Raw genomic sequence first — 144,179 nt, 5'->3', positions numbered from 1 at the left:
AATTTAATGAAGTTTTCTTTCTCAAGAAAAAAAACAAAAATATGATGTGACTCATTATTTTATGAATATAGCATTTGATAAATTTTAGCTGGGTTCCATTGGATCTGTTTGTTGCCCTAAAAACAAAGGAGGTATAAATGTTCACATTTAAGGAAGCCTCCACACTCACTTCCACATCACCTCAACCTCACTTCAAGAAAAACTCCCAAAAAGCAATTTGAAGAAGTCAAGAAGAAGAGAATAAGACCCACCGAAGCTGCAGGGACAGAGAACATAACAAGCCATTGGAGCTTAAACCTTTAGCTCCATTTCTTCACCCTTGACTCCATTTTGTATTGCACTTCTTCTTGTCATTTTCTTGTTTTCTTTTTATGGTCGTACGTGAAATAATTCACAATCTTGTCAATTATGATTCTATTCATTCATAAATAATAACGTTGTACAACTTGTATTTATAGGCTCTTTAGATCTTAACAAATAATAAGCTCATACAACTGTGCATAACAGAATAACAACTTATGTGCGAGATTACATATAACATTCCCCCTCAAACAAATGTCTATGAAGGCATGAGTTTGGTTAAAAGAACAGATAATCGATCTGATGGAAGTGGCTTTGTAAACAAATCAGCTAACTGTGACTCCAAGGGAACAAAACGAAGAGAAATATCTTGCCGAACAACCCATTCACGTACATAGTGAAAATCTATTTCGATAGGTTTTGTACGGCCATGGAAAACGGGAGTTTTAGCAAGATGTATAGCCGACAAGTTATCACACCAAAGTACTGGAGGTTTGGTACCAAATATATGAAGATCACGAAGCAGCTGCCTTAACCAAAATAACTCTGCTGCAGTGGAAGCCAACAATCGATACTCAGCCTCTGTAGAACTCCGTGAAACAGTGGATTGTTTCTTAGCAACCCATGAAATAGGATTTTGCCCCAAGAACACGACATAACTAGAGGTGGAACGTCGATCAATAGAGTCACCAGTCCAGTCGGAATCAGAAAAGGCAGTTAAACATAAAGGATCAGAAGAGCTCTTGTGAAACAATAATCCAGCATTCAAAGTACCATTTACATAACAAAGAACACACTTGACAGCAGACAACTGATCAAGAGATGGAGATTGCATAAACTAAGATAGCTTATTAACAGGAAAAGCAAGATCAGGACGCGTGAACGTCAAATAATGGAGGGCACCGATAATGGATCGATAATGACGAGCATCTTCTGACGAACAAGGGGCAGATACATCCTTTAGAGGATTTTAAAATAAGAGACGTCTTATATGGCTTGGCAGAGAGCATTCCAAAACGAATAAGCAAATCACGAGCATATTTGGTTTGATGAACAACGATACCAGTGACCGATCTAGTAATCTCAAGACTAAGAAAATAACGCAAAGCATCCAAATCTATCATATCAAAGGAGGAGCGTAATTGAGAAACCAAAGAGTTATATAGGAGGTGAAGCTACCAGTCACTATAACGTCATCAACATATAAGAGAAGATAAGTGATAGAGTCAGTAGTACGCCGTATAAAGAGAGAAGAGTCGGCAGCAGAAGCAACAAAACCCAAAGTTAACAGATGAGAAGTGAAACATTTAAACCAAGCACGAAGAGCCTGTTTGAGGCCATAGAGGGACTTCGTGAGACGACAAATATAATTTGGAAATTGTTTATCAATGAAGCCCTGAGGTTGTTGCATATAAACCTCCTCACGAAGTTCCCTATGGAGAAAGGCATTCTTGACATCAAGTTAGTGAAGCGGCCAATCAAACTGAGAAGCCAAGGAGAGAATAATGCGAATTGTGGGTTTCTTGACAACTAGACTGAACGTTTCTTCATAATCCACACCTTCCTCTTGATGATACCTTTTAACCACTAGCGAGCTTTGTAACGGGCGATACTACCATCGGGATAGCGTTTGATACGATACACCCATTTACACCCAATATCACTCTTGCCCGGAGGAAGAGGAGTGAGTTGCCATGTATTTTGTTTAACCAATGCCTCATACTCATCAAGCGTAGCCTGCTGCCATACGAAAGTTGTGGAAGCTTTGGTAAATGAGGTTGGTTCAACGGAGACATTTAGAAGAGTAGAGATATAAAAAAATCTTTTTCTTGGAGATGCCAGATTTACCCCTTGTTTGCATAGAATGCACATTTTGAACCAAGGGTAGTATAGGAACAATTTGTGGAATAGAAGTCACATTAATGTCATTCCCAATGGCAGTAATAGAAGGACCAAATTGATTTGACAAATCAACAACCATTGAAAAGGAGTTAGTGGCCTAAATAGTACATATAGGAGCAGTTGTTGGGGAAACATGTTCTGAATGAACAGTAGGAGCGTGTATAGGACCATCAATAATATGAAGAGAACCGGTTGAACAATCAACAGCGGTAGTAGAAGGAACTGTGTTGTCCAAAATATCATCAACACCATTGGAACCATGGTCACCAGTCATTGCATCAGAACAAATGGGAGGATGAAGAACCTAGGGAGTAGGTGCAGGCATAGACAAGTCAGAAGCAGCATAATATGGTAAAAAATATGGTAATAAAGAATGAACAGAAGAAGAAGATGAAGACACAGGAGGTGATGAGGGAGAAACAACAGGTGGAGTAGCAAAGGGAAAAAAACGTTCATAAAAACAACATGACGAGTAGTGTAAATTTTTGCATTGCTCATGTCATAACACATATAGCCTTTGTAATCCAAGGGATAATCGAGAAAGACACACCAAGATGTTTTTGGGTTGGAGTTTATGAGAATTATAGGGTTTGAGAAGTGGATAACAGGCACAACCAAAGGTACGAAGATGATAGTAGTCCAGTGGTCGATTATAAAGACATTCTGAAGGAGATTTTCCCTTTAGAACAGAAGAAGGAAGACGGTTAATGAGAAAAACAGCTGTGGCAAAAACATAAGGCCAAAATTTAAGAGGTAACGAGGAGGTGGAAATCAAAGATAAAGTCATTTCTACAATATGGCGGTGTTTTTCGTTCAACCACACCATTTTGTTCAGGGGTATAGGGACATGATTTTTGGTAAAGAATGCCATGAGTGTTGAAAAGGAAGTGAAAATGATGATTAACAAATCCCCCCATCCCCGGTATCACTACGAAAGATTTTGATATTAGAGTTTAATAGATTTTCAACTAGAGGTTTAAACTTAACAAATACATGAAAGACATCAGATTTTCTAGTAAGAGAAAAGAACCAAGTATAGCGTGACATATCATCCAAAAAAGAAACATAATATTTGTAACCATGAATAGACGGTTCAGTGGCAGGGCCCCATACCTCAAAATGTATTATTTCAAGAGGATACAACGAAACATAAGTAAAATGAGAAAAAGGCAATTTCATCATTTTTCCATGCAGATAGTGTTCACAGAGACAATTAAAGGAACGAGAACAAGGTAAATGTAAAGATTTCATAACATAATGAAGAATATCAAAACTGGGGTGGCCTAACCAGTTATGCCACAAGGAAGAGGAAGACTTAATGGTGACATGAGCAACAGGACCATGAGACTCAAAAAAAGCACTGGAAGAAGACGAACCAGCTGGTGAAAAAATAGGGTAGAGACTGTTGACACTAGGTCCTTGAAAAAGGATGAGACCCCAGGTTTTGTCCTGTATTTTAAAATGAGTAGAGTAAAAAATAACAAGACAATTGTTGTATGTACAGAGTTGATGAACAGATAATAAATTGGTTGCAATATTTGGAACACGAAATAATCTAGAAAGAGATAAAGAAGAAGAAGGAGTTTGAAGAACTCCACAACCTGAATAGGAAATTGGAAGAGACTGCCTACTACCAACGGATACTTAATCTTCCCCATTCTATTCAGATGCAATAGACAAATGATACAAGTCAGCAGTAACATGTGCATTGCACCCAGTATCAGCAAGCCATGGAGGTGATAGAAAAGATGGCAAACCAGAATTAAACCGCTAATTTTGTGAAGCAACCATAGTTGCGACTTGCTGTGGTGGATGGCGGCCTTGGTAATGATAGTTCATGCGGTTGTAACAATCAATAGCAGAATGCCCAGGTCGATTACAGATTTGGCATAAAACTCGATTATCTGTGGTAGCAGTGGATTGCACATGAGTAAAAGGGAAACCAGTAGGGTGTCGGCCTCGATATCCTCCTGTATTGGTAGAGCCATTTGAAGAAATTCGACCACGGTCAGAGTTACCATGAGTTGATCTGCCACAAAAATTTCAAGATCCAAAAGTTTTACCACGAGTATTAAGTTGTTGAGATGCAACCATTGCAGAAGGCTGCGGAAAGGAGTCATCGCGCTTGTCCTGTTTTCCAATGGCAGATTCTTCGGACAATAAAAGGACATGTAGTTCTTCGAAAGAGGCTGGATGAGAACGAGTTCTCATCGATGTACGAAAAGTACTATATTCAGTAGGTAGTTCGTTCAAAATATATATCAACAGATCCTCTTCATTGATCACAACAGAGACGTTGACAAGTTTATCTTTAACCTCTTTTATACGCTTTATATAATCACTAATTGATTCACCAGATATTTTGGATATTGTCTGTAGATCTGTTTTGAGATTAACAATATTAGTTTTGCTGCTTGATGAATAGTGTTTTTCAAGAACCTCTCATACCTCTTTCGAAGTTCCACTGCCGACGATATAAGCCAGCGTCGTCGGAGATAGTGTTGCGTTGATCAAAGTCATTAGGGCTTGATCCTTTGCAATCCAATCATCAAAGGCTGGATTGAGTTGCTGTGGAGCAGACTTAGAAGAGTCACAAGTAGATGCCGATTTGGGAGAGGAACAGTGCCATCGATGAAGCCAAAGAGCTTGTGGGCCTTGAGAATTGCAGAAAGCTGAAATTTCCAAAGAACATAATTTGAAGAATCTAATCAAATGGAAATCAAGTTGCAAATGTTTGACAACCAAAAAATCGGAGAATTTAGATCTCCAATGGAGGAATTGCGACTCTGTGAAGATATTCCGCTTGAGGAAGAAGAGTCCATTTGACCTAGGTCAAGAAAAAAAAATGAATGAATACCGCGTGGAAAATTTCCAGAGGAAAATATCGTTTCCTACTCTGATACCATGAAATAATTCATAATCTTGTGAATTATGATTCTATTCATTCATAAATAATAAAAATGTACAACTTGTATTTATAGGTTGTACAAAAGATCTTAACAAATATTAAGCTCCTACAACTGTGCATAACAGAATAACAACTTATATGTGAGATTACATGTAACAGTGCGTAGCTAAACCTCATTGTAAGGGGGAAATGCTGTGAACTCTTTTTTCGGGTTGTAAACCTTGCTATTAGTATTAATGATGATGAATATTGAGTTGAAGTTGTTTTTATAGTTCATTTTCAATATGCTTGATCAACATGTTGGGATATCTCCTTGTTAACTCTTGGAAAATTGTAATAGGGGTGATAAGCTTCAATTCATGCTAGAATCTACTTGAGTTAGATAGTGGGTACTTAGGAATAAGGCTCACCTAGCACGGTTATAAACTGATTTGATATGCTATCAAGTTTGTCTAAAAATTCTAATAGTAGTAAATATGGAAAGTCTAGGAAGATTCCCAGGTCTGTTTGGCCAATATCTCAACATTGTCAATGTTATAGCATCTTTTGTGTAGCCCAAAAAAGGTTACATTAAACTTTCCCCTTCACCCTTTTAAAAGCTAGTAGTTAACCTTTTGTTCTACATTTTATTCCTATAATCGAGTGGATTTGGTTTAGTTTTTAGTCATTTGCACACAGTGAACTCGTTACATTTTATTTTGTTGATTGTCCTTTAGTTTTCTTTTTGTTCAAAATATTGTTGTTTAATTGTTTGTTTTCTTGAGCAATTATTGAGGTGTTTAGTTGTCAATCCCTATGGATACAAACTTTTTATTACTTGTTACAACGATGGTGTATACTTGCATATAAGAGATATAAAATCGTTCAACACCCGTAATGACCAATAATAGAGTCTTAACAAGTCGAAGATTATAAAAATATAAGATTGAGGTAAAAATATGAGCGAAAGTTCATTGGCTAGGGCAACCATACTTTTTCTAAGAGGTTATAGGTTCGAATCGATCTATACCTCGTATTTGTAATGTGATATTCTAAAGACAAAATATGAATTTGAGTCGAGTTTTAAGATATTATTTTGATTGAAAGGAGAAAATAAGAAAACAAGTTAGAGTTAATATAACTCAACTGGTTAAGATATATATGATCAAGCATAAGGTTTAAGATTCGAATCCTCATCCACGCACATATTGTTGAACTGAAGAAAAATTATTTTGGAGTATTACATATGACAAATTAAATTGAATTTGTTGTTATAAATCACTTAAATTTGTAAAAAGATATTATATAAATTTTAGACATGGTTAACATAGAGCTGAGCTCAGTTGGTTAGAGCGTGTGGCTGTTAACCACAAGGTCGAAGGTTTAAGCCCTTTCTCTAGCGATATTGTTTCTAACTTTTTTTAAATTACTCTTTAACCTTAATTATATAACAAAAATGTAATAAGTATTGTAGCATCATAGATTTGCTTTCTTATTCCTGGAAGAATGGGAGAACTTCACACTAATCTCTATTAAAGATGAGGTTACGATTGATATTAATTTTTCAGTTCAGACACTTGGGAGAAACATTTTTCTTTTCAATTTTGGTGGTTCCTCTTATAGGTCTCGTATACTCCGAACAGGCCGTGGTTATATATATATATATAAACCTTATCATTCTTGACAAGTCGTCATATTTGATCAAACCATCTTATTTACCTTTCGACAAAGTCGTATTCTGGGTATATTTTTTTGATCTCCCGATGGCCATGAACAAGGCTATGGCCTTAAAGCTAGGCAATGTTGTGGGCACGTTTGAAGATGTAATATGTGACAAAGACGGATATTGTTGGGGCACAAGCCTTCGAATGAGAATCACCATATACATCATGAACCTTTTTTTGTGGGATTAAGCTAAATTTAGATAGTCCAATAGGAGGTTGCTGGATTCCTATATAATAGGAGTGCCTCCTGGACTTCTGTTACCACTATGGCAAGCCTTGATCATGTTCTTAAAAATTGTGATGTCCTTTATAATGTTGTTGCATGTTCCTCTAGCGGCAGAAAGCTTCAGTATGGATCCTGGCTTCGTTTTTAAAGGGCCATGAAATCTGCTGGGACTGGCTTGTCGAAGAAGCTTCAAGTTAACACAGAGCAGCCAAAAATTATCTCGAAATCAGAACAGATAATCAAGAATCCTATTGGAGGAGATCATTCACTGAACCAACCACCGATGTCTTTTCAACCTCCAACGGAATCTTCGACCAGCGTCCTTTCGACGTTCTCCCTTCAGCCGTTAAAGGAAAATCACGGAACACTTAAGACTATTATTATTACTCCTTTAATGCTAGATTATTTGGGTGATAATTGTTGGGTGTGTTGCCCTGAGCTCGTAGTTTTTATTTTGTAAAAACAAATGTATATTCAATAAAGTTTTTTTTCAATAAATTTGTTGTTAAATTCATAGCATTGCATTGTCCAAAATCCAATAAAATAAACATCCGAGGTTATTTTAGTGTAACCGGGACAGTATATGTACTGGGTATATATTTGATATACTGGGTATATATTTGATATACCCATGATATACGAGGTATATATTTGATATACCCTGATATACAAGTGGATAATGTCCCGTGAATAACCTAAAGGGTCTATAGTATATGGATAAGGCTGGGTACCTTATCCTGGCAACACTATGGATACGGCCCACTCTGTAAAGGTTACAGACGACTCGATCCAGGTCGTTCGTGTGGAGACATGCGAGTGGGGGTATCCTATACAATGAGTTTGTATAAGACCGGACCACGAAATAGCCAATCTTTAGATGTAACACCGTTAACTAATAGATTGTTGTTTCTTAGGATGACCAGACAACTCATTCTCAATCCTGAGTGAGTTATGGACTCCTACCTGTGAGGGCTCGTCCTTTGATCTGTATGGGTGAGAGTGGTCTGAGTTACCGACTCAATATTCCTACCATTTTGGGGACGAGACCGAGTGAGGAGCTGGGAACATAACTTCACAAGATGGAATTCACTCCTCTCTGACTTTAGGGGAGTAGATGAGTGTTCCCTTAAATGCTGACTCCGGGACTTGAACAAGGGGCCCCACCCTCTCATTGGCCCGAGAGGGACTTCCGGTTATTGGTCGGACCATAACCGAGTTGTTCATTAGAGGAGCAGTGGTATTTAAGGAGTAAGATGTAACTCAGGGGTAAAACGGTAATTTGACCCAACTTGAGTTACGAGCACTTGTGAAGGATTGACTCGTCATTAATGGTCGTATATCTATGGACACGAAAACATTCTGCAGTGAGAAGAATGCAACTGCGGGTCTTTAGTGGAGTGACCCGTAGTTAACGAATGTTGATTAACTCGGTCAATGAGTTTGACCGATTAATCTCGTATCGTTAGAGCTTCTGATTTGTAGGTCCATTAGGTCTCCTTGCTAGCTCATAACGAGTAAAACGATGATCAAGTTTTTTGGAAGAATTTGAATTGTTCAAATTTCTTAAGGGATTATATGTATATTGACATGTTATAATATATAGTTAATTATAAATTAAAACTATATATTATGAGAGAAATTATTTGAATGAGATTCAAATAAAATTAATATGAATAAGATTCATATTAAAACTATACGTTAAAAATAATGTGTATAAGATGTACATTAGAACTATAGGTTGTACGAGAGAAATGCTATAGAATATGATTCTATTCATGTGATAAATAATTAAGGGTTAATTATTTATTTGATATATATATATATATATTAATTAATTATTAATTAGATTAATAATTAATTAACATTTATTAATTAATATGATTAATTAATTAATTAATTAATTAATTATATATTAATTATTATATATATTATAATTATTATATATTTATATATATATATATATATTAATTATTATATATTTATATATATATTAATTATTATATATTTATATATATATATATATTAATTATTAATATTAATATTTAACTCCCCTGCAAAATTGCAGGGGAGTGGGCTCCCCACGTCACTGCTTTTTGTTCTTCCTTTTGCAGTTCTGCAAAAGACAGAAGAACAGAACAAAAGAAAAAGTACGCCCATACTCTCTCAATTTGATCTCTCTCAAACTCTCCCTCACATTCAAAACGAGGTGCTCCCACAAGCACGGTCTCGAGACCCAAGAGGATAGCGAGGAAGACACGGTGGTGGTGTTCGGGTGGAAACCGTTGAAGAAACGTTCTTCAAAGGTATAAGTTTTTCCCTGTGTTTTTCTTCTTGCACATTGTGATTTTGTTTCCCAAATTTCACGGAAAACGGTCTGCTTCCGCTCCGGGGTTCACATCCCTTCAATAATGACGGAGTCACGAAAGGTAACCAACAACATAGTCATTCCCCCAACCAGTGGGATTCTAATTCTCTCTTGAAGGCCCAATTGTTGGGTTTTATGCCCTAAACTCATGGTTTGTAAATGTAAAACAAATTATTTATTCAATAATGTTTTTTTAAAGTTTTAGAATTGCATTGACTCAAATCCAGTAAACTAGCATTCGAGGTTATTTGATGTAACTGGAATAGTATATAATTTATATACACAGTACATAGTGGATATTAGTTGGATCATGTTTCAATAATAACCTAAATGGTATATAGTATATGGATTAGGTTTAGTACCTCATCCTAGTGGCACTATGGATACGACTTACTTTGTAAAAGTTATAGATGACTCGATCCAAGTCGTTCGTGTGGAGACATACGAGTGGTGGTATCCTATTGATAACTCTCTAAAAGATTTGATGCAGATGACTCGATCCAAGTCGTTCATATAGAAACAACCCCTACTCGAACACAGTCATCCCAGATTGGAGGCAGAACCTAAATTTCAGTTGGGATGGTCAAGAGAACCAATGGGCAATGAATATGAACCAATATTCTCATGAAGCAAACTTTCCTTTTGGATTTTCAGCCCTTGTTCAATATGAGCCGCTCAAACCATAAGAAAACTCATCAAGTTCTGTAGCATGATGGAATATATGGCGAAAAATGACGTATACATGGCAAAAAATGATGCAATCGTTCAACTATTTTATTGCAAAGTCAAACCGCATCTCTACAAAGCATGGAAGTACAGTTAAGTCAATTGGCCATGGATTTAAAAAATCGCCCACGTGAAGTACTACAAAGTGATACTGAATAGTCAAATGGGAGGAGAAAGAACAATGTAAAACTCAAACATTAATGAGTGGCAACACATTTCCTCCACCAAATCCCATCCTTCAAGAGAAAGAGAACGCTTAAGTCAATGCAGAAACTGTAATTGAAAGTCAAATTCAAGAAACTGCAAACGAACTGCAGCCTAAGAATATCCACAAGAGCATTGCTGAAGCATCAGTCGAAATTGAGTCAGAAGAAGCATCAAGATTGGGGTTGAATAACATAAGGGAAATCAATGGAAAAAGAAATTTGAATCACCAGAGTCAGAAAGAGAACAATTCAGCCTAATGAAACCATTAAAGAAGGAAGCACCGATGTTGGAATTTAAAGTATTGTCACCACAATTTTATATTTGTGGAGCAGTTCAAGCCAAGATGGTTTTTTTTCTTCTAATTTTGATGATAGCCTCTAAGAAAAAGAAGAAGAAAAAAAAAAGAAAATTAAAAAGAGTTGTATAAGGCGAAGTATCTTAATTTCCAAATCAATTTCATTATCCTTACAGTTTAAAATGTTTGAACTTTTTTATTGTTATTTTTATTTGTGATTTAATTGGTAGTTAGGTAAGTTTTGGTTTATTAGTAATTTCTACATCTTTTATTTCAGGAAAGAATTAAAAGCAGAAGGTGAAATTTAAATTACGTGGAAAGCAAAAGGAAGCATGCTAGAGCCACCGTGATGCTGGAGCATCATTTTCAAACAAGAAGATCCAGCATTAACGAAGAATCCAAAGAAGAAGATGTTTGAAAAAATGGAGTTAATTTCCTCTTGCTGCTACTTAAGATTTCCTAACCTTTCAATTTTGTTTTTTGTTTGTAATTCTTTGCGGTTTTAATTTTCAGCCTGTTAGTTTTCTAGGTTAGCTACACCCCTCCTCCCCCCGAGAAAAATGAAATGAAAAAGAATGTTTCTGTAAATGTTGTGCGTCTTGCATCTTGTGTGTGCCATGTTATATATAGTAGTGTCAATGTTATGCACATTTGGGGTTCTGAAGTTTTGTCGATGTTGAGGCTTCAGTTGCGGGTAGCAACAATTCTTGCTCTTTCCCTAGCTTAGGGTTTAGTACCAAAGTCCTAGCATCACCCTGTTAGTACCCTTCATAAACTACAAACACTTAGTTGATAATTTTCAATAGCTCGTCTATCCAGATCCAGGCCCTACTTTATTATTACTTTATTGGACATTCTACCCTTTTAGATGCCAATATTTTTCTCCGTTCTCTGTTGCATTGAGGACAATGCAAGCTTTTAAGTTTGAGGGTGTGTGTATTTGCTTTGCTTTTAACCATTTTTTAACCAGTGAACTAAATGTCACTCGACATCGACATAAACATATGGGGGAAAATCATTTTCCCTCTTATCAACGATATCTAAAATATCGTCGAAATATTGAGAAAATATCAATATTTCAACTATATAATCAAATTTCATTAGAAAACAAAAAAAATTACTTGAGCACTGAGCCCATAAATGGTCTAGCCCATCCACGACTGTGGACGATTAATTCCCAAAGACAGGGGGGGGGGGGGTGAATTTATAGGAGAAGCTCTCCCTCCCCCTCCTCACTTTTTCAATGTGGAATCATCGGGAGCTTCAGCTTGCGCTTCTACGCCTTTTTTATTTTTATTTTTCTTTCTTTCTTTCTTATAAAATATTATTATTATTATATAAATTTATTTATTTATTTTAATTTTTACTCTGGACCCGTCGTATTTTTATCTCTGTTGATTTTTTTTAACCTTAGACCTATTTTTCTTTTCAAATCTAATTACAAATTTTCAAACCTATCCTTCAATTTCTAATAACTTAATTTAATCATCATATGTATATGTGTGTATATATATCAATATTTCATATCTTGTTCAATTATGTAACTATGACTATATTTGGTTATAAATTATTAATAAAATATAATTAAGCAACATTTAACTTCAATTTACTAATTCAAATTATTTTCATCAATCTTCGTTATCTTATTCTGACATTTCTATCGACGTTGACATTTTCATAAGCAAGTTACTCATATTTTTACATATGATAGATAAAAAGTGATCAATTGTAACTTAATTAAGCTACAATTAAAGTTTTATTTACTAATTAAATCAATTTTATCAATTTTCATCATTTCCGTAATTTTTCCAAATATCCGTCGACATCGACGTGTCCATCGACATGTCCGTAAAATCGGGACCTTGACATTTTCATCGACATCGACATTTCAAACCTTGTTTTTAGCTCAAAATTGTACAACTATGGATCTTTCTAATCCTGTAATTCAGCCCTAAAAAAATACACAAAAAAATTATTAAAAAAAATCATATATTATAAGAGGTTGCAGGATTAGGAAGGGCTAGTAGCCCATAGTTGAGAGCCCAAACTAGTAATAAAAGAGCTAGTGGTTCAAGGCAAGTGAAAGGGAGTTTGAGAAATGAGTCTAAGGAATCAGGTTTTTGAAAGGGAAAGTAAGAGGATGCTAGAGCGTAGGAAAATAACATTTTCTAGAGTTAGAGAGCAAGATCTCAGCAACTCTCGATGTCCAAGGTGGAGGCAGAATGAATGAGCTCTCAAATGTGTATGCATTGTGGGTGAACCAAGTAAGTAGAGCGAAGTGCAAGATGTGATGTATTGCATTTTCTGTACTTTCTTGTGGATTGTAAGGTGTAGTCTTGCTTGATGACAAGTAAGGATTCAAATTTAGTGGTGTGATAACTCTCTAAAAGATAGTTATTTTAGTAAATAATTGGGTTAATTTAGTATTTTAGTGTGATGGGTCCTTGTCCAATTAACATATAAATTGAGAAATTGAGTGAAGAATTCATTTATGCTGTATAAAATCCTCCGTGTTTCAAAGTTGTGCAAGCTTTAGCTGAATCCCTACTATTCTGGAATGTTTTTGCTGATTTGAATTGGTTGTGACAAAATGTTGTTGAAGATTTCTGTAGGAATGCTGGAGCTTCTTCGCCATGCTGGAGCTTTTTTGTTTTTTAATGCTCTGACATCTCAAGACAGCACAGTAACAAGTTTTACGTAGGATTTTTACTGATGTCCGTATTACACTCGTTTTATCATGTTTTGCCCTAATTTTCGGGGGATCTATAAAAACAACAAGATATGGGTTTTCCAATTATCAATCCCCGGGGGGGAATAGATCCCAAGAGAAAAAAAATACTCCAACTTCGACGTAAAAGACAAGGAAAGCTTTCTCCATTTTCGAGGAGGAGCTGACGGAAAGAAGATTAAGTTGTTGGCTTTTCACTGAGCTAGAGGTTTCGGAGGATTCTCGAAAGCTTTTTAACGAAATGTGTTGTTTCTTTTTTTTTTACCCATTTTTATTCTTCACCGCGGGCGAAAATGGGGGAATTTGGTAGCTTTCAAACAATGATGTTTTAACATATTATACTGCTAATTTAATAGAGTTGTTTGAATATTTTCATCTTACTGAATGTGTTTGGCCATCATTTTCAGTTTGCTAGCTCTTTTATAACTTAGAAAAGTCTTTTTGATGCGTGATGAACTCTATTTGTGTTAGATTTCTCTTTGAAAGTAGGATGATGAGTACTTAGGAATAAGGCTCACCTTATCATACTTATAAACTGCTCTTCAAACTTGTTTGTTTTACAGCAGGAGTTGGGAATGAGCATTTCTGAGTATCTCGGGAGAGAGCCAAGTCGGTTTGGGCAATCAGCATTTTGATTATACTATTATATTATTTGGGAGTGAGCAAGAGCATATATAGCGATCCCCCCGTACTCATATCATTGTTTGTTTCCCCTTTCTGTTTATATGTGCTTTTCTGATGTTTTCCTCTACCCAACATCTGTTATTACAATACTTTCTTTCTTGGAATTTCGTCTTGCATTTTTATAACATTTTACTTAGTTTAGTTATACAAATACCAATTATCTTTTATTTGTATTTTTGGTATTCTTAATGCACGCTTAGAGTAATATCCTTAGTCCCTGTGGATTTGGACCTTGTTTATACTACAATCGGCAAGAATAGTGTACACTTGCACTTGCATTCACATTGGTTGTGAGCACACTCCTATACAATGAATTTGTATAAGATCATATAACGAAATTATTAAACTTTAGTTGTAACAACATTAACTAATTAGATTAATATTTCACAAGATGACCATGTAACTCGATCTCAATCCTGAGTGAGTTATGGACTCTTACCTATGAGGAATTGTCCTTCGATTTGCATGGGTGAGACTGGCTCAAGATGTCGACTCAATATGCCTAGTATTTTGGGGACGAGTCCGATTGAGGAGTTGGGAACATAACTTCGCGAGATGAAATTCACTCATTCCCAGCTCTAGAGAAGTAGATGAGTTGTTCCCTTAAGTGTTGACTCCGAGTCTTGAGCAAGGGGCCTCACCCTCTCACTGGCTCGAGATGGACTTTAATTTATGGTAGGACCATAAACGATTGTTCATTAGAGAATCAGTGGTACTTAAAGAGCAAGAAGTAATTATAGGGGTAAAACGGTAATTTGATCCAACTGTAGTTGCGGACGACTCGTGAAGGATTGACTTATTCATCATGGTTATATCGATGATGTGATCATAATTGGCTTTAAGTCCTTGGAATCAAGTCAAGCACAGAGAAGAACTCGACCGCACCCAAAATGCCCACAACGCGCGCGCCTACGCCACCAACAACAGGCTAACCTCACAAGACGCTGCCCCTCGGGCGCCTGCCAGCGTCCAGGTCGCGCACGCCTACGCCTACCCCCACCGGCCGACACCGCCCACGCGCGCCCTTGTCCTGCCAACGCCCGCGGGCTCCTGCCGTGCTAACCTCACAAGAGGCCAGCGACCCTACCAGCATGCGCGTCCGTCTGATGCCAGCGGCCAACTCCTAGTGCACGCACCAACCACCCGTGAGGCCACCCAATTGCAGCGCTAACATCACAAGCGCACGCCCGTGCCGCTTGCCCATGTTGTGCCACCCGTACGCCCATACGCGCCGCTCTACATGTCTGCGCGCCTCACGCCCCTACACGCCCATCAGCACCCGCACCGCCGTCCATGCGCGCGCCCACCAATGCTAGCTTTCTTACGTGCGCACCATAGCCCCCATGGGCACTTCCACCGTTGATGTTGCCACTCCCTCCCCCCCCCCCCCCCCTCTCATGGGTGCCCCCAACTTGCCTTGCCACCCACTTCATTCTTTTAAGGAAACGATTTGCTTACTATTTTGGATTATTTGATGGGATTTGATTTTGTTTTATTTCTTTTTATTTAACAATTTTAAATTTCATCTTTAGGCAAGTTTTAGACATTTTAGGAATTTATCAATTTTTAATTTTAGTTTTAATTTTGTTATTTTCCTTAAAAGGCCAAAGGCCTTGGCCTATATAAAGGCATGTACCCCCCCCCCTCCTTGTAACACATCTTAGACCCTTGGATTATGGAAGTTGAATAGAATTGAGAGTGTTCTCACCCCTTGCCTCGTGCAAACCCTTCTCAAATTTCGAATCCCTTTGTGTGGTTGAACTTAGGCCTTCGTATTTGAACCCTTCGGAGCATGCTTGTTTGATTGGTCATCAAACTCGTGGAGTGTTTCTGACCTCGAGCATAGTGAGTCATCTGTCTGCTCAAGGTAACAACTGCAAATGTAATCCCTCTAACCCTGGCCTTTCGGGTTGAACCATCTATACGATTGGATTCAAGTGGCTTGTGGCTCGAGTAGCTCAATACGCTTGGGTTGTCGCGTAACATTTAGTATCATAGCTTAGGCTCTAGACCGGGATATATGCTTATTTTCTGTCTTTAAATTTCAGTCTTGTCTTTACATTCCTTTATCACAAAAATCTCATAAAAAGTTCCATTGTTCTTGTTCTTCCACGTGCCATTCAATCTATCATTCTTGCAAAGAATTTTTTATTTCGAAAATTTGCTTTAAAGTGTCAAAAACTTATTTGTTTGTGTTCTGCGCCTCAAAGGCTTTCCAACAAACCAAGTTTCACTTTAATCCGAGCCTTATAGCCAAAGTTATCAATTTTTCTTCGAACCCCATATTTTGAGAGAAACCTGCAGAGAGCATAAAACCTGCCGATTTGCTCAGAAGTCCAAATTGAGTGAAACTGGTGCCATTTGAAAGATCTCTGTGTAAGATTTTCATAGAGCCCATAATCAATAATTTTTTATTAGTGCTTTGGGAGTTATCATGTTTTCAAAAATATTGTGCATTCTGGAAATCCTGCAGTCGCCGAAGAAGCAGAGTCCCAACTTCGACTATTCATATCTTACTGACCTTTATGTTGAGTATAGTCAAATCAGGTACCAAATTAAAGGTCTTTGAAAGAGATTTCCAAGGACATATAGATCACCGCAATTTGAGTTCTACAGCAGAAATTATCGGCGAAAGAAAAGAAGGTGTCCAAGTAGAAAACTTTCCAAAATTTGAAGCTAGACGTTTTTTAGAAAAATTATTTGGGCCATCAAATCTTGTCCAAATCGATTTCTTTTTGGCAAGTAATCTTAACATTGATTAGATTAGTTTAAAATTATTGTTGGATTATTTTGACCTATTTGGACAGTTCAAAAGAAGGAGGACAGCCGCAACCCCCACTAGGCCACCCGAGAAAGTCCATTGTGCAGCCCCAAAATTTTCTTTGCGAGAGCAGCCCCTCCAACGAATTCTAAACCTTTTGGCAACTGATAACTCTCCAAAAGAGAGTTATTCTGGTGAATATTTGGGTGAAAATGTGCATTAAAATGTCAAATTGTGTCGGTTTTAGGTCATAATTAGCATGAATAGTGTTAAAATGTAAATTCTTAGCTAAATATCCTTAGTCTTGTGAACTTTGGCCAAAAATAGCATAAACTCTCGTATTTGTGGTTCATTTGCACAGATTTTTAAAGAAGAGCTAAGAAGAGAAGGAAGTGCTGAGCTAGAGAAGAGTAATCAAAGCATTTTCAAGACAGAGCATATAAAAGCTGGAGCATAGCGATGCCAGAGCATGGAGTGACCGTACAGTTAATTCCAAAAACACGGGATTCAGTTATGTCCGTATAATTTTTAGCTGGGTGCCCTGGAACCCGATATAAAAGGGGTATGTTGCCTAGCCGCCACAGACAGATCCCAATGGAGACACACTTTTGAGAGTTGAAAATACAAGGGAAGGAATAAACCCATTTTCGGGAGGAGAGCTGACGCTAGAAAGGGGAAGCTCGCCTGCTGGAATGAGCTAACTGCTTCTTCTTCTCTGTCATTTAGCTAATTTTCTGCTATGTGTTGTATTTCTTCTTTATGAGCTAAAACCCCAATTTGGGGGAGGTTTACATGTTGTAACTGACTTGAGACCAAACCTTTAGCTGCTACATTTATTTTTAAGCAAATCTGATTTTATTTCTTAATCTTCGCGTTACTGTTGGCCGCTGTTTCGTGTATGCTAGCTTCTGTATTGACCCGGAAGGGCTCTGTAATTGTTTGAAATGTGTTCTTACTGTGGTTATTACTCAAGAACAATCTTCTTTTGTCAAGAAACGGGAAACAGGAACGTTACAAATGAAGCCTTAATAAGTAGGAGAATAATTATGCTCGGTAGACACAATTATGATTTGTGATTTATTGACTTATAGAGTAATTACATATTTAATCTTGACATGCTTGATTTATCCGCTTGTAAATTCAGTTGGTGAAATCAATTCCTTAGGACTCGTTCTCCATAGAAGTTTCCCTTAGATTCTATTAATCGCTTTGTTATTTAGTCTTTGGGTTAATCCATTGTTGTTTCTCTAAATAAATTCAAGCGTATTTGTGGTACTTGAGTCGACTAAAAACCCAATTCAGTGGACGATATTGGTATTTACTTGCTATTTTTATTAAAACTTGACCCGTACACTTGTGATAAGACATTTCTACTACAGCCTCGTCAAACTGCATAATTCCTTCCAAACTTGACTTCTCTGCAAATCCCATGACTCTGAACCAAATGCTCTGATATAGTTGTTGGGAAAAAGAAAATACAAACCAATCGATCTCGTTTAAGTTCTTCAAACATGATGTATTTAATTTTTCCTTTGAAAACAGGTTAAAAACGGATAAGTAAGGGCCTGTTTGATAACAATTTCTCTCTCTTTTTTTTAGTTTTTAGTTATTAGTTTTATATTTTATGTTTCTAAAAATTAAAAAATATATATATGTTTGATAACTGTTTTTTGGTTTTTTGTTTTTAAAAAACAAAAATAAAAATGTTTGATAATCAGTTTTAGTTTTCTGTTTTTAAAAAGTTAGAGTTGGAGAGATATGCTAGAGACAGATAAATCTATGTAAAGTAGAGATGAAAATGAGATGAGGCGTAAGTCGGGACGGCCTCACTACCTTGTCCTTGCCTAAATTTTTAGTTCTCGTCTCCGCTCCATTTTACGATTTCAGAAATCGAGGTCCAAGTTGAGGAATTCTTGTTTCGAGAATAAGATCTTTGTTGGTGTTATGGATGAGAAAATCTCTATTTTCTACAATTCGAATTCCCCTTATAATTCAAAAGGAGAAGATATATCCTGATGGTCTTAGGATTTGCCCTAGATTCACGAGAATATATCTTATATTCAAAAGAAGAACATATCCTAATGGCCTTAGGATTTTACCTCTATAAATAGAAGGTAAATAATCATAATGAAGACATGTTACAAATCCATACTATTTGATATGCTACAAATCTTTACTATTTGCTATGCTGACAATACCCTACACTTTATACTAAACTACTCCGATTTTGACTTAAGCATCGGTGCCAGTGTGGCAAGAGCCACACCAGTCTTTAGTGCTATTCTGTTTTACAGGTCTCGTCGGTTCCTTTATCCTAGAAGATTGGTGCGAGTTTGGCGAGATCCCAGGAGCCCAAATTTATTCATCAACAGTTGGAATAATTGCCGCTTTAGTAATTGATTTTATTTTTTTAGAATTTAAAAAATAAAAAAGAGAGATAAATACATATAAATTGAATATATTTACTGAAAGTTTATTATTTATTGTATAAATAATTAGTTTTAAAAAATAAAATAGTGATAAAATATATATTTATTAGTTAAAAAATAGAATCAAGGAAGACGTCGATGTATGGTGGGAATTACATTCCTTGTTCTTGGAATGGGTACCCACGGGAAGTTTTGTCATCCCTAATGAATAGACATGAAAAACAAAATTTTAGAGAGATAAAAACAACTTTTTTAAAGAGAAATTTAAGAAAGCAAATTTAAAGAGAAAAAAAAGTTAGAGAAAAATATTTTTTTCGAGAGAAAAGTTCGAAGACAAAAAGAGAGTTCTAGAGAAGTAAAGAAAAGTAAAGAAAGTTGAGAGCAAAAGACATTTTAGAGAAAGAACGAAAACTATAAAAAAGAAAGAAAAATTAAAGTGAGAAAAAATTTAGACAAAAAAATTCGAGATATATTTATTAGAAAAAATAAATAAATAGAAAAGAAAGAAAAATTATAGGGAAAGAAAGTTGAAACAGAAAAATTTTAATAGAAAAAAATTGTAGATATATTTCCTACTTAAAAATAGATAGGAAAGAAAATATAAAGTCGAAATTTTATAGGGTATAAAACATTAGACTTATATATATGTATGTATATATATATGGAGATGAAAATTTTGAAAAGAGAACTAATGGTAAATATTCTAGACATTAAAATTTTAGAAAGAAAGATAAGTTTCCTGTAACTTGGCTAGCAGCTCCCCTTATTCTTTCAACCATTTTTCCTTGTATAGAGAGAAAATTCTACAATTAGGCCGGAAAAATTTTTAGAGTAAAAAAGTTTATTATAGGAAAATATGTGAAAAAAATTCAGCACTAGAAGAAAAGAAATTGAGATTTTGAAAAATAGAAATATGTTTGTTAAAAACTTATTTTTTTTTTTGTTTTAAAATTTACTAAGATTTTCAAAAACCTTTTTGAAAAAAAAAATAATAAAATTGAATTGGTTATCAAATAACTATGTTTTGTAAAAAAAAAAAACTAAAGGTAGAAAACTAAATGACAGAATTAACAATAAAAATAACTAACATATAAAGATAAAAATGATTAATATATATTGATTCAATTCAATCTTGAGAGTATGTTTATAGTATTCTACAAAATCAGGTTACAATGAAAAAATTACAATGTACCTTTTTTTTCTCGTCTCAGTGGAGCTATCACCTAGCGTGACTGCTTACTTCTAAGTACTCAATAATGACTACCTAAGATTACACAGTTAAAAATATCCTCATTAAACCCACTAGATACATATTTCTTTATTTACATGCACCCACAACCACTCAATTTCAATTTGCATTATGTACAATTAAAACCTTAATAAAAGCTCATACTTGTGAAAATTCACAATAGTGCTGAAATAGATTTTCATAGGACATGAATTTCGTGTTTTAGTTCAATTCTTAACCCGTAATATTTGAAAATCGCAATATTACTAATCAATGATTACCTTCCTTTCCAATTGTTTATGCAAGGATATGCACAACAGTGTATTTCAGATTGCAGCTCGAACTCGGCCTCCGGACCGATCTGAATACTTGGGCAGACCTGCACAAAAAGGTGAGCACTCCGACGATCAAGTCAGTATAGGTCGGATTCCCAGTTTAGTTCGAGGTCAGAAATCATCGTACCTGATCGTGGAGTGAAGTCCTCTACTTATGGGTGGTAGTCCCGCTAATCTCGCGACGGTTACACCCGGTAATCTCAGGACCGTCGGTTACACCCGGTAATCTCGAGACCGACGGTTATACCCGATAATCACGCTGCTGACAGTAGCTCACATCGGCCCCCATCGAGCTTCCCGGTAGGTCGGACCTCGGCCAAGTTCACCTCGGCCCTCATACTTAGCATCTGTCAACGCTAGTGGTGGTGGTCTCCGCCGTCCGAGCTGGGCATGACTCATGAGTCATCTTGGAGCACCAATAGGGGTCCTCCACGTGTCCAGGGTATTCTCTTTCCCAAATATTGGCCCCCTCTCTGTCTGGTCCGATCTCGACCTCGCAGAGAAGTTCATTCGACTTGCTTTGGACGCGTGGCAACTTCCTATTCGTGGGAAAATATAACCGTTGCGGTAGATTTATCGTCGGAATATTCAAATATTCCGACGCTTCGGATCTTAGGGAGGATCCTAGCCGCTCGTTGATTACACGTGTACGGTGGGGAAATTTTTCCGACGAGCTATAAATACCCCCAATCCTTCAGGTCATATCTTACGTTCCCTGAATTCTTGGAGTTCGATCTGAAGGTAGCTCGAACCCTTGGTAGGTCGGTCTCTTCCCTCACTTTCTCTTTCGAACGTAGTTGCCATGTCGTCCTCTTTTAGCAGCAACTTAGGATCCGATGAGGATTTAGCTCGTAGGTTAGAGTCCGAGCTCGAGGAGATAGAAAACTTTAGGTTCTCCGATGACGGGGAGGATAGTGATGCCTCCACCTCGGGTCAGGGTTTGGAATACCCTTCTAGGATACCTAAGCACTACCTCGGATCCCTTCGTAGGGGGTTCGCTATCCCTGAGAACATCCTCCTTAGGATTCCGGAGGAGGGGGAGAGAGCTGACAATCCTCCAGAGGGATGGGTCACTCTCTACTTCAAAATGTTTGAGTACGGCCTCAGACTTTCCCTTCACCCTTTCGTCCAAGAGTTTCTTTTCCGAACTGGGCTGGCTCCGGCTCAAGTGGCCCCCAATGGGTGGGGTGTCATTTTCGCTTTGGCCATCCTTTTTTGGCTACGAGCTCGGGATAGTGAAGAGGCCGAGCTGTTGGACGTAGACCAGCTCCCGCGTGCTTCGAAGCGAAAAGGATAGCTAAGAAGCCTGGTCGGTTCTATATGTGCGCAAGGAAAGGCGCAGGCGGTATAGTAAAGGGGCCGACCTCCATCAAGGGATGGGTGAGGAAGTGGTTCTACGCTTCTGGGGAATGGCTTGCAAAGGACGAGTCAGGTCGTTCCTTCTTTAACGTTCCTACTAGGTTTGGGAACCTAGGTACGGCGTAGTTCTTACTTCTTGTGATAACTTTCTTTCTTGTTATTCAGGTCTGACTCAAATTTTGTCTTTGTGCAGTTTCAATCCGACCAGTCCCCGAGCTTACGCAAGCCTCCTTCGACACGCTTAAATATTACAAGGAGTGTTTTCCGAGGGGTAGGAAGGTCGGAACCTTGGTGACCGACAAGCTGCTGCTTGAGTCTGAGCTGCTAGATTACAACCCTGCAGTTCGTCCCACTGAATCCTCAAGGCCGAACTCCGAACTTGGTATGCCGAGCTTGCTTCCCCCCTTTTTCCTCTAACCTTGTGTTGACCCCTGTTTTTATTTTGCAACCATGGTTTGCGGATTTGCAAGCAACGTGAAGCGCAAGTCCAAGGGCCAAGCCCATGATCTTGAGGCCGCCCAGAGTTCGAAACCTGCCACCCTTGCTGTGGTAGGGCCAGCCTCGGAAGATCCAGCCCTAGTGATCGAGCTGGAGTCTTCTGGGGGTCCTTCGAGGGAGAAGCGCCCCAGGGATCAGACCGAGGCGGTGGATGTCTCGCCCTTGGGCGAGAGGTGAGGGAGGAAGTCCCTCTGAAGCGAAGGAGGAAGAAGAAGAAGACCACCTCCCCCTTGGAGGTCAGAGCTCGTGGGGTCCTGCCTGCGAGCTTCGCAGATCGGGTGGACGATCCTGAAGCCAGGATGAGCGGGACGTCCGACGTGACAGCACGGTTCAGAGTTGAGCCGTCAAGTTCTGGGGTGAGGGACCAGGTGTCCCGCATCTCGGCTGCAAGTTTGGACCGCTGCCTAAGGAGGGCGTCCAAATTTGTAAGTGACCCAGGGTCCGTTCTACAGAGGACCATCGACTACGCCGCTGAGGTAAGACTGGTGTCTCCATTTTTGCTCAATTTACCTAACAGGTAGCTCGGTCTAATTTCTTATTTGTACCTTTTCTCAGGCGTTTGTTGCTTCCATTCAATCGGCTCTGGCCGTGAAGGCCGAGCGGGATGGGAGGGAAGTTCTGGCAGCGAGGGAAAAAGAGGAGTTCTCTGCTGCCTTGGAGGCTGCTTCCTCCACCATGAAGGATGAGCTGCTGAAGGCTCACTCTGAGGTGGAAATTTTGAAGGCCGAGGTGGAGACCAAGGCCGAGCTGCTGAAGAAGGAAAAAGACAGACGCAAGGTCCAGCTCCGAGCTGCCCATGCTATCACCAAGGGCTTGGAGAAGGAGAAGTTCCAACTCCTCAAGGAGAAGGACGACATGCTCCAGGCGCTTGAAGCGAAGGAGGAGGAGCTGAAGCATGCGACTGCCGAGCTGGAGACGGTGAATGAGCGTCTCAGCAATGGAGCCCTATTGGAGGAATTGTTTAGGCAACATCCTGACTTCGATGGATTTTCCAAAGACTTCTTTGACGCGGGCTTCAAGTTTCTCATGAAGGGCATTGCTTCCGACATGCCTGACCTTCAGATCGATCTCGGTGGTCTGAAGAAGAGGTATGCTGAGCAGTGGGCGTCTGGGCCTAGCGGCACCACTAGCCCCCAAGCGTTGGTGGATAAGTACGTCAGAGATCTGGACTCTGACTACTCCGACCTCGAAGAGGATCAGGTCGGCACCACTCAAGAGGGCGCTCCTCAAGCAGGCTCTTAGGCGACCACCCTTCAAGAGGCTTTTCGCTGTCTTTCTTTTCTTCTCTTTTGTTTTTTGTTTGTAAGTGTCAGGGCAGAGCTGCAAGGTCTATAAGTCTTGGCTCTGCTCTCCATTCAATAAAGAGGCTCCCATTTGTTTTTACTTTGTTGCCTTCCTTTCTTTGCTTTTTCTTTAAGTTAAAGCCAATGTCACCTCGCACCTCGTACTTTTGAGGTCGCGCCTTCAAAAATATTTGAAATTTTTTGAATTCGAATCTCTATCTAGTGTTCAATGCATTGCACCAACTCTGGATTTTTTAACATCGCACCCTTAACTTAAAAACGTTAAAAGGCTAAAATCCTAAGTCCGTAGCTGTTCTTTATATCGTACATCGTACCCTCAGGTTCAGAGGCTTGATCATTTTGAACTTTTCACATCGTCCCTTTACCTTGAAGGTTTGAATTTTAAGTTCATCAGTGGTTTTGGCATCGCACCTCGTACCCTTAGGTTTTGGAGGATTGAATTTTAACCGACTGCTGGAATGTGGTCGCGTGGGAGTCCGTGGCCCCCATTTAATTTCTGGTCGAACTCGGAATCATGAAATTAAATCATCACATTTATTCCGATCGTAATTCTTTTGAAAAAGTTTTTTCAGATCCATTGAAAATCCTTTTGGCATTTCAAGGATAATAACGCTTCAGGTGCTCCGCGTTCCATGGGTGCGCGAGGACGTCTCCTTTCAGATCGGCCAACACGTACGTCCCAGGTCGGACTATTCCCTTGACTTCAAACGGCCCCTCCCAGGTCGGGTCAAGGGCACCCACATGGGTTTGGACCTTCCTTAGGACCAGATGTCCGACCTGGAAGGTTCGAGGTCGAATGCGGGTGTTGTAATGTCTGGCCATTCTGCCCTGATATTCCGCCAGGCGTAGCTGGGCCATTGCTCTTCTTTCTTCCAACAAGTCGAGGTTGAGGAGCAGCTCTTCCTCATTTGCCGTAGGCTCGTAATGCTCTACTCTGTCAGATGGCATGCCGATCTCAACCGGGACTACAGCTTCGGAGCCGAAGGCTAGGGAGAACGGGGTCTCACCCGTCGATTCTCTTTGGGTGGTCCGGTACGACCATAGAACCTCTGGTAGCTCCTCGGCCCACCTGCCTTTCTTGGAGTCCAGTCTAAGTTTGATGCCTCGCTTGATGATCTTGTTGACTGCATCCACCTGCCCATTTGCTTGCGGATGTGCGGGGGACGAGCTAAGGTGACTTATGCCAAGCTTGCTGCAAAAGTCTTTGAACTTGGCGTTGTCAAACTGCTTCCCATTGTCTGTCACAATGGCCTGCCGTATACGAAAACGACATATGATATTTGTCCATACGAAGGACGTGACTCTGGATTCCGTTATGTGGGAGAGCGCCTCGGCCTCGGCCCACTTTGTGAAGTAATCCACAGCAACCACAGCAAACTTGGTCTGGCCTTTGCCCAAAGGGAAAGGACCAATGATATCTACCCCCCACTGCGCGAATGGCCACGGGGCCGAGATGGGGGTGAGCAGCTCGGGAGGTTGGTGGATTATGGTTCCGTAGCGTTGGCAATTGTCGCAAGTTCTAACGAACTTCTTGGCGTCCTGGCTGAGGGTCGACCAATAGTATCCTTGTCGGATCACTTTGGCTGACAGCGACCGGGCGCCTGAGTGATTGCCGCACACTCCTTCGTGGATTTCTCTGAGGACGTACAGGCCCTCTTCAGGGGTTAGGCATCTCAATAGAGGCAGGGAAAAGCCGCGTCGGTACAATGCTCCACCTCGGACCACTAACCGAGCTGCTCGCCTTGCCAACTTTCTGCGCTCCTTGGGGTCTTGTGGTGAGTTGCCCCTAATGAAGTCCGCAATCGGGTCCATCCATGAGGACTCTGGAGCGTCGATCTCCATCAGATCTGGCTCTGAGATCGAGGGATTATCTAAGATCTCGACGGGGACCGACCTGGCCAGGTCGGTCTCGTACGCCGATGCTAACTTGGCCAAGGCGTCAGCATCAGAATTTTCTGCTCGGGGAACCCGGCTTACTTCGTAAGTTCGAAACTAGGCGAGGTACGATCTGACCTTGCCCAAATACTTCTCCATTCGGGAGTCTTTGGCTTGGTACTCTTCCTTGATCTGGCTCACAACCAGCTGGGAGTCGCTGAAGACCTTAACACAAGAGGCCCCCAATACTCTAGTGATTCGTAGGCCGGCGATAAATGCTTCATACTCAGCCTCGTTGTTAGAAGTCCGGAAGCCGAACCGCAAGGCATACTCAAATCGCTCGCCTCCTGGTCCGAGCAAGAGGACCCCGGCCCCGCACCCCTTCTCATTGGAGGATCCGTCGACATAGATTGTCCACGGTAGGTCGGACTTGCTCGGCTCGGAAGGTGATGTGAGCTCGGCTATGAAATCTGCCACTGCTTGTTCTTTCAACGCAGTTCTGGGTTCTAACTGGATGTCGTACTCACTTAGCTCCATTGCCCACTTCATCAGGCGTCCAGAAGCTTCTGGCTTAGGGAAGATGTTTTTTAGGGGCAAGTTAGTGAGCACCACCACAGTATGGGCTTGGAAGTATGGTCTAAGCCGTCGGGCCGAGGTGACTAAAGCAAGAGCCAACTTTTCCATTTAAGGGTATCTGGTCTCGGCTTCGGTCATAGCCTTGCTTGTGTAGTAAACCGGGTTTTGCCGCGCTTCCTCTTGCCTAATTAGGGTCGAGCTGACGGCGCTGTCAGACACTGCTAAGTACAATTGGAGCTTGTCCCCCGGCATGGGCTTGGCGAGCAAAGGTGTCGAACAGAGGTAGCTTTTCAACTGCTGAAATGCTTGCTCGCACTCCGCTGTCCATTCAAACGACCCTTTCCTCCGTAGGACTTTGAAGAAAGGAAGGCACTTATCTGTCGATCTTGAAACAAACCGGTTCAGGGCCGCAATCCTGCCATTGAGGCACTGAAGCTGCTTCAGCGTCTTAGGTGCCTCCATCTCGAGCACGGCTTTAATCTTTCGGGGTTGGCCTCGATTTCCCGGTTGTTCACCATGAAGCCAATGAATTTTCCCGAAGAGACTCCAAAGGCACATTTAGCTGGGTTGAGCTTCATTTGATATGTCCTCAGAACCTCGAAGGCTTCGGTCAGATCGGAGAGATGCGACTTAGACTGCTTGCTCTTGACAAGCATGTCGTCCACATACACTTCCATATTCCGGCCGATTTGCTTGGCGAACATTTTGTTCACCATTCTCTGGTAGGTCGCTCCTGCGTTCTTTAACCCGAAGGGCATGACCTTGTAACAGTACAGACCTTGGTCTGTTATGAAAGCGGTATGACCTTGATCTGGGACATGCATCTTGATTTGGTTGTACCCAGAGTAGGCGTCCATGAAGGTGAGCAGTTCGTGCCCGGCTGTGGCGTCCACGAGCTGATCAATCCTCGGCAGTGGGAAGCAATCTTTCGGGCATGCCTTATTTAAGTTCGTAAAATCTACGCACATTCTCCACTTTCCGTTAGATTTTTTAACTAATACAACATTGGAGAGCCACTCGGGATACGAAATTTCTCTTATGTATTTAGCTTTCAAAAGTTTGCTAACTTCCTCAACAATTACATCACTCCGCTCCTTGTTTATAGGTCTTCTTCTTTGCTTTACAGGTCGGAATGACGGATCTATGCTGAGGCGATGCGTCATAATTTTCGGGTCAATGCCATGCATGTCCTCATGGGACCACGCAAAGACATCCGAGTTGGATCTGAGGAAGTGGATTAGCTCCTCTCTGTCGGTGGCCCCCAGCTTGGTTCCTATATTTACTTACTTCTCGGGACTAAGCAGAGGAACAAGCTCGAGCTCCTCAGTGGGTGCGGCAAACTCCCTCCTCGGCAGGTCGGCCTCGAACTCGAGCGTCCCATCCCTACCGGCGAGAGTTTCGAGGGCGCAGACCGATGAGCCTTTGAGTGCGGAGGCATAACACTCCCTCGAAGCGGTCTGTTCTCCTCGGATCGTGCCCACGCCATTGGGGGTGGGATACTTCAAAATTTGATGAAGTGTCGAGGGAATGGCCCGAAATGAGTGGATGATGGATCTCCCAAAGATGGCGTTATAGGCCGATCTACCGTCAATTACCACGAACTCGGCCATTTGGGTGACCTGAGTTTGGTCCTGCCCAAGTGTGACCAGCAAGTCGATGCAACCCTCTGGGATGACCGATTCTCCAGAGAACCCAACCAGCGGTGTCGGGCTTTTCGTCAATTGCGACCTCGTCCAACCCAAGGCGAGGTAGGTCGGTAAGGACAGGATGTTAGCAGATGCGCCTCCGTCTATCAGCACCCTCCTGACCACCACATGATCAATCAAGGGAGCGATCACAAGTGCGTCATTGTGGGGCAGGTGGACCTCCTCTAAGTCTGTACTGTCGAAGGTGATTGGGCAGGTCGGCCTCTGCTCCCTGATGATGCACACCTCGCGCCTGGCTGCACGAGCTAGCTCCTTTCTTTTATGTCCGAACTGACCCCCGCTTGGCCCTCCGAAAATGGTATTGATGACCGCAGGCCGGTCAGTGCGCCGGTGCGGCGTCCTCGAACGCTTCCGCTCTTCCTTTTTCTCTGCCGAGCTGGTCCTGGGCTTTCCCACAAATTTTTTGAAGTAGCCATCTTGAATTGGATCCTCAATTTGGCGCTTCAACTCCCAGCAGTCCGACGTGTTATGGCCGTGCTCCCGATGGAAGCGGCAATACTTGTCTTTGCTGCGCCTCTCCGGGGCTCCCCGAAGCTTCTCAGGACGCTTGAGTAGTTTTTCCATTCCAGATTCCTCGATGTTCGTTAGGATCTCGGAAATTGGAATCGTGGTCGGAGTGAAGCGTTCGTAAGGTCGGCTCCTGGTAGGTCCGTTCTCCGCCCTTCGATACTCAGCTCGGCCGCTGGAAAAGGATCCCTTGTCCTTGGACTTGGGATCTGCCTTTTCTATATCTTTTCCACTTCTGCCCTGGCCGATCTTTCGTTCTGGTCGGCCGGTTTTGGTTCGGAGGAGCTCCTGTCCATCGATGACTTTCTTCGCCTTCTGAAGCACCTCGGCGAAGGTGGCCGGGGCCTCCTCTCCAAGTTTCACCGTGAGGGCTTCGTCGGCTAGACCGGTGAGAAAATAGCACATGGCCGAGTCATCGGAGCAGTGTGCGACCTTCAATTGCTCCTCTTGGAATCTGGTGACATACTCTCGCAGCGTCTCACCCTCCTTCTGTCTGATGGTGGCGAGATGGGTCGCTGTATTTTTGTCATAATGCCGAGAAGAGAACTGGACGAGGAACTCCCTTCTCAGCTGAGAGTAGGTCGAGATCGACCTGGCTGGCAGTCTCCGATACCACAATCGCGCGCTGCCAGTAAGCGCGATCTGAAAGACGCGGCATTTGATTGCGTCTGATGCTGCTTGGAAATCCATGAGGCCCTCAAAGACCTCAACATAATCCTTGGGGTCCTTCAACCCATCATAAGGCTTCACGGTAGGAGCTTTGAACTTCGGAGGGATCGGTGCTTCCAAAACGTCCAAGGTGAAGGGCGATTCTCCCAAGTCGCCATCGTTTAGTGAACCTTCTTTCTGCTCACATTTGGCCTTTAAGGCCTCCACCTGAGCGTCGAGCTGGCCCCTCAGCTGGTCGAACTCCTCCCTTGTAATCACTCCTGCAGGAGTTGCTGGGTTGTGAGAGGATTCAGCCTGCTGGTTGGAGCTCCGGTGTGAGCGGGATGGTGACTGTCCTTTTCGGAGAGATGAGCCTCTCTTCCTGTTGAGATGCTCACGGAGGTCTCCCCTCCGGTGAGTGTGTCCCTCGCTTTCGTTGTCTCCGGGATGTTCCTCCTCGACTGGGCCGAGGTGGGAACCCCTTTGCTCGCGTATGTCAATGCGTGTCATTCGATTTTCAGATCGGGACCCTGCGCCTGCAGCTAGTATCATCTCGTTATACATTTCCTCCATGGACCGCATTTGTGTGCGCATTGCCTCCATTTCTCTCTGGAGTGCGTCAAAGTTTTCACTTGTTGGAGCCGGGGCTGGACCCCGGGCGCTCTTCTTAGAGGTCCCACCTCGGCCACGGGTGGCCTTGGATGTCCTTGGGTGCGCAGGTGGTAGGACATGCGCGGTGATTCGTGCCGACCTGCGGAGGGGTTCTGTTGCTAGGCCGTCGTGACCTTGCCCCTCTACCACTGCTGCTCCGACCTCCCTCTGGTGGGCATCGCTGGCAGCTAGAGTCCTTCGATCTGCCGTATTGGTCGAGTTCGCTGGTTGAACCATGTTCGCTCGCGTGTTGGTTTAAAAGAATTGGGATGACTTAGATTGTCGTTCCCACAGACGGCGCCAAATGTTTATGCAAGGATATGCACAACAGTGTATTTCAGATTGCAGCTCGAACTCGGCCTCCGGACCGATCTGAATACTTGGGCGGACCTGCACAAAAAGGTGAGCACTCCGACGATCAAGTCAGTATAGGTCGGATTCCCAGTTTAGTTCGAGGTCAGAAATCATCGTACCTGATCGTGGAGTGAAGTCCTCTACTTATGGGTGGTAGTCCCGCTAATCTCGCGACGGTTACACCCGGTAATCTCGGGACTGTCGGTTACACCCGGTAATCTCGGGACCGACGGTTATACCCGATAATCACGCCGCTGACAGTAGCTCACATCGGCCCCCACCGAGCTTCCCGGTAGGTCGGACCTCGGCCAGGTTCACCTCGGCCCTCATACTTAGCATCTGTCAACGCTAGTGGTGGTGGTCTCGGCCGTCCGAGCTGGGCATGACTCATGAGTCATCTTGGAGCACCAATAGGGATCCTCCACGTGTCCAGGGTATTCTCTTCCCCAAACACCAATATTTCAATACAAAAATTAATCTAGGTAAAGAATAGGAACAAATATTTTATTTAATTTGAGTTTCATATTTTAATAAATTATTTTTTTTACAATTGGTAGGATGAGGGATTGAATTCACGATCTCTTAATTGGAGATATATGTCACTGAACTATGCTCCCTTTGACTTAAAAAGTTAATTTGAATTCTTATATGATACAATTAAAATAATATGATTGAAATTTCTATGAGAATTTACTCGTAAAATCCTAATAAATCATACAATTTTTTATTTTTATACATAATAATACATTAAAAAAAACATAATAGAAGACATAACCAAAATTTCTATCATAGTAGAACTTCTGTTTTGTCTTTCTAGATAAAGTTATAAATATAGTAGAAATTCCAACGTTTTAAAACACATTAAATAGACAATGATCATATTATATAGTTCACCCGCTCGAACTATTAAATAAAAGAAGTGCATTAATAGGTAAAATTCAAGACTAATTTTGTCATCTTTAACGTGTGTTTCTTGTTTTGGGATAATTGTGGGAGTGGATCTATGATTAATTACAAAAACATAATAAAAATTTATAGGATAATAGAAGCTTTTATTTTCTCTTCCATTCTTTTAGAACACATTCGATGAACATATCAATACAATTATCATACCAACATGAGTATAACTCAACTTGTTGAGATACCTTATCCCTTCTCTCAAAATTTGAAGTTCAAACCTCCATCCTACCTTTATTATACTAAAAAATAATGGTCATAATAATTAGTTCAAACTATTAAATAAATGAAGCGTATTAATGGGCGAAATTCAACATTAATATTACCATCTTTAATGTGTATATTCTAGTAATAATTACGAGAGTAGATGATCTTTGAGATGATAATAGGGATTTTAGCTCTGGGATGAATTATTTTATATATATATAGATTATGAAGAGAGTGTAGTGATATGGGCTAAAATGGATCAGGGCCTCAGAAGGTGAGCAAAAATGTATGATTTTTGATGAAGTCCATTAGCAAGTCCCAAGAACTATGGTTGATACTTGATTTTCAATTTTAATACTTTTTTTGGTTTTTTTCGATTTCTCTCACCTCTCAGATTCTGTCATACCATTTTCTTCCCATCTCTCTCTCTTTCTCTCTCATCAAAACAAATTTCACATTGGAAAAATTTTGAAAATTGAGAATTTTTTTTGGGGGAAAGCCTCAAATTTGCAATCTCCTTCCTTCAACGTCAAAACCGTTCTTTATCGCCTCCTTCAATCCCATATTCCATTCCCTAACACACTACCTCTGATTCTCTTGTGTTTCTGCCCTCTTATTTCTTCGCTCTGAGAAACCCTATTTTTCTTCTTTTGATCCACGCTTCTTCCGCATTCATTTCGCTCTACTTTGATGCCCAAACTTTGTTGTTTCTACATTTTCTTGGGTTCTTCGTCTTCTTCGTCCCCGACCCATTTTTGATTCGCCGACACTTCCGACATTTTTGGGATTGGAATAGTTTTTTTGTGTTTTGGGGTTTCATAAAACCGACCCTTCTGGAAACTAGTTCTAGGGTTTCCATTTTCGGCCTCTTTAGGGTTTCATCCCGGTGTTTAGATTAGATTTGGATGTCTTCCTGAATCTATTTTTTCTTTTTTCTTTTTTAATCTTTTTCTCTTGGGTGTGTTTTTCTTGTGGGGAACTCGGGGGATCCTGGAATTTTGTTCAGGATTATTCTATGTTTGTTTGTGTTGTATATGCTTGGCAATTTCTAACTTTAAACGCAAACGAATTCGAGGGGAAACAAATCCTATCTCGTTTGGCTTATCGAGCACTGAAAGTTTCCTTTTTGACTGAAAGGAACCTAATCAAGAAGTTTGTGGAAATTCTCAAATTTCAATTTCTTTTTAGTCAGCTTCTTCCCTCTTAGTATATTTTGCGTTTGTCGTTCGCTTTGTTTGTGGATAAAGGAGGAAGATAGAGTTTCTTTCCTTGTGGGGGGGCAGGCTCTCGAGAAAAGGGTCTAATCGTTGTAGAGTTAATTGAGTTGAGGGAAAGTCTAGGCTTGCATGGGCGAACATGAGGGGTGGGCACAGCCACCAAGTGGGCTATTGCCCAACGGTCTTTTGCCCGATGAGGCAGCTACGGTCATGCGAGTGCTTGATTCTGATAGATGGTCGAGGGCGGAGGAGCGAACCACCGAGCTAATTGCCTGCATTCAGCCTAATCCTCCCTCTGAAGAACGCCGAAATGCTGTTGCAGACTATGTGCAGCGGCTGATCATGAAATGCTTCCCCTGCCAGGTGCTGATCAACTTTTTTGTTCAGTACAGGGAATGTGGTTACTGGATATATATCTCTTATGGTTAATATGCCGTGTCGTTCATCATTTTTCTTGAATGCATATTGTGTGATAAGTAGTTGATATTAGGATGTTTGTCAATATCCACAATTCTTTTGAATGATCACTAGTCATTCTGTTGGAAGATCTTATTTAGTTATATTTTTGAAATATTGGATTTGTGTTTATTGCTATGCACCGCTACCTTTTGTAACATAGTCCAACTCATAAAGATGATGTTCTGTGGCCTTACTATTGTGGTTAACATTTTCTAAACCATTCCTTTTCTGGATACCATTTTGCTTTCCCTCATTTAAAGTTTAATTGTTATGGGTAGAAATGACATTTTCTGAAATAATGTAGAAACTAGTTAGATGTGTTTTGCCATAATTTTATTTTTTTGATATCTTGGAATCAAATAGCTCTTTAGTTTTTTACCCCTATAACCAGGGCACCTGAGCCAACCCCTGAAGCTAGATGTATTTTGCCATAATTTTCTGTTGTGAGTTTTGGGCTTCATTATCAAACATGGCTGCATATTGCTCTTATTTTTGACAATCATGCCTATAAGTATTTTTTTCAAGTCAAATGGGCAGGTGGATTAACTTTGCATCATTCTGTAACAAGTTGCTGTACTAGCTGGAAGCAAAATAATTGCACTCTCTATTTTAGGAAAGAAAATGAGCTTTACTACCTATATAAACTTGAAAAAGTAGATGCACATGACTTTGGTAATGGATAATTGAGTTTCCACGATCACACTTATTTTTTGACTCAAGCCAATTTGGGGAGCCGTTATGTAATCTTCTTGATCTTCAAGGGGAGATGTGTTACCTTTCTTTCCTTTCTTACCTATGTTCGTCTTGTGAATTCATGCCTCATATTATTAAAAAAAAGTATGACTTATTGGGTTACATTTAGTTATTATAGTACTTCTTACATGTTTGAGTTTTGTTTGTGCAGCTACGGTTAATTGCACACTTTTTCCATAATTTTATGCGCTTCCTTTTCAGTCTGTTATTTTTTGCTCAAAATTATGACTAAATATGCAGGTTTTCACTTTTGGGTCTGTTCCCCTGAAAACATATTTGCCTGATGGAGACATTGACTTAACGGCATTTAGCAAGAATCAAAATTTAAAGGAGACATGGGCCCATCAGGTTCGGGATATGCTTGAAAGCGAGGAGAAGAATGAGAATGCTGAATTTCGTGTGAAAGAGGTTCAGTACATTAAAGCTGAGGTAGGTCCTCTCAGTATTTTAATTTCTTGTCTACTTCCACCTTTGGGTTGCTATTGGATTTTACCTAGACTCAGCAGAGAGCATTTATGTAGTCTTTTAGAACAAAAAAGTTATTTCTAGCCTTCTAAAAATATTAAAAGATTACTTGGTATCATTTTATGCTAAATTATGTTAGTTCAACTTTGTACTTCAGAAGTAGGATTGATTGAATTTTTAGAATTGTTAGAATATGTTAGTGTGTCAAATTGGAACCCGTTAAAGTTGTCTGAGAGGGGGCTTGTTCAAGCATGCAGTTTACTTGTACAGTTATACTTACCTTCATCTAGGACACATTTTTACACTTAAATTTTATTTTATCCCTTCTCTGATGATATAATCTGTGTGGAAAAAAAATTCAGGAATAAGGATTAGGGATTAGTTGTTTGGCAAGAAGTGGTCATTTAATACTTTTGGACAGTGATCTTCTTTCTAATTTTCTTTCTTCCAGAGTTTCTTAAATAGACTTCTTATTGCTACATAATCTTCACATTTCATAAGAAGGTTCATGTAGCTTGATTTAGTGCTTTATAATATTGATGGTAATATTTGAATGTCAATTATCATAATTCATAAAGAGATGATTCTGGTTATGTTCTAGCATGTTTTAGTTCCTTCATAAACATGGTCAACAGAGTGTTTGCATGTTTTATTTTTGTGTGTTATTGAACCATTGTAATTATGGAAATGTCTTGCGCTATTTGTTTTGTGAGGTTTTTCTCTGTTTTCTGTAACTATTAGTTTTAATACAACAATTTCCAATAGTTTTTCACCAGCTAGCTTCCATGTGTAATATAAATGTTGTTACTACTAATACGCTTTTCGCTTTGGATGATGTTTCACATAAATTAATGTCTTATTTTATTTTGCATACGTATTGCAGGTTAAGATAATTAAGTGCCTAGTGGAAAATATAGTTGTAGACATCTCATTTGATCAGCTTGGTGGATTGTGCACCCTTTGTTTCCTGGAGGAGGTGAGGGGTGCTTAGAAACCCTGCCCTTAACCCCTTTCAATAGTTATAACTTATAATCTTCAAGTGGTCATATATCTCCTTTTATTTTTGTAGGTTGATCATTTAATAAACCAAAATCACTTGTTCAAGCGTAGTATTATACTGATCAAAGCCTGGTGTTATTATGAGAGTCGAATATTGGGTGCACACCATGGACTTATATCTACTTATGCCTTGGAAACTTTGGTCCTCTACATATTTCATGTGTTCAACAATTCCTTCGCTGGTCCCCTTGAGGTTGCTACTACTTTTATTCTTTATATTTTGTTATTAAGGTTTTATTCATTTGCCAATCCATGAAAGCATTTCTTTGGCATTACAGGTCCTTTATCGCTTTTTAGAGTTCTTTAGCAAGTTCGACTGGGATAATTTTTGTGTTAGCCTATGGGGACCTGTACCCATTAGTTCCCTACCAGATGTAACAGGTACCATGAAATTTAATATAAATTAATAGTTGATGTATTGATAAGTATGTCTTGGTCATCTTGGAATTTCCACTAATGTTTTTGAGATTTTTACAGCTGAACCTCCACGTAAAGATGGTGGAGAGTTACTTCTCAGCAAGTTATTTCTTGAAGCATGCAGTTCAGTTTATGCTGTTTTTCCTGGAGGCCAGGAGAATCAAGGGCAGCCTTTTGTTTCTAAACATTTCAATGTAATAGACCCTTTGCGTGTAAACAACAACCTTGGGCGTAGCGTAAGCAAAGGTATATGAATTTTAAAATCTTTGAGCTTTTGATACAAATTTGTTCTTGATGGGGTGTAGAAATTATTATTTCTTGTAGTAAGCTGTTAATGGTATCATTGAGAAAAGGAGTTAAATTATGAGTAGTAGTTTCTAGTATTAACCAGGAGAGAGTTGGTATTTCTAGGCCTTAGAATTTGAGGATAAGAATGTGTGCTTGGGTTTTTGGCCTTTAACAGTTATTGAATAATGACAATTGACTGTGGCTCAACATCAAATACTTATTTTTAGTGTTTCATTTGTTTGGACTTGACCAGGTTCCCCTGTTTTTCAACAACTTTTTTTGTACCTCTGCTTAAAAGGAGTTTCTTGTTATAGCTATCTATTTACAACTGGGAATCTTGTATTGGACCACTTGGTCAGGGTGCAGAAAGTTAGTAAGCACTAAAAGGAGACGAATCATCAGGGACTAGAAAACTTTTAGAAAAGGTTTCATATCTGTTGTCATTTTAAGTTAGAAGGTTAAATATTGTGTAGGTAACAATGATGAGATTACTATTATTCAGAAAAATTAAGGTGGACAAAGTACCATACAAGACTGCTATGCCGATTCGAGAAGTTAGCTTCTCTCCCCTACACATTCTACCACAAAATCCTTCTTGTCTCACTCTTACCACCCTCACTCACCTTCATATATTTTACAGTCTTTTCTTACGAATTTTTAAATGCATTTTGCCTTTTACCTACCCCTCCTCTCATACAATCTCACTATTGGAGGCCTAACATATTGTTGCCCGTTTTGTGTGTGATTTCAACAGTATATATGGCATTTATGATAGTAGATTATAGAACTCTCTTTAGTTGAAATAATGGTTTCTCATTAAAAAAAGAAAAATTTATAGAACTCTCTTCAATTAAGAAACCAAAAGTTTAATGCATTTTTATGATCATTGGATTCCATCATTCCCATTCTGGTGGTCAGTGGATGTGTGGACTTTTTTTTTGCTTAAAATGCATGGTTTTTCTGCTGCTTGCTTTGTTTTTGTAATTGCTGGCAGCAACTTCAATTTTGGTACATGTGTTACTCAGGTAACTTCTTCAGGATACGTAGTGCATTTGCATTTGGAGCTAAAAGATTGGCAAGGTTGTTTGAATGCCCCAGAGAAGATATCCTCTTAGAATTGAATCAATTTTTTTTGAACACTTGGGAGAGACATGGCAGTGGCCAACGTCCTGATGTTCCTAAGACTGACTTGAAGTGCTTGAGATTATCAAATTCAGATCATTCACATGGTTCTGAGAATCTTAGAAACAAATCAAACAGCAAAAGGAATGAGAATTCCTCTGCTCGTGAAACCCAAGATGTTGTGTCCCGTGGCTCTCACACTGTGAACTCCCTTCAAGTTAATTCTCCCTTGGAAAGTGCATCCAGAAATGACACTTCTACAATTTCTCGTAATCAAGCACAAAGGAGTTCTGGCAGTTCAAACAACTCGAGGTCCTCTGATCATAGTAGGAAAGAAACAAACTACAATCATGGTACCCTTGTAGATAGAGGTCAGAGATATTCTAAACCCGAGAACCATGTGAATGATGTACAGGGAAGGTTTCTGTTTGCAAGGACACGTTCTAGCCCAGAGCTTACTGACACCTACAGTGAAGTTTCATCTCCATCAAGGCGTAACAGAGTTTCTGAAAGTGGGAAAGCGCATCCTAACAGAACAGATGCCAGCAGGAGGAAAAACCTAGAATCTGATAGTGTGGAAAACCACTTGATGAGATCTTCAACAGACGATCCTTCAATTGTTAGACATGTCGCATCCCGTCAAAGCATTGATGCTTCTGCTGATTCCAACAGTGGTTCAAATAGTTACCAGGATGAGTCAGGCCCAGGAGCTGTCGGTGAAGATTTTGCTTCTATTTCAGGGACACTGGCGATGCATCAGGAGGAGCAAGATCTTGTTAACTTGATGGCATCATCTACGGCCCATAATTTTAATGGGCAGGTTCATCTGCCGCTGAACTTGACGACTGGTCACTTACCTCTTCCATTACCCTCTTCTGTTTTAGCTCCTATGGGCTATGCTCCAAGGAACTTGGGAGGAATGGTTCCCACCAATATTCCCTTGATTGAGACTCCTTGGGGCACAAATATGCATTTCCCACAAGGTTTCGTTCCTTCTCCATTGACTCATTATTTCCCTGGCATGGGTTTAACAACAAGTTCAGAAGATGGCATTGAGTCGGGCAATGAAAATTTTAGTTCTGTAGAAATGAATTCAAGAGAAGGCGATCAAGACTTTTGGCATGAGCAAGATAGGAATTCTACTGCTGGGTTTGATCATGATAATGGGGCGTTTGAAGTGCTTCAGTCAGATGATAAGCAACAGTCAACTTCTGGGGGTTTTAACTTTGTTCCTTCATCTCGAATGTCTGTATCTGGCACTACTACAGCTGCCCATAAGAAACACACCAAAGAAAATCGAGTGGCAATGAAGGATGGGAATGCAAATGCTTATCAAGATGACAGAGAGAATGAAGCATGTTATGATGACAGACCGTCTTCTTTTAGGTCAACTACTACTGTTGTACATTGTAGTGGCCTAAGAAATAAGAGCACCATAGAAAATTCTTGGGAAGAGTTGTCTTCAAGAGCCTCAAAATCATCAAGAGAAAAACGGGGATGGAAATCGAATGCCTTGGAGTTGCCATCCTCTTATGGGAAAGGCAAAAATGTTTCTGAGCATTCATCTACTGTAGCTGATGAAGATAGCAGAGATTGGAATCACCTCCCTACTATGGGTGCTGAAGTTGCCGAGATAAGTGCTGGGCCTCAATCGCTAGCATCTGCGCATGCTACAAGGCATCAAATAGCTGGGCTCGAACCATCCCAAACAACTGGGTCAGATCCACTAATACCTCTTGGTCCTGTGCTTTTAGGTGGCCCAGGTTCTAGACAAAGAGCTGTTGATAATTCTGGAGTGGTTCCTTTTGCATTTTATCCCACAGGGCCACCGGTTCCATTTGTTACAATGCTTCCAGTGTATAATTTTCCAACTGAGACAGGAACTTCAGATGCATCAACGAGCCATTTCAGCGAGGAGGACTCCTTGGATAATGTCGATACTTCTCAGAACACAGATTCGTCTGAAGGACATAATAAGCCTGATGTTTTAACCTCTAATCCTATTGGAGGGTCTTCCTTTATTGAACCTTTAGAACCTAAACCGGACATTCTTAATAGTGATTTTGCTAGTCACTGGCAAAATTTGCAATACGGGCGGTTTTGCCAAAATTCTAGGCATCCAACACCTGTGATTTATCCTTCACCTGTTGTTGTGCCTCCTGTCTACCTACAGGGCCGTTTTCCATGGGATGGTCCTGGAAGACCTCTTTCTGCTAACATGAATTTATTCACTCTGAGTTACGGGTCTCGTCTGGTTCCTGTTTCTCCTCTCCAGTCTGTTTCCAACAGGCCTAATATATATCAGCACTACATTGATGAAATGCCAAGACATCGCAGTGGGACCGGAACGTACTTGCCGAATCCTGTAAGAAAACCTCTTCCACTTATTTAATTATTTGTTTGGTTGGTTCAGCTGCTATATGAAGACAGCTGCCAAATCTATGTCCTACACTTGGTTATATTATCATTTTTTTCTGAAATAATGTAGAATTGTGACTTTTTTGCTCGTGAAGTTTTTGGATTTAGGTAGTCACTAATCAAATATTATTACAGCACGTAATGTATATATCTTTTATCCTATCTGTTATGGAGTTTTGATGGATGGATTTATTACTTTAGCAACACAGATACTTATTTCTTTGCCCCATTTCTTTCCTATTGCTATATGCAAACGAAGTTTATTTCGGAATAGATTAGGAAGAAAATTGTTAGTTGTTGGCGTTGGTGCTTTTCTTTTGTTTCAGTTCTCTTTTCCATAAAGCTTTTCTCTGGTTGGAAACGTCTGCATTTTTGTTTCAATACAGTTTTTACTATATACTTTTTATGAATTGTTTATAATGATGGTACGGTGTTGTTCCTTACTTTTTGGAGCATGGTTTGAGTTATACTTGACATGTACATTCTTTTTTCTTGAGATTTTTACTTTTGTTTCTTTTAATTTGCTTTAGAAGGCTTCAGGGCGGGAACGGCATTCTTCAAATGCTAGACGAGGAAACTACAGCTACGATAGAAGTGATAGTCATGGTGAAAGAGATGGGAACTGGAACATCAATTCAAAATCACGAGCTTCCGGTCGTCGTGGCCAAGTTGATAAGTCAAATTCCAGGTTAGACCGCCTGTCTGCAAATGAAAGTCGAGCTGAAAGGGCATGGGGCTCACATAGGCATGATTCCATGGCATCATACCAGTCCCAGAATGGTCCGATGCGTTCAAACTCGACACAGAGTGGTTCTACTAGTATGGCTTATGGCATGTATCCATTACCAGGCATGAATCCCGGCGTCGTGTCTTCAAATGGACCTTCCATGCCTTCTGTTGTGATGCTATATCCGTTGGATCATAATGCCGGGTATGGTTCGTCTGCAGAACAGCTCGAGTTTGGATCTCTTGGACCCGTAGGTTTTGCTAATCTAAACGAAGTGTCACAAATGAACGAGGGAGGCAGAATGAGTAGAGCATTTGAGGATCAAAGGTTTCATGGTAGTTCAAATCAACGCACTCCTCTCGAAGAACCTCCTTCACCTCATCTACAGAGGTAGCCTTAGCTTATTTTCCTTCACGACTGAACTATTTTGCAAGATAGAGAAGCGTCAACTGAAAAGAAGATAATGTCATGATTCTCGTCAAGCTGTGTCGGTTGCATCCGTTGATTCTACTAGCAGCTTGCAGCGTCTCACGAACCGAAACGGGTACCACCACCTTTAAACTCCTTAATGCATCAAGAACTCCCCACCCTTTGCACACTGTTTTTCCTCCCAAGAGCATCCACAGGAGGAGATTCCATTATTTCGGCAAATAAATGCTGAGGAGGAGTTTCCAGTTGAAAGGGGAGGGGAACCGAGGGAGGAGGTGACGACAATGGAAGAAGTCTATGCTGTGTAATCTCGTTTTTACCATCGTCGCGTAGAGTGAGACATCATCCTCCGGTTTAGTTTAACCAATGTTCTCATGGATAAAATGATGGCGCACGGTACTTTGTATGTGTATATTACGGAGCAAAATCCAATCCCATTTAGAGGGACAGAAAGTGGCTGTGAAGGAAGGACGGACGATCGCGGGTCTCGGGTGATTAGAAGAAGAAGAAGATGGTCATTCTATGGTTTAGATACGTTAAAAACTAATGAAGTTAGAAAGTAGAAATCATTTGGGTTGGAATTTGGGGTGTTTCATCCCCCCATATCATTACAACACGATTTGTTTCCTTGAAATTCTGTCGCAAAAGTACATTACATTAGGTTGCCAATTTAGAGTCTCACTTCACTTTGTAATAGCTTTTTTTTTCTTCTTCTTTACAAACTCCTTCCCCTTTGCACATTATGACTTTGACAGAATAGCAATGACAGCAGCAGCAGCATTAAACCATCCAAAATGGAGCCTTTCCATTTCTCTCGAGTAGTTTTAAGGCAGAGTTTTTATATCTTTGCATCCACTTGAGACTATTTGTTCAGGGGCAGAGTTATAAACAGGGATAAAGTTTTACGTTCGATCTTTAGCACCGGTAAGCTATAGCAGTTACAATATTTCGTAATGGACATATCACTCTTAAACTGGATTGTTACAAGTCAACCTGATCATAGACACATTTTGGACCAAATGATTGTGAGTTTGAATCTCTACTCTTATGGATCAAATGATTGTGAGTTTGAATCTCTACTCTTATATGTTGTACTTAAGAAAAAAAAATAATCTGAGTATAGGTACATATTTCTGACTAAGAGGTCGAGTTTGTCATATGTTAGTACTACAAAAAAGAAAAACTTGATTGTAACAATCAACCTCTTAAATTATAGGATTGTAATAATCTTACTTTTTGCCTCTTTTGTTCGACTCTACCTCTAGGTCTTGGTCGTTGTACAATTAAAATTATATACTCGGTGTTACATTATCGTTTTTCAAATCTCATATGTTTCTAAATTGTGTTCTATCTACTTGGAAAGCTCACCTATTTCATATTATTTCTTAATCAGTCCTAAACTCCATACAGTCAACTAACACGATTAGCCAAATATATAACATTAGCCTAGTATTACACAAACAATTTGTCGATATCATAATGATTTATGAAGTTTAACTAAACCAAGGGAGTTCGAAAAATCCAATGAGCCGAGAAACTCAACCCAACACATATGATTTAGGATGAGTTACAAGCGTGTTTAGGTTGTATTGGATTCAAATAAAAAATAGGAACCAGACCAACTTGAACTTTTGACTAATTTAAAAAGTAGTTATGCATATATTTATTTCAGTTTATTTCATTCAATAATTCTTTTTACATTATTTATTCTCCAAAAACTTCTAAAATAATTATTTATAATAAAAAAACATCTAAAACAATTTTGAAGTCTGTTATATTTCGTAATATAAATTGGGAATTGAAATTCACTCGGCCCAGACATTTTCACTCTATTGAGTAGAATAGATCTATATACCAGCTCTCAATTCTTGAAATAAATTGCGCGAAGTATAGGAAAAATTATAGAAACATTTGCAAAACCACCTATAAAATATGGGCCAGTTACAATTTACGCCCTCGAACTTTCAATTTGATTAATTACCTCCTTAAATTTACCAAATTAGTACATCTTAATACACAATATCTATACTATATTAAAAAAGGAGGATCATGAAAAAAAAAAAAAAACCTTTTTAGACTATTAGACTCTTTCTTCAATTTATAAATTTACAAAACATGCCATGTAAAATTAATGGAATTAATTATAAATAATAAATAATTACTTAATTATCAATCCTAACTATTAATGGAATCTAACAAGTTGGAATATGTAAATGGTTGTCATGTAATTTAGGGAGAGCTTAATGATTTTCACTAATATACTAACAATAGAATTTTAAAAATTTTAGAATTCTAAAAGTTTGGTAACTTTTTCATCAACTAAATAGACATTTTCTTCTATCATTTTTCACCAACAATTTGAACTACACTTTTCCTTTACCAGTTCGATACCACGTGTAAATCATCTCCGGACCTTTCGTATTCCTATCTCTTTATTCACTCTTTTGGACGGCCACTATCTTAGACAGTTAGTTCCCCCTAGCTAAATAGTAGTCATGTCCACAACTGACAGCTTTCGTTGGCCTGCAGGGAGTCGTTTCTTAACTTCAATCCACTTAGATCCCGGGCGAGCCCTAAGAGTGAGGCTTTCTCATTTAGCTACATTAGTGCTAAAAAGTATAGTTGGCATTAGCATTTTCTTTCGGAGGGGAATAAGGTATTGGAACATAGAGGGAATAGTTTCTTCTCGTCGACTCATAGCTCCAAGACTCCCTCCTCCTTAAATGGGAAACGGTAAAGGTGACGTGCAGACTTGATAATATATACGAATAGAATACACGAAGTATTTTCAATTTAACTTAATTTTATAATAATGTAAATAAATGATAAAAAACAATACCATTAGTAGTAAAATAATAACAATAATAACCAAAAAAATAAAATTAAGATCTATATGTATTTTTTTAAAAAGAAAGGTACGTATATTTCTTACTTGATTGCAAGACAAACACCTAACTTCAAAATTGAATTATAATATTTTAAGATGTATGTTAATATAAAAGATTAATAATTTTGTGAATAAAAAATAAGATGAATTACTTTTAATTATTAATAAAATTATATATTGTATGATATTAGATACATAGATTTATATTGCACGTGCTAATAAACTAGTATTAAAAAAAGGCTGAAGAGTAGAGGAGAGAAACTTTTGATTTTCCTTTTAGCACTTCTTAATCAATAAATATTTTAATTATGATTACAACACATTTTAATTTTTGTTTTTTGATTCCGCTATATAAATCAGGTGCTCTTAATGGTCATGCACATAACACCTCGTATCATTGTGAAAGCTCTAGAAAGAGACCGTTAAACTCTTTCATAGAAAGTGACCCCACCTTCACAATCACGTTAGCTGTTCCAGCGATTATGCCCGTTTTAGCTCTACCGTCCACCCTTATCATCATAATAGAAAGAGGTACTTTTGAGCTGATGTGTAACGGATCAAAGCAACCGTTAGTCGGGCTGATCTGTGATTGGTCAAGGCGACCGAGAGGACACATACCTCCTGAGCTGGTGGAGGTGCTGTTGCTTGTGCAGCTAGAATCTCAGACGGAAAAGCAGGAGGTGTAGAAGTGAAAGGAGTGGAGGTAGCTATCAGTGCTTCCACAGTAGCCAATTCGTCATTGTAAAAAGGATAATGGTAACCCCACCATTAACTACTTCTTTTATGAAATTCATAGTAATAAAAATACATGTCCTACCGCGACAGAATTTGTAACTTGCTATCCTCTTGCCTAGCAGTCAAAGATTTACCTTCGTGGGAAGGATGATTCATTCGAATCGACATGAGAGTCCAACTACATTACATTGCGAGATTCCATGTCGTATATTTGAAAGAGGTTGACCTCCTTGCTTCTCTCATGTTACAATCCTCTTCCCGCTGAGCCCCCTTTCTCCTCGATCCACAGAGACAAAATGGAGGACTGGTGCCAACAGTTCATCATGGAAGAAAGGACTTACTGAGCTGAGATCACTAACTAATACTAATCTAATACTAATATAATAGAAAAGAACTGTCTTTTCTGTATACTTTCTCCGGTTCCATTGCTACTGCGGGCTTTACGCAATCAATCGGATCATATAGATATCCCTTCAACACAATATAGGTCATCGAAAGGATCTCGGAGACCCACCAAAGCACGAAAGTCAGAATCTTTCAGAAAATGGATTCCTATTCGAAGAGTGCATAACTGCATGGATAAGCTCACACTAACTTGTCAATTTTGGATCCAATTCGGAATTTTCCTTAGGAGGTATTGGGAAGGAATTGGAATGTAATAATATCGATTCATACAGATACAGAAGAAAAGGTTCTCTATTGATTCAAACACTGTATCCGCGGGATAGAAAAATGAAGATTTTCACATAGTACTTTTGATTGAAAAATCAATCTGATTTATTTCGTACCTTTCGCTCAATGAAAAAACGGGTCAGATTCTATAGGATCAAACCTATGAGACTTAAGGAATGATGGAAGGGAATAAAAAAAGAAAAAAAAGAGAGGAAAAATAAGTATTAAAAATGACGTAGAAGAACCCATATTTAAAATGAATGAAAACGTGACTGAATTGGTCCTGGTCACTCTTCGAGATGGCATGGAAGAAGGAAGGAGATTCTCGAACGAGGAAAAAGATCCAACGACTTTGAAAGAATTGAACGAGGAGCCGTATGAGGTGAAAATCTCATGTATGGTCCTGTCGAGTGGCAGTAAGGGTGACTTATCTGTTAACTTTTCCACTATCACCCCCAAAAAACCAAACTCTGCTTTAGGTAAAGTTGCCAGAGTACGCTTAACCTCGGGATTTGAAATCACTGCTTATATACCTGGTATTGGCCATAATTTACAAGAACATTCTGTAGTCTTAGTAAAAGGGAGAAGGGTTAAGGACCTCTTGAAAAAAGCGAGCAGCAAGCTGAAAAAGCTCTTTCCCCTTTGAATAATAATAACATCAGCTTCATAGCTCCAACCTATACAAGGGGTAAGCCAAAACTCGTTGAAGGAAGGGCTTCATAGCCTTACCTTATTATTAGAGTGACTGGGAAGTCCGCTTCAGTCATTTGAGTCTTTGACAACCACTCTCTCCTGTGAAACTCCTCCTTGTTCTATGATTGATCTAACCATTTTCTTTAGGCAGAAGCTGAAAGTTGGTTCACGCGGGCACAAACGAGCACCGAATGCAACAACAGGGAACTGTGACTAATAGAGCCAGACACTTAGTTACATCCGGTTGAGGCTTTCTTTCCTTTATTAGTAAAGGGGGCGCGGGAGGCATTCCAGCCCAACATACTCCGGTGAATGGGTCCGTTCCCCCTTTCCTCCGTTTCTGAGGTTTCTTTCAGTTTCTTAGTAACAATGGGTGACGGTATTCTACCTAAATAGTATACATAGGTAATAAATAAGAGAATACTAAAGATTCGAGCCATAGAATTTCTCAATTCTGACACAAGGTACTTATTAGATCTAATAGAATTATTTTGCTGCATCCAGACTAATATCAATCCAACCTATTTCATGAATAAAATGTGACCAATTAACCAACCAACAAAACTACTTGTTACAAATAACATCTTGTTGTTGCATCGAAACATAGAAATGTTGACTAATCTGACTAACATTGAACTTGGTAAAATGAAATGGTTGAATAACTGAAAAATGAGATTATTCAGGAATACACATTGAATACTAAGATTATGCATTGAGTTTCTGGTAGTAGATCCATAATCAAAAAAGTGTTTGTGATTGTTTCAGAAGAAATGAAACAAAAGATACGGTAGAGCTAGGACAATTATTGTATGAGGTCTACTATTTGCTTCAAAAAGATAGTTAGTTGAATGAAATGGAAACCTTCTTTCTTCGATCGAAATACAGATGAGATCAAACGGTCTCAAGCAGGAAAACGCGGGATGGAAGGCTGGAGCAAAAGGCTTGGCTTTGTTTCATAGAAAAAGGACTAAGGAAATTTCGTTTCCGTAGTGGTCTTTCTCTACTACTGTTGGTATCGACTTCTGGATATGCTTTTGCTTTTACTGATGCTTATGGATTACTTGCTGGATCGAACCCAAAAATGTCTCGATTTAATCGGCCTGGCCTCGGGTGGTAGATCAAATGAACACTCAACTGCGTCTCCTCAGGGATCCCAGATGAGGGAACCCTAAGAGAGCCGCCGACCTGAGATGTTAGAAGGTGCAAAATCAATGGGTGCCGGAGCTGCTACAATTGCTTCAGCGGGAGTCGTAGTCGGTATTGGAAACGTGTTCAGTTCTCTCCGCTTCCGCTTCCATCTCTTGATCATTCCGAGGAGACCGGCTAGATCAAGACTAGGAGAGATGATCCCCAGGATGAGAAGAAATTTAATTCATACACTCGATCCATTGCTTCTACCCTTCCCCGATGCAGCCAGCCCGGGACCCAGACTCGGAGCTAATACTAATCTAATAAGTGAAGTCGTCGTCGTCTGACCAATTGGCTCAGACACCAGACCGTTTGTGTCGCCCCCACGGACTCATGTGCCTTCCAGAACCAGGGGTCTTCGAGCCTGCTGTGTATGATTAGCTAGCCTTGCGGCCCTCGAGGCAAGGCGAAAAGGAAGAGATGCTCTGACTTTCTTTGGTCTTGAACTCGCTACGGAAACGAAGACTTTCGAGAACAAATATTGGACTGGGAAAAAAAGGGGGATAAAGTCAAGTCTAAGCGCATATGGCACGGAAGGCAGAAGGAAAAGAGGCTCCTAGCTAAAGGTAGCTTGTCTCGCCTTTCAAAAGCGGTGGGAACAGTTGAGAACAAAGTGGCTAACGGGTGCGTAACGCGTGGGAATCTGCTGAACAGGCGCAGCGAGTCACCTTTTGAATTCAGTAGATAGAAGAAACTATTATCGAAATAAAAACGAGAGAGTTGGAGTAGGTGAGTGAGTGAGTCCTTACTGACCCATCTCTCTCCAAACCTAACGTGGTAGTTTCCCATCATAGGGCTTTCTATCTATAGATTGAGCCATTACCAAGGAGCTAATTCGTTTAGAACTCAGTTGACTGCTTTTATAGAAGCAATCAAATAAGGCAAGTCAGAATCACCAACCAAATCGGAAACTCAATCTTAAACTTCGGAGTGGAAGATAGCAGAAGGCGAGTTTTCTGGATGTTGGCAAACGGGCAGGCCTAGTCACTGCGACCCCCTTTGTGAGGAGGCACCCTTTCTCCCGAAGTTACGGGGCTATTTTACTGAGTCCCCTAGAGAATCCTTTTTTGATTTATGATGGATCTATTCTATATAATTGGGGGGGGGGGGGGGGGGGGGGATAGATAGGAGTTAATGCATAATGGAAGATATCAATTTTAATGTCTGTAATAAAGAATCAATTCAGACAGAGGTTATTCATACATCTTTTCACTTTATTTTAGGGAAAGATTATTGAGTCTCTTAAGTTAAATAAACTAGGTAGAAAATGCTAATATTTTTTTTATTATGTATTTTTATCATTTTATTTCTATTTTCATGAAAAAGATTTTTTATGCCTAAATTTTTAAAATGATTATTTGAAATATTTCATTATTTCAAATAAAATATCTATAATTATTTTCAAGGACAGTAGGTTAGCCTATCTGATAGATATGGTAATTCCCTAATCTTTCGATTTTGATTTTACCAAAAAGAATACCAACCCGAATTTTGGCTGACATCAGTCTTTCTTTATCGAATACTACACGAAAAAACAAGAGATTTTTTTTTATCTATCTATTTGTTTCAAATCGTTGATGGGTTAATCTGAATATGTATTTATTTATGATAATAAAATATAATAAATTATGATAATAAAATATAATAAATCCTTTTTTATTACAAAAGTTTATTCAAATAATATTAAGGTAGGAATTTTTCAACCAATTAAATCTTTTTAATGATTTCTTATGAGTCGTTGGTACTCGAAGAAGTGTGAAACTCGTGAATCCATTCTATGAAGAAATTTAAAAATGGAGATTCTTAATTATTCGTAATTAATTATTTGTTAATTTCCATAAATAAAAAATCTCTCTCTATATATACAAAATATCTATATATTGCGAAATCCATATTGCACTCATACAAAAAAAAAAAAAAAAAGATGTTATTGATCCAATATATACAATAAAATATGGGTTGAAATAAATTGAATTGTTGCTAAGACTTTTTCAAAAACTACCCATTTCATAAGAGTATAGATTACTATGGACCAATTAAACCAATGACTATACATGATTCAATAAATAAATCAATTACATACCAGTTCCAAGAAATTAGAGGTTATGGTAAAACTTAGTTTAAAACGATGTGGTAGAAAGCAACGTGCGACTTGAAGGATATGATCTACTGTGGATTCTTACACCCACCATTTTCTATTATATAGGAATGAAGATGCTCTTGACTCGACATCATTTGTTCTGATCCACTCGAGCTCTCATTTTTTTGAGGGTTTTGATGTCAATAGTACATGATGGAGCTTGAGTAGAAAGTATTGATTCATTTATCAAAGGCAGAGATCTAGGGTTAGTGTCAATCAATAAGTTGAAACAACTTCGTAAGTATATGTTCGATATAGAAATCGAAAGGATCCAATTCGAGCAAGTTTCAAATTCAAACGTCAAATTTGATCAAAAGTGTATCACGCGAGAATCCATTATTTATATGATTCTTTGATAAAAAGAAACCAAAAAAATGGTATGTTGCGGCCATTTTGAAACGATTAAAAAGATCACCGAAGTAATTTCTAAACCCAATGATTCAAGGCAAGGATAAAGGATCCTGGAACAAGGAAAAACCTTTTTTAATTGTCTCAATAACTAAACTAGATCTGAATGAAGAATCGAAATAGATTCTAAAGGAGACAGGCAAAAATAAAGGGGTTAGAGACCGCTCTGTTGGATGCGAACTTGAACCTGCCACGTGTCATGATCAAAGAGGTAAGTCGAATTGACATGTGGATGAAATTAGAATTTTTCCTAAGGTTGTTTAGGTCGGCGGTCACGGGCCGAGCTAAAAGAACGAGCCGACCTTAAACAGAGTCTGTAAACTTGTTTCTTCAGAACCCGACAACACGCCGTATTTTTAGGGTGTTTCAGAGTTCCTATTGGGCCCAGTTTCTATAAATAAAAACACTTGCTTTAAATGCAAGGTACGCAATCCTAAAGAGACTCACCAAGTTAGCTCGGACTCAAACTCACTTGCTCGTCGGAGTGCTAACTTTGTTTTGCAGGTCTCAAGAGTGTTCTGGGAAGGTATTAGACCGTTGGCCGTGGTTCATCCTGCACGTTCTGATCTACGTTATATCCGAGCTCAGCAATTTTGAGTTTCAACATCTGGCGTCGTCTGTGGGAAGCGACACATCTAGAAGTCAGTCTCACCTTTTGCAACCTGAGCCAATGGCCCGAACCCGCTCCCAGCAGTCACGATCCCAACTTTCACCAATCCGCTCTCCGGCGAGGGATGCTGCCACTTCCCGTGCCCATCCTCGCCTCACGTACTCTCAGGTGGCCGGGACTCCTGTCATCGAACGACGACCCCAGGCGGGGGTAGTCAAGGAAAAAGGAAGTCGGTCGGCTACATCCGATCCCTTAGCAGTCCGGGACTTCAATCTCACCTCAGATTAGTTTCCGCCCCTACAGCTTCAGAGGAACGGGTTGCCGCCCCGCGCACCTCTTCTCCGCGGCTGAGGGAACACAGGTGCGCACTCTAGCGGAAGTGCTGACGCGTGTGTGAACCCCGTCATGGTAGCTAACGTGATCATCAAGCTTACGGAAGTCAAGGCGAGGCTTGAACCGGTCGAGAGAGGCAACGAGATGTCCGGCTCCTCCGTCTCCAGAGATTCCATTCGAGGAAAAGGGCCGATGCATCCGACCCAAAGAACGAAGTATCAGTTCCAACCTCGCAGGGAGGGGAGGACCGACGCCCGAGGGTCCGACCAATTTAGACTCCCCTGACATCGTTTGATTGCTACAACGCCCGTCAGGGCCAAGGTGAAGGGCCACCAAGGTGATGAGGGGTGGCGCCTGAAGATCGGGAGTACTGGACATATGACAAAGAGGGAAGCCCGGAGGTCGACGATCGAGAGAGGTCCTCCTAGGGTGATGATTCGTTTCGGTCCGAAGTGGACCTCCTCCGAGATCAATTTCAGAAGGAGATAGAAAATCTCAAGCGGTAGTGCAAGCTTGTAGATCCGCATCGCGTGCCGAGCAAGAGGAGCCGCCTTTCTCCCAAGCGATCCTCGACGCACCTATCCCGCCGAGGTTCAAAGCTCCGGTCATGAGCTCCTACGACGGATCTGGAGATCCGATCTCTTACGTGGAGGTGTACGAGGGGAAGATGGATTTCCTGGCTGGAGCGACGCCACGAAGTGCCGAGCATTTCAGATAGCCTTGGAAGGCTCGGCAAGGTTGTAGTACCGACAGTTGAAGCCCCGATCCATCAACAGCTATCAACAGCTGAGGAGGTTGTTCATCAACCAGTTCTCAGCTCTACAGTTGTTGAAGTTGCCACCCTTTCACCTCGGAACAGTGAAGTAACGGGACAATGAGTCCCTGATGGAGTACATCGCTCGGTTCATGGATGAGCATGTCAAGGTGGTAAGTTGCACCGACAACATCGCCATGATGTACTTCACAACGGGGTTAAGTGACAGAAACCTGACGATCGAGTTCGAAAGTCGTCCGCCGACCTCACTGAACAAAATGCTCGCCCGAGCTCGACAGTACATTGATGGCCTGGAGAGGTGGAAGGCGAACGGAGCCAAGCGGAGCAGCCGCGGTAAAGATCGGGACCGAAAGTCCTCTCCTCCCAAGAAGAATCGTGCTGATGATCAGGGCTCGTCTCGACGGGCCGACGACAACAAGAATAGAGGCCGTCGCGACGAGAGAGCGCTTTCAGACCGTCGAGGGCCGAAGTTTGACAAGTTCACTCCACTGAACGCTTCGATCGCGAAAATCTACGCGGCAGCAAAAGATACCGACCTGGAAGCGCTGTTCGCAGCCCTAGAGAAACTCTGCCGACCTTCAGGGAAGCGAGACAAGCGACTCTACTGCCGATTCCACAAGGATCACGACCACGACACCTCTTGTTGCTTTCATTTGAATGAGCAAGTCGAGGATTTAATCCGAAGAGGTTATTTGAAAAAGTACGTCGGCAGTCGAGAACGGGCTGAGCCAGAAGGTTCAGCTCGGGAAGAGAAGCGAGAGAGAACACCGCTCCCCAGGCGGAAGGAAGATCGTCCTGCAGTGATAAATATCGTCCATGGGGGCCCGAGTGGGGGACAATCAGGGCAGAAGAGAAAAGCTCTGGCTCATGAGGCAGCACACGAGGTTTGTACCTCGTACCCCAAGGAGCCTGTGGTGCTGATCTTGTTTGACGAGCAGGATAGCGAAGGAGTGCACCTGCCTCATAACGACGCTCTGGTGATCGCCTCACTGATAGACCACGTGAAGGTCGGAAGAGTTCTTGTTGATGGCGGAGCGTCAGCTAATATACTGTCCTTCTCGACCTACACGACCCTAGGGTGGGAGAGGAAACATTTGAAGCGCACCCCAACTCCTTTGGTCGGCTTTGCCGGGGAGACAGTTAGCACAGAAGGATGCATCTCACTCCCTGTCATTGTCGGCGAAGGAGATCAGTAGGTGACCAAGGTCGTAGAGTTTGTTGTGATAGACCGAAGCTCGGCGTACAACGCCATACTTGGCCGACCTCTTATTCACGACCTCAAAGCGGTCCCGTCTACTTACCACCAAGTGTTGAAGTACCCGACCTTGGCTGGAATCGCCACAATTCGAGGAGAGCAAAAAACGTCGAGAGAATGCTACACGGCTGCGATGAAGGGGACCAACACTTGCGCGGCAATCATGGAGCTAGAAGCAACCGCACAACCGCGCGCCGACGAAGCAAAGCCCAGCCGAGGCACCCCAGCTGAGGAGTTAGAACTTGTCCCCTTGTTGGGGCCAGATAAACAGGTCAGCGTTGGTAGAAGGCTAGGGCCGAGGTGAAGAAAGAGCTCATCGATTTTCTGAAGGAGAACTCCGACGTGTTCGCATGGTCTCATAACGACATGTCAGGCATAGACCCAAGTATAATGGTGCATAGGCTTAATGTAGACCCTAGCTATAGGCCTGTGAGGCAAAAGCGTCGGCCGGTCGACGCCGAGTGAAGTAACGTAATTTGTAAAGAAGTCGAGCAGTTGCTACGAGCTAATTTCATAAGAGAAGTTCACTACCCTGCGTGGCTGTCTAATGTCGTTTTAGTTAAAAAATCTAATGGCAAGTGGCGTGTCTGTATCAACTTTACGAGCCTCAATAAGGCGTGTCCGAAAGACAGTTTTCCCCTACCTCGAATAGATCAGCTTGTCGACGCAACGGCAGGACACGAGCTCCTTTCCTTCATGGACGCCTACTTCGGTTACAATCAGATTCGGATGCATGCGCCCGACCAAGAACACACTGCTTTTGTTACCGACTAAGGGCTGTATTGCTACAACGTCATGCCTTTCGGTCTGAAGAACGCCCGGGTGACCTACCATGGTCAACATGATGTTCGCCCGGCAGATCGGACGCAACATGGAGGTGTATGTGGACGACATGTTGGTGAAAAGCAAGCAGACGAGCTTTCATTCGGCCGACCTGGCAGAGGCCTTTAGCGTACTTCGGAAGTACCAGATGAAGCTCAACTCGAACAAGTGCGTCTTTGGAGTCTTGTCAGGGAAGTTCCTCGGGTTCATGGTCCACGAACGTGGAATTGAGGCAAATCCGGACAAGATAAGGGCAGTCCTCGAGATGGATGCACCGAGGAATATTAAGCAGCTGCAAAGGTTGAATGGCCGTTTGGCAGCCTTGAATCACTTTGTGTCTCGCTTCACTAACAGGTGCCACCATTTCTTCCAAATGCTAAGGAAAAAAGGTCGGTTCGAATGGACCGACGATTGAACGTGACACCAAGGAGTTCGCCAAGACATGTGACAAATGCCAACGCTTCGCGAGCGTCTTGAGGCAACCTCCGGAGATGCTGACACCGATCTCAAGCCCTTAGCCTTTCGCTCAGTGGGGGATAGATTTGATCGGCCCACTATCGACGGGGAAGGGGCAGTTGAAGTTTGCCATAGTAGCTGTAGATTACTTCACCAAGTGGGAGGAACCAGAATCTCTGGCGTCTATTACCGAGGGGAAGGTCGTTAGCTTTGTGTGGAAGAGCGTAATATGTTGGTTCGGTATACCGAACGCCATCATCACCGACAATGGAAAGCAGTTCGACAGTGCTCGGTTTAATCAATTCTGTCAATAGCTCGGCATACGCCACCTCAGCTTGTCTCCGGCCCATCCGCAGTCTAACGGGCAGGTTGAAGCTGTCAACAAGATCATCAAGCGTGGTCTGAAGACAAGGCTGAAGTCCCTGAAAGGTCGGTGGGCAGAAGAGCTACCGGAGGTGTTGTGGTCCTACCGAACTACACCCTACCGATCTACTGGCGAGACGCCATACGTCTCTCCTCGTGAATCTTGACCTACTCGAGGAGAAATGATCTCACTCCCAGCTCAAACTAGCAGAATTCAGAACCGTATGGCTCGGTACTACAACGCCAGAGTAAAAGTCAGAACGTTCAAGCATGACGACCTCGTCCTCAAGAAGGTAATGCAACATGTCGGAGCACTCCAACCGAACTGGGAAGGTCCGTACAGAGTCTTGATGATACTCCGACCTGGAGCATATCTGCTGACCGACCTCAGCGGGAGACAACTCTCCTACCCATCAAATGCTGAGCATTTGCGAATTTACTATCAATGAGACGTATGCAATTAGACGTGTAAAATTTCATTAATTAATGAAAGTCGATCTCCAATGACTTGTGCAAATTTTGACTTTATTCGTTAGTGTCGTCTGCTACTACCGAGCTATGTCAAATGGGGGCCAATGAAGACTACGTGGTATGACCTATGCTAAAAGACCTACACTAAGTTGTGTTTTTACAAACATGCGAAGCAATGGTCAGCTCGTAGGAACTTGGGTATCCCAAATATTTTCGTTGAACACACCGCCAGGCTGAACTATTCGGCTGGTAAGCCGTTGTGTAGGAAGGCAATTATCAAGATTTGATAAACTCAGATAACGAGACCAAAATTAAAATAATTAAAATTTTAATAATTTTAAAGAAAATTTCTCTAAGTATAGGGACCTCGGAGAGACGACTCAAGTCTGAGCTAAATTTGTTTTCATTAAATTGAAAGTTTGATGAAGAGCCGAGGTATATATGCCTCGGCTCGGTACAATGATTCGATTCTAAAAATGACCATGAAATGAAAAGAAGCAATAGAAGGTGGAGACGTCCTACTCCTGCGGAGGGTCGGCAGGCTTGCTGGTCCTTACCTCGGCGTCAGCAGTCTCAGCCTCCTTACCGACGTCGGCAGGGCGGTCGACCCAGATAGACTCGTACTCCAGCTCGACAGCGGCAACGGCTTCCTTCGGGCAAGCGGCGTCGAGCTTGTTGATAGCATAATAGAAACCCCTGTCCGCCAGGTTGCGAGCTAGGCATCAAACTCGGGGAATTCTTTGACCTTCTTCTCTAGGTAGGCCCAGCTGGCCAAATTCTGCTGAGCCTCGTTCCAGCCTTTCTCAGCAGTCTCAGCTCGTTATCTGGCATTTCTCAGGTCAGTACTCGCTTGGGTCATTAGAGCCTTAGACCTGTCAGCCTCAGCTTCCTTCTCAGCTCGAGCTTGGTCAAGCCTAGCCTCGAGCTCGGTGATTCGCCGCTAGTAAGAAGCGTTCGTTTCTTCCTCCTTCAAGTCTCGCCCTCCGAGCTCCAAGCTCATCATCGACGCCAAGAGGCAGGCGTGGTAGTATAACTGCAAAAACGTGAGGTCAGGTCAATGAGAGACAAAAGAAAAGAAAAGAGGAAGAGTGGGCACGTGCTCACCTCTGCAGCGAGAGCTATGGTCTTTCTCACCGCCTCCATAGGGTTCTCTGACGCCTGAACAGCTCGCTCCACACGGCGGGAGTTGGAGGATCTCACCTTCGTTGCTGCCTCGTGGATGCTGAGGCGGGAGAAGGCGAGTTTGAATGACAGTGGAAGCTCGTCGCACTGCAGCTGACCCTGCTGAGAACCGTCCTCCGAGTCGACCACGATGGGGGGAGGCGGAGATCTGGAGTTAACCTCCTCGAAGGGAAGTGTCTCCCTCACTGTCTTCTTTCGCTGCAGTAGAGTAACCGACTCCTTGCCACCGACGACGGTCTGCAGAGGCTGAGCATGAAGGGCCTGAAGTTTGGTCAAGTTCGCCATCTCGGGGGCTGGGACGTCGGTACTGCTCGTACGATGGCGAGCCTGAGGAGCCGCTGGAGGAGCAGACGAGGCCGAAGCTCGCTGTCGCTGCGTGCTGCTCAGGGCGAGGAATTTTGAGGCCATCTCTGAAAAAGGGGATAAGGTCAGTAAACCAATGAGCAAAAAGAAGACGAGGTTAGTAATGAACGACCTAAAGTGCTGTGGGCAGATTACCTTATGGGGCTTTTCTTTTTTGCGAGCTGCGTTGCCGAGGTTTGGGAAGTTTCTTGAGCTCGTCTGGTTGGTTGTGAGGATTGAGGCCACAAGAGAAGAGGTGGGAGTTCGAGACAAGAGCTTCACCCCACAGCGCGTACCTCAGACTTTGGCTCTGGGCACGCTTCATGATCTCCCAAGACTTGTTGTTGATCTTCAGGACAGGGGATGGCAGAGCTGCAAAACAGGGCTACGTCAGAAACGAAAAAACATAAGTTAAGACAAAAAAAACCCCCTAGCTCGCACCTAGGACACTCGCCTACATCTCTGAACTCTACTGAGACTTGGCAGGTCAACTCACCCCCTCCATCCCTCAGAAGCCACTTGCCAGAGACGAGGAACCAACACTCCTTCCAATTTTTGTTGGAGGAAGGGTTCTTAATCAGCTGACCTATATTCCGTCGAGTTGAGAGGTAGTACCGACCCTCTCCCTCGTTAGAGGCCTTGACGGTGTGGGTTGCTAGGAGCTGATCTACCCATAGTCTGTCCTCATCCTCGTCTTGGAAGACCCACCACAGAATGTAGGCTCCGAGCACGGTAGACCACCTGTTAGGGGAGAGCTGAGTTGGGGCAAGGTTAACCGCGCTAAGGAACCTTTGGATGAAGGTGTAACGCCCCGAGTCCCTCAGGTTACTTAGTCCCGAATTGGGAGATTTTTTTTTCAGTAATTTTAAATTGATTGTTAATTAAATTTATGGATCGTTAACTAAAGTTACCCTTACTATCGAGCTCTAAACTCCAACTTAAATTAATAATTACCGACTCGGTGTGGTGGGTCTTGTTTTAAGGGGGATGAACTTCTTTCCTCTTGGGCCTGAACGCGTTGGGCCTCCATTGGAGTAAATGAGTTTTAAAACAAAACAAAAGGAAAAGAAAACCCTAGCCCCAAGCTCCTTTTCTTTCTTCTTCTTTCCCTTCAACCCTAGCCGTTTTCCCTCTTTGGTTCTTCTTCATCTCCCCGATCCATTCCCGTTTTCCGGCAACCTCGACGGCGGCAGCGGCATATCGGCTCCACGGACAGCGGCACTCGGCGGCGGCAGATCCACGAGCGGCGAGAGGCGGCGATCGACGGCGTGAAGTAGCAGATCCGGTGGTTCCGAGCGGCGGCGCGAGGCTCCCTCCTCCGGCGTGGTGCGACGGCGGCGGTTCTGCGCGCGGGTTGAGCAGCAGCGGCGCAATCTTCCAGTGGCAGCGTTCGAACCGCGGCGGCCGGCGACTCCCGGTGCTCCAGCGGCGGCGCGACCCCTCATCGCGGCGGCGCACGGCGGACGGCGTACAGCAGCGGAACAGCGGCAGAGATTGAACGTTACAGCGGTGTTTTAGACGTTTAGCGGCGACCCACGCTCGTTCGAAGCTCGATTTAGGCTACCCACACCTTGGCAAGCTAGATCTAGGTGACCCATATCCATACGAAGCCGGTTTGGGGGTAATGTGTCATTCGAATCCTTTTAGAGTCGAATTTCGGAGGCCAAATAGGTTGTTTAATGTGCTGTATTTTCTGTTTCGGTGTGCTTAGGTGTGGAGTCGGCGCAACATTTAAGGGAGCGGTTGTGAGTAAGTAGCATGGGGGTGGGTGCGTGTGTTGGTGTTTATTATTTATTTGTCGATGTACCATTTATGATGTTTTGAAAATGGTTCTGATACGATGTCGTGCGGTGTAACTCTCGTTTTTGTTGGTTTGTATGCCTAGGTAGTGTTGAATGTTCGTTGGTGATAATAGTAGAAACTTTGTATTGTTGAGCTGCCGAGATCTGTCGTGGAATGATGTGTGTTTGCAGGGAATATTCGTTAAAATAAATATCATGGTGGGGATGTTTGTTGTCTGAAATCTGTATGAAGTGTTTGGCATGTTTTATGAGTTTTTATTATATCTGGCAATGCTTAATGTTTGCGGATGTTGGATAATGAGTGCTTGGGTGATTTGTGTTGGACTGCAGTCGTTTAAAAATTGTTGATCATGCTCCGTTACGACTAAACTCACTGTGGCGTTGTTGTTAAGATTTAATATGTTGTAAAAGCATGATTGATTTATTGTTTTGCTATTAGAATGATATTTATGTTGTGGAAGCATGCTGAAATGTGTTGGTGAGTTGTGAGATGCATTGAAATCATACCAGTGGTGGTGTTGTTGATGGGCGTTGTGGTGGTTGGTGTTATTAAGGGGTTAGTACTGGAATCTTGGTTGGAGGCTAGAAACGATATGTGGAGTTTTACAAATTATGAAGTGAATGGGTGAGTGTCAGGGCCTCAGGTATAAATGGTCGTGGGCTGATACGTCACTAATTGGGTATCGAGGCCTCGGGTATAAATGGTCGGAGGTCGATACGCTAATATTGGATAAAGATGAGTGCGAGGCCTCAGGTATAAATGGTCGGGGGTCGATGCGAGGAGTCTTTCCGAAGGAGAAGTATTGGGGCCTTGGGTATAAATGGTCAAGGGCCAATAGATTGTAAGACATCGAGGCCTCGGGTATAAATGGTCGAGGGTCGATGCACTAGTGTCGGGGCTCTGGGTATAAATGGTCAGGGGCCGACACTACCAAAAGAATGGTTTCGAAGAGCTCGAATAACTAAGGTGAACATAGTTGTATTTGAGGTGTTGGAGAGCCAGGTGGACGGTATTTGTTTTTATATGATTGTGGTTAGCATTGAGTCTTATAGAGCATGTTTATGGATGAATATATAATGTACCAGTAAAGCATGTCTATGGTTGTTCGCATACTGTTATGATAGAGCATGACGATGTATGTTTCCTTTATGGTTATGAGCATGATGTTTGTGTGTGCTTGGTGAGGGCTACTTACGGAGTATATTTCATATACTCACCCCCTCCTTTCTACAATGATTGTTTCAGGTGAAGGACTCGGGAGTGACCAGGGTGATGGGACAGAGGAGACCTGACAAGCGAGGACCATAGGCTGCTTAGTTTTTCCTATTTGGTTTAATTCATTGGTTAGGGCCTTATGTTGTGGCCAATAAATGGTTTATTTGCATTTAAATATTCGAGAGATTTTTCCCTTGTCGTTAGATTTGCTTCGGGTTAGGTGCCTATTTGAGATTTATTCCATTTGTTTAGATTCACATAAATTGAATAATAACTTGCCTCGTGAAGTGGTTCATGAATGTTGTTGAATGTTATTCCATGAGATTGGTTTATCGTTAATTTGCTGAGGATTGGGACTTGACTGTATAAGTTTATGTACATAGGAAGTTGGCAGGTTATAGCCGGGGTTAAATTTGATTAGTTGGGTAGTTAACGTGACCTAGAGGTGAGCGGAAATTTCTGGGTCGTTACAGAAGGGATGAAGTGGAAGCCTAACCCCCCTATTGAACATCTGGGGATAGAAACTGACGAAGCTCGGAGGAGGGTCGTCGAGGTGCTCCCCGATGCTAGGTACCCTAAGCTCTATGGAGTTGGGGATCGAGTAGGTTTTGCGGAGTTCGACTAACCTACCTACCGAGCAAGTCAAGGGAGGGAGCTCAACTACCGGACCAGGGTCAGGGCTTCCCGAGGTGGAGGCTATATTGGGGTTTGCCGAGCTATCCTCAACACGAGGGTTCCCTGAGGTAGAAGCTAAGGTTGGATCCCCTAAAACGTCGTCTGAACTAGAGGAACTAGACGACCCAGACGATGAATCCCTAGACGAGCTACTCATCGTCAAACCTGAATGGGAAGGCTTAAAAGAACTACCTAAAGAAAGAAGGAGAGAGTGCCTGACTTGGAAACGGTCAAGGTACACGAAAACTCGAGAGTGAAAAAGTGAAAAGTGAAAAGTGAAAATGAAAGACACCCCGCCATTTATAGGACAGGCCGGAAGCACGAGAGCCGTCCGATCGGGGGAGAATCAACGGATGCGATTTGCCGGTGAGAGATAATTCCCGCGGCGACGTTTGAGTTCTCGAGGCAGGAGCTAGGGCTGACGACATCAGTGACGTCACCCGCAGACGCGTGGATTCGGCCACCTTCGCTTAGCCCGACTACTTCGCCGAGTCGACCTACGCCACGCCGAAGTGGGGGCCAATGTTGGATGCGAACTTGAACCTGTCACGTGTCATGATCAAAGAGGTAAGTCGAATTGACGTGTGGATGAAATTATAATTTTTCCTAAGGTGTTTAGGTCGGCGGTCACGGGCCGAGCTAAAAGAACGAACCGACCTTAAACAGAGTCCGTAAACATGTTTTTTCCGAACCCGACAACACGCCGTATTTTTAGGGTGTGTCAAAGTTCTTATCGGGCCCAATTTCTATAAATAGAAACCCTTGCCTTAAATTCAAGGTACGCAATCCTAAAGAGACTCAGCAAGTTAGCTCGGACTCAAACTCACCTGGTGCTAACTTTGTTTTGCAGGTCTCAAGAGTGTTCTAGGAAGGTATTAGATCGTTGGCCGTGGTTCATACTGCATGTTCTGATCTACGTTACATTCGAGCTCAGCAATTTCGAGTTCCAACACGCTCAATAAATGAAATGCTTAACCTTAAGGGTTGTTTTCCTCTGAGTGAGAGTTATACAACTTGAGTTATGGGGATAAGAATGATTTTTTTTTCAAAAAAGAATAAAAAATAAACAAAACAATAAGAAAAAAGTATTTTGTCGTAGTCTAATTGATTTAATAATCTATAGATCTATTTGACATTAATTAGAATTCTATACATAACTTTGAATTTCCTCGAGCCGCACGAGGAGAAAACTTCTTATACGATTCTAGTAGGATGGCCCTTACGTAAGGATTATATTGCCCCTAATTTTTATGAAATACAAGATGCTCATTAAATAATACGAAACAAATCTTCACTTATACAACTCAAGATATTCAAATACATTTGTAGGTTCTTTTATAGATATAGCATAGTAATTGAAGTCTCATTCATCTCATTATTATTGATTTTAAATATAAAAAAGAAAAATACAATTAGAGAGTTGTTGAGATTATAAAATTTTTAAGATACTTATTTTGGATGAGTCGAGCTAATAGGATGAAGTAAACTAAATGAGTTCTGTATCATGAACTATGTATCACACGCATCACTTAGATGTGATTTAGAAAGTCACATAGTGGGAAAATGAAGAAATCTAATATGAAAAGAGAACCGGATTCTATTTGTACTCTATCTAAGATGAATCTTGGCCATTCCCGCCTTTCAACTCCCCTAGACTATACTTTAGGGTCTTATGAACCAACTAATTGAACCTTTGAAATATGTATAAAGTATTAATTGAACGCGAGGAGACAGAGTATGAACAAATAAAAAAGAAGAGGAAACAAAATAAATTTTTTTTCTTTTAAATATCTATATACATACTTTACATATTTATATACATATCCTCCTTATCTTTACTTGTCTATTTTACTCATCTATAAATAGAGTAAAAAATATAGTTTAGTTAAAGGGTATATCTCCAGACATCATGATGTATCAGTATTTTTCATGATCTATATTATTATAGAATACGTAGACCCATATTAATGAATTTGTAGAATAGATACTCGTACAAATTCATGATGTGCTAAGAACCAGATTTGAACTGGTGACACGAGGATTTTCAGTCCTCTACTCTACCAACTGAGCTATCCCGGCCATTTCCGACACATTATCCTTATTTTAATAGATTCGCTTCTCTCTCTCCCGCGAGGTTTGAACTTCGCGTGGTGGGAAGGCCTTTGCAATTCGCATCTTCCTGTCCAGCAAAGAAAGTGAAGGGGAGCGGACAGCAAGTTGGAGGACGTTGTAGAACCGCGTGATTGATCCATCTGCGCCTCGAGGGAAAGGTCTCCATTCCTACGGCAGTTTTGTCAACGAATGCATCTCGGGCCGGGAACTTGATCCCCCAAAAAGGGGCTGCAGCGGTCGAACTTGAATTCTGGAAATCCGCGGATTTAGGCGCTCTAGCCAAAACGAATCCTATTTCGGCTATTACCTTCTCCATTACTATGTTCTCATACGCAGGAATACCCTCGTTAGCCGGTTTTTGTAGCAAATTCTATTTGTTTTTCGCCGCTTTGGGTTGTGGGGCTTACTTCCTAGCCCCAACGGGAGTAATGACTAGCGTTATAGGTAGTTGGGCAGCTGGAAGGTTGCCCGGAGTATGTTGGGCTGTAATGCCTCCATTCCTATCCCATCCTTTATGATCTCTGGGCCGCCAGCCTTCCTCATACTCCTCCCTTCATTCATTGAGTTGGAGGAATCCATAGGAGGCCCGCCCGTTATGCGTTGCATGAAAGAACCCGCCCAACCCAACGAAGAAGAACCGAACCTGACAGACACATCTTTTTCCTTTTGGGAGGGTACTCCGAGTAGTGGGTACCTCGTAAGACCTCGACCCGCCATCAAATCTATAATAGATAAACCACTAAAAATTGAACTATGAAGACTTTACATAGTATACATCATGCCCATATAGACCAACAAAATAAAGGGTTATGAATTTTCATAATACATCACAGCACAAGTATTATATCCATCAAGTCCTCAAGTCCATATAGACCACTCAACTAAAGGACTATGAATTCTCATAGTACATCACAAAATTAGTGTAAACATTATGGTTTTTAGTCCCATACATATTGAGGACTCAACAATTATACTTCTTGTTAGGCCTTTGGTGAGATGATTCACTAAGTTTCTGTCGAACCTCAAATATAGGAGATAACTCCACATTTCAGCAACTCTTTCACAGCTCCATTTCTCAAGCTTATATGCCTTCTCCTGCCATTGTATAGACTATTTTTGGCAATCCCTATGATAGCTTGTGAATCACAATATAGGGATATTAGTACGAATTCTCCCTTCATAGCATATTTCATGCAAAAAAAAAATATATATATATTCACACAGTTTTAAATTGTAGAATAATCCCTATGACAATTTGTTGATTTCCATGAAATATAGTTCCTCCACCTTAAATAAACACATGCATATATTCGCTAGTAGACACCTTATTGTTACTATAATATTTTTTGCATCAAAATCACCTCCTAATACATAATGAACTTGTTAAAGTGCAAACAATAATCCACACGATGAAAAACAATCTAATGGTCTTTACCAAAATAATAAGTATACCTACTCAATGTACTCACATCATATGCAATATCAGGTTAGTACAGTTCATAAGAAACATAATACTACCCATAATTTTCACATATTCAGATTGAGATATAGTATGACTCTTGTTTTCTTTTTCCTTTTTTAAACCATCCTTATCATTCATTAAGGAGAAAATGCCTTGTGGGCTACAGAAGATAAAATTGGGCTAAGATTGTTAAAGGTCCAAACCGGACACTCATCAGTCCACAATAAATTGTAATTAGTTTGGATAGCATATCTCGCGAGTTTATGAGCCACTTCATTAAACTCCCTACCCAAATGAAGGAACCTAATCTCTCTGAAGAACACTGAAGCCCCCGAATTTCTGCGAGAAAGATCTTCGTCTCGCCCAGAATTTTGACCTCCGACGACAAAAGCCTCACCACTTCAAGATAACCGGTGTGCATGATAACGTATGTAAAGCCTGACCAACTTGCAAAACGCAACTCCTCCTTGACCAATTTGGCATGCAACGGAGAGAGGCGCACCTCCAAACAACGGGATAAGGTAAAAATCACTTTCCTTTCATGATCTTGGATTAGGGTCCCAATTCCAGTATGAGGGAGATTCAGAAAACAGGCAGTATCAATGAAAATATGGAAGGACAAAATCAGGACAAGGGGAATTGGGATCCACCTGGGCTGCTAATTTATGGGCAGAAAGTTCACCATCGGAGGATTGGTAATCTGACAAGTACCTCTAAAACCAATCACATTTTAGGGAGATTTCAGGAATATGCTTCTGATTGCATCATGCATTTCTGTCATTCCAGATTGCCCAGCTCACGGCCACTGATAGTTCCAACTTGTGTGAATCAAACGGAGCTAAAAGGGAATGCTAGAAATCTTCAAAACTCTCAGAGCCAAATCAGTCTATCTGCACCAAAGGTACACACGCATTCCAAATTCATCTTGCACGTTTACAACTAACAATCGTATGAAAAATAACCTCCATTTTTCTGTTACACATAGGGACATATAGGGGAAATAGTGACCCCCTGTGAACCAAATTGATTCTACTTGGCAGACAATTATGAATTGCTTTCCATAGAAAATGTTTAACTTTAACAGTGGATGTTCAATTTCCATAGTTTTTTCCACATTTGATTGATTGCATCACTGCTATATTATTCCACTAGGATCTTCTTATTCATGTATGCCTTGTAGGCACTTTTTACGCTAGCTACCCCTCTTATGAAAATGCCACTTTTTACACTATAGCTACCCCTCTGATCAAAATGCCACTTTTTACACCATAGCTACCTCTCTTATCAAAATGCCACATCCATCTAGCATTTATAACCCATTTGTTAATTGGAATTTGTTTTTATAAGGATGCTATCCTCTGGGTGAAAGATGTCCTATAGTTTGTCCTCATCCCAAGCACCATTAACCAAGAGATCACTAACCATCAGGTCCTCATTTACACTGACAGATGATATGGGCTTAAAGGTAGATCCTCTAGGCAGCTAAGGATCCCTAAAAACCCAAATAGTTTGCCCATTCGCTACTCTTTTCTGAATCCCAACCTTCAGGAGGTCTCTTCCCCATAAAAAACTTCTTAAAAAAGAAGAGGAGTTTTTCTCTAGAGAAACGTCAAGGAGATGAGAATGAGGAAAATATCTTCCTTCAAGAACCTTGGGGACTAAAAGATGAGGATATTTCAACGTTCTTCACACTTGTTTAGCGAGCAAAGCTTGATTGAAACCTTCTAGGTCTTTGAAATTTAAGCCACCAATCTCTTTAGGATAGCATAACTTATCCAATTTCATCAAATGAATTTTCCTTTGGTTTCCATTTACTCCCCACCAAACTCAAGCAAAGATCTTCGTAAGGTCAAAGCACAAGGTTTTCGGGAGACGAAAGATCCATATACTGTAAATCGAAATGGCCTGGCCAATACTCTTGATAAGGACTTCTTTGCCACCCATAGAAAAGAAACTTCTCTTCCATCTCTAGAGAACCGTCCAAACCTTGTCCTTTATCTTCCTTAAATCTGAAGTCTTTCCTCTTAAGAAAATCGAGGGCAATCCCAAATAAGAACCAAGATTTTCAACCACACAAACACCAAAAATTGATTGGAGGTAATCCCATCTAGATAATATTCGGGTGGAAGCACATGGCCGACTTCTCAAAATTTACACATTGACCTGAGGCTACCTCATGCTCTCGAAGAATTTTCTTCACTATAAAACACTCCATCGGATCTGCCTGTAAAAATACAAGACTATCATCTACAAACAAAATGTGCGATATTGGAGGACTATTAGCAGTAATAGAAAAACTAGTAAAGTATCGGCGAACTATTGCATGAAACCCCAGACAAAGCATAGTCATCTCTAGAAAAATCCATTCCACTCGGCCATAAGCCTTACTCATGTCAAGCTTAAGAGCAACAACACCCTCTCTGCCACTTTGGATACTTTTAATAGCATGTAAACATTTATGATTGATAATAATATTATCTGTAATCGCTCGACCCATAATAAGTACGGACTGTGCCTTAAAATTAATGTCATTAAGGATCCTCTTCTACACTTCATAAAAAGAAATTAACCTGGGATTTGTAGACTTTGGAATCAAAGCGATATTAGTTTCATTGAGTTCATTGATGTTCCCACCTCCATTCAGGATAGCCAAGAAATTTGCCACCGTTTTGGGTCCCACCACTTGCCAATATTTCTGATAGAAGAGAGTTGGGAAACCATCAGGGCCAGGGGCCTTTGTAGGAAATACTTCTTTGATTGCCTGAGTAATGACCCCTTCACTAAAAAGAGCCATCAAAATTCTGTTCATATATGGGGTAACTCGAGAAGGGATTACTCTCATCACCTGCTGCAAAGTTTGCTCACTTGGCTTAGAAGATTGAAAAAGCGTTGTAAAATACTTAATGAAAGATGATTCAATATCCATTAGGGCCTCAGACCAAGAACCATCAGCCAAAGTAATGCCCCTAATTTAATTCTTCTTTTTTGGAATAGAAGAATGCTTATGAAACCATTTTGTATTTTTGTCACCCCATTTAAGCCAATCTTCAAGTGACCGCTGCTTCCAATAAATCTCCTCGGCTTCCCAGAGATTATTTAGCTTCTCCTAAAGCGAGTGAATGACCACAAAATTTAGGGGCTTGGGGCAGTTGTATTCCTTTGCAATAGCCGCTTTGGTATGATTTATTTGCTGAAATAGACCATGATTTTGAGAGGAACCCCAAGATTTTAAGGCTGATTCTGTAGCCTTTAAATGATAAGCCAAACTAATATTCATTCATTCCCTTGCATGCCATACACCCGCTTGGTCAATAATATACTCACATTCTGGATCTTTGCACGAATATTCCTCAAATCTAAAAATATTCTTCCTCTTCCGAAATCCCATGCCACCTCTTTTGTAAGAGGTTTCAAGTTGGATGGCTCTATGGTCAGATTTTGACCACTCAAAGATGGGAGGCTCTGGAATCGGGGAACATTGCTTTAAAAGTTGTGTTACACACAAAACAATCAAGACACTCCCAAATTTGATCGTTTGCTTTACGCCTATTGCACCAGGTGAAAGAATTAGTGTCGCATTAGAATTCCGCTAAGTTACAATAATCAAGAGCCCTTTAATCAAGAGCCCTTGGAAATAAAAAATTTGACTGTCATTTAACTTGGGCTCCCCCCAATTTTTCTGAGGATCGCAGAACAATATTTAAATCCCCACCAACCAACCAAGCAGAGTTGTCTGAATTGTAGAGGTGACCCAATAGTTTCCAAGTTTTAGCTCTTTTTGAGACAATAGGGTTGCCATATAATCCTGTAAAATCTCCACGAAAAGTCTTTCCAGCAAACACTTGTATCAATATGAGAAGAAGAGAAAGAACAAAGAGAAATAGTAACCTCCTTCCTTCAAAGAAGACAGAGATCCCCTTTTGAGCCACTACTACTAACAGAGAAACCCCTATCAAAGTTCAACTTTATTCTCAATTTTTCAACCGAACATTCATTACAGTTTATCTCCATTAAGAACAAAAGGTGGGGATTAATGTGACAAACAATTTTCATGGTGACCGGCAGGGCTATTTAACAGCCTCTGCCGATAAAACTTCAAGGATGTGATCACTGCCAGTATTTGGGTCAAACTTCGGCTTCTTCTAAGCCTGCATAAATTCATGGTCCATCTTAGCCTGTCTCTTTCGTGAAGTAGTCCCAGTTTTAGTAATACGAGAATCCCTTCTCGATCGGGCCAGCTTCTTACACTCTCGAAGGCTAGTTTTACCCTTTTGATTACAAGGGTGTGGGACCCTCACAAAATCTGGAATATCATCCTCCATCTTCAAATTACAATTCCAAAGGGAACCATCAAGGCAAACGAGATCCGCATTAATAGTAATCAAATCATCCTTTTTCTTCCTTAAAATAGAATTCTCATTGATTGCCTTATTAAATGCTGATTCCTCAACAATTATGGGGCACTTAAAGATAGTCGGAGATTCTGCAACTGGCTGGGTGGTGGTAATAGGGTTTACCAGAATTGAGTCCTCTCCGGCTACCTTGTCCGATCAACAATCACCCACAAACCTCGAGCTCTAACTAAGGTTGTCTTCGCAATCTGGAACCTTACTTGTGGTAGTCTTCATGGTCCTGCCCTGAATAGATCTAGAGAAACTTAGCCACGGATCGTATTGATGCGACAAACCTCCCTTAAGCCCTGCATCTGTGTTCGGTGATCACAATCCTGAATCAAATGTCCAATCTTGTCGCAAAAGTAACAAAAATCCGACAATCGTTCATATTGAATAGGAATCCAACATCCTTCCATTAGCCCATCAATGTTTATTTTGATTCCCTTGCGAAGAGATTTCGTTATGTCTGTTGGGTGTGTTGCCCTAAATTCGTAATTTGTATTTATGTAAAAACAAATGTATATTCAATAAAGTTTTATTCAATCAATTTGTTGTTAAATTCATAGCATTGCATTGTCCAAAATCCAATAAACTAAACATCCAAGGTTATTATCATGTATCCGGGACAATATATCTATTGGGTACATATTTAATATACTGGGTATATACTAGGTATATATTTGATATACCCCTGATGTACAAGTGGATAATGTTCCGTGAATAACCTAAAAGGTCTATAGTATATGGATAAGGCTGGATACCTTATCCTGACAACACTATGGATACGACCCACTATGTAAATGTTACAGACGACTCGATCTAGGTTGTTCGTGTGCAGACATGCGAGTGGGGGTATCTTATACAATGAGTTTGTATAAGACCGGACCGCGAAATAGCCAATCTTTATATGTAACACCGTTAACTAACAGATTGTTATTTCTTAGGATGACTAGACAACTCATTCTCAATCCTGAGTGAGTTATGGACTCCTGCCCGTGAGGGCTCGTCGTTTGATCTGTATGGGTGAGAGTGACCCGAAACGTCGACTCAATATTCCTACCATTTTGGGGACGAGACCGAGCGGGGAGTTGGAAACATAACTTCACAAGATGGAATTCACTCCTCTCCCGACTTTAGGGAATAGATGAGTGTTTTTTTATATGCTAACTCCGGAACTTGAACAGGGGGCTCCACCCTCTCACTGGCCTGAGAGGGACGCGGACCATAACCGGGTTGTTCATTAGAGAAGTAGTGCTATTTAAGGAGCAAAATGTAACACAAGGGTAAAACGGTAATTTGACCCATTTGTGGTTACGAACACGTGAAAGATTGACTTGTCATTAATGGTCATATAACTGTGGACACGAAAGCATTATGCAGTGAGAAGAGTGCAATTGCGAGTCTTTAGTGGAGCGACCCGTAGTTAACGAATGTTGATTAACTCGGTCAATGAGTTTGACCGATTAATCTCGTATCGTTGGAGCTTCTGATCTGTAGATCCATTAGGTCCCCTTGCTAGCTCACAACGGATAAAACGAGGATCAAGAATTACGAAATAATTTGAAGTGTTCAAATTATAGAAGAGAAAGTATATAATGTATATTGAAACGTTATATATAAATATATATTAATTTTGGATAAAGATTCAAAATTAATTATGAGAGAAATTATTTGAATGAGATTCAAATAAAAATTAATATGAATAAGATTCATATTAAAACTATAGGTTAAAATTAATGTGCATAAGATGTACATCACAACCATTGGTTATAAAAGAGAAATGCCTTAGAATATGATTCTATTTTTGGTAATAAATAATTAATGCATTATTTATTAATATAATTAATTAATTAATTGTTAATTAGATTAATAATTAATTAATTAATTATATTTATTATTATTATTAATTATTAATATTAATTTTATTAATAATAATATTAATAAAACTCCCCTTGGGCAATTACTCTCTTGAATGAATCATAACCTTTCTCTCGAAAATCCCCTCTCGTTGTTTCCACAAGCAAGATCGTCATTCCTAGAGGATAGCGGGAAGATCGGTGGTGGTGGTCGGGTGATTAGGTGAAGATCATCAGTTCTTCAAAGGTAAGGAAAACGTTCTTTTCTCCTGTATTTCATCCTTTTCAATTATGTGGTTTTGTTATTCAAAATTCAAGAACTTGATCCGTTTTCCACTGCGGGATTCACATCTCATCAATATCTATGTCAACCCAAAGACAAAGACTCTTCCCTAGCAAAAATTTCCATCTTTACAATCTACATAATGGAAAACTCTGATGGCATTGCCAAGCTTGATCGCCATGTACCTATTCGTACATGACATAGGAAGATCAAAGAAGTGAACTCAAAAAGCTACCTTCTTAAATTCAAAATCAGATCTCTTGACCGAATGACACGACTTCTCTAGGACAAGGAGAGCCTTGCAAAAAAACTAGGGGCCTATTGAGCACTCTATTCTTATCAACATCTCTAGCGAATTGAAACAAAAACAAGTTCTTACCAATACTGTTCACCAATAGCTTTTGTTCTACTTTACAGAAATTGAAAGAACCTTGGATATCACCTTAGCGCTAATCGTCCTCCTATGTGAGTAATTTACCTACCAAACTGATAGTCAACTTTTGCTCCGTCAGATTTGCAGCCTCAGATTCCACATCAATTGCAACATCATCTTCTTAAGATTTGAATTTGAATTTTTTCCAATCTTATACAAGACTGTCATGGTCCATTGTGACACCACTGAATAGGAAAACAAAACGCTGGCAATAGCGTCGGGCCTTCTGAAAGAAACCTCAATCTCAGACTGTGAGAAAAAAGCTCATCTTAGGATTGCACTTACTCTCATTTTCTTAAGACCCATGCTAGCATCGAAAGATGTTTATAGATAGACTATTAACATATTCAATTTCCTTTAACATCTCTTTAATATACTGTGATTGACATAGGAATAACTCCTTAACACGTTTACTTATCTTAACACCAATTAAAGCATCAATTTGTCATAAATCTTTCATTTTAAAATGTGAAGATAAAGGTAACTTGGTATCATTAACGACATCTAAATTTGTACAAAAATAAGCATGTCATCAACATATAAGCATATAATATAATCACACACCAAAAAACTTTGGGTAAACATACTTAATGCTATAAAGAGAATTTTAAAGTTTTCATACCTTATTCTTGACCAATAACCACAAAATTTTTAGGTTGTGATAAAAATCTCCTCTAAATCACCATTAAGGAATGATGTTCTTGTATCCATTTGATGCAAATGTAATTAGATATCTAATAGTAGCTATAATAGTAGCTATTTTAGATACAGTAGAATATGTGTATAAATACATGTTTTGTGTATATCCTATGACTTATATGAATTTTTTATTGAACCAACTAGTAAATTTCTTAAAAAATTCATTTACCCTTAATATGTTCATTTCTTTAGGTAAGTCTATCAAGTCCACCTCATCTATAAGATACATGCGTACATATTGAATATCTATATTATTTTAATTTCTAACCGAAAGATGGTTAAGGAAATCTAATTTCCCATGATCATACTCATGACATCTCAAATTAATTGTTCTAGAATAATTAATTTCACATAATCATATCAATAAACTTCACCAAAAAAATATATTTTCCATAGTTTGCTAAATAATTTAGATAACAAAATCACATCGTTAATTGACATCGGATGCACATGAGTAATTAACCAATCATATAAATTCATAATTTTCACATTCAATAATACTCATAATTATAATAACAGATACTCAAAATGAAATAAATTTAGCAATAATTAAGCACTATTTAATGTACCATTTATTCATTTTGAGATCATAAACATGCTCATAATAGATATTCATTACGAATATTTTTATATTTTCAATCAAAATAAGACTATATATTCAAATTCTCTAGTCCTCCATGAAGGATGAATCTTTTCAAAAGAGTTAGAGAAAAAAGTAAGGAGGGGAGTGGCCAGTAGCCAATGGCCTGCTCCCCTCCTCCCCTTATCCTCTTCGTGAAGAGTGTGCATTTTCTCTCAGTCCTCCGATTGAGTTTTTTTTAGAGAATGTTCCTCTCTGCTTTGTTCCAATTCTTCCATGTTTTTCTCAAGAAGTAATTAGTAGCTACTGGTCGTGGTTTTTTTCAAAGGAGTTAGAGAAAAAAGTAAGGAGGGGAGTGGCCAGTGGCCAATGGCCTGCTCCCCTCCTCTCCTTATCCTCCCCGTGAAAGGTGTGTATTTTCTCTCAGTCCTTCGATTTATTTTTTTAGTGAATGTTCCTCTATGCTTTGTTCCAATTCTTCCGTGGTTTTTTTCAAGAAGTAGCATGACTCGAGATATAACAGAGACCTCTCTTGTTGTTGTGGAGGCGATTTTGATGATTTTTGGGGAGGATATTTCTTTCCCACTGGTTTCTTTGATGGCGGATGGTGGCCGGGTGTCGAGATCTCCCCGATAAATGTTGATAGTGTTGTTGCGACTGACAAAATCAAAGACAACATTGTTATGTATGGTTCGTAGCTTCTTTATCAGGGCGTTTTGAAGAGTTATCAGACACAAAATTGGATAGGGCAACTGGCTGCTATTTCTTAGGATGATTCTTCATATTCGTTACATCCTTATTTAGAAAAGTTCCATGATCCAAAGCAGTGGCAGATCCATAAGTTTTGTTCAGGAGGAGCTTTATACTAATTTAACAAGTAATTCTTTGAAGTAAAAAAAAAAAAATGAAATGAACTATAATTTAATACATCACAATTGTCCTTTATGAATTTTTATATTATGAAATCACCGCATAATAACTTCATTATCTATTTCATCAAATAAATCTTTCTCAATGTATGTGATAAGACTATCATTCATCCACTGGTCTCCCATCCGATTACGCAACCGATTCTTTACAATACTCATTGTAGAAAATGTTCTCTCCACGGTAGCTGTTGCAACTGGTAAGACTAATTCCAATGTGAGCAACTGATAAACTAATGAATAAACTTTATCTTTAGCTGTCATCACCATGTTTAGTGCAAGATCACTAATATTTGTTAGTTCAACAAACGTAGTATCTGAACGCATATCAATGATGTAATTTTGAAGCTGGTCCTCAAGAACAACAAGATTAGTAGTTGAAAAATCTCTAGGATAAAACTGGGCGAGACGAATAACTTTTTGTCTTTCAAAAGTAGCAAATGGGTTGCTTGGATTGAGGCATGCTACACAAAGAAGCATATCTATACTTGTTTCGGTAAAACGATTGTTCAGCTCCTGAAGTTGCATATCAATGACAGTGTAAAAAACCTCAACACGATAACAGTGCAAATTTGTGATTGGCTAAGATTTTCGTCTTTCCTCCCTCGAATCGAAAATATAGCATCCATCTCAAGCATTTCAATATCATGCTTATCACAAAAATTTGAAACTTGATCTAGCATTGAATCCCAACTTGATTCTCTCATTTTTTGTAATCTTTCTTTACAAATCCTGACCAATTTCATTGCATTAACGATATCTTGATCTTTTCTCTGTAATGCTCGAGACAATTCATTTGTGATTCCCAATATAACTTTCATAAGACGCATATGAAAAATGAAATCAAATGTATGAATCGAATTTATTAGAACCTTTGGTTCATATTTTTGTTCAGAAGTTGACCCATCCTCTACAATTCCTCGAGTACATCACCAATTGATGAAAACATTGTAATAAAGCTGACTAGAGTATTGTAATATGAGCCCCATCGTGTATCTCTTAGTTGTTTAATCGTTGTTTCTTGATTTAGTCCTTGTCCACTTGGTATCTCACCATTATCCAAAGCTTCGAGAGTTATAGCATTATGTTTTTCTCTTAAAATATCTCGACGTTTTGTTGATGCCTCAATAACATTTACCACATTTGCAACTAACAAAAAAAACCACTTATCTCTATATGATTTTTTGCAATAGCTACGAAAGCTAATTGGAGTTGATGAGAAAAACAATGACGGTAAAATGCACATTCATTTTCTCTCAAAATTAATGCTTTCAATCCATTGAATTCACCCTGCATATTGTTGCTCCATCATATTTTTGTCCTCGTAAACTAGCAATGCTTAACCCATGTTTAGAAAAGAATTCATCAATAGCTTCCTTAAGTGACACAGAATTTGTAATAGTAACATGTACAATACCAACAAATCGTTCAATCACATGTCCTTTGTCCACATATCTCAACACAATCGACATCTGATCTTTCGATGATATATAATTTGACTAATCAATCAACATTGAAAAGAACTTATCACCAATATCTCTTATGATTGCATCAACAATTTCTATTGCAATACAATTCACAACATCTTTTTGTATATCTGGAGCAAATAGTTTCACATTTGTAGAAGCATTTCTCAAAGCAACATCTTCAATATTCTTATTGTGATTGCATAACCACCGTAGGAGTTCAAGAAAATTCTCTTGATTTTTTCAATCTTCATTTTTGTCATGCCCACAAATGGAAGCCTTTGTTGCAATAAAAATCGAGCAAATCAATTGTTGCACCTAATTGAGTTCGATGATCAATTCTTGCTTGGTCAGACATCTTACTAATAAATGTTTCGATGTGTTTTTTTTGCTTCAAAAGAGCTTCACATTTACTCTAGCTTTGGTTATGCGTACTATTTGGTCCTCCAACATGAGTTTGTAATTTCTCTTTTTCTTCCAATTTGAAAATCCTTCCCCAACAAAATGGTCACATTGTTCTCCAACTTTTTGCTTTAATAAAAAGCAACATAAAGAAAAGGCAACATCTTTCAAAATACTATATTCCAACCAATTAGAATATTCAATAAACCAGGCTATATTAAGCCGTCTTGACTGTGACCCAAATTTCTTCAATGGAAAAGTACGATTTTGAGGCTGGCAAGGTCACTTCCTTTTTGTAAATACGCGCTAAACCCCGAATTGTTAAAGACAACGGTACGCCAAGTACCCCGAGTATCTCCACAATGGTATGATATTGTCCACTTTGGTCATAGCCCTCACGGCTTTGCTTTTGGTTTCACCGAAAAGGCCTCATACCAATGGAGATAATTGTCCTATCTTATATACCCATGATCATTCACTTCTCTAACCAATGTGGGACTTTGTTTGCACTCCTTACAAACCCAATAATCCTCCCATCAAACAAAGTGCCACTTGTATTTTACCTCGAATAGTCATGCACTCATCTACTCCTGGCTATCAATTAGAGCCTACTTCTATCCAGAACTTCTAAATAGATCACTTGCTACACGGACCAACATTGTGGGAACACATGGTGTCGTTGATTCGCACCCTCAATCTCCTCCCCTTGAACAAAGATACCTTCTTCCTATTAGTTCACCCGACTATGATAGGCTTCCTATCAATCTACCCCGACTTGATAGGACATGTCTTGCTCGTCACCTAGAGCACCTTTTGTTCGATTTTGAGATTCTTCCACAAGTTCCGTAATGACTATTAAGCTTACTCATCACTCTTGTTCGACCCTCGAAGATTCCTCCCCCACACAGCTAGGTTTCCATGGCTCTGATACCACTTGTTAAGGATAATGGTACTCCAAGTACCGCGAGTATCTCCACAATGGTATGATATTGTCCACTTTGGGCATAGCCTTCACGACTTTGATTTTGGTTTCACCCAAAATGCCTCATACCAATGGCGATAATTGTATCCTCTCTTATATACCCATGATCATTCCCTTCCCTAGCCAATGTGGGACTTTGTTTGCAATCACCTTACAAACCCAACAATCCTCCCCTCGAACAAAGTATCACCGAGCCTCCCCTCAAGTATGACCAACGAATTACACTATGACCACACCTTCTGAGACTCACCACTTCTTTATTCGGCACTCGAGGATTCACAGATACAGCTAGGTTTAAACCATGGCTTTGATACCACTTGTTAAGAACAATGGTACCCCAAGTACCCCGAGTATCTCCATAATGGTATGATATTGTCTGCTTTGGGCATAGCTGTAAGGGTGTTTTCGTAATTTTGAGTTTTTTTTTAAAAAGAAAAAGAAAATAAAAGAAAAGAGAAGTGGAAAAGTGAGATGTGTGTGTTGTGGAGGAAGCCACGTGGAGATGAAAAACAAAAGAAAAAAAAAAAGAAAGGAAAAAGAGAAGAAAACGAAAGGAAAAGAAGAGAGAAAAATAAAAAAATGAAAGAAACGTAAGTGAAACAGAGGAAGGAGGATGAAATTGAAGTCGATTCTGAAACCGGTTTGAGGTTGGGAACTTGACTTTGGTAAGTTTTGGAATTTTAAACACTGAATTTCTAGGATATGGACTCCCTTGCTTTGTGGGTTCGTGAATCACAAGTTTATTTGGGATTGGAATGAAATGGTCTATGGGTTTGTTGCTTTGCCTAAGAGATTTCTTGAAATAGATGTTGAACTTGGCTTTCTATGTGTTTTGATCACAGATTGGGTGGTAGTATTTGCAAAGAAGAAAAAAAAAGGAAATGGAAGAGGAAGAAGCCACGGTTTGGGAAGAAGAATATGAATAGTGTAGAGGAGAGAGAAAGACTATGTATTGGGAATTAAACAAAAAAAAGGAAAAGGAAAATAATTGGAAATTGAACCAAAGGAAACGTGAAGTGGGTTTTGGTTGGAAATAAATTGGGGTATAACCAATGGTTAATAACCAAGTTGGAATTTGTGAGTTGTGGGTCCCACTTGTAAGGAGAATGAGAGAGAAAGAAGTGTCATTGGATTGTAGAGAGAGAATTGGGTTATTGATTGAATTTATGGTTTAATTTGAAGAATTGTAGAGTTTAATTGGAAATTGGGTGTGAATTGAAATTTCATTGGTTATTATTTCAAGACGATCGGAAATTGGAGCAGCGTACCAACCCAGTTCACCTCGTTCATAGGATTTGTGAGTGGTTATTTTAGTAAACGTTTTTGGATATTATTATTAACTTGTGAGTGGTTATTTTACTAAATATTTTAAGATATCTATTATAGAACTTTAAGAAAATATATATTACGTATGTTTGATTATTTTTGCTGAAAAATTGAGTTTGCTGAGAATTTATGAATGCTTCTGAGAACATAGAAATGTTTTATGATTTTCTGAGAAACTGTGGTGTTTACTAAATATGATTAGAAAGAAATATGTTTAGAAATGATTTGAGAAAGAAATGTTCTTAGAAAGAAGAAAAGAAGAATTTTAGAACTGTTTATAAGATTGAGAATTTTATGCAGAAATAAGTTTTCAAACCACCATATTGTTGTATCCAGGTGATTACCCGTATGCTATGTGAATGTGTTTCTATAGTATACCCAGAAATAGAAGGTCTTTGGGACCATTTTACTCTGCGTGTTGAGAGAATTATTATGCTGTGTATATTGAGATTACTCTATGCCAGTGGATCAGAAATAGAATTATTCTGCTGTGCGTATTGAGATTACTTTACGCTAGTAGACCAGAATAGAATGTGGATACATATATGATATTGAGTTTCCTTAATCTGTTTAAGTTTGAAAGAAGATATTTGATATGTATTTAGAATGTGTTTTTTAGAATGTATATGAAGTTTTGCTGGAAAAGCTTATCATTTAAACTTAAAGAAGTTTGTTATAAGAGTTTAAATTTCAGTTGTTTATATGGAAGAAGTTTTATGAAACTATTTCCTTATTAAAATGCCACTCACGGAGTTTCCTAGCTCATTGTTTATCATTGTTTTTCTCCATTAGGCTGCACCTGAGTTTCATAGAGATAGCCGACCAATTTCTGCCACTCACCGTCTCAGAATTTGCATATCATTTTGTATGTACATCTAAAATGACTTATACTGGAATAGTTGTACCTTTTGTGGTTGTACAACATGTTTAGAAGTCATGGTCGAATAGTTATTTTTGAAATGAATTATGTTACACTTTATGTTTTATATGTTGAAGAATAATCTAAATTAGTTTTAGAAATTTAGAAAGACGTTGACTATAGACTTGGTAGATGGTTGGAGGTCTATGGTCGGCACGACTTGTCCTATAGTTAGTAGGTGTTTAGGGCAGGTCGTGTCAATAGTCCTCACGGCTTTGCTTTTGGTTTCACCTAAAAGACTTCATGCCAATGGAGATGGTTGTTCTATCTTATATACCTATGATCATTCACTTCCCTAGCCAATGTGGGACTTTGTTTGCACTCCTTACGAACCCAATACGAACGTTGGAGCCACCAGAGGGACTTGGGCAAGCATAGACCACTGTGCCAATACGTATTTTGTTGTTCAAAAGTCAATCTGTATATATTAATTATATATTATACGAAGTTCAAGGGGGGCTCGAGTCCCCCATCCCTCCCCCCCCCCCCCCCCCCCCCCCGACCCTTAAAAATTCGCCCCTGATCCAAAGGAAATAATGATAGAGCAAAAGGTGGGCGATAACGGAGGTGCAGCGACGATCGGCTTGAACACCATTTTGGAATTTGTTGAGGCTATCAGTCTTTATTGTATTGAAATTTGCCAACATGATTTGGGAAATTATTGACTAATCTTTCCTTACCTGTCATGATGGATGATAAGACAATTTTAAAGGCAATTATTTACTTTCCAATTCTAAATAGGGGTGTCATAATTGACAAGATCTCTCCATTAATTGACAAGATCTCTCCATTAATTGATAAGATCTCAATCACAAATTATAAAATATAAAAAAAATGATATGTTTGTCCCCCACCTGAGTAGAGCCCTTGACCTCTGGTATGGATTTGTTCCACATAAATAGAATTATAAAGGAATTTGATCTTTGGAATATAATCTTTACGAGGTTTGAACCCTTAACTTCTAACTTGAAAAGTATGCCCCCTATCACCTTTGCAAATCACCTAATTGATATATGTAATTTTGTTTTATTGTTTAAAAACAATCTTTTTTTATTTTGTTTCCGTGGTGATTTTGTCCTAATTTTTTGTGTGTCATAATTACCTTCGTGATTTATTTTTCTGTATTTGTTACAGAAAATATGGTAAGGATGATAAAGACAACCAAAGGTCCCTAGGACAAAAGTTAGAAGGGCTGTAGTGATTAAGATGATAGAAGACTTATCCCTTATAAATTTTGAATCGGGTCACGAATTGGATTTAATATACTTAATCCAGTATATAATCCAAGTTAATAATCAGCTTCAAATGATTATTTGGGAAGGAGGTTTACTACTAGATGATCAAAGACTGATTGTCTTAAGATCACTCTTACCTCTCGAGTGCCTTAAGACCTTCTTAGATAATGTCTGGAGTTGACACAGTGGAGATAACCTTTACGAGATAGTGACCAAAGCTTTTGTCCATGAGCTCGGTATACGAGCTATTTTGGAAAGGCAGAAGGCCTCAGTCTATGGAGAAAGGATTCGTCTAAACCGAAAAAAACGTGGAGTGGTTGTTTGCAATCACAAAATTCCAACAGTTCTTTATGAAATTTTTTAAAAATTCATTTCCTATTCGATGCAATCGTAAATGTTTTCATGTACATGTTTGTATATATATATAGTTGCTGACATATATACTAAATGAAAATTGTGCCCCCTTTCGGGGTTTAATTCTAGTATGGGCTATGAATGATGATTGTGTTTCATTATTATCGTACACTTTTTTGGTAAAGTCTTTGTTTATTTTACAATGTGATAAGTTTGTCTATAATTATTTGGTTCAAACATTGACGATGATTTGGAAACTTAGTGAAATTTCGACTCGGTGTTGAACAAAATAATTATGATAAAATTTATTTGAAATTTGTAAAATATTAAAGGGTAGTGTGTATGCATGTGAATTGATATATTTGCTAATATGGCATGTAGACTCTGAAAATATGGCATCTGCTTCAAAAAATATAATGGCTGAATTGAACAAAGGGGAGAAGCTTAATAGGGATAATTACGAGATTTGGGCCATGAAAATCCAATATGTACTGGAAGAGCAAGAGGCTCTAGAAGTGTAAAACAATGTGTTGACTGAGCCGGAAGAAGGCAATAGTGCTCAACATAGGAGGGACAAAGAGGCTTATAAAGTCTGGAAAAAGAAAAACTCACTTGCTCGCATAACTTTGCTGAGCAGCATGGACAACGATGTCATGCGTGAGTTTCGCTCTTATGACCGGACATGTGGGATGCGTTAAAGTTGAAATTTGGTGGGACCTCTGTCACCAAAGTTAGGCAACTTACTATTAAGTTTGATACTTATAAAAAATGCCCTAATCATAATATGAGATAACACATGGGAGAGATGTCTAATATGATTAGTGAGCTAAAAGAAGCTGGTCATGTCTTGACTAATGAATAACAAGTTCAAGCTGCTATTCGATCTCTTCCCGAAAATTGGGAACACATGAAGGTCCTTCTTACCCATAATGAGGGAATTTTAACTCTTACTGATGTTTCACATCATCTTGAATTGGAAGAAGACCGTATAGAGACAACAGGACCTTACAATGCTGAAGCCTATGTGGCTGGCCCTAGTTCACATAGGAACAAAGGGCACAAACGTAAAAATTAGGGAGGTTTTAAAGGGACAAGAGACCACAAGAATAAGAAACCCAAGCAAGGTCAGAATGACAAGGGTAAGGGGAAGCGTCCCATGGTTCATCCTAAAAACAAGAATGCAAATATCAACTACTACAATTGTCACCAAAAGGGTCATTATGCTCGTGATTGTACTGAATCTAAGAAGGTACAAACTTGAAAAATGTTTAAGATTTGTTCTTTTACTTCTAATTTAGGGTACATTGAGACTTGAACTTTTGACACGAGTATTAACATTCAAACAACTTATCAATGTGCTAACACCTTAGGGTGTAACCAACCACGTAGCTAAAGATCGTGGGGTGTACGTGGAATTTCGTCGAATTCCATTAGGAGCTAGGTGGCTGTATGTAGGAAACAATGCTCGTGTGCCTGTAAAGGGCATTGATTCCTAGAAGTTGCACATGCGGAATAGACGCACTCTACTTCTGCATGATATGTTGTATGCACTTGATATTCGGCGAAATTTGCTTTCTGTTACTGTCCTTCTCAAACTTGGTTACACTTTTACTTTGGCTAAAGACTTATTAACTCTGTCTTTGAACAACATACATTATGGTTATGGTTTTTTTTTAATGGTTTTATTGTACTGGATGTTGTTGAAATGATATCTTACAATTATGCAAGTTTTTCCCTTATAACGTCATCTATTGATGCTAAAATTGACATGACTATGTGGCATGCTACATTAGGTCACATAGGTCAACATAAAATGGCTAGATTGGCTAAGGAAGGTTTATTAGGTCAATTTGACAAAATAGAATTACCTTATGTGAAAGTAGTCTAGCGGAAAAATGACAAGAAAACTATTTGGTAAGGGAACTAGGCTGAAATTCCATTGCAATTAATTCATTCTGATATTTATGGACCCATAAGTATAATGACTAGGCATGGAAGTGAATATTTTATCACTTTCGTAGATGATTTCACACGTTATGGTCATGTTTATTTGATTTCCCACAAGTCTAAAGCATTAAAATGTTTTAGAAAATTTGTAAACTTCGTGGAAAATCAATTAGATAAAAAGGTTAAGGCCTTACGAACTGACCGAGGGCGTGAATATCTGTCTCATCAGTTTAGACAACTATGTGACAAAAAGGGTATAATAAGGCAGCTAACTACTCTTCGCACACCGCAATAGAATGGAGTAGCTGAAAGAAGAAATAGAACTCTTCTTGAAATGGTTAGGTTAATGATGGCTCAAGCGAAATTGCCAATCACTTTTGGGGTGATGCTCTATTGACCGCTACTTATATCCTTAATCATGTGCCTTCCAAATCTGTTGCTTCCACACCCTATGAGTTATGGACTAGTAGAAAACCTGACCTTAGTGGTCTAAGGCCATTGGGTTGTGCTGCTTATGTACATGAGTCATCACATCCACATGGGAAATTAGGTCCAAGAGGTAAAAAGAGTATATTTATAAGATACTCGGAACACTCAAAAGGGTATATGTTCATTGGTGAACAAGAAAGTGGAAGTGTAACTGAATTTGAATCACGAGATGCTACTTTCTTGGAGAATGATTTTCCAAGAAATGGTGAGATCAGTGATGAGATATCCCTATTTGAAAATTATAATCAGAATGATTTTCTTTTATCAAATCCATCATGGGATAGTCTCAGTACTGTACCAACAGTATCTCATCCAAGTGGGAAATATCTGAACACTATGTGTGATTTAAACGAACCACAAACCACTCGTGACTCAATTGATCAGTTGTCACGTGATTCAATGGAATCAACACGTGAAGAATCAACAGGACCACAAATAAGATGTAGTAATCGTGGTAGAATACCGAAACGTCGTTTTGACGATGAAATTTATATGATTACACCTGATGATGATGAAGAGCCGAGAAGTGTTCAGGAAGCTCTTTGATGTCCCAATAGAGAGAAATGAATGAAAGCAATGGAAGAAGAAATGAAGTCAATGAAAGTTAATAATGTTTGGGAGTTAGTCGATCTCCCAAAAGAACGCAAAACAATTGTTAACAAATAGATTCTTAAGATTAAGCGCAAAGCTGACGACTCTATTGATTGATATAAAGCCAGACTTGTAGCAAAAAGATTCACACAACAGGAAGAAATAAACTATGATGAGACTTTCTCGCCTGTATCAGACTCATTCTAGCCATAGTAGTCGGTTTAGATTTGGAATTACATCAAATGGATGTAAAAACATCATTTCTAAATGGTGAATTAGAATACGAAATTTACATGCAGCAGCCCATCGGTTTTGTTACCGAAGGACAAGAAGATAAAGTATGTAAATTAATTAGGTCAATCTACGACCTTAAACAATCTTCAAGACAGTGGTACATCAGATTTCACCAAGTAATCATCTCATATGATTTTCATCTGATCGATGAGGACCACTGTGTGTATGTCAAAACAAACAAAGATAAGTTTGTGATTCTTTCACTATATGTGGATGACATACTGTTGAGTGGAAATGATAACGAATATGTGTTAACCATTAAGGAATGGTTATCCTCAAACTTTCAAATGAAAGATATGGGTGAGGCAGCTTATATACTTGGAGTTAAAATTGAAAGAGATCCCTCCAAAAGGATGTTAGCCTTGTCATAAGGCCAATACATCCAGAAAATTCTTGAAAGATTTAATATGCAAGACTGCAAACCCATTGATACTCCTATCGCAAAAGGCGAAAATTTGAGTCAAAGATTGTGTCCTACAACTCCTGAGGAAATAGAGCTCATGAGAAAAGTTCCTTATCAGAGTGCTATTGGAAGCCTCATGTATGCTATGATGTGTACGAGACCAGATATCTACTTTTCCGTTGGCATGGTAAGCAGATACCAGTCAAACTGTGGCCAACTCTATTGGAAGGTTGTTAAGAGAATACTTCGGTATCTCAAAGGCACTATGAATTATTCCCTATGCTACCAAGGAAACAATTCAGAATTAGAAGGCTAGTCGGATGCTGATTGGGGAGGAGATATGGATGAAAGAAAATCCACCTCGGGATATGTCTTCTTGCTCAATAATGGAGCAATATCTTGGAGTAGCAAGAAACAAACTTGTATAGCCTTGTCTACAATGGAAGCTGAATTTGTGGCACTTTCAACGACGGTATAAGAAGCAGTATGGCTTAAGATATTCTTAAGTCATTTGGGATTTAAAGAAAGTGCGCTTGACTCAGTATTGGTAAAATTGTGATAGTCAGGCTGCTATAACTTTCACGAAGGATCCCAAATATCACTCTAAGACAAAGCACATAGATATCGAATACAATTTTGTTAGAGATATGATTGCACAAAAGGAAGTAATTGTGCAATATATATCAACGAGCAACATGGTTGTGGACCCCTTTACTAAGCCTATTCCTTGAGAAGTATTTAATACCCACATTAAATATTTAGGATTGCGAAGGCTTTAAGTTTGTATTTCTGAACAAATTGTATTGTATATTTTAAACTATGGAATAAAGTTTTGTACTTTACTATGCATACACACAAAATGTTTAGTACGTTTAATGAGAAGTATGTCAGACAGTAGATTGACTCAATCACACAAGCAATCGCTTCTATGACTTGCGTGTCAATTAGAAATGAGAAAATTTTAAGTATTTTTATTATTGTAGTAGTACAATAAAATATAAGAGCAAGTGCCAGCTTAAAATGAGATATCGCCTTGATATGTGATCAAGATGAGATCATATTCACCTTATTCACCTTAAACTGTCTTTGAATGCCAGATGGAAGTTCTGATATCATTAGTTGATAAATTATTATGGTAGAGTTGAGGACTCAAGTTAGATATTGAGTATATCTGAACTATCATCTGTACAATATTTGGTTAAGACATACGCTTTAATAGGAAATAGTAAAATACTATAACACGTGTGCACAATTTGACTACCAAGGGTAGTAGAAGTTAATTGATCTCTACTTTTTTGTTGTGTGAGACCCGTGAGATTAAAAAATCTCCACAACTACCCTTATGACCTTTTTGGCTAAAATTTGGAAGTTCTATTACAATGTTAGCTTTCTTAGGGAGGTTGCCAATGGTCATGAATGATTCGATCTAATGGGACCTACCTAGAAAACAGTTGTTAGGGAATGAAAATATTTTAGGAAAGGGAAGATCATTTCGAGTGTCACATTATAGTGTATTCATATGTTGACCAATTATATTTTTGTAATATAATTGTGAATACACATATATGAAATTAATATTTCAAAAGAGATCTTGAGTTGTGATAAATGTGACTAAATGACTCTAGGGCACTTCATACTGACTCTACTCACTTATTCAAGTTACTTTACATACTTAACAGTTGTAAAGTGACTCGCTCTCGAAATTAAAGTATGACGGTCACACGACCTGTTTTTCTTGTATGATTTTTTATGCTGGTGAACTGGAATGTGTTTCCTGTTTTTGAGACATTAAAAGAGCCCCATAAGAAGATGGGACATAGTGTTTTTTGTGTGGTCTGCCCATAATGAAAGTACATTATGTGCGAGTGGAAGATGTAGGGTTTAATTAAAATCCAGAAATTCAAATTCATTTTGAATTTAAAAATAGGGAGCAGTTATGTAACTGCTACCCCTAATATCTCTCCATTCCATCCTCACTGTGTGTGTGTCATTCGTGAGAATTTTCCTGGACAACGAAAGCAGTGTTCTGTAAAACACAGAGAAGGAAGAGAGTGTTGAATTGTCTCAAAATTCTTCACCACTTGAAGAATTCAGGCGGTAAATCGTGAGATCTTTCCATTCGTGATTGATCCCCGACCGTGACTTGGTTTTCGTGGATTCCGCTGCGACGCTACAGAAGGTTAGTATCCTATCCCACGAAAAACCTAACAATTTTTTATAACTGAAATTCCATTGAAGCTGCTTTCAAATTGATGGAAATGAAGGAGGATTTAGAAGAAAACATTTGTTGTTGCGCCATGGACGAATCCACTGCCTTGAAAGCAATTCGGCACTAGTACGATGCTCTACCGTATGCTTGCTGGTTACTCTCAAAGGTTAACACAACTTCACGAACTCAGGCGTGCATTCGCCAGAGTCGAATGTAACCAAAGAACATATCATAATTTTTTTTATAGAAAACAGTAGAAAAACCAACAAGGAGAAAAACATCTATAGAATTTGAGGAAGAAAACTTTTTTCATCTCTATCTCCATGAAGGAGAAGAACAACTAAGAAAATAATCAAAACATTTTAATGAAATTAATTAATAAACATTAATAAGATTAATGAAAATATAATAACACATGTGAGATAATTATAGGTAAATGTATACTGAAGGTTGGAGGCAAGATGTAAATAAACACGTTTGTTATATATTAGAGTAATTGAAAATCCTCAAAGAAAGTTTACTCATTTATCTTTTAAACTATGAAATTAGTTTTAGTTATAGAATCCAACCATGAACTTTCTATATATTATATCACATATTAAAATTTTATTATTAGTTTAATAATAATATTTATTTTGAAAACAATTAAAGTAAAAAAAGGGATTTGTAATGAATTACTAAATTGCCATATTTATAAATATAGCAAAAACTTTTAGGTTTTACAAATACAACAAAATATTTGAAATCTGGTTTTTGGTTTTGTAGACATCGTATTTGATCCGGCTTATTTTTAATTTTAATTTTAATTTATATTATTGTATTTTAATTTATTGAGTTTTATTTTAATTAAAGAATAACATAGGTTTACTTTATTATTAGTTTTAATATAAAGTTTAAATTAACTAAAATTAAAATGTTAGATTTATTTAAATGTTTCATATTATCGATAAGAAAATAAAAAATGGTTTGTTTAGATTTTGTTTTATTATTAAAATAAAAATGATTTGTTTTTAAGTAAATAATTTTATTTTAAAAAAGGATTTTGTTTTAATTGAATAAAGATTTTATTTTAACAAAACCTTTGATTTTCAACCGTTTTCCCTCTTTGATTTTTTCCTGGTCAAAGGCACATAACGTGTCAATCTTCTCCTTCTTTTCCTTCCCCTCTCCTCTTTAACCATCTCATTGTTACTGTTATTTTTTTTTTGTGTATTTAAAGGGCACACAACACAGAAGGACACAGGGGCAGAGAGTTAGAAACTCATCACCGTATCTTCTTCTCTCCATCTCTCTTATCCCGCCGTCACCACTTTTCTCCTCCATACCCACGACCTCCGACAACGCAAGGGAACAGTGCGACGACAGCAGCAACAACCTTCTTCCCGGTAATGCGTTTTACGTAAGTATCAAATATGTTGGAAAGAATTTTTTTTTTAAATGAGGGAAATTGGCTTTGGAAATCATGGTTTTAATTTGAAACAGATTCTTTTGTTTCTATCAAAATTTTTTTTTTTAGAAAAAAAACATTTTTTTTAAGAAAAGTTTTTTTTTTACATTTTTTTAAAAATAAAATGCTTTTAGTAAGAAACCTTTTTTTTTAAGATAAAAAAAATCTTCTAAATTAATTTTAAATAAGTTTTTGAAAATAAAATAAGGATTTTGATATTTTAAAATTTGTTTTAAAATAAAAGGTTTTCTTTTTCTAATAAAGAAGAGTTTTTTTAAATGAAATAAATATAAACTTAATGTTATTTTAATAAAATATTTTACTTTAAAATTTTGGTTAAAATACGTTGAAAAAAATAGGAGTTTTAATAAAATAAATCTTGTTTAAAAAAATTTGGATTCTTTTAAATTTGGATTCAAAGTTTAAGAGACTTTTTATTTAAAATATAGTTTTTATTTAAAATGTAGTTTTTATTTAAAATGATTTTTTTTTACAAGGTTTACTTTTTGTGTCAACTTTGTTTTATTTTTTAATTAAAAACGAATATTCTGTTGCAGAATTTTAAAAAATGGAGGAGATAAAAACAGAGTATTTTAGAATAAAATCCCATTTTTTTAAAAATAAAATTCCTTTTAATGGTTGGGTGGTTATGGTTTTCAAAAGAATCTTAACAAAAAAAATCAGTTTTAGCAAATAAGTTTTGTTAAAGTAAATTTGACTTTATTTTTAAATAAAAGTTTTTTTTTTCTTTTAAATAATCTTGTTAATTTCGAAATAAATAAAAAAAGTTATTTATTTGTTTGTTTTAATTGAACAAAATTCGTAGGTTTTTTTTAGTTAAAAAAAATAAATTAAAACCTTTCTTTTTTTTATTTATAATTTTTTTGCTAAATAATTATTTCAAAAACTCCAATGACAGAAATTTTGCTAATGGCCTTTATGCCACTCATACCTATTAATTCAAATCTTATAACAAAGTGTGAATTAATATAATATGGGACATTTAAAATAAAATAAAAACATTTTTCTTTGGACCAAATGAAATAATAGGATAATTTTTTGACAAAATGTGGTACCGTTTTCGAACGAGTGTCATAGGGTGCTAACACCTCCCCTACGTTCAGTCGACTCCCGAACCAACAATCTGTTTTCGCAGACCTTTCCTTTATTTTTAGGTGACCAATCACACCTCGTAGATGATTGGTGGCGACTCCAAACCCTTATCTCGAAAGAGACCCTTCAGGGTATGACGTCAGCCGCTCCGCGTCACGATGACGTTGCAACAGCTTGGCGACTCCGCTGGGGATTATTGAGAGTCAAGCCATTTATTTTGTTATTTATTATCCGTTATAAAATAGTTTGGTCCATTTCTTTGTAGGATCGAATGACAACACTAGAGGGGGATGAATAGGGTTGCTTACCACTTTTTGAAAATTAAAAATAAATTTAAAGTAATGAACAATTATGCAACCAATAAAAGAAGATTAACAAGAAGAGGAAACATTGAGCAAAATATTTAAGTAAACCTATATGCAATCTACCAAGATTCAAAGTAGGTAAATACTGAATTTAAAAGAGAGAAGAGAAGAGAGTGGTGACACCGAGAAATTTTATAGTGGTTCGGAAATTCCTACTCCACTCCCCAAGACTCCTTCTTGGGTATTTTACTGCAGTGGCTCTCTTAATGGGTGAGAACCAAACTGATCGACCCTCTTTTTGTCCTAGGCTAAAGAGAAACCCAAAATCCTTTTTACTGGTTCAGGATCCAACCAATTTACTTTTCTCACAACCCAAGGTGCACCCACACCTTAATACAATTCAAGAATTCAAAAACAAAGTAGATTACACAAATTTTGCACCAAAGTAATGGCTAAAAAGCCACACTCTAATGAATCTCTCACAAAAAAATTGAGCAAGTTATGTGTAGGAGAGAATGAAGATTTTGCAAAAGTTGAGAGGAGAATTTGAAAACAAATGATTTTGATTTGGTAGTTGGTGTGTAGAATGATGGAATTTGGTGGCTTTAAATAGAGTTTCTATGATGAATTTTGGCCATTGGATTTAGGGCAACAAAGGATGAATGGTATAGATTAAGATGTGAGGTAAGGAAATGAAATGAAAACATAATTATGGTGATTAAAAGAAATTGGTGGAGATTGAGAAATCATTGAGATTGTGAGTGATTGAGGAGATTGTGAGTGATTGAGGAGATTGAGAGAAATTGGTGGAAATTGATTTGTGGAGATTGAAAGCGCCACATGTCATCTTCTCATTTGTTCGATTGTTGGATGCCACGTCAGCATAAGTATGTCCTCTTGATGTCACATGTCAACTTCTAAGCGGTCCACTTGTCCATGTCACCCACCATGTAGGATTTGTCCACGTCACCCACTACGTAGAATTTTTCTCCTAACTTGTTTTGACCATAACTTCTTCGTTTAAACTCCGATTTGAATGATTTGACAGACATTTGTTTTGTCTTTTCGAGCTCTACACTATGGACACTTTCAAACACTCAAATTGTTAGTTTATACTTTGTTTGTGATCATCAAAATATTTGGTTTGATTGAAGCCATAAAGCTAACATTCTTTTTATTGTAAATTTTGTCTTTTAGTTATTTGCTTTTGTAAGTTTGCATAATTATGCATCTCTCACATACATTCACAAGCCTCCTACTTGAGCTTTACCTTTTTGGATTAGATCGGAGACTGAGTAGTGTGACCTTCATGGAATTGCGGTTCCCGTGCAGGTACATGAAATTCTCCACTCAAGTCGACCATACTGCCAAAGCATATGGAAGATTTGGGGGCAATTATCCTCTAGGATTCATTAGTACATAACTTCACACCATATTCATATTGCATTTTATTTACTCTCATTTGTTCATTATTTATTTGTTATCAACATGCATCTACATCACATTTATTTTACCTTTTTTTTAGTCACATATTTAGCCTACTTCAATTTAGAAGTGTTGCCTTTCAAAGGGATTTGAAACGTCCCTATGTAGGCCCACCAAACACTTTCAAATTCATTAATTTTTTTATCCAAAATTTAGGAGTTAAACCTTAATCCTAGAATTAAATGTCATGCATATTCATGGCTCTCTCTTAGGGTGAGTTAGAATCTAGCATTGCATTTGCATGCACTAATAATTGCATGAAATATTGTTTCAAAAAAAATAATTGCATGAAATATGTATCATGTCATTAGGGCACTTTGTAGCATATTTAAATATTTTTTTTCTTTCCGTAAGGAAAATTAAACTGAAAAATTCTATAATAAACTAAAAGAATATATCTTGCAATTCCGCATGTCCATAACATAAATTTAAAAAATATATATATCTTTTGAGTGCAACATTTTACATGTTCATACCATAAATTAAAAAAAAAAACATCTACTATTTCCATGCATTACTTCATGTGTCCATATTATTAAAAAAAAAAGGGTCTATATTTCGCATGCATCATCACACATGTTCATAATCATTTAAAATTTCTTTTAATTTGTGATTCAACATTTGCATAACATCGTCTCATGCATATCAAAATTCTATTTTTAAAAAAATCAAAATGTGTGTATTCTCCAATACGCATAATTAACACGAACTCTTAGAAAAAATAGCTCAACAACCACATATTTATCATTCTTTATATACAAGGTACATAAAGCAGTATAACATGTGAGAACTTAATGTTGAGGTAAAGAAAATTAGAGACGAAATCCACGAACGGGTCATGGAAGATTTGAGTGCTGAGCTAAAGAAAATAAGATATGAGTTTCAAGAACAGGTCATGGAGGTGCAGGATGTAGAGCTAAAGAAGATGAGATAAGACATCGATAAGATTCAGGGGCAGGTCACAAAAATTTTCAATGGCTTAAAGAATATTGTTACAGTTGGGGACATTTCTCAACCTAACAATTTAGTCGAACCTCATAATAATTCATCACCTAGGGTGGACCCACCTTTTTGTCAACCAACAGAGCGCTTCCGTCAGCATAATTCGTCACATGAAGATCAGCTTTTCAAGAAATGCCAACAAGCTCCTACAATCTATCAGGTTGAATTCACATTCCAAAATGGACTAACATCAAAGGCCAATTACTCATATAATTTAAAAGGTAAAGAAAAAGAAAATGTTACCAATGGAAATGCTGAAGAAGTTAGTGAAATTTCCTTTATAAACCAACACAAGCATGACATAGGTATGACCCATGCCGAGCAGGGAATAGAAAAAGAAACTGTAGGGAAAGAAAGTGCACGGAGATGGAGAGAGGCAAACGAACAACTAACAATGCCTTTAATTGATAAAGAGCCACAAAATAAAAGCTCCATTAAAAGGAAAAATAAAGTCCATGCAGTAATCTCGAAGCGCAAGTGGAGGTACCAACAAGGATTTGCGGTATACAATCCGTCTACAGTACCCATAAACTCATCAGCTTTATAGAATGACCTAAATCTAAGATTGTCAGCATTACCTTACAATCATAATAATCGGAGGCAACTAAAGCAAGAGAGTTTTCATCCAATCCCAATATCCTATACCGAGCTGTTATCACAATTATTTCAAAGTCATCTATTAGCTCCGGTACCTGTAGAACCATTGCAGCCACCTTATCCAAAGTGGTACGACCTGCAAGTTCGTTGTGGTTACCATGCAGGAGCTGTAGGTCATTCAATTGAGAACTGTACTTCACTGAAGCATAAAGTGCAAGTTCTAATGAAGGCAGGATGGCTAAAGTTTTCAAAGGAAGATGACCTATACATGAAGCACTAGAATCATGAGTGCACAAGACTATGAAAATCAATGTTGGCCTATTGCTTTGCATTATCAATAAAGTCTATTTCTTATTTGAAGTCATCTTTGAGATTGCTTGCTAGTGTTAAAACGACAATGAAGCTTTAGTCATCTATGATTTGACTAAATACTTGTAAAAAATAATGTGAGTGTGTGGAAATTGAGTTATTTTTCTTAAAAAAAAAATTAAGTCATACATTCGTTCATGCACTACTCATATCATATCATTTGTTGAAAAACAAAAGAACAAAAAAAAAACAAAATTTTTTTCTTTGAAAATGCTCTCGATAAAAATAAAATGACATGTTTTGGAAATTTTCAATGATAATTTTTATATGGTCTACTCTTATAATTCTTGTTAGTGGAGACCTTAGCAAGAATCATAAACCAACCATTGTAAGTCACTTGGAGGAAACGAAAAAAAAGTGAAAAAAAGTTGTGAAAAAGAAATGAAAAATGGGAAAAAATTAAAATGTGAATGTCTTCAAGGTCCTCAATGAGATATAATCTTTTTCAAAACTCAACTATTTTTCCAGACTTTATTGTCGGGCTAAATCCGTAACTCAAACCAATTTTATCTTGGTCTTCCTATTGCTTCTCATGTGATAACCAGGAAACCATCAAATTTCATACTGGGGCAACCATGCCTATTGAGGTGAGAAACCAAAATTGCTCACTCTGTGTAAAACCTTGAGCTTGGCCTGCTTTAAGCCTAATCTACCTTGAGCCTAGCCTACTGATATATGGTAAATATAGTCAACATTGAGAGTTGACCATTTACTGCAAAAAAATCATTTGCTCAGCCCGTCACATACAATTTTTGTGATGAATATCAATATTTGTCTACTTACCATAAAAGTCTTTTACTAAGTCTGCCACATCTAATTACGTGGTAAACGTCCAAAAATCCACCTAGTGTTACCTTGAGAACTTTGAAGGTAATGAAATAACATTGAACTCTTATGATTTGCTGCTTCATGAATCAGTATTTTTGATTGCACAAGTATTTCCCTATTTTGACTTATTTTATTCACATTTAAAATTTTCTTCCCAAATCTATCTCATCTTTGTTCTTCAAGCTTAATCCTTCGTCTAGTTTTTCTTTTGAGTAAAAAAGTGATTCCAAGACCAAGGATAGTGATTTTGAGAATTGGGAAGTTAATGACCTGAAAAATAGTCTCAAGATATCAGTCTCCTTTGATGAGTTTTGTTTGGAATAAGTTTCATCATGATACTGAACCAACATTGGCAAACAAATAATTTGAAACAACGGTCAAGAGGGTAAAATGCGACTTATGCATGATCAACATTTTATATGTGATTGCACCATATTTTGTTTGTAAAAAAAGATTATGTCCGGCCAAAAAAAAAACAAAAAAAACAAAAAAAAAGTAAAGAAAAATGATTAAAAGGTCGTGACAATCTTTTAGTTCAGTGACTCAGGCAATCAATATAGATCAACAACTGTAGTTTCAAAGGCTTAAAGGTCCTCTTTACAAATTTTCAAACTGGGGCAAAGTCGAGAAATGCTATGTTGGGGCAAAATGGTAACTGCATTGTACAAAGCTTTGAGACAAAGGTCATCTTTAGGCTGAGATTGTTACATTGCACAAAATATTTCAATTTTGAGAAGTTTTCAACATTCACAAAGTGTACTCTACCTAATAAGGAGCTACACTTTGAGAAAAAGAGAGGTCCTTTACATTCAAAGTGGATTGCATCAACTGCACGTCGAAGCTAGGGCTAAAAAATGAACTTTACATTCAAAGTGGACCACAACAAAATTTCCATGAAGAATAAAATGTGGCTAGAAAGATGATTTCATCGAATACTCAAAGAAAGGGTGAGGTCGATGAGATGAACTCTTGGGGAGTTACGCAACCAATTCTCAAAGTTATTTGTCGAAAGAAATTGGATTATTGCTACTCTTATGTTCATTTGATTATAATCTCTTACCCAAAGGTTAAAAAAAAAAAATCAATCTCTTATTGTTCCAGAGATTTGACAAAATATCCATGAATTCTTGGTTTCCTTTTCTTTAAAAAGGAAGCTTGCTGACTTTTATTCATCGTCAAGCTTTATTATAAAATCATGATTTCTATCCTCCATTACTCCTAATGTTAAATCCATTTTCTTGTAACCGATCTTCTTGTCAATTACAAGGCTGAGTTTATAAAGCAGTTTAATCAAGCAAGATGTACAATGTTATGAATTACTTTTGACAGTTATCTAAACTGCCACATGAGTTACCTCTACAAAAGAATCCCCCACCAAACCTCATATGGTTGAGAAATTACCTTGATGTATATATCTTTTATCAAGTGAAGACATTCATTTAAAAAAAACGAAAGCAAAAGAAAAGGAAAAAGAAAAAAGTTGACAGTTTCCTCCAATGTCGACATTACCTTTTCTCAGTTGATTCTTTGCTAAATAATTGCTAATAATAAGGATGAGAGTAGATAATATCTTTGTAAAATATGGAAAAACGTCTTGTTCTCTCAACCATATTTTCACAAATCATGCATTCACATCACTTGCATACATATTCTTCAAAAAAAAAAAATAGTTTTCATATCATGATTAGATTATGAAAATTTAAATATCATGCATTAGGCATTCATAGTCACAGTCTACTATTTGAGCAAAAATAAAAATGAGTATCATGTATACATGTTGCAACCATTTAGCTTTTAGAATGCATATACATTATTGCATCATGTATTGAGGGTCAAATTTATTTTTTAAGCTAAATAAAAAACATATCATATGCTGTCACACATTTTTCAAGTGATAAAAATAAATACAAAATAAAATGGAGCATCATTTGTCATTCATGACATTGGGGCAATACACATTTGTAGATGCACCCATCCATCATAAGATAGTTGCGTCAGAGGTCACGTATCAACTTCCCGTGGAGCCTCATACGAGTCTCTTTAGCTTTCCTCGGACTTTAGAGTTAGAGCTAGTTGATAGGTCACACTCAATTGTTAGCGACAGGGTACCCAATCTTCATTAGCTATTTCTGGTAGGAGCTCTTTCGTTTATAAGGGGACGCAATTTAATATCAGCACAGCTTTGTACCACCTCCATTCTTATCCCATCCCTTATGATCTCTGGGCATTCCAATCATTAACTCCTCACGCCGTACGACCTTTTCTAGGACCGACCGACGTCTCACATGCACAGGTACCTACGTAGTATATGTTGATTGCCAGAATGAATTGAATTGGTCTGACCTCTCGCTCAGATGTCAGATTCCCGCTACAATAAGTACTGTATACTGCCATTGGAAGTTTGCATTTGCATGAACACATGGATTTTGTTAGTCTGATCGTCATGCGTAAGTGCATATCTCTTACACTTAGAAAGTTTAAAAGGATTTCTAAACCCTGCACTCAGGTTAAAACCTTTTTACAAATGAAATAACTTCAACCTTTTTTGGAAATTACATTTTATTTGTTGGAGATAGCTTTTTTTTTAAGCGAAGTTTTATCATTTTGATATTTCAACTATCTACCGAGTCAACACCTGTTATGGCCGAGCAGACCAAGATCTCCTTTGGTCTCGTTCCCATTCTTTGTTTGAACCGACCTAGATACGTCTTACTCAGACACATATTCCGACAAACTCCAAGACAGCACGTCGTGATTCACGTTTACCTTGAAGAGTCGTTTAGGCCTTGTCAGGAGTTCTGTCAGAGACCTCGCCTATATATAGACATCATTTGCTACTATCCCAGGCACGCTAACATTGTATTTTCTCTCGAAGACAACTTGGATTCTTCCCAACTTTGACGTTAGAGTATTTTCTCTTGCAGGTCTCATACTCAGCAAAATTCAGCTCATCCTCAAGGTCATCATTCTGTCCCAGTCGAGCTCGTAAGCTTGGAAATTTTTGTGATCAAACATTTATATTCAGTTAAATCGAACCCGATCCAAGTCGAGGTCGAAGCCTGTTGTTAAAGCCAGGTCCGTTGCATTTTATCATTTCGTTAAATCGAACCCGATCCAAGTTGAGGTCGAAGCCTGTTGTTAAAGCCAGGTCCGTTGATTTTATCATTCGATTAAATCGAACCCGATTCAAGTCGAGGTCGAAGCCTGTTGTTAAAGCCAGGTCCGTTGCATTTTACCATTCGGTTAAATCGAACCCGATCCAAGTCGAGGTCAAAGACTGTTGTTAAAGCCAGGTCCGTTGCATTTTATCATTTGGTTAAATCGAACTCAATCCAAGTCGAGGTCGAAGCCTGTTGTTAAAGCCAGGTCCATTGCATTTTATCATTCGGTTAAATCGAACCCGATCAAAGTCGAAGTCGAAGCCTGTTGTTAAAGTCTGGTCCGCTGCATTTTATCTTCGGTTAAATCGAACCCGATGAATGTCGAGGTCGAAGCCTGTGTTATAACCAGGTCCATTGCATTTTCTCATTCGGTTAAATCGAACCCGATCTAAGTCGAGGTCGAAGCATGTTGTTAAAGCCAGGTCCATTGCATTATATTTTGGTTAAATCGAACCCGATCAAAGTCGAGGTCGAAGCCTGTTGTTAAAGTCAGGTCCGTTGCATTTTATCTTCGGTTAAATCGAACCCGATCCAAGTTGAGGTCGAAGTCTGTGTTATAGCCAGGTCCATTACATATCATTCGATTAAATCGAACCCGATCCAAGTCGAGGTCGAAGCCTATGTTATAGCCAGGTCCATGACATTATCATTCGGTGAAATCGAACCTGATCCAAGTCGAGGTCGAAGCCTGTGTTATAGCCAAGGTCTATTGCATTATCATCCAGTTAAATCAAACCTGATCCAAGTCGAGGTCGAAAGTTGCTTTAAGTTCAGCCCCTATAATTATCGAACCTAATTGGGATTTACCTTTCGAGCTCATGTGTGATTCTAGTGATTATGCAATAGGAGCTATGTTAGGACAACGTAAAAACAAGATCTTGCACCCTGTATATTATGCTAGTAAGACTTTGACCGGTGCACAACTCAATTACACTACTACTGAAAAGGAACTGTTAGCAGTTGTGTTCGCCTTTGATAAGTTTTGGTCTTACTTGATAGGCACAAAAGTCATTGTTTTTACTGACCATTCTGCTTTAAAATATTTATTTGCTAAAAAAGATGCGAAACCACGTTTGATACGGTAGATTTTGTTACTTCAAGAGTTTGATATTGAAGTTAGGGACAGGAAGGGTACTGAAAACCAAGTTGTTGATCACCTGTCTAGATTGGAATCCCCGCTCTGTGATGATGGAACTGTTATACGTGAACAGTTTATTGACGAGCAACTCTTGTGAGTTGATTCAGTTCCGTGGTATGCCGATATAGCAAATTATTTAGTAAGTCGAATAGTTCCTTATGAGTTTAACAAGCAACAGGTAAAGAAATTTCTAAATGAAGTTCGATTTTATCGTTGGGATGAACCTTTTTTATATAAGCTAGGACCTGACAATATCTTACGCAGGTGTGTAGCAGAAGAAGAGCACGAGGCGATATTAGACGCTTGTCATATGTCTCCATATGGAGGACATTTTGTAGGACACAAAACCGCAGCCAAAGTTTTGCAAAGTGGGTTCTTTTGGCCCACTCTGTTCAAAGATGCACATAAGTTTGCCCAGGTTTGTGACAAATGCCAACGAACAGGTAATATATCTAAACGCCACGAAATGCCTCAAACCCCGATCCTTGAGATTGAAATATTTGATGTGTGGGGTATAGATTTTATGGGTCCATTTCCATCTTCTAATGGTAAGCTTTATATATTGTTAGCAGTAGATTATGTTTCGAAATGGATAGAAGCCATTGCAACTGCTACCAATGATTCTAAAGTTGTCATTCGTTTTCTGTAAAAGCACATTTTTACGCGTTATGGAACCCTGCGTTGTCTGATAAGCGATGGGGGGCTCATTTTGTGAATAGGTCTATGCAAAAGTTGCTGGCTAAATACAATGTGCGTCATAGGGTTGCAACAACATATCATCCTCAGTCGAATGGGTTAGCCGAAATATCTAATAGGGAGATAAAAACATTTTAGAAAAAACTGTAAATCTTAACCGTAGGGATTGGTCTTTGAAGCTTGATGATTCACTTTGGGCATATAGGACAACATTTAAGACCCCCCTCGGCATGTCCCCCTATAGGCTAGTCTTTGGAAAAGCATGTCATTTGCCTCTTGAGCTAGAATATAAAGCATTTTGGGCTACTAAGAAATTAAATTTTGATTTGTCGGCTGCAGGTGAAGCGAGGACGTTACAATTGTTGGAATTAGAAGAATACAGGCAATTTTCTTATGAGAATGCTAAGCTGTTTAAGGAAAAAACTAAACAGTGGCATGATAGGCGTCTTCGGCCGAACAATCTTCAAGAAGGTGATCTGGTTCTGTTATTCAATTCTAGGTTGAAACTTTTTCCTGGGAAACTTAAGTCTAGATGGTCTGGTCCCTTTAAAATTTTTAAAGTCTACCCATATGGGGCAGTGGATCTAGTTGACTCTAATGGAAGTATTTTTAAAGTAAATGGGCAGAGACTTAAGCCATATTTTGGAGAACCAGTGGATAGAGGAAAAACCTCTATTAAGCTTTCAGGACAATAAATTTTTGCGAAAAATGTTTTTCCTTCTTATCCGTTTTGAAAGAACAAAAGTAAAGGAAGGAAGTTTTTGTATCTTACATTCTTTTTGTTTAATCATAAAAAGTTTTGCTTATTAGGAGAATGTTCTTGAAAAAAAAAAAAAAAATTACGCAGGCGCCTGGCACTTGCCCTTTGCGAAAAAAAAATCACGCAAGCGCTTGGCGCCTGCCCTGTTTTTTCCAGCATTTCGAAAAATCTTTTTCCTTCGTGGTTTGGGTTTCATTTTCGAATTTTATGGGTTTTATTTTGGGTCAAACATTAATCCTTTGTGATTTAAGTTTCAAATCTCTCCTTAAACTCAAAAATACTTCAAATTTTGTTTCCCTAATCCTATTTGGAATTCAAACATTTTTTCCTTTTCGATTTAGGAAACCTCGTTTGAACTTAAAACTCAATCTCTTTCCATTTAGGATTTAGTTTGGGGAAAGCTTTAAATAGACCCATTGCCTAAGCCTTACACCTCAACAAAAACCCACACAACTCTCTTCCTCCCCTTTGTTTTTCGGAAAAAAATACTCCCTCGCCACCCTTGTTTTCGATTTTCAGCCACAACCAAAAAGAAGAAGACATTTCCAGCCTTTGTTTATTTCTATGGCTTCTTCTTCTCAACACACTTCACTCCCTACTTCTCCTTCCCATGCTCCTACACAACCTCCTATGATGGGCCCACATGGTTATGTAAATTTTCAGCAGCTACCCACCCTTAATATACCTCAAAACAGTGAGTTTAGAGCTGCAAATCCTCAACTTCCTCAAGTTGCTAAGTTTTGCTTGAGGACAAGCAAAAAGTTAAGTTTGGGGGTATGATTACGCTTGTTTACATGCGTAAAAAGAAGGTTTTAGATGCTGTTTTTACTATGTTTTAACTTTGTTCCGGACTTTTTCTCGGTCGTTTGAGTTCCAATTCATGCAAAATTCATATATGATGATTTGTGGTTGGCTTATATTGTATTTATAACATTTTAGGACCATTTGGGAGTGCAAATTAATCAAAAGAAGCAAAAAAACGGAAAAACCTTCATTGGAGGCGTCAGGCGCCTGGTAGGCTGCAGAAATCCTGGTTTTCTTCCAACTTTGCCCTTAATGAAACGCGTCTTCCAATGCGTTTTGGTGGTTCCAACCGATGCATACGTGTAGAAGAAGTGTTCCACTATCAGTTTGAGCATGATTTGGTCAGTCAAAGGAGTTGGAAATGGGTGATCCACCAGCGTTTTAGGACCTGCCTAACCAATTCTGCACAACTATAAATTCCAGCAGCTTCTCCACCAAATTCATCAAGCTTTTCTTCCTTCTCTTGATCATTCTTAATGTTTCTTTGTTGCTTTCTAAGTACTTTTGAGTTGCTTTCATTAGTTGCTTTTAGTTTTTAAATCCCGAGCACTTTACATTCCTTTATTGAGCTTTGTTTTATTTCCGTTGTTACTTAGTTATTTTCTACCTATTCAAATTTATAAAAATCCAGCACTTAGCTTATCTTTACTTTGCCTTTACTTTATTTTTAATTAAGAGAATTGTGTTTTTGGAGGAAAGAGCACGTGACACTCCCCCTTGCTTAAAAGAGAAGGGCGAAGCTCTCAATCCCGAACAAAACTCTCCGTTAGTTAACTTTAGTTTTTCACACATGCATTTTAATTTCAACCATTTTACTTGCTGTATTTTCTTCAATATGTCTTTCTAAATTTCCGTCTCTAGCCCGGTTATGGATAGTTAGCCTTTTATTTCTAAAAAGGGTTGCTAAGAAGTAGTGTTTTTGCTTTCCACTCATTGCTCAACATGCTTTCCCAAAAAGTTAGGATTTAGAGAAGGCCACTGTAAGTCTTAACAAGTCAATACTGAAAAGGTTGCTTATTTGCATTGTTGAGTGGTTAAACCGAGGAGAGGAGCGCCTTAGACATAAGGGTTCCGGTTAAGTAGCCTAGACATAGGACCTTAACCCGAGGTTGCGACTATTTCCATCCTGAAACTAAGATATCTCTCATAATAGACATATTAGGGAATGTCTTAGGACTTTGAACTTGCTTAGACATAAGTCAAGTGAAAAGCGTAGTCGTTGGTTCCTAAAGTAAAATGCATATCGTCCTTAGCGTATCCTTGATTCTTTGTTGGCTAACTTGAAGTAATTCGGACTAGGTTTTACCATTATAAGATCAAATCCCAAATCCAAAACCATTATTTGTGACCACTTCCCATTTTACAAGAATCACTCATTTCAACGTTCACTATTTATTAAAACTTTAGAGTTTGGAAATTATTTAGAAGTCCTTGAGGATCGATACTTGGATACTCCATCCATTTTATATTACTCTGACAGGTGTACGCTTGCATCTATAGAATTGTTACCACGCTTAGTGCGTGCGTTCAGCATAACCTTAGTCAAAAGCCCTCGTCGATATTGGCTTCTTCTCCGTTCAAGCTCTTGTCCTTTAAACTTCTTCTTCTCCATTTTTTAGTGATTTTAATTTTTTCTGTTGTTATTAATCTCATTGTTTCTATTAATTTTTACTGATTTTACATCTTTTATTCTTCGGTTGTTCCTTTAATCACTTATTATCAATTTGATTCCTATTTGCCCTCTTTTTTGTTTTATTCCTATTTGTTATGATTTTCATTTTTTAAGGGTTTCTTGCCTTTTAGCTTGTTGAAATATTGATACATCAGTGATGTATGTCGAGTATTTATATACCTAATATGAAGCATATCACTGATATACTTGATAGTATATATACCTGTTACAACCGTGGTATTAAAAATTCGTCGACACGTCGACATCTCCATCGACATTTTCATGTATCCATAGGTTCAATATCGATATGAAGGGTAAATTGACATTTCCATCCTATTACAGAAAAACTAAAAAAATAATCCACAAAATATATAAAAAAATATCAACAAAATGTCACTAATACATACATAATATTAATATTAATCATTTTTAACTTATTTATAAATAGAAAAATATTTATTTGTTGATTTAAATATTTTTAATGATTTTTTAAATTCTCTAACTTTTACAAAAATTTCCATCGACATCGATATTTCCATGACATTGAGACCTCGACATTTCTATCAATATCGACATTTAATACCTTGGTTACAACTAATGATGTTGGTAAATGAGTTAATTGTATATCAGTTGTTTAAATTTTTTACTTATATCATCAATGTACTTATCAAGTATATCACTGATATACTCGATATTAGGCATATATGTCATATAACTAATATACCGAATATCAAGTATATCAATGGTAAAACTATGTTAAGTATTATTGCAATTAATTTCATTACTAATCCTTTATTTTGATTAAGTGATTTGTTATTAGGTTATTTTGTTAAATACTAAAAATTAGCTATTATTATTATTATTATTATTTTGTACAACATGTGGGGTGGGATATCGAACTCATAACCTCTTGGTTGGAGATATATGTCAATTGCCACTACTCTATGCTCGCTTTGACAAAAAAATAAAAAAATAAAAAACTAGCTCTTATTAATATCATAAATTGTCTTTGATGGGTCAAATAATACATGATTTTTCATAACTGTCCATTATTTTAATTATTTAACAATTTAGACTTCGAGTTTGAATTAATATTTTTTGTCTCCAAATTGCCCACAATTAATTCTAATTTTCACATTTATTATATAATTTTTAATATAATTATTTCTTTTTATAATTAATTTTATATTTGTTAATTAATATAGAATATTTCCAAATCTGTCCAATTTTCCCTTGATTCAAACATTTCTCCCACTTTTGTGGAGGTGTCAACAATTCAAAAATAATAATAATAAAATCTTTCCAAATCTTAAAAAAAAAAAAAAAAAAAAAAAAAAAAAAAAAAAAATCCTCCCCATTCAATCGTATTCATTCCCCCAATTCAAACATTTTCCTCACTTTTGTGGGGCGGCAGCAATTTAAAACTTTTTTTTCCTATTTTTCTCAAATTTAATCTGCGTTTGGTTCTTTCAGTCTGAGGTCTTAGAATTTTCCGGCGTATATTATATTTTTTCGGCATCTTTTTTTTTCTTCCAGCCATTTTTTAGTTTCTCAAGCTTATGGCAGCAGCTAACCGTTTTCCTGTGGATCTAATTTGTTATGGCGACCCATTAAGTTTCCAACCATTTGTTTCACTTTTGTGACTAACATTAGTTTTCTGACAGTTAAAAATTCCAGGAACCATTATATAATATATTTTTTATTTTGATCTAATAACAGTATGATTAAACATATACTCGTCCAAAAAGTTATATAATACATATATATATATATATATATATTTTGTCTCCAAGAGATAGTTTGGGTGGCTTGGGGCCTTAAAGGCCAAAGGACCACCCGACTCATGGGTAATAAAAAAAATAATATAATACATACATTTTAGTGATATATACTAAACTACTAGGTTATATGATATATACTTTTTAATGTAACCTACAATATGATAATAATATACTCACTCAATCTGTTATATACCTTTTATTGTTATATAATAAAATATTAAATTATATAATATATACCTTGGAAGTATATGCTAAATATACTCAAATATACTCCATATTAACTTCATACATTCACATATACCCAACGTATTATCCATAAGATTTGAAATATGTTCATCGTTCACGGTGCTAAGCTAATAAATTAAATACAAAACTTGATTTAATTAAAAAAAAAACATATATTCAACATATACTTAATCTTACAGAGTATATGTTGGGTACCTTATAGAGTATATATTGGGTATATGTTAAGGTATGGAGTTAATATGGAGTACAGTATATAATCCAAGTTAATAATGAACTTCAAATGAGTATTTAGGAAGGAAGTTTGTTGCTAGATAATCAAAGGCTGAGTGTCTTAAGATCACTTTTACCTCTCGAGTGCCTTAAGACCTTCTTAGATAATGTCTGGAGTCAACATAGTGGAGATGATCTTTATGAAATAGTGACCAAAGCTTTTGTCTATGAGCTCATTATACAAGCTGCTTTCGAAAGACAGAAGGCCTTAGTGTGTGGAGAAATGATCCATCTCAACCGAAACAAACGTGGAGTGGTTGTTTGCAACCACAAAATTCTAGCAGTTCTTTATAAAAAAATTTTAAAATTCATTTCCTGTTCGTTGCATGCAATTGTAAATGTTTTCATGTACATGTTTATGTATGTATTTTTCTTGATATATATACTAAATGATAAATTGTGCCTTTTTTTTTACTATGGGCATTTTAATGATGATTATGTTTCATTATTCTCTTATACTTTTTGGTAAAATATTTGTTTATTTTACAATATGATAAGTTTGTCTATAGTTACTTGGTTTAAACATTAATGATGATTTGGAAACTTAGTGAAATTTCGACTCGATGTTGAACAAAATAATTATGATGAAATTTATTTGGAAATTGTAAAATAATAAGGGGTAGTGTGTTGTGCATATGAATTGGTAGATGTGCTAATATGGTTTGTAGACTTTGAAAACATGGCATCTGCTTCAAAAAATATAATTGCTGAATTGAACAAATGGGAGAAGCTTAATGGGGATAACTATGAGATTTGGGCAATGAAAATCCCTGGAAGAGCAAGAAGCTCTAGAAGTGTTAAGCAATGTGTTGACTGAGCCTAAAAAGGACAATAGTGCTCAACATAGGAGGGACAAAGAGGCTTATGAAGCCTGGAAAAAGAAAAACTCATTTGCTCGCATAACATTGCTGAGCAGCATGGACAATGATGTCATGCATGAGGTTCGCTCTTATGATCTTGCCCAGGACATGTGGGAAGCGTTAAAGTTGAAATTTGGTTGAGACATCTGTCACCAAAGTTAGATAACTTAGTATTAAGTTTGATACTTATAAAAAACGCTCTAATCATAATATTAGACAACACATGAGAGAGATATCTAATATGATTAGTAAGCTGAAAGAAGTTGGCCATGTCCTGACTGATGAACAACAAGTTCAAGCTATTATTCCATCTCTTCCCCAAAACTTGGAACACATGAAGGTGCATCTTACCCATAATAAGGGAATTCAAACTCTTACTAATGTTTCACGTCATCTTGAATTGGAAGAAGACCATATAGAGGCAGCAAGGCCAATAATGTTGTGCTGGGTGTGTTACCCTAAACTCATAGTTTGTAATTATGTAAAAACAAATTTATATTTAATAAAGTTTTGTTTTTCTTATTCAATAAATTTGTGATTGAATTTACAACATTGCATTGTCTAAATCTAATAAACTATACATCCAAGGTTATTATCATATAACCGGGACAGTATATATATTGGGTATATATTTGATATACCCTCGATATACATGTGGATAATGTCCCAGGAATAACCTAAAAGGTCTATAGTATATGGATAAGGCTAGATCTTATCCTAGCAATACTATGGATACGACCCGTTTGTAAATGTTACAGACGACTCGATCCAGGTCGTTCGTATGGAGACATGCAAGTGGGGCTATCCTATACAATGAGTTTGTATAAGACCGAACCACGAAATAGCCAATCTTTAGATGTAATACCATTGACTAACAGGTTGCTATTTCATAGGATGACTAGGTAACTCAATCTCAATCCTGAGTGAGTTATGGACTCCTACTCGTGAGGGCTCATTCTTTGATCTGTATAGGTGAGAGTGACCCGAGTTGTCGACTCAACATTCCTACCATTTTGGGGAAGAGACCAAGTGGGGAGCTGGGAACATAATTTCACAAGATGGAATTCACTCCTCCCCGAATTTAGGGGAGTAGATAAGTGTTCTCTTAAGTGCTGACTTTGGGACTTGAACAAGGAGCCCCACCCTCTCACTGGCCCGAGAGGGACTTCTGGTTATTGGTCGGACCATTATCTGGTTGTTCATTAGAGGATCAGTGGTACTTAAGGTACAAGATGTAACACAGGGTAAAACGGTAATTTGACCCATCTGTGGTTACGAACACTCATGAAAGGTTGACTTGTCATTAATGGTCGATATCCGTGGACACATAAATATTCTATAGTAAGAAGAGTGCAGTTGCGGGTTTTTAGTGGAGTAACCCACAGTTAACATATGTTGATTAAGGTGGTTAATGAGTTTAACCGATTAATCTCGTAATGTTGGATCTTCTGATGTATGGGTAAAACAAGGATCAAAGTTTTTTTTTTTAAGAATTTAAGTTGTTCAATTTAAACGAGGGATTGTAGGTTAATTGTATAAGATATTATTAACATAATGTATATAGATACATTATAATATTAAGTTAATTATGAATGACATTCATAATTAACTACATTTTATGAGAGTTATATTTGAATAAGATTCAAATAATAATTAATATGAATTGGATCATATTAAAACTATAGATTAAAATTATTGTGAATGAGATTCACATTAAAATTATAGATTATGAGAGATATACATTTGAATATGATTCAAATAAACCTATAATTAAATATATGATATTTAATTATTATCATTAATGAATTAGTATGTTAAATGATTAATTAATTAAATTTAAATTAATGTAATTTTAATTTGCATTTTGGTGGGCGGGGTAGGTTACTTCCTCCCCACTCTTCTTCATCTCTATAAAATGCATAAGTTGCATTTTGTAGAGTTTGATGGTTTTTAGTGATTTTGGAACAAAATCATATTCTCTCAATTAGCTCTCTCTCAAATTCAAATTCCTTCTCTTTTAAAAAGACGGTTCTCACAAACCGATCATTGCCCAAAAGAATAGCGAGGAAGACATTTTGGTGGTGTTGTTGAACTACGGTGAAGAACGGTCTTCAAAGGTAGGTTGTTCATAGGGGCGGCTCGAGATGATACGGGGCCTTAGGCAAAACTTTGATTAAGAGTCCTTACTATAGAAAATATCATTTAAAATTTATTTTTCTTACTTTTTGAGATGCAAAATTATGTATTAAATTTTGATAACCTAAGCTCATACAATATGACCAATCCATTTAATCTTTCTTGTGACAAAGTTGACCTTAAATACGATTTCATTAATTTTAATTTTGAAAAGCTGCTTTCAGTGGAAGCAAATATTACCGGTATTGTTAATAATATTCTATAGACTATAAGCAATATATGCATTTGGAACAATGTTTACTTTTTTTTTATATTTATATAATTTAATATTTTAATAGGACAGTCAATTTCATTTTGCAAGACCTCTCTTAATATTTTTAATTCAAAAAATAAATCTAAACCGTTAATGTCAGAAAATGTATCATGTGTTAATGTCTATTCAATATGAATACAATATGTTTTCAGATTATCATCATCTAATGACTTTAAAATTTTCATATAAAATAAGAAGTTAAAGATATTTTCATACGTAAAATTGTTCAAATCTATTTTTAAGTTTGGATACTTCATTTTCAACGGTCATATTATCATCTACTATTTTTCTTTCATCTCTTATTTGTCTATACCTGTCATTTCTTTTATTAGTTCGACACTTTTATTACTTTTACTTCCAATAACAAATTTATCGAGAGCAAATTCAATCGGTTTTTCTACTCTTTTTTTCTTCTTAAGTTTTCTATATTCAAATTCATATTTTGCATATTGATGTTCTAAGTAATCAAATCTAAACAAATATTAGATATTAGGTTTTGAGCAATCAACAATATGAAATCATTTATATATAAAAAAATAATTAAAAAATTTGAACGAAAAATCTAAAAAAAAAAGTAGAATAATTTGAACGAAAAACTTGAAACTTTGAAGCCATTAGATTGAGTCGAGGAAATAAGAAGTTTGGATTTCTACTCTAGCAATTGATAATCACGTGTGACCACACAGAAGATCAAGATGAAAATTTGAGGTTTTAGAGAGATTGAGATTGAGATTGGGAGGGGGAGGGAGAGGGGGAGGGGGGGGGGGGGGGGGGAGTAGTGATCGAGTGAAGGGAGAGTTTAACTTTGAATTAGTGAAACTAAGTACTATATTTATGAAGTTCTTTTAGAGAAGTTGAAAAGTTTTGGGTGTGAAAAAATAAATAAAATAAAGAAATATGGAAGGTCTCTCATTCTCCCAACGTAAACTTGGGAGAATTTTGAGGAGCTTGTATTAATGGGTTGATATTTTTAAGGAAATTTGAAAGGAATATGAATAAAAAGATTAAAGTTAACAAATTTAAAATGTAAGCCATCAAAATTGAAAGAAATTTATGAGCATATTAATTGTGAGTTTTTTTAGTAGTGTGTATTTTCAATATTACAAAAAAAATTATGAAAAGTAATAAGTATATTATTTTATATTTTTAAATTTAATTTATAATTAACAACTAAATTAAATAGATACCAATATTATATATTATATGAAAAATATGAGGCCTTCCTAGAATGAGGTCTTTAGGTGATTGTCTCGCTTGTCTATAGCTTAGGTCGGCTCTACGGCCTTCACGTTGAAGCTTATGTGGCTGGCCCTAGTTCACATGGGAACAAAGGGCACAAGCGTAAACATCAGGGAGGTTTTAAAGGGAAAGGAGATCACAAGAATAAGAAACATAAGCAAGGTTAGAATGACAAGGGTAAGGGAAAACGTCACATGGTTTGTCCTAAAAACAAGAAAGCAAATATCAAGTGCTATAATTGTCACCTAAATGGTCACTATGCTCGCGAGTATACTGAACCCAAGAAGGAGTCGGCAGCCCTTTGGCCTTTTTGCCCCTATATTGGGGGTATGCGCACTCTCATACTCATACATACGCAAGGGGTCTTAGCTTGATGGAGTTGCGTTCCTTGTGGCTTGAACCCAAGACATAAAGGATATTCCTTGAAGCCCCAAGCCACCCAAGTTATCACTTGGGGACATTGTATTGGATGTTGTTAAGACGTATCTTAAAATTATGCAAGTTTTTCCCTTATAGAATCATCTATTGATGCAAATGTTGACATTACTATGTGGCATCCTAGATTAAGTCATGTAGGTCAACATAGAATTTCTAGATTGGCTAAGGAAGGTTTATTTATGTCAATTTGACAAAATTGAATCACCTTTATGTGAAAGTTGTCTAGCTGGAAAAATGGCAAGAAAACCATTTGGTAAAGGAACTAGGGTTGAAAATCCATTGCAATTAATTCATTATGATATTTATCGACCCATGAGTATAAAGGCTAGACATGAAAGTGAATATTTTATAACTTTCATAGATGATTTCACACGTTATGGTCATATTTATTTGATTCCCCATAAATCTGAAGCATTAGAATGTTTTAGAAAATTTGTAAACTTGGTGGAAAATCAATTAGATAAAAAGGTAAAGGTCTTAAGAACTGATCGAGGGCGTGAATATATGTCTAATCAGTTTATGCAGTTATATGACGAAAAGGGTATAGTAAGGTAGCTAACTACTCCTCGAACACCCTAATAGAATGGAGTAGCTGAAAGAAGAAATAGAACTCTTATTGAAATGGTCAGGTTAACGATGACTCAAGCGAAATTGTCAATCACCTTTTGGGGTGATGCTTTATTGACTGCTGCTTATATCCTTAATCACGTACCTTCAAAATCTGTTGCTTCCACACCCTATGAGTTATGGACTACTAGAAAACTTTGCCTAGTGCTCTGAGACCATGGGGTTATGCCACTTATGTAAATGAGTCATCATATCCACATGGAAAATTAAGTCCAAAATGTAAAAAGAGTATATTTATAAGATACTCGGAACACTCAAAAGAATATGTGTTCATTGATGAACAAGAAAGTGGAAGTGTAATTGAAATTAAATCACGAGATGCTACTTTCTTAAAGAATGATTTTCCAAGGAGAGGTGAGATCAGTGATAAGCTATCCCTATTTGGAAATTATAATCAAAATGATTTTTTTCATCAAATCTATTATGGGATAGTCTTAGTACTGTACCAACAGTATCTCATCCAAGTGGGAGATATCTGAGCACTACGTGTGATTTGAAGGAACCATAAACCACTCGTGACTCAATTGATCAGTTGTCACGTGATTCAATGGAATCAACATGTGAACAATCAGCATAACCATAAATAAGGCGTAGTAATCGTGGTAGAATATCGAAACGTCATTTTGACAATGAATGATATGATTACACTCGATGATGATGAAGAGCCAAGAAGTATTCAAGAAGCTCTTCGATGTGCCAATAGAGAGAAGTGGATGAAAGCAATGGAAGAAGAAATAGAGTCAATGAAAGTTAATAATGTTTTGGAGTTAGTCGATCTCCCAAAAGGACGCAAAGCAATTGGTAACAAGTGTATTCTTAAAATTAAACGTAAGATTGACGGCCCTATATAAAGCCCGACTTGTAGCAAAAGGATTCACTCAATAGGAAGGAATAGACTATGATGAGACTTTCTCACCTGTTGTGAGGTTTACCTCTATAAGACATCATGGTTATGGTTATGAAGACCATTGTGTGTATGTCAAAACAAACAAAGATAAGTTTGTGATTCTTTCACTATATATAGATGACATACTGTTAGTTGGAAAGGATAAGGAGTATGTGTTAGCCATTAAGGAATGATTGTCCTCAAACTTTCAAATGAAATATATGGGTGGAACAGCTTATATTTTTGGAGTTAAGATTGAAAGAGATTGCCAAAAAAGGATGTTAGCTTTGTCACAAGGTCAATACATCCAGAAAATCTTTGAAAATTTTAATATGTAAGACTACAAACCCATTGATACTCCTGTCGCAAAAGGCGAAAATTCAAGTCAAAGAATGTGTCCTACGACTCTTGAGAAAACAGAGTTCATGAGAAAAGTTCCTTACCAAAGTGCTATTGGAAGCCTCATGTATGTCATGATGTGTACGAGACTAGATATCTATTTTGTCGTTGGCATGGTAAGCAGATACCAGTCAAACCTTGGCCAACCCCATTGGAAGGCTGTTAAGAGAATACTTCAGTATCTCACAGGCACTATGAATTATTCATTGTGCTACCAATAAAACAATTCAGAATTAGAAGGCTATTTGGACGCTGATTGGGAGGAGATATGGATGAAATAAAATCCACTTCGGGATATGTCTTCTTACTCAATAAATGACTAATATCTTGGAGTAGCAATAAACATACTTGTATAGTCTTATCTACAATGGAAGCTGAATTTGTGGCACTTTCAGCGGCGCTACAATAAGCCGTATGACTTAAGAGATTCGTAAGTCATTTGGGATTTAAAACAAGTACGCCTAACTCAATATTGGTAAACTATGATAGTCGGACTGCTATAACTTTCACGAATGATCCCAAATATCACTCTAAAACAAAGCACATAGATATCAAATACTATTTTGTTAGAGATATGATTGCACAAAAGGAAGTAAATGTGCAATATATATCAACTAGCAACATGGTTGTGGACCCCTTTACTAAGCCTATTCTTGGAGATGTATTTAATAGCCACATTAAATATTTAGGATTGTGAAAGCTTTAATTTTGTATTTCTGAACAAATTGTATTGTGTATTTGAACTATGGAATAAAGTTTTGTATTTCATTATACATACACACAAAATGTTTAGTACATTTAATGAGAAGTATGTCGGAAAGTAGATTGGATCTCTCACACAAGCAATCGCTTCTATGACTTGTGTGTCAGTTAGAAATAAGATAATTTTAAGTAATTTTATTGTAATAGCAGTACAATAAAAAATGAGATCATGTACTTGCTTAAAATGAGATATCGCCTTGATCTGTTATCAAGATGAGATCATATTATGATCGAATGTGACAAATCTCGTTATTCACCTTAAACTGTCTTTGAATGCAGATGGAAGTCATATTATCATTAGTTGATAAAATATTAAGGTAGAGTTGTGGACTCATGTTAGATATTGAGTATATCTGAACCATCATCTTTACAGTATTTAGTTGAGACATACACCCTAACGAGAAAAAGTAAAATACTGTAACATGTGTTTCATACCACGTGTGCACAATTTGACCACCAAGGGTAGCAGAAGTTAATTGATCTCTACTTCTTGGATGTGTGAGACCTGTGAGATTAAGAAATCTCCATAAATACCCTTATGACCTTTTTTTTGCTAAAATTTGGAAGTTCTATTGTAAAGTTAGTTTTCTTAAGGAAGTTGCCAATGGTCATGAATGATTCGGTCTAATGGGACCCACCTAGAAAGCAGTTGTTTGGGAATGAAATCATTTAGGAAAGGGAATCATCTCGTGTAACATTATAGTGTATTCACAACTCGACCAATTATATTTTTGTAATATAATGGTGAATACACACATATATGAAATTAATATTTCAAAAGAGATCATGAGTTGTGATGAATGTGCCTAAATGACTCTAGGGCACTTCATATTGACTCTACTCAATTATTTAAGTTACTTTACACACTTAACAGTTGTAAAGTGACTTGTTGTTGAAATTAAAGTATGACGGTCACATGGCTTATTTTTCTTGTGTGATTTTTTATATTGGTGAATTGGAATGTGTTTCTTATTTTTTAATACATTAAAAGAGCCTCATAAGAATATGGGACATAGTGTTTTTTTTTTATCCATCCATAATGAAAGTACATTATGTGAGAGTGGGAGATGTAGGATTTATTAAATGAATGGGGGATAGGTGGTTTTTGGTGGTGTGAGGGATTCCTGAAAAAAGCCACAATGAGATTTTTGGTAGAGAGATTTTTTCTACCCGTAACAACAAGAGTTGTCTGTCTCCAAATTCTTCACCAGTTGAAGAATTCAGGCTGTGAAATGTGGGATTTATTCGTTCATGATTAATCTCCAATCGCTACTTGGTTTTCGTAGATTCCGTTGCGACGCTACAAAAGGTTAGTATCTAATCCTATGAAAAACCTACATATCGTCAATTTCATCTCCGAAAGCCCATGAAACATAAGTTACTACTTCCTCCTCACTTTCATTGCTGCTTCAATAGCTTTCATCCCAAGCAGCTTTCATAGCCTTCCCGTTTTTCTTTGAAGATGATTTGCATCGAAGACATTTAGACTTCACATGCTCAAACTTTTTGCACTCATAGTAAATAAAGGAGTCTCTGTTGTTCTTTTTCTCTTTCAGCATATTGATGATTTTTTTTTTGCAAATATCTTTTTTGAAATGCTTCTTGAACTTTAGAGTTACAATTAAATACTATATTAAACTCTTCAAAACATAAAGCACAAAACAGATAGTTCACTACACTAGCATTCATAAATAACTTGCTATTATCTTCATCGTTTTCAAATCATTCTCACCCCTAGACACATCATCTTCTCAACTTTTTTTGGTTGAAATTGGAAGACCTTTGGAAACAATTTCTCACAAATTATATTCTATGGAGACCAAATAAATTATCCTTCTAATTTTTCATCAAGAATAATTATTTTCGAAAAAAAGAGGTGGTCGAATGGTAGAGTGACCATCAATAAAACTATTAACTTTAATGTTTCTATAAGCTCAAATAATTAAATTAAAATGTTCCAAAAGAAAATAAAACCATTAATTTTTCAAATAAACCAAATTCCAAAGAAACACATTTTTAAATAATTATCTTGCAAACTGTTGGACGGCGAATTTTGGTTAAGGGCCACATGGTCTCCGAACGTAGAGATGAATCCACTGGACCTAAAACCAAAGAACTCGATGCTGGTGCGATGTCCCGCCTAATATACTCCAACGCTCAAGTTAGTAATCAGAGTAAAAATAGGAATAAGACACCAGAGAGTTTAGTGATAGGTTTTTCACTTGGTGTGGAGGATCATCCTTCCTCTTATAGCTTAGGAGGACCAATCGAGAAGGACGACGGTTGGAATGGCAGAGACGTCGTGCGCTATACGGTAGGACAGAGATGAGCACATCCCCGACAGTGCATAGTAGCCCTGCTGTCTGTGTCCCCTGACCATGTCGTCCTGGGCTGTTGGATGCACCCATCATACTGACAACACGCACCGCCAGATATGGATACGTATGAGACGTAACTATTTGGGATGTTCGTCCTTTCGTGAGCAGACACACCTTTTGCTCGGTGACACCCACACTGAGAATTTGTTTTCAGTGAGCCCGCGCCTGCGGGTGGTGAACACGTGTCCTATTCGGGAGCTACCCATAACACAAACAAAATATATTTTTCAAGCACTAATTTTCCAGGAAAATCATTACCTAGTAATGCTCAATTTTCTAAACTTTTCTTAAAAAAAAAAACAGATTTAAAATGAAAAAAAAAAAAAGTTAAAAAAATTGGAATGAAAACAATCCAAACTATACCCACACATTAATACAAACTCAATTATTAAAATAGAAATAAAGCAAAGAATACCTCGAATAGGAAAATTACACAAATTTTGCATTGACTTGATGCCTAAAATCACATTATAACGTATCTCTAACGACATGAAACCATGCAAACGTTGACTTTTTCTCCTTTCCAAGCCCGTATGCCACGTGCTGATTATTATTCATCCACTCAATTTATGTAACACCAACACACATTTCTTGGACATCAGCTGCACCCAACATGTGTCCCAATATAATTCGGCCACTTCGCCATTGAGTGTGCCATGTCAGCACCTGGTCGGCCCACTTGTCCATGCATGCATGACATCATTGCCACATATGATTTTTGCCTTCAACCTTCTTTAATTTCATGCCTGTTGATTGAGGATACGGCGCAGAATTGTCTTTCCCTCCAATTTATTCTCTTTTTTCTATAATTTTACAAAGAAAAAGAAATCCCTACAAGTAAATATACCTTTTTGGAAAGATTCATTCTGGTTATTTTATGCATTTACAAAGGTGATTTACAAGATGATCACCAACCAAGCCGCAGCAGGACTGAAAAATGGACTCAATTAAACACCTGTCATTATCTCATTGGACAACAAGCTATTATTAGTGTCCAAATTTGCTTCATGGCCCCACAAGTCCGAGGATGGTGAAGCAAGTAATGGCCATAGCAATTTCCTCTGCTTTCTCACTTTCACAACAATCATCCTTGCGTGCTGTTTAAGGACCCCATTCAATGCCTTGAGGTAGAAACTTGAGTCATGGTCCCTTAAAATGCTGCCCTCTGACCCATAAGCTGTAGGGTCACTCAGTGTCTCAAGTGGGTGAGGACAGTTCAGAAACGCCCTTAGGAGACCTTTGGAGTATCCATATTGGGCGCTGTCCAAACTGTAGAGGGCACTGCCCTGAGGAAGCATAGGGTGTGGAGGAGATGACCTCTCATCCGGCTGCAGAATGAATAGCTTACCCAGTGGGGAGTACAGGAGTTTCTGCATCAACAACACAAACAAAAACGTCGATAAAAACGACCCCAAAACATGAACGAAACGAAACGACTCTAGATTGCGTTTGCTTACGTTTTTGTTGAGGCAAGAATGCGCCCGGAACGACCCACTCAAGCGCTTGAGTACGGCAGCGACATGGTTCGGGTAGTTGCAGGAGAAGGCCCTCGGGACGATGTCTCGATGCATTACGACGCAGTGGATATGGTCTTCGTCCAAGCCCAATTCGTTTAGAATCTTGTGTCCACCGCAGAACACGAAGGGCGAGCCAAAGGTGACCACTGGTTGAAGCATGGAAGGTTTGACAATCCCATTCTTCACTAGCATCAAGTGCACCAAAAGCGAAAGACTGCCTCCAAGAGAATGGCCAGTGAACTGAAACTTTGCATGGTTTCCATATTTTTTCAGATGGTCTATTATTTCTGGCATGAATTGCTTGTATATTCCCTTCGCAGCTTCATAGATTCCTCTATGAACAAGCACATCTGTTCCCTATATTCATTTTCGATTAGAAACTTCAATGTAAGTTTTACTTTAGAGGTCTATTGCTCGGCTTACCTCAAATTTGGTGGGCTCGAAAAAGAGATTTGCTTGCCAAGATGCCAAGGAATCTGATCCCTGCAGATCACAAGAACTAACTAGTTAAATTCTAGCTTTGGTCATTGAACCTTCAAGGTTGAATCGTCTCAGTATTTTAAAAAGTTATTAGAAGTTTCCTAATTTTTTAGGATTGTGTTTATTTAGTCTCTATACCTTTTAAAAACTCTAATATGTATTTGAACTTTTAGATTTGTGTCTAATAAGTCATTGTCGCTAACTTTGTAAGTTTAATATTTACACCATCAAATACGTGAGCCTACCTGAAATCAACTGACCGAGTAAGCCTAAAATAATATAATATCAGGATACTGCATAAATGTTATACTAAAGGGGTTAACAACAAGCACTTATTAGACATAAAATTGAAGGTTCAAAAACCAATTAGAAACATTTTAGATTATGAAAATCGGATAGACACAACCATGAAAGTTCAAAGATTTATCAATCGCAACCTTGAAAATGAAGAGATTTTAGGAAGCACCTGAATAATGAAGCATCGGGTCAGGGTGTCGGAATCATCACAAACAAACCATTCACAAGGAGAAGAGTGAAGAGATTGAAGGTCCTTTGCTGTCTCCTGTTTCTGCAGCTCCACAGCAGCAACCACAGCAGTCATCGTTGAAGCTGCAACATAAGCAGCCACCTCGGGGTTATACGCCCGAGTTGAGCTCTCTCCCTCTTGTGATTTTGAAGGATTAGATGGAGGGTTCTTGGCTCTCGAGTGAACATAAGATGCAGCAGTAGCAGCAATCTCATAAGCAACAGTTGTGGGGATTCTTTGTGTCCTCTCCAAGTCCCCTGAACAAGATTCAGCAACAGTGAATGCCTCATCAGAAATACAAGTGGAGTGCTGATCCAGTTTCTCTTTGATAATGGCTGCAGCATCCGCTTTCTTTCGCAACGACGATGTAACAAATTGCAGGCCATAGTATCTTTCCAAATCCTCTGCCTGTAATGAATTTCAATGCATATCAAAATACACATTCAACATTGTAATCTCAAATTTTAGTAATACCTTTATTTCTGGTATAACATAAGCCATGTTTGACAGAAAAGCCAGCTGAGAAATAAGCTTGGTATCAGATAATGGAACTCGGACTAAAAATCTTGCAAATGATTCAGAATCATAAGAACTAAAGTCTCCTTCTTCTTCTGAGTCAGAATAATCCACTTCACAGCCACCACCACCATCTCCACCACAATAACTCTCACCAGTTTCGTCATCTGCATAAATCTCATTCTCAATTCCTCCCTCTTTTGACTGCTTCTTTATCCGCCAATGACTTCGAATTTGCAGCAGTCTCTCTATCCAGTTTGCTCTCTTTGCCACCTCTTCTTCACTACTCACAGTGGAACACAGTTCAGAACCTCCTGCGTTCAAGTCCTTGGAGGTTTCCATGTCAAACAAAAATGATCTAATTGAATTAGGAAGAAAAGAGCCAGATAACTCGATAGGAAAAATTCCCGTCTTATTATTCTTGTTCTTTGGCTGGGTTGATGTGGCATGAATTTTGCTCGCAGAGTAGCAAATATGGTTATCAGAATAAGATCTTTTGATCATGCAAGCTCGTTCACGGAGGTCCTTGCTCGAGTGTGAACGATGAATCCCAGTATATTCTTTGAAGATGATATCTTTTGTCACTGAAGAAGCTGGAGAACTGCCAATAGCCACTGAAGTACAAGCCATGGAGACTGCTGCTGAAGAAACTATTTGTGTTTAGACCCTCTACACAAAAAGGATGAAGCCATGTCAATAAGAGAGAGATGCAGTTTCTCTGCTGAAAATTGTCGACTTCCTCTTGCCTTGGGGGAAGCAATCTGTTATGGACCAATTTAGAGCTTATATAGAAATGAGCAATAATTTAATAATCAAGCAGATCTTTGGTTTGTCCGTATGGTCCTTAAATAGGTAAATTGATGGCATGGCATCCCATCTCATAGGAGCAGTGATCTTTGTTAGTAACGAAAATACTGTTTAAGTAGACAAGGATAACCGGATTTCACACCAATAACAAGACAGCTAAACTCCAAATCCTGTCTCTACCCCCTATGTTTATAATCATCCATTTACAAAGATTACAAAAGTAAAATCAACAAGTGGAATATTTCAAATTTTGACTGCTCAAATTACAAGCCCCACACTAAACTGACACCCACTTCACTAAGCAAGTATGTTTTTAAAATCACTATGCTTGTAGTATAATCATACCAAGACATCTAATATTGATATCATCTTGTCCACACGAGTTATTTACTTTAGTACTCCACCGTAATAACCTGCAACAATCAATCAAATGAATAGTCGCATGAATGAATTGACACCGCAACTGAATGAATGAGGATCCTAAAATTATGCAAACCTAGCTAAGAAAGATGAAAGAAAAAGTTACTAGTTATGCCGACAAGGGGCGTCTTCCTTTTTGATGTCCGTTTGTTATTTACTTTTGTAATCCGCCATAATAAACTGCAACAGTCAAATGAATGGTCGCATGAATGAACCGACACCGCATCTGAATGGGATCCTAAAATTATGCAAACCTAGTTAAGAAAAACTTAGAAATAAACAATTACTAGTTATGCCAACAAGGAACATCTTCCTTTTCGATGTCGGTTCATAGAAAGTCGAATGTTAAACTATTTGGCCAAAAGGAACAGAGCATGCTGAAAGAATTGTAGATCGTGATGAACAATTAAAGTGATGGAATCGATTCGCATATCGCCCTACCGCTACTGCCTTCTCTAGGAACTATCGATCTCAATTAATTACTACCACTTAGGAGCCGACATTGTTGAAATAAAACAAGCACAAAGTGAATTTCTCCAATTCAGACCGATAATTCCAACGCTCAGCATCAATTATAAAATAAAAACAAGCACAGAGTGAATTTCTCCGGAGGAATAAACGCGTTTTCAAATTGCAGAAAAATGTAAAACAAAAAGTGAAGATACGAATCTTCTTCGCTTCCATTAACTTTACCTCAATCTCTCGATTATAACCCTTCCCCTTCCGCCATTTTCAGTGAGATCAGCATCCACCGATCAGGAGCAATGGAACAGAATACAAATGCAGCGCAGAAAAAGGAAAATGGGGCATCGGAATCAACTAAGAAATCTCGGTGCGAGCGAATACGAACAGAAAATTGTATGGAGAAGAGTTTTGAGGAGATTGTGCAGATGGATCACAGTTTCAGAGATTTTTTGTTGTTGGAGGTGCGTTGGTGTCGCGTCTGTATGAATGTTGGCAGAAGAAAGAGAGAAGATTTTGAAGTTTGCTGTAAAATTGTTTTTTTTTTGTTTTGTTTTGTAATGTGAGAGTCTGAGAGTTATATAGAGAGGAGAGTGAGGCCGGGAAGAAGAACAATGGAGAACTTCCTCCATTCAAATTTATTATAAACTTTGTACGTAACTAATGAAACACTTTTTTTTTTCTTTTTTCTTTTATCTCTCGGTCCAGGATTCAACCTTCGACTTTCGTAATTGTAACAGGTGTCTTATCTACTTTAATTCATGGTATCAAATCTCCGTCAATATATCGACATGTCTATCGATATTTCCATATATCCATGGATCTGAAATCTAACATTTCCACCATATTAGAAATAAATTGCAAAGTATGAAAAATATCGACAAAATGTCACTGATATATACATAACATTAATATTAATCATTTTTAACTTATTTAGAAATAAATTGTTTATTTGTTAATTTAAATCTTTTTTATGATTTATTAATTTCTCTAATTTTTATAGAATTTATCCATATTTGTATGGAATTAAGACCTTGACATTCCCATCGACATCGACATTTAAAATCTTGCTTGTGTTATGTTACGATTTTCGCGGTATGTGGGTGTTGAACTTTTTCTTTTTTAGCTTTGTTCTGTTTTGGTCTAAAACTTAAAAAAAAAAAAATAAATAACTATTTTATTCTTTAAAGTTTTATATTATTTGCTTCGGTTATAAAAGAATTATTTTTGTCCATACTAGATTATTTTTCCACCTAGAATTTACTTACTCGTTCCTTGGTGGTTTCGTGTTAGAAGGAAGCAAGTACAATATGGACTTTTTTATTATATAGTTGAATGTATGGGAGAGACTAAAATTTATGGTTTCATCGTGCATCCAGGCCACCAATAACTTCAATTGGTAGGATCCCATTCAGATTTGACAATCACCCTCCCTGCTAAAAAATAAGTAATCTCGTGTCTCTCCTACAACCACGTCAATTTTATTAATATTATTTGAGCTCTCGAACCTTTTCAATAATTACTTTACAATTTTGAGGACCTATTTGATATGCCATTTTATCTTAGAATTCATCCATATAATAGATTTGTTTTTAAAAATTATTTTTGGATTCTTTATCCAAATAGTAGAAATTCTAAAAATATTTTTTTTATTTTAAAATAGAGAATTCCATTAAAAAAAACTTTTATAACTGTAGTATTTTATCCTATGAACCCATCTTATTTCTAAAAAATTACAACATGTTAAACGAATATATTATAAATTATATAATATTGTAAAATAATAATTATACAAAATTTATAATATATATGTTAATAAATTAATTAATAATATAATATTTAATTAGTAATTAGTACAAGTTTACCAATTTGCTTCTATACACATGCTTAATAACAATGAAAACATAGACTATTTTCCATTAAATCTTTTTAGATTTTATATCACCAACCAAAAGCCCGCTTTCGCTCTAATTTATTAACGAAACTCTTAACTTTTTAATATTTTACTCTTTCTCTATTTATACTACTAATAATTATTCTTCTTATAAAATTATAACATTTTTATTAGTTGATGTGATCTTATTATAAAATATCACAAAATTCTATTTAAATTTATCCTGTTATTATTAATTAAAATATCAATGAAACTATTTTTATTTTTTTTAGTACAACATATTGGGAAATGAATTCGAACTCGAACTCACTAGCTTATATGTTAATTACCGTTGAGCTATGCTCGCTTTGGCTTATCAATAAAACTATTAAAATAGAATTAATTATTATTAAATATTATAACAATAAAAATTAATGTATTTTATATTAATAATAGATGTTCTAATAAAAATTATTATTAATCTTTTAAGTAGATATAATTTTATTTTAATTATTTATTATGTGTTAATATTAAATAAATGAAGAAAGTAATATTAAAATGTCTCAATACCAGAATGGAATTTATAAATCAAACTTAAGCTTTTTAAAGTTTATTAAAGTGTCTAAGTCACTTACCTCATTAATGAACCAAATATTAACCCATATCAACAATCATGGTCGCAATGGAACATATCGAGCAAGTTTAAATTGACGTAACATGAAATCTATTAGTCCGAAAGCACCATGGAGAGCAACAATTCAAGCGGAAAAATTGATCTTTCAAAACAATGATCTCCAATTGCGGGGACTAATCAATTATAAATACAAAACGTCAATAAAAGATAATTTTATTGTTACGGGATGAATTTGGAGTGCCACGTTGAGCGGATGAATTTGGAGTGCCACATTGAGCTCCCGTGTGAATGAGTGAACTTAGGTGTGAATTCAGATCCCTCGGAACTAAGGAAGAGAGAAGTGTCAAGCACATAGAAGAGGAACGCCGAGTACACCAAATCAACGCGACTACGGTAACATTTAGCGACCGATCAGTTAGGCCCCTCTATAGAATCAAGAACATGCACTGAATGTTGGTGGCCCCCTCGTCTCTCATTCTGCTTTCTCCCTCTATCTCCCTCTCTCCCAGGAAAACTTAAACCCTCATACCAAGCTTCGTAAACACTATTGCAAAATATCTAGCTCTCGTCATACTCAATTTATCCCTTTAAGTTCCAACTTAGGTATCGGAGATGATTTGGTTCAGCTCCACACTAATGATAGTTTTCCTTGTTCACTCAAAGTCTTCACCAAGAAACTTGTGCATCAACAGTTACTTTTTTTAAAATAAATCTAAATTAATTTATTTATTTTGAAACTATAATTAAAATATTATAAAGATTTTTTTATAACTAGAATATTAAATTCCACCGCAGGTCCATAGATTCAACGTTGACATAAAAACTAAATCAAAATTTCTACGGGATCAAAAAATTTATTAAGATATCAACGAAACATCACATAGTATTAATAATAAGAATTTTTAACTTATTTTAAAATGTTAAAATGCTTAGTTATTAATTTAAATATTTTTTTGGAAATTTTTTATTTTTATGATTTTTTCATAAATATCTATCTACATCGGTGATTTCCATCAACATTTTCATAAAAATAAGAATTCGATATTTGTATGGATATCGATGTTTAAAACCTTAGCTTATAACTAAGTAGAGAAGTTTTTTGAATGCCTAATACTTTATAAAATTATATTTAAATATATAATATTGAGTGTTACACATAAGACCTTAAAATGACACCTTTATGCATAAAAACAGTCTAATCATTGAAGAGTTCCTTTTCGGCCGCTCCAACCGACCAATCAAAATTAGTTTGATCGGTTTGATTGGATTTTTTAGGGTTTAATGTCGACATTTAAAACCTTAGGTTTAAGATTCATTTGGTTTCTGAAATGGGGAAGTATTTTGAAAATAATATCGTGGAAAAATCAAAGTTTTCCCTTATTTAATTATTATTTGAAAATGTATCAAATTTTCAAGAAATTAAATTAGGTACTAGGTAGGTTATTTTGTGGAACGACTTCTAGAAATAATGAACTAATTAAAATTAATTAATGCTATTATAAACTAATTGATTTAAAATAATTAAAAAAATTAATTGAATAATTATATATATTTTTTTAAAAAGGACGAACGCTTATATTAAATTAAGTAGTTAAATAGAATTCAACTAATTAATTAGTTATGATAATAAAAATGTTTAAATTATAAATTTACCAAAACGAACTGTGCCAAGTCGTTACCTGAGTCGTGGGGTGTAGTGTCCCTTTTATAGGTGGATAGGGAGATAAGGCCGTTGGAGCCATTCCGACAAGCGGTTACAGTTTCGAGCTCTCAAGTAAGTGGTTGGACTTGAGGTTGGACTCCTCAAGTCGACAGAGCTTTATCTTCCTTCTCAGCTCAGTTGGTGTCAGGTCAATGAGTAAGGATGGTCTGTTTTATTATTTTTGGTGACTCCAAATTGAGTAGGAACATCCACACATGGATACTTAATTTTATAACCAACACTCAAAATAAAAATATAAAATATATGAGGTATGTATTAGCTGTAAAGTAAATGTTAGTAAGTTGATTTTGAGTAAGAAAAATAAATATAAGTATATTGTGATGCGATAGGAAGAAGTAGGGTATTAAATTTCAGTCAATATGTCAATATTTCCATCACCATTTTCATGTATCTATGCGTTCGATATCTCGACATGAAGGGTAAATCGACATTTCCACCGTATTGCAAAAAATCAGCAAAATATGAAAATATCAACAAATTTCCTCTAATATAGACATAATATTAATATTAATCGTTTCTAACTTATTTAGAAATTGTAAAATAATTTTGTTAATCTTAATATTTTTACGAACTTTTTACATTTACAATCTTTCTAGACATATCCCCATCTCGAAATTTATATCAACACCAACATTTAAAATCCAGTAAGAAGTTTGATAATGACATAAAAATATACATTTGGTGTGTATTTTGCTACTGGAATATTAAATAACAAATGTCACTTTCCTTTTTTTAGTACAACAAGTGGGGCGGAGGATTCAAACTCATAACTTTTTGGTCAGAGACGTGTGTCAATTACCGCTGAACTAAGTTCACGATAGCATGAATGTTCGTTTATGTATATCGAGGTATATATTTATGGACAATGTGCATACGTGGGCATGTCGTGAGATGTTTCTTTTGATATTTAAGACTCATGGAAAGCAGCAGCAAAGACACGAAATGTGGAGAGTGGTGTCATTTATTTCCTCCATGCAACCACACAGTTGCCCTCTTCCTCCTCCAAACCTCATTTAAGGCCTATTTTACCATTTTACCCTTCATTAGTCAACCGATCGAGTGAGTTTGAGATGACTTTTAAAAACAGCATTTTTCAAAATGGGTTAAAAGACACATTTGGTATCAGTACTTTTATTGAAGTGATGATTTAATCTACTTTCAAATGGATAATGATTTAGTTCTTAGATGTACTAAATTGTTACAAATTAGAGTTCATGGACTAAATTGTTATCAATTTGATGGTACATGAACTAAATTATTACAAACTAAAGTTCAGGGACTAAATCGTTAATTTAAATAAAAATAGAGGGACCAATGTGTTTTTTAACCTTTTGAATTTATAACTTTTTCTCTCCTAGAAAGAGTATATGTCAATTACCGCTGAGCTATGTTCAGTTTGACCTCATTTGATAATAGTTATATATGATTTTAAAATTTATGTTGCTTTTATCTTCAAATCTTTTAGTATGTATTTCATACTTCTTAAAACACAAATTTGAAGGTTGAACCAAATTTCAAAACACAATAACAAATTTTAAAAATATTTTTAAGAGCTAGTTTGATAATGATTTTTGTTTTAAGTTTTTGATTGTATTGTTTTCTATTGTATAGTTTTTTTTTACGTATATGTTTGTTTTTGTTTTTTTGTTTTTAAAAACAGAATTTAAATATTTTTGATAACCATTTTTTTTCTATTTTAAAAAGTTAAAAAGTTGAAGAGATATATTAAGGGGGAAGAAAATCAGCGATGTCATTTAACTGTTGGAGTACGGGCATTAAGAGATTAGGACTCAGGGCATGGCATTAGAAGATTAGGGAAATGCTCTTTTGATAAAAATCTATATAAAGTACTAGATATGTGACAACGGGGTGAGAGTTAGGATGCTCCTCTCATCTTCACCCTTGAGGAAAATTTTAGTCATCTCTACTCGGTTCTCTAATTTTGAAAATTAGGATCTAGGTTGAGGAATCCTCATTTAAAAATGGAAATCTTTGTAGGAAACTCCTCTCATCTTCACCCTTGAGGAAAATTTTAGTCATCTCTACTCGGTTCTCTAATTTTGAAAATTAGGATCTAGGTTGAGGAATCCTCATTTAAAAATGGAAATCTTTGTAGGAAAAATTATCAGTTTAGTAATTAATTTTAATTATTTTTAGAATTTAAAAAAAATGACTATATGTATTTTACTGAAAAGTTATTATTTACTAGTATAAATAATTAGTTTATTCATAATTTAGTAAAACTTTTAATAAAATATATATTAATTATTTAAAAATAGAATTGGAGACCGGGTCGGGACATGGTGAGAAATGAATTCCCTATTTTTGGAGAAGGATTCGAGCCTATGAAAATTTTTGTCATCCCTAAATGTAGAGAGATAAAAACAAATTTTTTATTGAGAAATTTTGAAGAAAGAAAAGTTAGAAAAAAATTTAGTGAGAGAACGACAAAGATAAAAAATTTTATAGGGAGTTAATTTAAGAGCAAAAGACATGTAAGGAAAATAAAAATTAGAAAGAGAGAAAAATTATAGTGACAAAAAAATTTATCCAAAAAATTTGTTAGATGAAATAAATAAATAAAAAGACAAATAAAAGTTACACTAAAAGAAAATTGAATGAGAAAATTTTTTGATAGAGAAAAGTTAGAGATATATTTCCTAGAGAAAAAAGAAAATTTGAGATTGATGAGAGTTCACGAGAATATTAAATTTTTAGTGCGAAAGAAAGAAATATATATATATAGATGATGAAAATTTCAGGGGAGAAATATAACTTTTAATATTGAGAAAATTAGATAGAAAAAAATCTGGAGGGGAAGAAAGAATCTTTTTAGAGAAAAATATGTCAAAGAAAAAAAATGAACAGAAGGAAAAATGAGATTTTAAAAGGCAGAAAATTGTTTTTAAAAATTGTTTTTGTTTTTGTTTTTCAAACTTACTTAGAATTTAAAAAACGTTTTTAAAAAACATAAAATTAAAAATTGAATTGGTTATTAAACAATTCTATTTTTCAATGACTAAAAATGGGAGATAAAATTGTTATCAAAAGGTCCTAAGCAATTTTGTTATAATGTAAATTATAAAGCGAAGAAATATCTGTTTTTTTTTATTATTTGAGTACAAAGGGATCAAACTCACAATTTATTGGTTAAATATATATGTCCATTACCACTGAATTATGTTGGCTTTGACGAAATACTCGTTTTTAATAAGCTAAAATTTTAAAAGTAGAAAATTGAAAATCAAATAATTATTAAAGTGGTCTTAGTTTTAAAATACAGTATTTGAAAACTTTTTAAAGAAAACTAATTTTCAATTCTAAAATGTTAAACTAAAAAAATATATAAAAGGATTCTAATTGCTAGTTTTAAAAAAATCAATTACATCATTTTTATTTTTAATCAGTCTCATGCTATAAATTGATAGTCATGGATAGAAGGACCATAGACATGATACTTCAAGAGATGTTCTCACGTGATGTTAACATAAAATAAATAAGTATTTTCAGTATAACATAAAGTTTAAAATTTTGTAAAAAATAATAGCATAACCAATATCAATTTTAAACTCCAATGTAGGTTAAAACATTATAAGAAAAGTCACACTTTCTTGTTTGGTTATTTCGACGATTATTAATTATTAATGATGAAGGTCAAATCTGACAAAGGAAACACGTATTATTAAGTCAATAGTTCAACTCTGCTCACGTCCCTTACGAAAGGAAGTTCAGATGCAAAGAATGTCGAACAATTATAACTCTATATAATCGTCGCCGAACTATTCGTCAACAGTTGAACGGTAATTGCTTGACCGCAATCTCTACCTCATGACGTATCTCTCGCCTCAAATTTCGAAGGTAATCGTTAAGGTGAGCACACGGTTCCAACGGTTAATATATCTTTCAAATAAATATCAAGAAAGGTGAAAGAGGGAGGTACGCGAATTTTTTAATGGAGAATTTTACTCTCTAAAATTGAGAACTGAAAAGCTTGAGAGTAATGCTCACTTTGTGTGTATATATATTTTTGAGTATATAAGGGGGGTGATATTAATGCTTAAACAACTTATATCAATTAATTCTAATAATTTTTGCTTTTAGTGGGCACTAAAAATTATTATGTGGAAATCACATCTAAATAGACTATATAAATTGTATATGGGTAAATTACATACTTAATATAAATCATATTCATGTATAATCATCATATCTTTAATTTCTTTTGAATAATTTAAGGTAATATGAAAAAAATAGAAATAGAGTTGTATTCTAAATGTTTTTCGATAGGTGTTTGGTAGCATATTTAAAAATGAAATCTCAATTTAAAAAATTATTCAAAGTGTTCAGTAATATTTGCAAGCTAACTAGTGGTAGTTACCCACTGAATATTTGATTGATTTGCAACCAAAAAAAATATATATTTAGTTCAATCTAAAATAATAACATATATGTTATTATATTAATTTCTAGAATCATTATTTTGATATATTTATAATATATTATATTTTACATTTTTTAATTTAAAAATAAAATAAAATGAGTTTTTAATATAAAATAATATATTTGTCAAAGTTTCTAATATCATTTTTAGTGTAATTTTACATTTTAAAATTTCAAATTCAAAATTAGAAAATACTAAAAATATAGTATATTGTTTTCAAATTTTCTATCATTTGAATCATAGAATCGAAAACACTTTTTAAAAACGAATATGCCAAACATATATTTAAAAACCAATATGCCAAACATATATTTAAAAACCAATAAACATAACCTTCTTCTTCTTAAGTTAGAAGAAATTAAAGCACTAAGCCACGCAGGGCAGATAGAAAGCCATGATTCTGTAACTCTTTCCTCACACGCTCGCCTCGCCTGGCAAGATTGTATGCAATTCCATTTGCGCTCCTAAGAACATGACAGAACGTTCATAACTTCCTTGTTGGATATCACAAAACCCGGTAGTTATTGAACTTTAGGATGGAACAACTTAGATTTAAATTTTGAAAATTTAGTTCTTACTATGAAAACCGTCGCAATAAAATGTATTTTCTTTTATTATGTAATGGATTTAGTACTTTTATTTTCTTTAACGATTTAGTATGTGTAGTTACTAAACACAATTGATTATTAATTAGTTCATTGATCTACATATATAATAAACTTTATTGAATTTTAACAACATTTTCATTATAATCGAGACTAAATTATTATAGATTTTTAACTATAGAGACAAAATTGTTATATATTATAGTACTAAATTATTACCAATATTAAAAATATATGGACTAAATTGTTACAAACTAAAATTTAGAGACTAAATCGTTATTTCAATAAAATACAAACATCAAAACTATTTTTTAACCAAAATTTTATATCATATTGCAATAACTAAATCGAATTATTGGTAAGACCATCCAGATAAGTCACTGGTTTAAAGATTTAAATTAATTTTAAATTATTACAATAATTTATTGAATTCTCATAGGCTAAAGTTAAGTTTAAATATAATCAATATAATTTAGAAGTTTACTTTTATTTAATATTATAAATAAAAAGTAATTATAGTATATGGATCAATTATACATTTGGAAAAATTGTCATTCTATAATTCCTTTATAAGGTGATATATATTATAAATATAAAATATTAATAAAAATTAGATGGTATATATCGTAAATATTTGAATTTAAGAGAATTTTGTTTTTAATATTTACCATCCATGATATATATTTGTAAATGTTTAATCAATAATTGGTGTTGAAAAACAATTTGGGCTTCATGTTCGGCCCACTTAACATTTATAATTGGGTCCATTTGAAAAAACTGCCAGTCAACTTTTTTTTTTTATTATTATTATTATTATTATTTATAATATAGCAATTCTATTTAATCTCATTATTTTATATCTTTTTCTCTAATTGTCCCAAATTTTAGTTTGTATATGCATGGTTAGGAGAGTTTGATTTTCAATTTTGCTATTTTGATTTATTTTGATATTTTCCTTATTTGTTTATCTAAATAAACTAGCATCTTTTCGCTTTTGTATATTTAAAATATATTAGATTTATTAATATATCAGTTAAATTATACAAAATATCTCGAATTTGGGTAGGTTTCAATTCTACCCTACTATTTCAAAAGTTCTAATTCTATATTCTCAAATTTTACAGTTGTTTCAGAAATACCATTATGTTAGCTTTTCCAGTAAAAATAAAAATGACATCGAACATTGGGTGGTACATCGTAAAAATAAAGGTACATATATATACCCCTTGTTCGCATAAGATTTTTCGAAGAAATTATATTTCGTGGACTTGAACTTTTATAGTAGATTTAATCTCTAATCTTTATCATTTGATTCTTTCTCTTGAACTTGATGTGCAAATATATGTTCTTGAATTCAGATCGAAATTTTATGTTCTTCGAAAGTCTTCAAGTCTTCAGGTTGGTCTTCAAATCTTCAAGTCTCTTCAATTTTCTGTGAATTTTCTCAATTATAAAATTTTGAACCCTCAAAATGAATGAGGTCTCCAAATAGAGAAATAGGTTTTGGTAGGCCACTGGACTTGAATAATTCTGGGTCAAGTCCAATTCTTTAAATGAATTTATTTAAATTTAAATATTAATCCACTTGATTTAATGGTAAATTGGACTTTTTGGATCAAGTTTGTGAACCAATTGATTCCAAGTCCAATACTCCTATGACCCAATTACATATTTTAATTGTCAATTTATCTTTAATTTTAATTTAAGGTTAATATATAATTAATTTCTAATGACGTGGCGGTTTATGAAACGTCCAAAATTTATGATTCTACACCCCTAATTTTAAGATTAAGTTTCGATTATACTTCTATAATTTAAAAAGTTTCATTTTAACCTTTTTTAACTTTTTTGAAATGTTTCAAATTTTCAATACCACCGTCTCGTTAGCTTTCTAGCTGAACTGAAGATGAAAATCTGTGCCAGTGAGCTATAAAAAAAATTCTTTTTAAATTTAGAATTTAGGATTTTATTTATTCATAAGGTAAGTTTAGGTTTTGTTTTAGAGCTTAGCCTTAACAATTTTATTTGTTTACATTTTATTATTTTTTCAAAACTTTTATTTTATCAACTGTTTTCGAACATACTAGGTTTACACCAAAGACCATGTTTTGAACATACTATTACGTCAAAATTGCATATTCAACACATGATTTGAAGGTTTTATTTTTCATTTCTTTTTACTTTTCCATGCTTTGAAGATCATGAAATCATATCTTCAACGTACGATTTTAATTGAAAACAAAACTAAAGTAGTATTTTCAACCCACGATTTTAATTACACTTCTGATTGACTTACCACCTCACCCAAAACTAAAATAAGAAGCTCCATCGAGACATTATTGAAAACCAACCAAATAAATAGAGAATAATCAATTTGATCAACATGGAATATAGTAGTCTAGACTTAATTTAAACACAGTGAAATCTAATTGATCGACTAATATATTAACTAAACACGCTCTTAGATTCCACGAAAAAGCTACCTTGAGACATGACTCGAAACTAAAAGAATATTTTCAAATCTTTTAATCGTGTACCTAACGTCACACTGGGAATGAATTGACAGTGATATATATGAATGATTTTAGCAAAAAGTTGAGATAATAGGATGATTTCGAGAGAAAAGTGAAATTCAAGTGATAAATAACCTAACACCCTAACACCTATATATTTTATCCATAACCCTTTTTTGTAGTTAAAAGTGCTATAAAAAGTTATCTTGTAGAAATGGAACTAAATTTATAGCATTTGGATAAGATTCATTGTTCTTACCCTCTATCTCCTCCCCCCTAGCTTCTTTCCCACCAAATAGCACCTTTTGACTTTCAAGACTACTATACTTAGAAGTGATTCTTTAAATTAAAAAAAAAAAAAGGAAAAAAAATCTTTAGGTTCGATGGGTGTTCTAAACTTCATGATCATTCATATAATTTATGATTGTATGTCAAAGATTAAGTTTCATGATCTGACTCTTTACTTTTATGGTGTAAGTGTATGACGACTAAATGTTGGTCTCGTGGTCATTGGGAGGAAAAATCACAGCATGTTATGTGAATAAGGAATTGAGGTCTGTCAACTGACTCTGTAGTATCGACCTGCGGAGCTTGCCACCCATAATTTAGAACTTGAAATGAAGGTAAAGGATCCTTAGTTCGTCTTACCCGAGCTAAGAATCAGACAACTTTCTCGTAACAGTTGTTGTAATACAGAAAGATTCTCACCTAACCCCTATAAATACGTCATCACTCCACTCAGTCAGGTATGAAATTCTGTTTGAAACCGACTTAGAGATTCAGACTTTGGACTAACTTGACCGTAGAAGTGTTTGTTCTTTTCGTGCAAGCCTTCCTATTCTACTCAGCTCCCACTCAAGATCTCACCTCCGGAATTCAGGAGAAACACCAATGAAAAAAATAAAAAGACTGTACGAGAAAGGTTTGAACTTGATGATGACCACCTGCCTAAAATATTAAAATTTTAAGAATTGTTATGACAAGTGAAAAATGTGGATTGAAAATTAAATTTAAGGTATAAGTAAAATTGGGCGTCATCTTATTTGGAACGTAACCAATTAGGAGTGTTGAATTTTCACCACTCTTTTCGAAATACAACTATTAAATAACTCAAATATTAATTAATTGTCTTTTTACTCCATATAGCTTTTGAAGCAAAATAACTATGTAACAACTAAGGCCCGTTTGGTAATGTTTCCATTTTCAATTTTCTTAAGAAATCAAAACATTTTATAACTAGTTATGTTTCTTGTTTCTCAGTTTTTTTTTGAACATTCTCAAAATTGTATAGAAATTTTTGGAAACAACAAAAATAACCTTCTTCTTTCTTGTTCCCATTTCCAATTTGTTATAAAACATAAATAAAGATACTGTTTTATCATGTTTAAATTCATGGACGTTGGAGTCCTGAAATTCATTTTTCTTCATTAAAAATGAAAAAAAAGAAACGTTACCAAACATGTCTTAAATTAACTCCAAAAAAAATATATACATTTACTAGTAAAATGAGTTCAATTAAATTTTATGCATCAAATTTAATTTGAGAATCTCAAACTTGTATTCATTTAAAATAAAAGGGTCAACTAATTTTTTTTAGTCTAAAACCTATTTTACAAGATCAGAAGATGTGATTTTTTTTTTAATGCACACTGATCAAGGATTGCTAATAATTTATCCAAAAGAATAGATTTTTTCCAAAAAAAAAAGTATAAAAGTTACATCATTCATATTAAAAATTGGCTATGATCATGATTGATATCCTATATAATTGTTTAATTTTTGGTGATGGCCCAACCAGCTTTCTCCACGTAGATTATGGCATATGGAAGTGGTTGAGGGAAGACACCAATCACCATCCGGGCATAAACAAGCTCACAATCCAATAGGAATGCACCACGTGCCCTCGAAAGATGTTTGTGTTCCATGTCTATCAGACCACTTCTAGAAGCTCCGGCCATGCTAGAAATTTTAACCAGAAGAATAAAATTAAAATATTATTTTGGCCTATGTATCAGTAGTTTTAAAATATTCATTTTGGTTGGTGTACTTTCAACTTCAACTTTAGTTCATTGTACGTTCGTTCTGTTCCTGTATTTTTAAAAATTGACTATTTTTATTTTTTAATTTTATATCTAATCTTATTTTTCTACCACAATTTCATTACGACACTACACTTAATATATATTTATTGAAATATGGCATGATTTTATATTAAAGGATTTTCGTTACATGTAGGATTTGTTTTAATATTTTGTAAATAGGGATAAAAATGATCACTTTTTAAAAGTACAGAAACCAAAATAAACATTTTGAAAGTAGAGGACTAAAATGAATTAAAGTTAAAAGTACAAGGATCAAGATGAATATTTTGAAAATACATGGACTAAAATGAACAAAATACAGAGACCAAAATAGTATTTTAACCAAAGAAACTTATATTCTAAATTATACAAATAATTATTTTTTTAGTTTAAAAAATTCAGAGAGCAGCAAATTAAAAGAGTAAACTTCAAAATCTTAGTCGTATGAAATTCATATTCTATTTTTTGTTTTAAGATTAAATTAATCTAATGGATTGAATGAAAATTTTTGGGTGGATTTACTTTTTTAAACTGTTTTTGAATTCTGTGGTCTAAAGAATAGAAATTGTAAAACACACTTCCAATATCTTTTTAAATTGGGATCCAAGTTTTAGTTTCGCTACCAAACACATATTTGAAAAAAAAATAAAAAACTTTAATTTTTTCACTTCAATCCTTGTTTTTAAATTTTTGTTATTAAATCACTGACTAAATGTATCCTCACGGAAGTTTAAGGACAACGGTAGGTCGTTATATCCTCCTTTTGTCGCTCTGCCCTTGTTAAGAGAGATTGGGTGGGTGAATTTCAACCTCTCGATATAGGTTAAGGATTTAAATGAAAATTTTATATATATATAATGGACGAAATTGAAAATTTTAATAATGAAAAAATCAAATGAAATGTCTTTGACTATATATGTACTCCAACCTCTATCAAAACTTATCTCTAACATAATGAGGTAGGAATTTAGCCAAAAAGAAAAAAGAAAAAGAGAAAAGATACAACTTTTGGAGGTTATATGAAAGTGTAGAAAGTTATTGTTGAAGCATAAAATGATAAAAATCACATACAAATATAGAAGATATATTGTGATCTCATCCAAAATTTGTGGTGTCATTTGGTACAAGTCATGTGATATATTGAGTGGTTGGGAGTACAATATGATCTCTTTTCTTTGGACAAGATTTCAATTAGTGGTTTGTTCTCATCTTTTTCATGATAGATGATTATGGCTTCATAAAATTAGAAAATGAAAAGAGGAAGACATTGGTTGTCTTTGAGATCTGAGTTTAAATATGGAAACAAATATAGGTTGCTATTTTCTAAAAAAAAAAATAATAATAATAAATAAATTCTTGTTTACACGAATTATAAGTTTTAGTCTCTGAAGTATCAGACTTGTGTCTAATAAATTTTTGAACTTTAAAATGTGTCTAATAGGTCTCTCTCAACTTTTAGATTTGTGTCTAATAGATTATGGTTCTTTAATTTTGTGGGTAATGATAATATTTCTTGACCTGATCAGCATTTTCTAAAATTCATGGACGTATTAGACGTAAAATTCAAATGTATGTATAATAAATTTGCTGATTGCATTAAAAATGTCAAATAGGTTAGAAATCTGTTAAATACAAAATTTGAAGTCTAGGGACTTAATCAACACTTTTAAAGTTCTTGACACTTTTAAAAGTTAGTGAGTATATTAAACACAATCCAGAAGTTTATAAATACTAAACTTTTAATTTAACATAGAGGTTATAAAATTTGTAGGAAGGAAAATGATTACATGTAGCATATGGCTTTAGGACGCTTGAGTTTCTTATAAAAAAGATTAGCAAACAACACAAAAAAAACGTATATATGGTTAAAAATACATTTGCAAGCCTAGACTCGAAAGAAGAGAAAAACGAGGCTTCAAACTCAGAAGTTAATTAGTTCGAAAGCCTTGTCCAATTACGCAAAATTGTCTATGATTAGCCTAATAAGAGAAGTACAATGCCGAACTACTTTCGATACTTAGCCAATTAAGCTTATCAAGGAAAAGAAAGGTTTAGAAAATATTTATGGAGTATAGTTGGAAAGATTGGAAATACCATATGTGACAATAGTCTTATTTGTTGGGTGAGTGAGGAGAATTAGTGTCAAGTTGCCAACAAAATTAAGTTTACCCCTTGACTTTAAAAAGGCAGTGAAGTACAAGTCAAACATGATAATTTAGGAGTTTGCAACTAACTTGAACACAAAAGGTCAAATAATTATTTCCTTAGAGCTATAATAGGTGGAATTTATAGTAGGTAAGGGTAATAGAAGTTCCCGACTATGACCTTGAAATTTGTGATATCACCTACCATGAGATCTTGAGTTCAAGTCTTATACGGGTCATTGTGTTGCTTAACCGAGACAACGAGTATGCAATAAATCAGATCCGTGACATTATTACATCAATATAATTAACAGTCCTTTCATGGAAGTTCAACCTAGGACAAGAGGGGTATAGAGTTCAACATATATACCTTCTTATTCAATCACTTTTAAAACATACCTTCTTATTCAATCACTTTTAAAACAAATATATATATATATATATATATATTTTTCTTAAAACATTTTTGATGTCCCATATTGACTATCATGAGGTCTTTTCTTGTAGCTGGTCCATTCATAAGTTTTCACTTGGTTTTAATTAAAATACTTGTGTGTTTAGTTAAATTTTCTTCAAAGTGATTATAATAACAAGTTTATTTTGGTTGAACTGCATTTAAAAATGATTCTACAAATGCTAAATTACCGTAGAATGGTTCTCAACCAATCACTTTAGAATCATTTCTTTGGAGAATTACGGTGTGTTTGAGAGTGATTTTGGTCATTATCAAAATCACTTTCATTTTTGTTGACATGTTTGACAAATTAAAAAAATTGATTTTAGAAAAGTTTTAAATCGTTTTATATTGATTTTTAAGATATCACGTGGATGTTGATTTTAGAAAATCATTTCTACTTAAATCTCTTTTCAAAATCATTAATTCTACTCTACTCTAAAACACACCCTTTTAACTTTAAAGTGAATCTTTAAAAAAATAGTTATATAAACTAATTGGATTATTGCAAATCTAATTTTTATTGGCTACTAAACACCCTCAATTTTTTCTAAAGAAAAACTTTTGGCCCTCCAAAATTACTTAGGAAATTAATCCAAAGACACGCTTCGTGTTCTTCTAAATAGGTGATTGATTACAAATCAATTTAGTAGGGAAAAAAATCATTTGGATGATGTGAGAGTTGAAAGTGACTAATTAGCCTCCCAACTAAAGACATTAGGTTTGTGAAGCCTAATAACCACAAATTGAAAGGAAATAAGTTAGAAGTCGAAATAGAGGAACTCGTGAAAATTTGCAAATGTGAAAGGTGCAAATCACTCTGACCTATTAGTTGACAACATAGTTGTTGATTCGTGGATTTTGACCCTTCGGTTCTTCTTCTCGCACACACCTAACTCGATGATAAGGGAACTGATACCTGCAAAACCAAACCGATCTAAACCGATGTGACCTTAGTCACATGGGCTCCGATGCCTAAGTTAGCGAGGGAGAGTTGAGAAAATAGTGAGCTAGGGATATGTCACTTGCTTCACCAGGGTTAGGCTACACTGCTATTTATAACTACGAGGGTGGTTCTAGAACCTTCTTGTAGTTGAGCCCTAATTCCGATTTGCGAGGCCCAATGATCTGCCTCGGCCCCGAATAGGTGTGTTTAACCTCCTGATGTAGATCTGAGCAAAAGAGGCCCACATGGTATCTTGGCCCGAAGGCGATTGTTGAGAAATAGGTGCCTCGACGTCGAGGTGGGGTCGGTTGAGGCGCCATGATAGCCTCGGCGCTAGGTCGTCCTTTAGGCCGGCCTGTTATGTCGCGGGCCGGTCTCCCCCAATCGATGATCTCGGGCTTCAATTTCTTGTCTCGTTTCGGGTTGTTTTTGTTCCTTATAACAATGGCCCCCACTCTCAAAACAGAAGACGAATAATTGCGTCAAGATCTTTGTTTTGAGAGTACCTGTCGCTTGTCGCTACCGCGAGATCATTCTATAGCCTCATTTATATATATATCAGTGGCTAATAATGTCAAGGTTTCTAACGCACAGAGTTTCTACCAAAAGCTTTTGATCCAATTTAAGATTTTAGTTTCTTGGTTCCTGCCACTAGTTTTGTGCTTTGAGCTCGTAGATACTATTCATGATTTGGAAGTTTTTACCAATTTTTCGTTGGCCATAATCAAGTCTCTGAGCCTGGTTTTATTCTCATATGAGTTTAAACCATTTACTTTTGTCTTTGGGATCTAACTTTAACAGAACTAATGTCAATACCTTTGGATTTCTAACTTGCCTGGCTTTTTATGCCAAACAGTTTTATATCCTGTATTTTTCTGCTTTAGTTTTGACCATGCTGAGTCGTTACTGGCTTTTTGCCTGTTTGGCTTGCTTCTAGGTGTGTCTCAATTTCGAGTTTCTTGATTGGTCGTAGATATGTAGATATATGATGCCCCCTGCTTGAGACATTTATTTCAGCATGAACATAAAAACTCAAGTATTACGTCGAATGTCGAAGACTTTTTTAGTAGGAAGATCGTCCTGTCGAAGATTTAGTTACAATGACCTTAGTTGGTCCAAATAATGGAAAAACATAAAAATGTCTAGAAATATGTCGAACTAGTGGTAGTATCTTTTGAGGTGCTGAGCATGCCATGGGTGTAGTAAAGCCTTCCCCTGTTGGTCTTCTAGAGCATAAGTGCCTGTTCGAACCACTTTAGTGACTTTGTATGGGCCCTCCCATGTTGGCCTGAATGCCCCGCTAGTTGAATCTTTGGTATTAGGCATAATCTTTCTTAGCACTAAATCACCTTCCTTAAAGTCACGCTTCTTAACCTTCGAGTTGTAGTATCGAGCTATACGATTTTTGTACTCAGCCGTTCGTAGTCGTGCTGTTTCTCGATGTTCTTCTAATAGGTCGAGGCTGAGCTGCACGGACTCATTGTTGTTGGGTAGTCTGATCTGCTCCACCCTTGGGGAAGGGAGACCAATTTCCACTGGCACCATTGCTTTAGAGCCAAATGATAGTGAAAACGGCGTTTCTTTCGTCGAAGTACAAGATGTTGTTCTGTAGGCCCATAATGCATTGGGAAGTTCCTCTGCCCACAACCCTTTGAGCTTTTCTAATCTGGTTTTCAGAGTTCTCTTGATGATTTTGTTGACTGCTTCAACCTACCCATTAGCTTGTGGAGATGTGCTGGTAAGGAACAGATGTGCTTAATGCCCAACTCCCTGCAAAATTCTCGAAAGGCAGCATTGTCGAATTGCTTCCCATTATCACTGATAATGGTGTAGGGTATTCCAAAGCGGCAAATTATGTTCTTCCAGATAAAGCCGGTGACATTTTTCTCAGTAATTGTAGCTAGGGCTTTGGCTTCCGTCCATTTAGTAAAATAGTCGATTGTCACCACTGCAAATTTGGTCTGGCCCTATCCTAGTGGGGGATGACCTATAAGGTCTATTCCCCACTGAGCAAAGGGCTAAGGACTCATTATGCTCGTTAGAGGCTCTGGCGGTTGCCTAGGTACTGTTGCAAACCATTGGCATTTGTCGCATTTTTTGGTGAATTGCTTCGTGTCGTTCAGCATGGTCGGCTAGTAGTACCCTTGTCGAACTATTTTGTGACTTATGGATTATGCTCCAGAATGGCTCCCGCAAACGCCCTCATGTATCTCTCTCATGACGTAGTCAGCTTCGTCAGACGTTAGACATTTTAAAAGCGGCAATGAGTAGTCTCTTTTGTATAGATTGTCGTCTTTAAGTACATATTCAGCTGCTCGTCGTTGTAGCTGCTGGACCTCTTTCTTTTCAGTAGGCATGATTTCGTCTCTCAAATACTTAATCAAAGGGCTCATGCAGTTTTCTCCTGGTTGCCCTTGTTCGTCGATATCCATTGCTTCCTAAGCTTCGATGCTTGGCTCGAGTAGAATCTCGACCGGTACAGTTCTTCCTAGGTCGATTTCATAAGCTGCAGTCAGTCGAGCCAACGCATCGACATTGACATTTTGAGCACGTGGAATTTGTTGAATTTCATATTTTGAGAACTGGTCAAGCTGGTTTTTTACTTGAGAAAGGTATTTCACCATTTGCGGTTCTCTAGCTTGGAACTCCTCTTTCACCTGACTTACAATCAGTTGTGAATCGCAGAGTATCAGTATGTTCCTGACTCCAACGTACCTGGCCACCTTTAGTCCTGCTAGCAAAGCTTCATACTCGGCTTTGTTGTTGGATGCATGAAAACTGAATCGCAGTGCATATTCGAATCACTCTCTATCTGGAGAGACTAGTTGAAGTCCTGCCCCGCATCCTCAAAAATTTGAGGACCCATCTACGCAGAGTGTCCAGGTTGCTCTTCCTTGACCAATTGTGGGTTGATATTATATACTTAAGGTTCTGTTGGGGTTAATTCTGCTATGAAGTCTGCCACAGCCTGCCCTTTCATGGCAGTTTTTGGTTTGTACTGAGTGTCGTACTCGCTAAGCTCCACAACCCACTTTACCAGTCGTCCAGAAGTGTCTGGCCTTTGCAAAATCTGTCGCAAGGGAAAGTTGGTGAGGACGGTTATTTTGTGAGCTTGGAAATACGGACGTAGTCTCCGAGCCGAAGTGACCAGTGCTAACGCCAATTTCTCCAATCGTAGGTATCTAAGCTCGGCATCTACCATTGCTTTGCTTGTGTAGTAGATTGGAGACTGTCGCCCATCTTCTTCCTTTATCAAGGCGGAACTTACTGCAGTGTCGGATACAACTAAGTATAAGTAGAGTTCATCACCTATGATTGGCTTTAAGAGGAGTGGGGCTGCCCCCAAGTACTGCTTCAGATCCTTATAGGTAGTCTCACACTCTTCTGTCCATTCAAATTGTCCTTTTTTCCTCAGGATTTTGAAGAACGGCAGGCACTTGTCAGTTGAATGGCTAACAAATATGTTAAGTGCTGCTATCCTTCAGTTGAGTCCCTGTAGTTGCTTCAGAGTTCTGGGCGGATCCATCTCCAGAACAGCTTTGATCTTATCTGGATTGGCTTTGATTCCCCTTTGGTGTACTAAAAATCCCAGGAACTTGCCCGAGGTCACTCCAAACCTGCATTTGGTAGGATTCAACTTCATCTTGTATTTTCGCAAAACGTCGAATGCTTCTGCCAAATCCTCCTCGTGTCGCTTGTTCTTTCGACTCTTTACCAGCATATCGTCTATGTAGACTTCCATATTTTTGCCGATTAAGGTTGCAAACATTCGATTCACCATTCGTTGGTAGGTCGCACCTGCATTCTTCAATCCGAACGGCATCACCGTGTAGCAGTATAAACCTCGACTTGTGATAAAAAAGGTTTTCTCTTGATCCGGTATATGCATCTTGCTTTGATTATATCCGGAGTAGGCATCCATGAAACTCAATCTTTCATGCCCTGCAGTGACATCAACCGGTTGATCTATTTAAGGCAAAGGAAAAGAATCCTTTGGACAGACCTTATTTAAGTTTGTAAAGTCGATGCACATTCTCCATTTGCCTTTCGGCTTCTTTACCAGCACTACGTTGGATATCCACTGGGGATAATGTACTTCCCGAATGAAGCTTGCTTTCAGTAGCTTTTTCACCTGTTCAGCTACAATCTCATTCCTTTTTTGGTTGAACGCGCGACGCTTCTGTTTCACTGGCTTACAGGTCTCGTCAACGTTGAATCGATGTACCATGTCTCTTCGATCGATTCCTGGTATGTCCTCATGTGACCACTGAAGGGATGTGAATCTCAGAGCGGAAGCGAACCGTTGTTCGTGACATTTGGGAAACAAAATCAAAACCGTTAAAGATGAAAATACAGAGGAAAAACCATTACCTTTGAAGAACGTTTCTTCAACGATTTACCAACGAACACCACCAAACGACCTTCCTTGCTATCCTCTTGGGTTTCGAGAACACGCTTGTGGGAGCGTTTCTTTGGAACGAGAGGGAAAGTTTGATTGAGAGCTTGAGAAAGAGAGAGTGGGAGTTCTATTCTGTTTCTGTATTTTCGTTCGGTAACAATTGCAGACTTTTGCAGAAAACCAGTGACGTGGGGAGTTACCCCACGTCACAAAACACCCCCACTTTGCAGGGGAGTTAAATATTAATATTAATATTAATAATTAATATATATACAATATATATATAATAATTAATATAAAATTAATTAATTAATCATATTAATTAATAATTAATTAATTATTAATCTAATTAATAATTAATTAATATATATATATATATATATCAAATAAATAATTAACCTTTAATTATTTATCACATGAATAGAATCATATTCTAAAACATTTCTCTCGTATAACCTATAGTTCTAATGTACATCTTATACACATTATTTTTAACCTATAGTTTTAATATGAATCTTATTCATATTTATTTTATTTGAATCTCATTCAAATAATTTCTCTAATAATATAGTTTTAATTTATAATTAACTATATATTATAATGTATCAATATACATATAATCCCTTAAGTAATTTGAACAATTCAAATTCTTCCAAAAACTTGATCCTCATTTTACTCGTTATGAGCTAGCAAGGGGACCTAATGGACCTACAGATCAAAAGCTCCAACGATGCAAGATTAATCGGTCAAACTCATTGACCGAGTTAATCAAGATTCGTTAACTACGGGTCATTCCACTAAAGACCTGCAGTTGCACTATTCTTACTGCAGAATGTTTTCGTGTCCATGGATATACGACCATTAATGACGAGTCAATCCTTCACGAGTGCTCGTAACTCAAGTTGGGTCAAATTACCGTTTTACCCCTGAGTTACATCTTACTCCTTAAATACGACTGCTCCTCTAATGAACAACCCGGTTATGGTCCGACCAATAACCGGAAGTCCCTCTCGGGCCAATGAGAGGGTGGGGCCCCTTGTTCAAGTCCCGGAGTCAGCATTTAAGGGAACACTCATCTACTCCCCTAAAGTCAGAGAGGAGTGAATTCCATCTTGTGAAGTTATGTTTTCAGCTCCCTACTCGGTCTCGTCCCCAAAATGGTAGAAATGTTGAGTCGGCAACTTGGGTCACTCTCATCCATACAGATCAAAGGACGAGCCCTCACGGGCAGGAGTCCATAACTCACTCAGGATTGAGAATGACTTGCCTGGTCATCCTAAGAAATAGCAATCTATTAGTTAACGGTGTTACATCTAAAGATTGACTATTTCGTGGTCTGGTCTTATACAAACTCACTGTATAGGATACCCCCACTCGCATGTCTCCACATGAACGACCTGGATCAAGTCGTCTGTAACCTTTACAGAGTGGGTCGTATCCATAGTGTTGCCAGGATAAGGTACCCAACCTTATCCATATACTATAGACCCTTTAGGTTATTCACGGGACATTATTCACTTGTATATCAGGGTATATCAAATATATACCTCGTATATCAGGGGTATATCAAATATATACCAAATATATCAAATATATACCCAGTACATATACTGTCCCGGTTACACTAAAATAACCTCGGATGTTTAGTTTATTGGATTTTGGACAATGCAATGCTATGAATTCAACAACAAATTTATTGAATATACATTTGTTTTTACACAAAATACAAACTACGAGTTTAGGGCAACACACTCAACAAAGCGAACACGTCGGTGTTGCTTCTGAGGAAGTTTATAAGGCTATCTCTTTCCTCATTCCCCAACCTGGTTCCAATGTTGACTCGTCGATCTTCGACTGTCAGAGGGATAGATTCTACCTTCTCAGCCGGTTATGCCTTGTCATGGGTGGTCGAATTAAGTTGATGACCAGGGCTCGGCCTTGCCTCACCCGAGGGGTCGGTCGCTTCATTTAGGTTCGAAGCCGGTTCGCCCCTATCGAGGGTGGTTGGATTAAGTCGATGATCAAGGCTCGGTCTTGCCTTACTCGAGTGATCGGCTGCTTCATTCAGGCTCTTCTTTTCGAAACGTTGATGGCTCTCATCAGGATTCATGTTGCCTTTCGGATCAGGTAGTCGATGATCAGGGCTCGGTCCTGCCTCACCTGAGTGATTAGCCGCTTCACTCCACACACCTCGGATCAATGAAGCTTGCTGTTAGGGTTGACTTTTTACTACAGAAACATATGTTGGTAGCTCTGTTTGACCACGTTTTTGACCCATTTCCCATTATTATTTGCCAAAAAGGACCACATATTCTTAAAGTAGAACATACATAGATTATTTCTGAATAAAAGTCAAACTATGGTACTTTAGGAAAAATATGAGATAAATGCGGTCAAAGTTGGAAGAAAATAACAAAATTATGTTTTTTGCATAATTGCGCCTGGCGCATTTTTTTAGGGCAATTTGTCAAAACGCACGTTTTGATTAATGAAGGGCAAGGATGACATTTCCCACATGTTCAAAACCGTGAGTCCAAGTCCAAGTGAGATGGTTTGGTGAATCTCAACCCTATTCCACCTAAAATGGAGGAGAGTTTCAACCAACCTACGGTGCTATAAAAGGAAGCCATTCATCCCTCAACAAATCATCCCTTCCAAGCTTCATTTCATCTTCTTTTAGATGCTCTCTAGTTGTAGAACACGTTTTTAGGGTTTATGTTCATGTTCTAGTTGTTCATTTCTTCGTTTTTCACGCTTTTACCTTTTGTATTGCCTTTAATTCAAGTTCTTACTTCCGTTCTTTGTTCATTCTGTTATTTTAAAGTTCTTTAGCGAGTTTCAACTCCCCTCACGCTCGAGAGAGAAGAGGGTCAAGCTAGAACTCCTTGTACGGCTTATTTATTCATTTAAATTCAATGAAAAATATTTTATTTATGTTTTCGTGCATTTACTTTCATTTAATTATGTTCTAAATTAGTTATCAACCTCCTTGTGGAATGCCTTAGTCAAATAATTTGATTTTCAACACGCTCGGGATTTTGGCCAGATTGCGCCTGACACTTTTTTAGGTTGGTTTCTAAAAACTTCTCTTTATGTCTTTTTTTCCATTTGGCCAGTGGGAACTTGATTTATACACTAAAGCCCAACCTTGGGAAATGTGAGTTAGGTAAAATAATAGGAAACCAATATGAGATGTGACTTAGGAATAAGCGCATAAAACATGGTTCTAGGCATAGGCCCTCTGACCCATAATGCAAATGAGTTGGTAGATATTCTCTAGGATTATAATTACACATAGGAATATGATTGTTGGTTACCCTAGCCTCTGCAGCAACCAAAAGCGGTAGTGAAATAGTAGAACTCAAATCCCAAGAAAAGCCAGAAATTACGCCTGGTGCCATGTTTTGCATCAAAACTAAGGTACGAGACAAGGAGGTTGAGTTTCATTAAATTGCTTGTTAGTTAAAACCCCAAACGACAACATTTCATCACATTTTCCTTCCTAAATCACAATTGCATATTTGAACCATTTCACTGCATTACTTGATTTTGAAAAGCAACAAGTCCCTGAGGATTCGACCTTGGGTGACTTCCGAGTATTACTTGTGACCGTGTGCATTTGCACGAGTCTCTAATCTTTTTAAAGGTAGAGAAAATCCCAACACTTGCTTTGATGTATCATCCCCACAGACGGAGCCAATTTTTTATGCGTGGATTTTGACCCTCCGGTTCTTCTTCTCGCACACACCTAACTCCATGATAAGGGAACCGATACCTGAAAAACCAAAGCAATCTAGCGTTGATACCTAAGTTAGCGAGGGAGAGTTGAGAAAATAGTGAGCTAGGGATATGTCACTTGTCTCACCATGGTTACGCTGCACTGCTATTTATAGCTGTGAGGGTGGTTCCAGAACCTTCTTGTAGTTGAGCTCTAATTCGGATTTGCGAGGCCCAATGATCGGCCTCGGCCCCGAATAGATGTGTTTAACCTCCTGATGTAGATTCGAGCGAAGGAGGCCCACATGGTATCTTGGCCCGAAGGCGAATGTTGAGAAGTAGGCGCCGAGGAGGTCTCGGCGTCGAGGTAGGGTCGGCGCCGAGGCGCCATGACGGCCTTGGCTCTAGGTCGTCCTTTGGGCCAGTCCGTTACGTTGCGGGCCGATCTCCCCCAGTCGATGATCTCATACTTCAATTTCTTGTCTCGTTTCGGGTCGTTTTTGTTCTCTATAACAATAGTATTGTGGCAATAGTACTCTTTCCTCATTCTCTAATATATCTATCTATGAGATGTTTGGATTCAGTGCATAACACGAATGTGGAAAATGATACAATAAGTTTAGGTATCAATGTCTTGAGTATCATTCGTTTTCAAGTCAAGCATAAAATAACGTTATTCTATGTTAGGTAAATGCATATTGGCATTCAAAGTGTGGGGCGGCGATAGACACTTGAAAAACTTGTATAATTTGAATGTGAGGCACGATTGCAAATGATTCACTCTAGTTCTCTATTGTTTCTTAACAATGATCTTCAATGTTACAGTGAAACTAACTTAGTTTAAAAATGCTGAAACGAGTATAGCTCAGAGACGGTCATTTTAGTCTTTTTTATGGTATGAATCCTGATAAATTCCGATCTCTGACCTATTGTAGTACCTTCTCTTTCTCAATCTGACTCTTCCACATACTCAACACCGATTCCCATGCTTCAGGAGGAGATGGGAGTAACTGCTATAGCTTGTTTCTC

General features: G+C 37.3%; 5 protein-coding genes, 1 non-coding gene and 2 pseudogenes across 20 annotated transcripts; 3 read left to right on the top strand and 5 right to left on the bottom strand.

Annotated features, from left to right (window-relative positions):
• Positions 1-559: 559 nt before the first annotated feature.
• LOC148210048 (uncharacterized) lies at positions 560-5,024 on the bottom strand (annotated as a pseudogene).
• Positions 5,025-31,807: 26,783 nt separating this feature from the next.
• LOC111023425 (nucleotidyltransferase) lies at positions 31,808-41,588 on the top strand. 2 transcript variants are annotated; one of them, XM_022300856.2, is made up of 8 exons: positions 31,808-33,019; positions 34,109-34,297; positions 35,217-35,309; positions 35,403-35,585; positions 35,671-35,773; positions 35,870-36,055; positions 37,123-39,584; positions 40,171-41,588. In XM_022300856.2, the coding sequence occupies exons 1-8, from the start codon at positions 32,786-32,788 to the stop codon at positions 40,756-40,758; spliced, it is 4,038 nt and encodes a 1,345-aa protein (XP_022156548.1). In that variant the 5' UTR covers positions 31,808-32,785; the 3' UTR covers positions 40,759-41,588. The 2 variants fall into 2 exon arrangements, with proteins under 2 accessions (XP_022156548.1, XP_022156547.1); XM_022300855.2 differs by having other exon boundaries at positions 31,810-33,019; positions 40,168-41,588.
• A 9,756-nt stretch (positions 41,589-51,344) lies between these two features.
• LOC148210047 (uncharacterized) lies at positions 51,345-52,430 on the top strand. Its single transcript, XM_088126234.1, has one exon. It carries the CDS (start codon positions 51,345-51,347, stop codon positions 52,428-52,430), a length of 1,086 nt encoding a protein of 361 aa, XP_087982360.1.
• Positions 52,431-61,824: 9,394 nt separating this feature from the next.
• Positions 61,825-61,897, bottom strand: TRNAF-GAA (transfer RNA phenylalanine (anticodon GAA)). Its single transcript has one exon. It is a non-coding gene; the product is annotated as a tRNA-Phe (tRNA).
• Positions 61,898-63,637: 1,740 nt separating this feature from the next.
• Positions 63,638-99,527, top strand: LOC111023432 (uncharacterized). 10 transcript variants are annotated; one of them, XR_015792245.1, is made up of 6 exons: positions 63,638-64,087; positions 64,179-64,293; positions 86,400-86,565; positions 96,890-97,068; positions 97,661-97,792; positions 99,021-99,527. XR_015792245.1 is itself a non-coding variant. In XM_088126557.1 (6 exons), exons 2-6 carry the CDS (start codon positions 64,241-64,243, stop codon positions 99,041-99,043), a joined length of 567 nt encoding a protein of 188 aa, XP_087982683.1. In that variant the 5' UTR covers positions 63,638-64,087; positions 64,179-64,240; the 3' UTR covers positions 99,044-99,527. The 10 variants fall into 10 exon arrangements, 1 of the variants encoding a protein (XP_087982683.1); XR_015792243.1 differs by lacking the exon at positions 86,400-86,565 and adding an exon at positions 77,532-77,604; XM_088126557.1 differs by having other exon boundaries at positions 86,400-86,579.
• Positions 72,567-74,259, bottom strand: LOC148210046 (uncharacterized; annotated as a pseudogene).
• A 13,777-nt stretch (positions 99,528-113,304) lies between the features above and the next one.
• LOC111023433 (alpha/beta-Hydrolases superfamily protein) lies at positions 113,305-118,347 on the bottom strand. Of its 5 annotated transcripts, none has more exons than XM_022300863.2 (8): positions 117,852-118,347; positions 117,265-117,396; positions 117,084-117,151; positions 115,890-116,600; positions 115,356-115,823; positions 114,833-114,892; positions 114,350-114,766; positions 113,305-114,262 (listed from the first exon to the last, which is right to left on the bottom strand). In XM_022300863.2, exons 4-8 carry the CDS (start codon positions 116,559-116,561, stop codon positions 113,840-113,842), a joined length of 2,040 nt encoding a protein of 679 aa, XP_022156555.1. In that variant the 5' UTR covers positions 116,562-116,600; positions 117,084-117,151; positions 117,265-117,396; positions 117,852-118,347; the 3' UTR covers positions 113,305-113,839. The 5 variants fall into 5 exon arrangements, with proteins under 5 accessions (XP_022156555.1, XP_087982682.1, XP_087982681.1 ...); XM_088126556.1 differs by having other exon boundaries at positions 117,265-117,338; XM_088126555.1 differs by having other exon boundaries at positions 117,084-117,396.
• Positions 118,348-136,192: 17,845 nt separating this feature from the next.
• On the bottom strand, positions 136,193-137,466 carry LOC111023436 (uncharacterized). The gene is made up of 2 exons (XM_022300869.1): positions 137,338-137,466; positions 136,193-136,744 (listed from the first exon to the last, which is right to left on the bottom strand). The coding sequence occupies exons 1-2, from the start codon at positions 137,464-137,466 to the stop codon at positions 136,193-136,195; spliced, it is 681 nt and encodes a 226-aa protein (XP_022156561.1).
• Positions 137,467-144,179: the final 6,713 nt, after the last annotated feature.

The sequence above is a fragment of the Momordica charantia genome (assembly GCF_013281855.1).
Source record: "Momordica charantia cultivar OHB3-1 chromosome 7 unlocalized genomic scaffold, Mcharantia_2.0 BLBB01000007.1, whole genome shotgun sequence".
NCBI classification, from domain to species: Eukaryota; Viridiplantae; Streptophyta; class Magnoliopsida; order Cucurbitales; family Cucurbitaceae; genus Momordica; species Momordica charantia.
This window is presented reverse-complemented; position numbering and strand designations above follow the sequence as displayed.

Bases quoted from the DNA above. Each gene is read 5' to 3' on its own strand.
- LOC111023432 (XM_088126557.1), top strand. From the start codon at position 64,241: ATGCTAGAAATCTTCAAAACTCTCAGAGCCAAATCAGTCTATCTGCAC. The intron at 64,294-86,399 runs GTACACACGCAT...GTGTATTTAAAG, and splicing joins TCAGTCTATCTGCACCAAAG to GGCACACAACACAGAAGGAC. The intron at 97,069-97,660 runs GTAATATATCTA...TGTCGGCTGCAG, and splicing joins TGACAAATGCCAACGAACAG to GTGAAGCGAGGACGTTACAA.
- LOC148210047 (XM_088126234.1), top strand. From the start codon at position 51,345: ATGGAGTACATCGCTCGGTTCATGGATGAGCATGTCAAGGTGGTAAGT.
- LOC111023436 (XM_022300869.1), bottom strand. From the start codon at position 137,466: ATGGATATCGACGAACAAGGGCAACCAGGAGAAAACTGCATGAGCCCT. The intron at 136,745-137,337 runs GTACTTAAAGAC...GCTAATGGGTAG, and splicing joins AACGACGAGCAGCTGAATAT to GTTGAAGCAGTCAACAAAAT.
- LOC111023433 (XM_088126555.1), bottom strand. From the start codon at position 116,561: ATGGCTTGTACTTCAGTGGCTATTGGCAGTTCTCCAGCTTCTTCAGTG. The intron at 114,767-114,832 runs GTAAGCCGAGCA...AAATGAATATAG, and splicing joins TCGAGCCCACCAAATTTGAG to GGAACAGATGTGCTTGTTCA. The intron at 114,263-114,349 runs GTAAGCAAACGC...TTGTTGATGCAG, and splicing joins ATTCTTGCCTCAACAAAAAC to AAACTCCTGTACTCCCCACT.
- LOC111023425 (XM_022300855.2), top strand. From the start codon at position 32,786: ATGGGCGAACATGAGGGGTGGGCACAGCCACCAAGTGGGCTATTGCCC. The intron at 36,056-37,122 runs GTATATGAATTT...TGTGTTACTCAG, and splicing joins TGGGCGTAGCGTAAGCAAAG to GTAACTTCTTCAGGATACGT. The intron at 39,585-40,167 runs GTAAGAAAACCT...AATTTGCTTTAG, and splicing joins GAACGTACTTGCCGAATCCT to AAGGCTTCAGGGCGGGAACG.